The sequence below is a fragment of the Molothrus ater genome, chromosome 3 (assembly GCF_012460135.2).
Source record: "Molothrus ater isolate BHLD 08-10-18 breed brown headed cowbird chromosome 3, BPBGC_Mater_1.1, whole genome shotgun sequence".
Lineage (NCBI taxonomy): Eukaryota > Metazoa > Chordata > Aves > Passeriformes > Icteridae > Molothrus > Molothrus ater.
In genome coordinates, this window is record NC_050480.2 from 82,364,428 (window position 1) to 82,508,606 (window position 144,179).

The following is a 144,179-nucleotide window of genomic DNA, read 5'->3' on the forward strand; positions in this document are numbered from 1 at the left end:
AGGATGTCGGAAGACCTCTTGGCCAGCCTCCTGCTGAGGTAAGGGCTCTTGCCAGCAATGTCTCATAGCAGTCATGGCTTTGTCCAATCAAATCTTGAGAATGTCTCAGAAAGAGGATTCCCAGCATTACCATGTAACCCTTGCTTGTGCCACACTGCCATCCTAGAAAAAAGTATTTATACACAGCATCTAACCTAAATTTCTCAAACTGCAATTTATAACCATTACACCTATATCACTGCTATTATATCATCTACCACTGCAAAAAATTGTTTGTTATATCAATATTGGTACTTTCTCTTCCAAGTGTCACAGGCTGCTGTTGGATCACAACCTTAACCAAACTTCACCAGATGAAATAAGCCCAGATCCCTCAGTCTATGCTCACAGTCATGTACTCAAGGCCATTGGGCATCTTGGTGTTCCTTCTTCTAGCTTTTTGTCTTCCCCTTTGATCTGGTAAGGCAGAAGAGGATGTGTCCTTCCAGGTGGGACCTCACATGCACCATCTGTGGCAAAAAGCCTCCTCCTTTGATCTGCTGCCTCTGTTTCTCCTGATTATGCTCATTCATTTAAAATTGAGAACAGAAAACATCTACATTGCTCTGGAGAGTTGAACAGCATTTGTTCACCACTGCCTCCAGGATCCTTCCTAGGATTTCATATGCCCATGGCTGGGGCCTGTCCCTCCTGCCAACCCCCCTGGGCTGGGGTTGGGATCAGTCCCATGGGGGAACCAGCATCTGGCACAGCCCTGGGATGTGTGGGCAGGGCTGTGGGGATAGGGATGGGCTGGAAATGGCAGTTTTGTTTAAAAGCAGGTCTGCTTGCCCTCACAGGGGCTCTGGCCTTCCCCACAGCAGCTCCCTCTGCCCAGGGACCAGCTCTGCTCTTCCCAGATTGTCCCAGCATCCCAAGAGCCAGGCCCCTGGGCTCAAGGTGCCCAGGATCAGCCCAGTACCCACTGGGAAGTGGGCACAATCCCACAGCATTCGTCTGTCTTCAGTGAGGGCGTTTGGTTTTATTTATGATTGTAAACATGTGGCTGGTGGCTCTGATCCTCTGAGGCCTCCAGGCACAGCTGCAGAACAAATCATAGCCTGGAATCTCTTCTGGGTGAGGTATTTCCTCAGTGTAGTCAAGGGATTAAACTAATAACACCCAATTTCCCACTATGCTGATATTAAGGACAATTACTCTGTGGGAAACCAGGAGCTCATTGGTTCAAGTACATTTTCCTTTGGGAAAGTCTCTTCAGGGGAGTTTTCTTATTTTCATTTATCATCACAGGCAAACTCTTCCATTGTATGTTGGCTGGCCATGTTTCTCTGCATTTTAAGTGGCTTGCCAAAGCAGGGCTTAATATTATTTATTTTATTCAGTATTTTTCTTAGCATATAATTTAAAAAGCCAGAAGGATGAAAACAGGTTGTCCTCCTGTGCTATCTACTTTTCAGGCCTGGCTTCACTAGCCAGTGCAGGTTGGTAAGTGTTTTACCTCTACTGTGTTACCTGTGAGAGTTGTGTGGAATCAAACCAAAGGAATTAGGTCTAATAGATCCTTATTGCACAGCTGGTAAAAAACCAAGCTTATGTTTATTTTCCTAAATATCACATAAGGGGTAGACAAGGTCTATTTCCTGCATGTAACAAACTGAAAGGGAGGACACATTAAAATGAATTGTCTGGAAGAACAGAAATATGTAGCAAATGTAAGTTGTACTGTTTGATTTAAGATACAGTAAGCATCTTTCCTTGAACACATTCACTAGCACCAGGTAGTCTGGTTGAAGTGAAGATTCAAAGGTACTTGGAAGACAAGCTTTTCCTTTTGTTTTGTCAGTCAGAGGAATTTATTATTATAAAGAAACTAGCAACACTTGTTCAGGTGTCTGCCAGTCACCAGGCAAATAAAGTTACCCATCACATTCCACAGCTAGGCACACTCTTGTTCAAACTTGGACAGAACATCTTTTATGATGGAGCCAGTGAAGGAATAACTTCTTCCAGAAATTCATACTATATTCAGGAAAGGAGAATGGCAGCTTTTAAAGATATCAACATTACTATCCCAACTGAGAGGAAGAAGGATTTGTGAGTATTTGGAGACAATATCCTCAATGTTCTTTGCTGTGCCAGTAGATATCATATACCCTCAAATGCCCATGGTCAGAGACTTTACATTGCCTCTGACAGATCTGGCTGTGAAGATGCACGAGGAGTTTCAAGAATGATGTATCTTAGTATAGCCTAAGCTTTCCTGGATAGTTGAGAAATGCTTATGAATTTATGAATTTTAATAATTGCTGACATGCCATCCAGCTACTCCATGTCATTCACTTTGAATATAGAATAGAAATAAAAGGTAAGATTATGTGATTTCAAAACCAGTTTGAGTTTTGTTTCTGCCTTTAAAAAATCAACAATCATATGTGTTTAATCTTTAGATCCCTGTGCTGGTATATTATCATGAAAACACTTTAAATATAAGTTTCTATGGTGCTTTGTTCAAGATTTTGTCAATATGGTCCTCTTAATTCTTACTATTATTATTGACCAAAAGGTTCTAATTAATGATCTAGGTCATGATTCAGTGTCTGCTAGAGACAATGCAAAGCATCTTCACTGTCAGGTATCTGAAGATATCTTGAAATGTCTAGAATATCTGACTTTATATGCTAAGATAGAATGTTAACAGGGAGATATAAACTAAACTGAAGAGGATTTGAGTATATATTTCTTATACCTGAATTTTTAGAAAAACAAAATATAAAAGTATTAACTATTTGATCTTTTACAAAGTTTTTTTAGTACCTCACCAAAGCAAAATCTATGAAACTAAATTACTGATATGGAATAAAACCAGCAAGTGGCAGTATTTGACAAAATTTGTGAGATGGATAGGAAGCTTTTAAAAGCAAATGGAGATTTACACTATATCTAACTATAAGGTAATCACTTCTGCTAGCATTTAGAAAGAAACATATCTCATTTCCAGCATATTGTTTTTCCTTTCTTTTCTTTTTTGTTAGGTCAGCTCTTCAGCTAGAGAAATTGGAAACAGAAGACAAATTTCCCATGGATATTTATATGCAGGGTCAACAAAAATGACCCTGCACATTTTATAAAAATTCTTCTATAAAAACTGGCTAAGAATAGAAACACATATCAAAACTATTTGGAAGTTTTATTTATCAGAAATCTTCCCTGCCAGCAATTTAGAATAGCATGCAATGAATATTAAAATCATAAAAAGATAGAACTGTTTAGGAAAAGATCACCTTTAAGATCACTGAGTCCAACTATAAACATAATACCTCATTGTTCTGGATTCAACAGGGCATAAAAAAAAGTCTAACTTAAATGACTTATAAGGCATCAATAACATATTCACCAAGAGCCTGGAAGTTGCATGTAACAAATTGCAAGAATGCTATAGCATGTTACATCTAAATTGCCTAAGGACCATGAGAGTATCTATGCACTTTTATTCTCACTGTCAGAATTACAGGTGTAATAGCACAGATACTTCTGAGGCATAGCACAATAGTCCATCAAGATCCCAAATGCTAAAAACTTTTCAGAACAATTTTAATTTCCTATAGAAAACATAATTTTAACTATGTGCTTTTTTCTGAAAAATAATTCATCATAAAGCACCAAAATTACACAAAGTAAACTGTTATCATATTTTCCTAAATGCTACAAATATCCCAATTTGGTGCTATCTCTATATGATTGTGTTTAATTATCTAACCTCAGATGTTCTGCTGCTTTCAGTACAGGCACTGCAGGATGACAGATTTACAGCTGCCAAGGTGCTCTAATAGGAGTGGCGTTTCTGCAACAAAAACTTAATTGTGCCAACATTTGCACTTTGTGGGTCAAAAGTGTCAGAGGTTTTCCTGGACCAGGAAACAAACATAATTTTCAGATTAAGACATGCTTGTATCCCAACACTGATTACAAATGCAGAAGAGGTGATACACATAGCAGCTGCTTGCTGAATTGACATTGAAGTGATGAACTTTTCAACCTGATTATTCTGTAAATTCTCTTCTACTTCAGACTGGTATCTTCTGCTGTAAAACAGCTGATGGGGATGCATATGAGTTTCTGAGCAACTTAGTATGTTGAAGTAGAAGACTTAGGTCCAGCCCTGCAAGAGTTTTTAGAAATGCACCCAATTTAGAAGCGTACCTAACTGGTAAGATTCTTCTAGGAGTCTCTGATCACCCTAGAAAATCAGTAATCACACTGATGGCAAGCCAGTGAGCCTTCCTTACCTCCAGACACAGATTGAGCCCACAGGCTCTCAGTTAACCACTGGGGTGGTGAAGGGCTCTCTAAAGCAGCAGTTGTGCTGCTTTAGAGAAGGAAACATAGTGATTCATGGAAAACACAGTCAAAGATAATGAATCATCTCAGCGTATTTTAATTACGGGCCCATTTGTGACTTCCAGCATCACAGCAGACCTCCATGCTCTGATTTTCTTGATAAGGTATTTGACTTGTTGTTAGAAAAAAAAAAAAAAGTGTTCAAAATTAATTCCCAGACTCATGGGCTAAACACAGGTTTTCAATGAGATTCAGAATAACAGAATCACAGAGTGGATGAGGTTGGAAGGTACCACAATGAGTAATCTGGTCCAACCTACCAGCTCAGACAGGGTGTTCTAGAGCACATGGAACAGGATTGCATCCAGACAGTTATCTCCAGTGAGGGAGATTCTACAACCTCTCTGAGCAATCTCTTCCATGAATTACTATAGTTAAGTTTTAGGCAAGAATGGCCTCTACATTGTTTCTTGAAGAAAAAGAGATTCAGGCAATGCTGCAGAAGTGCCATGGCTTGTTTTTGAGGTGGAACTGGGGGTGCTGACATCCATAATTTCTAAGAGAATGTGTTCTTGTTAGACATAATAGGTTAGTTGTGATCACTGCTACTGTCATCATAGAAATGATGTGCCAGTGCTCACCTGGGATAGGCAATGGGTGGATGATACAGGTATGAGTCTGCTTAGGACTGACTGACATCACGTAAGAATGACAAAGTATTTAGGGCAATGTTAGAAATCTCAAAGCCAGTCTAGGGCTTTTTTTGTTTTGTTTTGTTTTCAGGCAAGATTTGTTTTGAGAAAGTGTTAAGATCATGTGAGCTGTGGCTGCAACCATTATTCTTCTATGTGACATTCTAGTGGGTCCTCTTATACTTCCTTGCCTGTGCAGCCACCTAGCCAAAACCACCACCAGAAAGTAATTCAGGGCAAATCCAACAGATTGTCCTGGCTCAGCAGTCAAAGTCACAGAGAACAGTCCAAGGCTTGTGTATGTGGGTTTTCAAACCAGGGCAGAAATGGAAATTGGCTTGCTGGACTTGGTTCTTCCCATAAGGGTTTCTCTTTCCCTGATCTGTTTGTCCTCCTCTCCCTCTCCCTCTCCCTCTCCCTCTCCTCTCCCCTCTCCCTCTCCTTACTCTTTCTTTCCCCTTCTCCAGTCCCCTCATTTTGCCTTCCTTCTCTCCTCTCCCGAGGCGCAAGCTGCCGTCCCGCTCAGAGGGTGCCTCCACGCTGACCCTTCCGCGCACGGCGGAGCAGCAGCCCGGGCGGCGGGCGGACCCCGGCCCCAGTGCGGCTCTGTCCCGGGGCTCTGTGCGGAGGGCGGCGCGGAGCCCCGCGGGGCGGCCGCCCATCCCTCGCTCCGCCGGCCGGGGCGGGCCCAGCGCCGTCCCCTCCTCCAGCCCGCGCGGGGGCCGGGATCGCCCCGCCGCCGACCCGAGCGGCAGCCGGGAGCGGAGCGGGCGCGACGCGGATCTGCAGGAGCTCCTCTCCTCCTTTTCCTCCTCTTCTTCCTCCTCGCCCTCCGCCCGGCGGCATGGCCCGGCGCGAAGCGGCGGCCGCCCCCGGGCTCTGCCTGCTGCTGCTGCTGCTCCGCAGTGAGGGGCTCTTCGCCCCCGCCGCCGCGCAGCCGCCGCCGCAGCGCGGGAGCGTGTGGTGCCCCAGCCGCTGCCTCTGCTTCCGCACCACGGTGCGCTGCATGCATCTGATGCTGGAGAGCGTCCCCGCCGTGTCCCCCCAGACCACCATCCTGTGAGTACCCGGCGGGGGCTGCCGCGGCGGCCCGGGGCAGGGAGGGGGGCGGAGGGCGGCAGGAAGGGAGGGAGGGCAGAGGCGAAGGCGGAGGAGGGGATGGATACCTGGGGCGAGAGGCGCTGGGCTGGGTGGCGGCGGAGCCTCAGCTCTTTGTCTGCGGTCGGGGGAGGGGGCCGGACCCGCGGCGCTGGCTCTGCCCGAGGGGCCCGGGCGTCGCTGCGCTGCTCCGGGGCTGCGCTCGCCGCCCCCGGCCCCGCCGTGCCCGGAGCGCTCCTGCCCGGCTCCGGCGGCGCGGGGTCGAGGGGGTCGGAGCGGTGCCCCCGGCTCTGCCGGGCTCTTAGAGGTGGATGTTCTGGTTAGCGTGCGGGTGTTGTGTCCCAGCATAGCGGTCCCTAGAAGGATTTCAGTACTTCCTTAGTATCCTGTTTGTAAGCATATTCAGGCGGCAGGGGGATCGACAGGGACATAGGTGTCACTTTCTGCTCAATTCTTAGACGTGTTGGGGATGTACGAGCAAACCGGGACCCAAGCCCTGGGCTTGCTGGTAACGAATCCGGCTCAGATTCCTGCAGGGATTTGCGAACATTAGTTAATAACCTGTTTTTTAGTTCAGGCACAAATGTCTCAGTTGAAGTGCCGTTCCTGTGGCCACTGTTTTGGGTGTAATTGCATTGGTATAAATTTCAGTATTGACAATGATTGACATTTAATTCACATTGATTTGACTGAAGCAGTTACCTTTCCAGGCATATTTCCCTGCAATAAAGGCAAAGTTCCAAATGAACATCACACACTATTTTGTTTCGTGGCTTACTAAGAGGAACAGATTTGTTCCACTGACCTGCTTATATGTTACTTGGGCTCGGAAAGCTCTTGGCACCAGCCCTGCCCTTTCCTTACACACACTCAGCCGTGGAAGCTGAGCAGAACTTGGCCCTGGGAATTTTCTGCGGGGCCTCCTGTCATAAATTAACTTGTGACTTTGTCAGATATTTTCAAAAGGGGTCTATAAAGCCTTGCTGTGTTTCAGCTTCCAACTATTATTTAATGTGAAGAGTACAGTCATTTAGCATCAACTGAGTCCCTCTTTGGCAAGAAGTGCAGGCTTTTGGCAGAATTGGATTAGTCCTGCATTACTTGTAAACCTTTTAGGGAACAGTACAGGAAGTGGGTGGTTAATGTTTCTTACATTTGAAACAAAGTACATTTACAGAACACCTTTTGCCTTGAGATTACAGGAAACCGTGTAAAGCTAGTTTTTTGTGAATCATCTTAAATGAAAAAAAAAGAAGTCTTAGAGTGGAGTCAAGACTTAATGGCTTGGTTTCGTCTTAAAGGTGGAAGGGTCTGCAACAGCAGAAAATATTAGATTAAACCTTGCCGGGTGGAGCTCCCCTTACGGTGGGTATTTATAATCTTGCAGTCAGTCAGAGGAGAATGCGTGAACAATGCAAGCATTATACTCATCTAACTCCACTAATATATCAAGTTGTCTAGTATCCCAAATGTGAATTATCATTCTGGTAGAATGCAAGCTACCATGCTGCAGAAGTAATGCAGAAGAAGTTTATGTTTTCAGCTTGACAAAGAATGGTTGTTTTCAAAATATGCCTGCAGATTACCAGCATTCTTCAAAACCTAGTGGTGACCTTACTTGTCATCTAGTAATGGGTATTATCCTTTCTGAACAACTGACTGGGGAACTATTATAGATGAAATAGGCAGTATTACATCTGTAAATACTCAGTTACTCCTTCTGCTACAGTTCTGCTGAATGGCTGTGAATGGAAAGGAGCTGGGTCAGAAGATATTCAGGCAATATGAGTCTTTGGGACAAAGAACAATGGTACAATTGATTAAATAATCAGTAGTTTGAAGGTACCAATCATACATAAATAGCTTACCTATTATATATGAATTGGTTTTAGCTGTAGGAGGTACTTTCAGAATAGCTGTTACATGTCTGAGGTACTCACTGAATTTCCACTCATTTTTTTACTTACCTGCAATGTTGAACTGTAGTTCTACACTGCACTTCACAGAGGTAGCCCATCACCCACAGAGGGCTTTCTACACTCAAGAACAGTTTCTTTTTTAAGCATGAAAGTAAGCAGTTATTTAATCTCTGGTTTGACTCTCAATGCTTGTCTTTCAAGTGGTGCCTGGATATTAAATGAATTTTCTTTAGTAGTGGTGTTGATAGATAATTAAAAATAATAAATTATTTTAAATTTATCACCTTCCCCTTTCAAACAAAAATTTAGGAAATCCTGCAAAGTGTATGCTGATGGGTTAAGTCCATTTTTACTGGCATTGATAAATTCCACATTCTCATCTGTTTTATTTCTTACTTACAACATAGATTGACTGTGCAGAGTAATTTTTTAAAAAAATATCGCCCTCAGTTTTTCCTGGTTTTATAAGTATTTTGCTGAGTCCTGCTTCTGAAAAATGCCCCATTTTGGAAGCTGCATTGACTTTGCTCTACTTCACATATCATTTGTTACATGGATTAAAACAGCATGGGGCCCAGACCAATGGTGCAGCCAAGTGTTTTTTCCCACATATCAAAAATGTCTACTCCTAATCTCAGGCTCTCTTTTGAAAACTGTTCATAACATTACTGGTTGCTGACCTTGCCAGTGCTACTTCTGGCTGTACATTTTCTCACTCTCTCCTGCTCCTCCCACTTTCTGGCACTTCCCCTTCCCTGCTGCAGGCTCAGAACCACGGTTTAGATTGCTTCTGCAGGGTGGATTCTGCCAGTTTTGAAAGAGCTCAGGGAGCCTTGCATAAGCATGTGGTTTCTTTTTTACCTGGGACAATTTTGGACTTTTTTGGACTAGGGCCAGCATCACAGTCCTGTGCCGACTTCCCTTAAAAATGGAGACCCATGTACAAAATGGTTTGAAAAGCTACTTAATGCCATAAATATAATCATGGAAATTTAATTTCATCTCTGACTAAATACAGAGTGCTTATTTTCACAGAAATTGGTGAAACATATTTATATTAAACCATTTAAACTGTTGAGGAATGTAAAATTCTGGGTGTCGCCTCTTGCTGTCTCCCCCTCCCATAATTGTGTCCTGTCTTACAGTTTTTAGAGAATGTCTGTGTTCTAGAGCAATTTCATGTATGTGGTGTTGATAATTCTGAGAGAAGACCTTTGAATATTGATGCAATATGTTACTATTTGTATCTAAACACAATCCAAATCCAAACCTGTCTACAGGACTAGCTACACATACTCAGACCAATACTGAAATTTGTTCGCAGTTTTTCTTGGCAGCACCTCATTGCTCTCTTGTTTCTTGCTAGCTGTACAAACAAAATTGTATTCACTGCACTTGAGTCTAGCAGACTGAGCAAGAAAAGAAACTAATATTCTGTTAATAGCAGAAAAGGTAAAGATTGACAAAAATAGTTGTCGCAAAAGAAAGTGGACTTCTTTTGCACTGAGAATGACATGGAAATTATTGAGGACAAGATTTAATTTTGAAATAAGTCATTCTGTCTTTGCTATGTGATTATTAGTTTAGGTGTAATTATTACACCTGCATGTCTGCTACGAATAAAACACCTTTTCAACATGAGAGTATAATTTTAAGTGATCAAACTTTACTAGGACTTCTTAAGTTGCAGCCATTCCAGCTGAATAGCTTTTGAAGGTAGGCTCTGAATGAAATTGAAGGCAAGTTTGTGTTGCATGTTACTGCTTTTGTTACATGATTCTTACACATACTCAATATTGGATAGTTTAGGGTGTGTACTTTTTTTATTTACTCATTTATCAATGTATTTTAATTTCTGGTTTGTACTGTAGATGTCAAAGGGGGAAGCTTTAGTAATTTAATTCTATGGTGATTTTCTGGACAGCTGAGTGAGAAGTACTTACAATTTTTTCATCTCTCCATAAGAGCTTTTGCTGGAATCTAATGTATGTTCATAATGCCAGTGAAAACCATTATTGAGGCTTCCCAAGAGTATCTGTCTTAATACAAATAAAACCCCCACAACACTAAATGACACAAATCACATCTATTTGGAGAATATGTGAATCACAAAAGAGGTAGGGGTAATGGAAATATAATGAAATTTCACATTTCATTGTTGATTTGTGCTAACATTATACCTCTTAGCAGAGATGTTTAGGAAAATGAAATGGGTGATATGTATGGAGACTGTGAGTGCAGAAGTCTCTGGGCTATCACAGCAAAAATCTGCATGCTGTTTGCAGATCTGCTATTTGAAATGATGCATTTTCAGCCTGCAAACAACCATCCCATTTTCATCTGAAAATACAAGATCCTTGTGTTCTGTTAGATCTTTAAAACCCTTTTAGAAAAATTGCAGTAGATTAAAATTAAGACAGAATACAATAAACACAACTCATCAGTGTGAAGGGTGAAGGATTGCAATCTCAAAATCTCAAATATGGACTGTGAGTAAACTTGATCACTTTATGGGTAAACATCAATTTGCATGTAGGAGTTAGTCATGAGATAACACACCAGAAGATTTTATTCAAGATGCAGGGATTTATACATACTTAATGTTAAAAAAAGAAGTACAGATTCTGAAGATTTATTTGAAGGGTTTGAAAATTACTTAATACTGACACAGCTATTGGCACTCCTGATTGGGCAGCAAACTGCAGTAGGTACCAGTGATGATTTTCCTTAATGACACAACAGGGGAGGGTAAAGCACAAGATTATTTCAATAGAAATTATCTTGCATCTTCCTTCATAGTACCTGGACCAGAACTCAGGCACTCGAAAGGGGACACCTTCATTAGAAATGATAATTTCTAACCTCAGACTATTGGGCCTGTGTCATAGCTGCTTGCTCTCAGCCTAGGACATCTAAATCAACAGTGGGCACCACTGGTCAGACAGCTGAATTAATTAGCTACTGTTTGGGCAGATTATTAATTTATTTGTGCCTTCTCCAGCCCAAGTGTGCTGACTAGTCTCTGTTGACAATAAAAGGAGATTAAATGCCTGTATGTAGATGTTGATATTGGTCTAAACCAAAGTTTAAAGTATTTTTCAGATGAGAATGTTTTCATGGAATTTTCAACAGAAAACTCCTTGCAAAAACTAGGCAAAGGAGTCATAAGCGATTTAAAAAAATTAGCTTTCAAAGTGCATAAATTGTTGCTAAAAATGGTTGTTTTCTCTTTATTAAGCCCCATCCCGAGTCCCAACAAATCAAGTGGATACTGCAAAAGATACCAATCCTCCCCAGCAAAGCAGCTGTGGAGGGTGTGTGGGAGGTAAAGCCTGCTGAAGCCATTCCCAGGCAGTCTGGTTGCACTGCTGATGGAACGAGCCAGGACCAAGGCATGAGTGTGTTAAGGAGACATTTGCAGAGCTTGCAGAAAGTGTTTGGTCATTAGCAGGGGGCAGAAGGGCACAGCACTGATAGTGTTTGACATTTACTGGGAGACAGAGGCAAAGCTGCTGAGGGCTGCAACAGAAGGCCCAAACGAGTCTTCGCTTCCAGTCACGGGATTCACTGGTGGGAAGATATTTTTGTCATCTCAAAACTGTGTTAGCCCCCATCAAATCCTTTGCTGAAGAATGGGAAAATATATGGAACAAAATCATATCCATCATTTACTGCAAGTAGCTTACTGTACCCTTAACACACTGTCATCAGAGGAATACATTATCATGTAGGACAGTGAATAAATACAATTTCTTGTTTTCATCTTGTTTTACTAAGATGTATTTTTAAGCAGTAAATACTTAATATTTGAATGTTAAAATGATAAATATGTGTTTATTTACTGAAAGATACCTTTAATAAGTAAACCCAAAGATCTGTTTGACCTGATGTCTGTTTTTTGAGGGTGATGGAAAGCACAGCTTATGAACAAGTAGACAGTACAGAGCAGCATATAATTGTTTATACCTATAATAATTTGCAGATGTGGATTTTTGGGGCTAGAGATACTTCGATAATTTCTGTAGATCTTGATGGATCTCTCCTCCACAATATTTTAATGTCTTTTTTTCATGTCTTTTTTTCAACTAATTTAGCTGTTAAGTTACAATATAACTTTCAGTGACAAGGAGTACTACACAAACTACATGGTGGAAATTGCTGTCTTCTGTTTGAGGCTTGAAAGTTGTTAGCTTCACTTAGTGTTCCCCATTTCTTCCATTGGAAGAGACAGTGAGTACTTGATCCCTCTCTATCATTCCAATGCAGCCGTGATTTTGTGATCTTTGATCCTAAGCTTCTCCATTCCTTTCTTTTTAAAGTTGGAGTCTTCTCAATGAAGGGTTGGTATTAATTTCTCATCGTCTGGGGTTGCTTCCCCCCTCTGCTGTGTTTGGAGGTGAGGGAATTGTAACTTTGCCCAGTATTTGTATGGCAAATCTGGTATGAGGTCTCATGGACTAATCAAGGGAAACTTAAGATCTTGTCTGTAAGTAGTAATGATCTCTTCTAGGCCTGCCATTTTATTTGTAAAGTTTGATTTTCTCCATATACATTATTTTATATTAATGCGTGCATTAGGTCTGCATTTTAATAGCCATTCGTGGACTGTTGGTAGTTTTTTTTTTGCTGTTCTTCCTAGGGGAACTTTGTTAAAATAGATGAATACCATAAGCAAAACTTTGTTCTTTCTGTGGTTCATCACTCTTGAATTAAGGAATGAACTGAACAATGCACAACTCAGCACAGCTCTCTGTGAAAGTCTACTGGTGACCTTTCCCACCTACAAAAATTCTCCATTTACTGCAAACATCTCTTCATATGCTCATCTGGACTGTGGAGTATTTGCTTTATAGCTGTTTCAAAAGATTGTCTTCTAATTCCCAAAGCTTTGGGAGTTTGGACTGTTGTCATCACAAGGATTTTTGTTTGTTCTACTGAAATGTTCTAGAAAGCTATAAGGATTATACAGATCAGTGGATTGCTTGGTGTTGTTGTCTACATCCCCTATTCAAAATTTTTTAAAAACATTTTTCTGTCTTTCTGATTCTGTTTAACAAAGAACATCAGTGTCTCTGCTGTTACTCAATTTTCCCAAACAACATAATTAAAAAATGATGAGTTAAATGAATTTTCAGCATTACTTTGGGGAATTCAGGGGCATGAGGGACAGTGAATAAGAAATTTTTGTGTTGCAGAGACAAACATGGGATTACGTATTGGAAAGAGTAGGAAATGGATGCTTGGGCATGAGTAAATATATTCTTTCTCTCTTAATTCCCAAAGGCAGCTGGTGGAAAAATAACAGGGAGATGCCTATCCTTACATCATCTGGAGGGTCTGGATCTGAAACAGGGAGAGAAGTGTCTCACCTAAAATGGTGGTAAACACATGCCTAAGAGAAAAACATGATTAATAAATATTCTAACCTCCTCCATTTTCTGAGTAGCCCCTACTCATTTTTCTCCCAAGTGAGGTCAGTGCTCATTAAGAGATGACATCATGGGGATGTCATTAGCCTGCAGAAAGCTTTGTCATTTAGGTGTTAAATAAATGTTAGGCCTGTCACAAGTGCTTATGGATTGCCTTGCAAGTAAGCTAAGTTTAAATTGAAAGGCTGCAAGTCTAGCAGAAAAGAAAATTAGGAAATGCAGCCAGTAAAGAATAGAACTTGGCATGAAGATAGAAGGAAACTGCGGAAAGAAACCAACATAATATAATAGAAGAAATTGATATTGCTATTATGACATGAAAAAATAGCAGACAGCTATTCAGGGAATAACAAAAGAAGAAGTAGTCCATTATGCTTAAAATTACATTTTATTTTCTTTTTTTTTAATGACAAAATAGCCTTTACAGGAATATTTTACTGTGTTTAATGGGTAAAATGAAAATGCTAGATTAATGTTTGAGACTCCAATTCTATTTTGAAAAACTGAAAAAACAACTAAATTTTAATCCATCTTGATTCATGTTTTAATATGGTATTTTTTTCTATTATTTATTTTTGGATTCAAATTTCTGAGACTTTCAAAGCTTATTGTAGTTTGTTTACAGTACTTTGTGATCACATATTTTGTACACTCTAGATCTCATCTTGCAGAACTCATGCATACCTTTGTATACGTGAGTAATCCCCAGGCTTCTGATTTTTCCCGGACATGGACACTTGCTGAGTCTCTTTCCAGCAAGCCAAAGTGTTTACATCCTTATAGGATAAGACTTCACTTACAGAAAAGATCCATTTATAAAGGTGACATTTAAAATCTGTATCACACAATCTAAACATTTATAGTTGCTCGTCTTTCTGGTGAAGTCTATGTATAAAAAGAAGTTAGTATTTTAAATACTTATGTATATGTGTGTTTCTGTATATTTGTATGTACACATGCTGTACATAATGTGTGTATATAGACAGATGGATAGATAGATATAGGGAAACAACTGAGCTAAATTGTCTACCATTTTTTTCCATTTGGATTCAATAAAAAAAAAATCCAAACCAAAACAAAAGTAACTTTAAAGGCTTTCTTATTGCAAATGTGGGCAGGGTTTCAAGACAATCCATAGAGATGGTGCAACAAGAGCTGACTGAGCTGGAACGGAATGACTCAAATGTTTCCTTTTCCTTCCTTTGCTTATCAGGCTGCCAAATTTGATTTCTTTTTGGTATGGCATTATTACTCAAGTCAAGTGATTCTTTTAAACAGAAAATTGAATGTTTACTACAAATAACAAAGAGTCTCAAAATCTTGAGAAAGACTCACAGAGGAGAGATTAATGTGGTCTCTCATCTTCATGTCTTTTTGTTTAATTGTATTTACAAAGATAAGCAAAGATTAGGACATTGAAGAGTTTGTGCAGTGGCTGGCAGGGTTTCTTGAAACTATGTGAAAGTTTGTAGAATAAAAAGTGTGAAGTTTTGTGCAATGTAGTGTTCTCTTTTAGTTTTCTTTTCTGAGTTGTTTTTAAGTTTCACTAAGGAAAACAATGAGCAAATGTATTTAACTCCAAATTAGTTTTACTGCCTGTGACATTGCTCTCTTTTTTGTTGTGATCCGTTGTAGTAACTTTCAGATTTTTTTATTCTCTTTCCAATTGCCACTCCCTGTATCTTTCGGAAACATTTTCTTTCAGCATTCTTTCCCCTTAAATCACTTATTACAACAGACTGCTCATTGCCTGGCTGGTCCGAAAAAGGAAAAATATTACTTGGTACATGGTGTTACCTTAACTAATGACTGTTTTTGGTAAGGAGGATGATGACTGCTAAATGTCAAGTTCTTTGCACTGTGTTAGCCAGACTGGATTTAATAGCCTTTTATTAGCCATTTTGCTGCTGGTTTCCTTTGTTGCAGAAAAAAAATAAAGAAATGAGTTCTTGCATGCTTGACTTATCTCTAGGCAGTGTGAGCATTGTGACTGGGACAGCATGAAATTCAGTGCAGACTTCTCACAACAGTGAAATTCAGAGGCTTATAGCCTCTGTCCAAGGTCCATCATGCTCTACAGAAGCAAATATTTCACTTTTACACAATCTTGGTTGTCCACTTTAATATAAAATTTCACTATTTGGTGTCTCACGGGTGGCTTCTATTTAATGATAGATTATAATCATAATCAGATTAAATCAGTCACCAATTTTCAAATCTTTAAATTAATGTCTTGTCATGTTTTAATGGTGAGAAGAGAGAATTTTTCTTCCCAATTTTTCCAAAATATTTTGAAAAATATGAGGGGCAATGTGTGTTCTGGTACATAGATAACCCTAGCGGGCCATTCTAAACTCAAACATAAATTAATATCACATTACATTTTCTGCTAAGATAAAGTAAAAAGCTAGAGCAGCAGTATGATGGTGTGACATATGTAGATTAAAAAGTAAGTGGCCTATCAAAGCAGGATACTTTTTAAGGGATATTTTGTCACTCTTTGGGATAATAGCTAATTTGGGTTCAGGAAAGTTTTGGTTTGATGACATTTTGGTAAACTCTCCAAGAAATTGGAGAAGTGAGAGTATTTTTTTTTTTTTTTACAGACATAAATTGAATGAGAAAATTCAGGTCTTTGCTTTGGTAAGGTTCTCTGGCTCCAGTAAAAAGGGCCTAGGTAATTGAATTAATGTGTCGGTAGAAGGAGAGACTTATATCAGCAGAGCTGTGACAGAGCTGTGAGAGCAGGGAGAGCAATTTGATTTTGTGAGTTGGTGGCTTGCTCTGGCCAGATTCAAGACATTAACTTCTTGATTTAATTTTATTGCCCTGCGAAAAGCTTAAGTAAATGCAAAAGCACCTATGTAGGGGGTAAAATCAATTAAAATGTTTCCTAGTTAGACGTTTATGTATAGCTTAAGGATGTTAACTTGTAGATTGGAGACTTAGTTGTCAGGTGTGTAAATAATGGCTACCAGACAATTATTAAAGGTCTGTAAATACCTTTCTTAGTATGGTTACATTTATAATTTATTTAAACAAATTTTTAAAACTCAGGATATTATTTTTCCTGAGTTCTCTATCAATAATCTAAATCACTTGAAATTTCTATAATGTTGATACATGTTGAAACATTTTTCTTGATTCAATAAACAACAGTTTTGAAAACTTAGCCAGAAAATCCTCTAATCCTCCATTGTGATATGAGTATTTTCTTGGCTGTTTTGTACTATGTCAGCTTTGTGTACTTTCTGGAGTAGATGTTTTCATTTTGATATCCTGTATTTTACTTAAAAGTTTTGGATACATCTTGCATGGGAATAATTGAATATACGATTTAGAAAGAGACAAAATATGTAAAAAGACCCAGTATTCATTATAGATTTCTAATGAACAGTAATTTCTAACTGAACAGCAATTAATTGGCTGAAAGCAAGGTTTATTAAAAAAAAAACCAACAAAACAATCCAGCCTTCTGTGTCAATCTTTATACTGGTCATGTCTGTATAAAAGATATATATCCATCAATAGGTGTAAGATAGATTTGTCTTTTGAAGAAACCTATGGGATTGTCAAACACCTCAGATAGTACAGGGCAAATTTTCTGGTTTTGATGAAGTTGCAATGTGAACAACACTTAAAACAGATATGACAGGTAGGCAAGTGTTTGTGGAAATCCCAGCCACAAACTGGTCTTTGTATGCCTTTGGATCAGAGGGTATATTTGTACTTCTGACCACTCTTAGAACAGTGATCGTTTAACTGTGGGTCCAGAGGATTCTTTTGCAATTAAACTTAAAATTTGGTGATTAATATTTCTGGGAAATAATTTTTTCACAGGCTTTTAAGCCAAATATACGACATAGCAGTGGCCTTAGTCAAGTGCAATATTACTAATTTATACATTTTTAAGTCATGTAGATGTGTTTTTCAGTAGTAGAAATATTGTAAGAATCTTTTATTCAGAGCTGGAAATTATTTGGTAGATATATCTGCTTATTGAAACTAAGATTTTTTAAAAAAATTTGGCTGCAGATAGACTTTTTTATTATTTACATTGCATATTAAAAGAAAGTAGTAAGTCTAATGTATTTAAGTAGTTGGTCTATTAAGTGTATTAATGCTAGTATATAGCTACTTGTTTTCTCCAACTTTCTCTTTTAATTTACAAAACAGAGATTGTTCCCTTTTGCAGTAAAAAAAAACCCAAACCAACAACTCAGAAACACCCTGTGAAGGGTCCTTGGCTTTCTTTTGGCCAGCAGTAGTTCCTCACTCCTGCCTGTGGTCGTCTTCAGTTCTCAGAATTAGCTGGAAAAGAAGCAAGGGAGGAACATTTGGTTTGTCTGAATCATTTCCCTGGTTCGGTGGCCTGGTGGTGATGTCTGAGAGAGGGGAGGAGCTGCCTCCTGAGCAAACCTGCTTATCTGTCCCTGGGGCCTCATCAAACCTGTCCTCAGAGAAAATCATAAAATAAGCTGAATCTGTGCTGCAGCTTGAAGGGGCAGGTTTGGGCAAACAGAGGGCTCTGAGTGCCCCTTCTTGAGAAAAAGCCCCCTTGCACTTTTCTTCCTTGCCAGGGATGTGAGTGCCACCAGCCCCTGCTCTGCTTCCCTGGGCTACTGCACCCACCTGCCAGAGCAAAGGTTCCACCTCAAAAGTGTCTGCAATTTGAACTGCCACAAATTAATTTTTAATTAATGTCCCCTCTATTGATTTGTTATGCTAGGTATTTATTATGTGGATATTTTAAACCATCTGATATTCCTTAAAGGCAGGTTTGTACTTAATTGAATATTTTAGAGATAATTCTGGTATTTTCATGCTACTTTGGCAAGAGTAATCAAATGTTTGCACTTTTTTTTTACATACACACTAGGTCAAAAGTGTTGTTCTTTATGTTTGAGCTGAGGAAAGACCCCTTGAGAATCCCCATTTGCTATTATGTGTTACTGGGCACCATGGCTGCTCTCCATGTGGCCCAAATGGTATTTATGTGGCCTGGGTATAGCTAGTTTGTATGGGGTAATTAAAGCAAGAATGTAAGTTGGTACATGTTCAAAATAGAAAAGTCAGATTGAATTATAACTTTAAAAATGGCATTACACTGTGAAGACTGAAGAAGGATAAACTTGTCTTTGATTTTATTCAGAAGTTAACCTTTTTTGTATTATGAACAACATGGAAGTGTGTAAAAATGTTATTCTGTCTGCAGATGTTTCATACTTTTTTCTGGTATCTTCAGTATTGTGTCAATAGAATGGAATAATTACAGAGAGACTCAGAAGAGTGCTTTCTAATTGATTGTTGGCTTAATGCTGCCAGTATTTGAACTGCTAGGAAGAGGGTACATGACAATGCAAAATAGATGTGGTCTCCTGAGGCTACTGGAATTAAAAATACTGACAAGACTAGTAAGATTTACTTGGAAATTTCAGATACATCCATCATTTTCAGCAATCTAGTTTTTCAAGCTGTTTTTGAAGTTGGCCAATCAATTCAATTTAGGTAGAGAAAGAAGAACAGAAATGTGCAGGGGAAGAAGTTGTAGGCTAGTATTGCTTAGCTCTACTTTTGCAATGTGAGGTAGGAGACAATGTGTATTGATTGAGTCAAGCTATGAAAATGTATAAAGCCTAATGTTTATTATTAATCTTCTATTATTCTCTTGATGCATTCTGTAAGGTAACTTGTTCCCTAATGAGCAGTAGCTCCAAAACTGCTTTTTGTTTATAATTTTGATATCTGTGTGAGGACAGGCATGATGTAAGAAGAAAAGAGAAACAATAATCTGTTCCAGACATTCCCTTCTCTGCATGTCATTAGGTTGGGTACTTTAAGGTTGAATGTCTTCTAGTAGCCACTTGCATTACTCTTCGTAGGGAGAAAACAACTTCTCCCAAGAGACAGGAACACCCAGCCTGCCTTGAGGCTGTCTGCACTCCTGAGGACTGGGGAGATAAATATCAGAGGAGTCCTAAGACCCCTGGTCCTCTGAGTTTTCTTTGCCAGGAGCAGGACGAGCTGGAAGCAGAGTCATAAAGTAGCTAACTTATCTGCTCTTGCAGCCTGTTGTTAACCTCAGGAAGCAGAAAATTCCATTCCAAGAGTTGCAGCTTTTTCATTGAGGTGACCTGGGATTTTCCATGAAGTGGAAGGAAGAGCCGTTCCTTTGTCTGAAACCAGGGATCCAGTCTGCAGCCAAGTGATAGAGTACCTGAATTTTTGTTGTTACTCTTTATGCAAGCCAACAGTGTTTCCATTTCAACAGTAAAATGTCCTCAGCATTTTACAAGAACAAGTATCCATGTAAATTCTAGCACCTCCAAGTGTATTGGAATCTAATATACCTATCACTATTGGAAACAAATGGGAAGTACAAAACAGTTGGAAATATATTCCAACAAAATCTGCCTAGTGTATGGGGAAGAGTGACACATAGATTTACAATGAATAAAAGCTTTTGAGTCAAATTTAGATGTTATTTTTAGATGCAGTAATTCCTTCAATTTTCCACATCCTTTGGCTTGATGTTGGTCCTGAATTGCAGAACTTCTTTTTGAATTGAAGGAAACAAAATGGGCATTCTTTAGTAAGGTCATTGGCATTTTAGATGCCGGATGTTATTTATTGGCGTAATAAACATAATACAAGCTCACATGCACTGCATCAATGAGGCTGCCTGCCCTGAGGAAAGTCCCTAAAACTGCAGTGATGGGGAAACCACACTTTTATACTAGCTTATTAGTTCACCTGTCCAGCTTGTTCATTCATTCAGAGCCCTCTCTCTCACCCCTGTTTTCAGCTGTAGGGTCTCTGTTGCTCAACCCTGCACTGATCCTCACCCAGCACAGGGGGTACTCAGCTGGGTGCTCCTGTGGGAGAGGTGCTGAGTGGCAGAGTTAGAAAGAAGCTTAAGGCACTCTGGTAAAAGACAGGTGATTATTCTGTGTTGGTTTTCAATTATGAATATGCACACTATTTGCATCCATTTTCCTGAGAGAACAAAATCAGAGTTGTATTTTCCCCTACCCATAACTATTTGAAGTTTTATGGTTTATTTCTTTTTAAATCTTTCAAGAGCTGCTGCAAAAAAAAAAAAAAAAAAAAGGCATGAACGTCAGTGTTTGGATTTTTTAAAGAAAAATGGTCAGTGCTATTCTTCACTTAAAGGTGTTTGTTTCTGCTGAGCAGAAACTGGAAACAAACATGCTTAAGCTGAAATTTGGAAGCAGGATGAGACTATCTCATTTTTAACAGTGAATATAGTTTACTACTAGAATGACTAGCAAGTCATTAGATTTTGCTTGATTAATGGTCTTGAATCACAATTTTATATATTTCTCAAAGGGATGGCTCAGCTCTGACAGCAATAATTGCCTTAAGACAGGAATTTCTCTGTTGTTGTGTGACTTATCTTGTGTGAGAGGTTCAGGAATGATAATGTTTCTTTCTGGCTTTCAGTTTTTTCCTCTGAGAATATCAGTATTTCATGGATATAGAGTTTAGAATTAAGCATCCCTGTGAGACAGAGAAGTGGAGAAAGAGTATTTATTTTACAGAATGGTACGTGGGAGGAAAATAAGACTAATTTATGACTGCATAACATCAGAATTTCTGTGGTCTTTCCACAGTAGTAATTCACAGGACTGCTAACTTTAAAAGCAAACAAAACTACTGCATTTGTTTCAGTGGTTCATGCTGAGCCATAAACTAGTCAGCTTCATATTTTGGTGTCTTCTTTAGCCTACTATAGAGGAGAAATGTAACTTTTTATTCAAAAGTCCAGTTGAAACTGCATATTCTTAAATATTAAAAAGGAAACCAAGAAAAGGTTGCATCTCCAACTGCCACTAGTCCTCTAAAATATTTCAGTGTATCATAGCTCTTCACACAGACTGTGCCAACCATTAGTTTGATCCAAGACCTTTGATATCTCAGATTTGTGTTAGTGCAGCATGCAGATACAACTGTTCTGCTCTGTTTTATTGGGCATAGCACAAACACAGGACAAAACATCAGCCCTTTCCCAAGGTCATTTCTGTGAAAAATAATCAGTAATGAAACATATGGCTGTGCTGTCAACAGCCTTTTCATTGTTTGGTTTCAGCAATAGATCCCCCTGAGAGAAATAAAGACAGATTTTGCCTTTTCTTGTAATTTCTCAGACTGCAGAAACAGCAATTGCATCTCTGAATTCTATCCATGCTGGTAAAAGGAGGGGGGGGGTTTAGTTGTGTTAGTTTGGTTTTGTTTTGGTGGTTTTTGTTGTTTGGTTGTTGTTTTGTTTTAAGATAGCATGAGAATTAGAAACCATTATAAAATAAAATTTCTAATTTGAAAATAATTTCTGCAGTAGATGAGTATTGAAGGACTCTGAAAGTGGATAAGACAAAGAGCCACAATCACACCATGGTAAAATTTCCCTGTATAATTTTTGGCAAGCCTACAGGCATAGAACTTTGGACCAGCAAATCCCACTTGAGTCCTTTTAATGGCTGGTTAGAAATATTGGCGACAAGGGCAGCAAAGGGATCTAAAGACTTAGTAAGACAATGCTGTAGTGCATTTCATTGAATTAACATTTAAATGTTTTCCTTTCAACTGTAATGGCAAAATAATTGTTAGTTAAAACAAATCCTTAGCTCTTGGAGAAGGATATGTAATAAGCTCTGTGTTCACCAAAGCTGTAGCTGATAAAATAGTTCTTAAGACATGTGAACCCAAAGTTCCTGTTAAAAAATCATACATATTTGTGCAAATCAGATTATTTTAAATAGATAATTTATGTATCATCTAGACTTCAATATTTATATTTTCTGAAGCATGGGTTTATGATCAAAGTGATACTGCCAAATGTTCTGCATTTTGTTCAACAGATTTCAATATTTTTGTGGTCCTACCATTTACTTTTGGTACTGAAATTACAGTATACTAAGTACTATTGACTATGATACCCCCTCACCATGTAAGAATAATGTTTTAATTTCCCATCTCAAAATGCAGTGACTTTTTTATATGCTGCATGCTGATGTACAGATAATTAAAATATCTCAATATAAATTGGAGAATATTACATATTGTATGTAATAATTAGACTGGGGAAGATTAACCCAGGAAATGAATCGCCAAGAAAAAGAAGAATGATTCTTTTTTGTTTGTAAAAGAAGCTCTAGGGCTAAATCTGAAAAGGAGGCAAAAAAAAAACCCACAAAAACTTGGTTTCTCTAGTATTCCAGCAAGTGTTACACTGCTAACAGAGATGATTACTGTAAGTAGCGCTGTAGCTACAAGTAGAGTTTGGTTTTATTTTTTTTTAAGTGGTGTCTGTGTCTTTGTTTGTTCAACAAAGTGACACATTTTTTTTACAGGGCAGTAGTTAAAGCAGCATTAAAGTGCCATTGACATCATCCAGTTACTCCACTGACTTGATTATATAACCTCTTTTGTGCAATTTTCATGCTCTGCTCTGTTTGAATGTTTTTACTATGCTGATGGCTGTTTTTCATTTCCTGCTGGGATGACCTTGAATAAAAAAAGAATAAGAATAAAGTAGACATAAGCAATGTAGTCTTGCTGGCATTTGCAAATCTTTTGTTCTGTATTGAGAAACATAGCAGTTTGGTGTTCAAGGTATAGGTTATTTCTGCTGAGTAGTAATTAATCTGCAATGGTTAGGAAAAAAATGTGTCTTATTTTGTTCTTTTGGATTTAGCAATGGTAAAATCATCTGGTTATGACAATTCCTACCTTATGAACATGTCATAAAAGTGCTAAATGCATGATGGCAGTTATGTGAACTTAAATTACTGATTTACCTTTTAAATCTAATAGATCTACAAATCTAATGTTTGTCTATTAAATTGCTCCCTTGTTTTTTTTTTAAAGGAAAATGAGATTAGCTAGTTTGCACCCATTTTTCCAGATTCAGTATATATTACAGAGCTGAAGGAATTTATTTTCTGTTTTGTCACTTCTTGTTGCCAATCAGCATTTCATAACTAGCCTTACAGATGAATGAGTGCACTGTGTTTCACATAAGCATCTTTCTCAGACTGTTTATATCACTCAATAGCAGAATGTTATGACAATGATATATCCATAATTTTAAAGCTTGCATTATTTCTGCCACTACCTCCTTTTAATTTATCAGATTAAAGTAATGAAGATTATATTACCATACACTTATAGAGGAAGTGATTTAACTTTAAATAGTTTTCACTGGACCTTTTAAAAGCGTCTACCTTTGCAGCAGAGGTTGGACATTTGGAAACGTGTCCATTTTAAATACTTAAGACAGTAGTGTTCTTTCAGATTTTTCAATTTTGCTGCTGTGGTGATTTTGCTTAGCTGCGGGAATAACTCTAAATTTTAAGTTCATTCATGTCTTGAATCGATGCTGGTTAACCCTTGAAACAAGGTAATGAGATACTTACCTTCATTGCTAATAAAAATCAGGATTTGGTTTCATTGGCAAATGCTTTAGTATTTTGCTTTCAAATGAGGACTGGTAATAAAAGTCATTAATGGGTCAGCATGGCATTTGAAACAGTCATGAAACAGTATTATATGACTAAGTTGGTTTCATCCAAATTGCCTTTGTCTTGTCCAAAGCTAACAGATATACAACTATTTTCAATTTAAAGTATGAAATCAGATGCTTTCAATATGACAGGCTAAAAAAATGCAGCTCTTCAAAACTTCAGTTTAAATACTTTGTTCTAGTGTGCCAGTGGTAAATTTGCTTTATTCTGTATTTACAGATACTGGTTTTGGAGACACTTCTAGGATTTAATGTTTTTAAAAAATTTGTTTTGTTTTACTTACTCTCCTTTTCATGTAGTATTCCTTAGCATGAATGTATGGATGAGATCTTTACTCTGTGATACCTGGGAGCAATATGCTGGTCCATAGTCCCTAGAACAAATATGACGAATGTAAGTGCAATTTGGTGTTTAGTTTGTTCTGCTGTTTGCATTTAGTGTTATTAAGCAAAGTAAGAGGATATTTTCATTTTTGGACTAGAAAAGTTACAACAGATCCTCAGAGTTTAAAAAATTATTAAAGGGATCTTCTGAAGCTGGGAAGTTCAGGTGATTTGAAGTAGGTCTAACCAAAAAGTACTAAGTAAGACATAGCTTCATGTTGCACGATTGGTTGGCATCAGTACAACTAATGAGTGCTTGATTTGACCAGCTGTGTGTCTTCCTCATCCTTAACAGTGAAAACAATAACAAATTTGTTCTTTATTGTGAGAAGGAAATGGGATCAAAAGTCTACTTTTGCATTTATCTTTTTCAGTATCTATTGTATTTGCGGGGACCCTCATGGCAGGAAGGAATGATGAATCTGATTCCATGTTCTCAGAAGGCTAATTAATTATTTTATGATACTATAATATATTAAAGAATACTATACTAAAGAATACAGAAAGGATACTTACACAGTGCTAAAAAGCTAATAATGAAAACTCGTGACTCTCTCCAGAGTCCCGACACAGCTTGGCACTGATTGGCCAATGAGTGAAAACAACTCACACCAGAAACCAATGAAACAACCACCTGTTGGATAAACAATCTCCAAACACATTCCACATGAGCAAAACAGAGGAGAAGCAAATGAGATAATTATTGTTTTCATGTTTCTCTGAGGCTTCTCAGCTTCCTAGGAGAAAAATCCTGGGCGAAGGGATTTTTCAGAAAATGTGAATGTCACAAGTATCGGGAGAGGTAGAAACAGAATATCACATTACATGTTGTGCTTAAAATCTTCCTTTTGCATATAGAATTCCCCTCTCAAGCATTTTTTAATAATAGGAATAAAAGTGTCCAAAGAAAACTAAATTATCTCCCTTTCATTAGTCTAAGGTTTTGAGGCTGTGTTGGTAATTCTAGCAGCTAAAGTTTAAACTCTTTCCTTATACTACATTTTGTAAATCTTATTGTCACATCCAAGCAAATAAGCCTAAATGAAATTATTTATATTTTTGCTTTCATTTATATCCTGTAGCTAGAAGTAACCAAGAATACGTGTAGTTGTGATACTAGATTTGAAATCTGTTTAATTGTCTCACTTCTGTGGAAAGCAGAGTGAGTTTTTTTTGTGAATGCCCTGATGTTATGCTTTGCATACATACAGTATTTCCCAAGATATTTTGTATATATCTTGGGATATATACAGTGTTTCTATACCCATGTTACAATTGGCTAATTATATGTGTATATATAGAGAAGGATGACTGTAGAAGAAGCAGTAGCATAACACGTTAAATTTTGGGTTTAATTTTTTTATTAAAGATCTTAGTATTGGGTCATGACAGTTTTTTTTTCTGACACAAATTAAAATTGAAAAAAATGAAAGCCATTTTTAGTATGCTCTCTAGCAATGAGGGGATCTTTGGGACATCCTCCAAGCTCTAATAAGTCACAAGATGCCCAGTCCTCAGGGAGAGATGAGAAGTACATGGCTGGGATGGATCAAGCAGAAGAGAAGCCCTGGTGTCTTTCCTACTACTGCTCCAGCAGTTCTTTATAAGGAATTTTCACATTTGTCCTGCTTAGGATGACCCTTTTTGTAATAACTGCTGACTAATGAGTGCTTATTGTTTTGAGATCAGTAGGTTACCTTTGGTGGAGTGATGACTGGGAGTGAGCAGTTTTAGTGTTGAGCATGCACAATCTGATCCAAAGGTGGCTGCCTTTTGAGGTGCATGATGAGAGCACATGATAGTTCTTCACAACCCTACTTTAAATCCATTTGACCTAGAACAGTTAATGATTTTTCTGAATTTGATGAAGCAACAGAATCTTTAAAATTCAAGCATATGCAAAAAGGGACCTGAAATAATATTATTGACATAAGTGAAGTCTAACCCTTTATAAAAGTAATGAAATTATAATCCTTACCCTTCCACCCTGTATGTTGCTTAGCAATAACTAGCAAAAAAAGAATAATGAAAAGTGCCTTTTAGACATTTTATATAAAAAGTTGCATTTTTACGTTCAGTGCGTGGTTTGATCTTAGTAAAAACAATCCCTTCTCTCATAGGGATTTCAAACAGAAACTTCTTTAATTAGTTCTTCTTGTAAGTTGCTTGATGTTTAAGGTCAATTTTGTACTGTTGGCTGTGTACCCTGTGTGACTGTCATATGTCCAAATATTTATTAAGGTCTTTAGTGTTTATAAAGCGTTATTTTGTAAACTTGCAATGAATTCATATGGCCCATCAGGATGTTTTAAGAGAGAAACCCTATCTTTCATTACTGCACACTGCCAGTCCAAGCTTTAAAGAATGTCCTGCAGTGCCAGGATGTGCCATGGAAGCATTGGATCTTATGGGACAGCAATGTTTTTTAATTTTTATATACTTAGAAATTTTCACTATGTTTAATGAAATAAAAATATTGTTAAAAGTTAATTTTCAATGCTAAATGAAAAATGGGCAGTGTAAAGAGGGGAGATAAATGGATACTGTTAGCTCAAATAAAGAATTTATTAAGAACAGGTTTCATTTTCATCCAGACAAAAAGTGCCGGCAGCACATTTCTCATTTGCTTTGTGACAGAAAAGGAAACATACACAAATATTGTATTTGCTTCCATGCCATCCATCTGGGCCTTAGAGATCTTCCCAGAGCCCTGTTCAGGTAATGGAATGCAGGGAGCTGGCAAAGCCAGTGTGTGTGTGCACACCCTGCCTGGCACATGTCCTGGCCACGGCTGCTTGCAGGGCTGTGGGACCATGGCCATTCCCAGGCGCTGGAATGTGAATCTCAGGGGCATCCGATTGCTAAATTGACCGCCTGCTCCCTGGCACGTTCTTGGCCCATGCAGCCTCGTGCTCTGCCGAACATTTCCTGGTCGTGCTCCATGGATTAGCGCAGAACAGAGCTCCTGAGTGCAGCCAGGAATAAAATAAGCCTTGAGAGTGTTCAGTTTGCTGGCTATCATGGACATGTTTTGTTTGTTATTCAAGCAAGACATGCTTCAAAATGATGGGCTTAGCTTCTGGGGAAGCCTGTGTGACTGAAGTGGATTTTTCAGCTTGTATTATGTTGTCTAGCTACAATTTTAAGAAGTAAATGTTTTCACTTTGAAACGCAAAATAAAAGAGACAATCTGAATCAGGTGTAATAAATTTTTCTTTTAAAAACAAAATGCATGACATTTAGTTTTGAATTGTTATGCAAAATTTGTTAAATACCCTAAAATTCAATGCCATCATCACAGGTGTTTGCATTTCTTTAATTGGTCATTTCATTTACTGTGTAGAGATTAGGAGAGGGAAAACTGACAGTGACAACCGAGTGGCTTCCCTGAGTCTGCTGTTTTAACCTCCTGGTGCGCTCTGGCTGGTCAGTGGGAGTCAGGCTTGCTCTGGTCCAAAGCACAGCATCCAGCCAGGATATGTCAATTTGTAAGAGTGAAATGGGCAGCAGTGAAAAAGGTGAAAGAGAATTGAATGGGCCAGGAACAGGCTTTTGTGAGTGAAAGTCATGTGGCACAGTTGGGCCGGAACTAGTCAGAAAAAAAGGGTCAGGAAACCTCATCATGCTGATTGACCACACATTATTTCAGCAACACAAAATGCCTTTGAAGATCTGCTCCATAATGGCCTATTTGTGCTACCCATACTAATTTTTCAGTTTTAACACAGTCCTCATTCCTGCCATTTACTCTTCAAGGGGACATTTCCTTGCTGTTGGGCTTTTGCTCTGAGCTCTTCTGTTCCCTGAAATCATTCTGTTATCGTAAGCTGGATATGGTGTCTGTGCTGTGGGGGCATGGCATTTCAAGTCTGAGAAATGGCATTTCTGTTTAGTATGGAATGGGTTTAGTTTTTTTTTGTCCTATGATGGTATGACAGTTATAACTCAAGTTTTTGCTTTTTTTTTTCTTCTACTGAATCTGATTTCTGCAATTCTGTTGGATGCAATCTTTCACTTCAGTAACCAGTCTTGCATATCTTTTCCCCTAGCAGTTGAACACTTGGTTTACAGAGATTTCCTCTATGTGAATGGCATATGTCACACCCCTTAAAGTAATAATGCATAGAATGTAAATTCTATTTCCTTTATCCACTTGTTTATTTTCTCGTTGTATAGGGAAATTATCACAGTTTGACAGATTTCTTCTTTAGAAATCTTCAGTGGTTATGACTTAAGTTTTATCTTCTTAATTTGTGAGCTGTTTAACTCTTTATTTTGGGAGATTTTGTGCTGAAAATTAATGAAAATACTTTGAGTGAACACTGATAAATGTTACTTCCTTTGAAGAAGGAAATATTCTTTGAAAGAATGGACCAAGATATAATCCTACATTTTAGTAAGGTTAACATTGCTTTTTCCCTCCAATTTAATGTAATTGTAGTACTGACTTTGAACAGAACATATATATTTACAGAACATATATATATATTTTATAATTTTACTTACAGATACAAAATATACTGTGCTCTAGAGAAAATTTGCATGCTGAGTTTTATTGCAGCTCCTTTTTCTCATATCTTTATGTAAAATGAAAATAAATGGGTAGAATTTCAAATTTTATGTGTTCTTTAGCTTTAACAACTTCATATGAGAAGGGCAATAGTGTTAGCAGTTGAGATAAATACCACTATATATGATGTTATATCCAGCCTGGTACTGCATGTAATAATGCATATAATTACTTTACTTGGTGTTCCTTATCCCCAGATATCCTCATGAGTTACTGCAGAGTAGATTGGATACATCAAAAGAGGGTTCATTTTGCTGCTGACCCAGTACCTGGCTCCTTGCTTGTGTTCATAAAAGTGAAATTTTTATTTATTGACTTTGCGCTGATGTAAGGAACAGGCCTGCTTGTCATATGGATGAATGTACATTATTTCATATCTAAAAAAAGAGGTTTTTAGGAGCTAAATATTGCTAATTGTGATGGTAGTTTGAGGCTTTTGAAAAATACTCAGTTTCCAATATTCCATTCAAGAATATTGACTTTTTGCACTTTTGAATATTTTAATCAAAACTAAAATGCTCCTTTGGAATCCATTAAACTTTCAGATAATCTAGAAAAATCAAGAAAAGTAAAGTGGTCGTGTCCAATGATTCTTACAGAGGGATCTGCTGTATCTTCTCTCAGTGCAGGATATGACATTCCATGGTTGTTTAGAATATCTTGGCACCTGAGGTTCAGAGGCAGCGTCTCCTTCTCATCAGGAAAATATGTCTATGACACATAAAACAGAAGAGTGATGAGCAAAACAATGCTGTTAAAGTAGAACTAAATAAGTGCTTCTGTGAAGAACAAGTTAGGGTTTTGAAAATTTGTGTTTCTAAATCTGGAAATCCTCAATTTGCTGAGTGTTGTGTAAAGGGGCTGTCCAGCACATCTACAGGCACTTTAACTACACATCTAAATAAGAGATAGAAGTTTGCATCCCCCATTTTTTCCAGTCACTGATCAAGTACTTTGGTGGAGTGTAATGCAAACAGAACCACATGTCTAATCCTTTCCTTGCAATGAACAGTAGGCCACATCCTAAACCACTAACATAGAAGAAGTCCTTCTGAGGCCATTATTCCAGAGTTGAACAAGTCCTGATGGGTGGATTCATGAGGAATGATGCTTAAGTATGTTCTTCATAAAACACTTCAGACAACTATTCCTGCCATTGGTGCAGCCTCAGCCAGTGGGGTTGTATGGGATTAGGATGCAGCTGGCTGAGTTTTGTCTGCTCTTCTGTATTTCCTTTAACCAAATTGCAGAGAGACTTTTGTTAACATATTACCTGTTAAAATGCAGAGCACATTGGTTTTAATTGAGACCAGGCATGGTACAAAGATTACAGTTGTGACACATTTATATCCTACTGTTTGAAAGCAATTGGTAAGTGTGTGTTCTAAGATATGTGATCACAGTCTTAGATTTTACTTACTTTCCATTTGTTTCCCTTCTGTTTGCTTGCCAGACACAATAAGGTCCTGATGTCCTTGGCCTGTTGCTAGGGAAGAGGAAAGACTTATCACCCTGCTTCCTCTCCCCTGGTCCTGTAGTCCTCTCACCTGAGTGCTCTCCCAAGAAGCCTGTCCATTTTGCTTATCAGGCAGAAAATGATTTCCTGGTTGTTTTGGGTTCTTTTGCATGGGTTTATTGCTGGTTCTGACCAGTTGGTTAAACCAATTTTGAGCTGCTGGAATAAAGTAGCCAGACATGGATTCAGGGGAGAACAGGAGGTGGCAGAGGTGGGAAGCTCTGTTGCCTGCTCTCAGCAGAAGAGAGGGGTGAGGCTGGCACAGCCAAGGTGTTTCCCCACATCCCTGCTCCACTTCCACCTTGCTCCCTGTCCCTGCTTTCTCTGCAGAACTTTGCTTGAGAAAGAGATTTCCTTCTTCTTGGAGAACTTCTCATTAAGCTATAGACCTAACAGGAAATGGAAGGTGGTAGAAACATATAAAAATAAGAGAAAGTAAAATTAAATAAGAAAATGTCTAGCTTCAGGCAGCTGGGTTTACATGTTTTAGAAGCAAGACAACATAGGGCACTTAAACCTCCTTACTCAGAACTAAAGAATTAAAGAGCTTAACTTGTCTCTTCTTTTTCTTGATTTTTTTTTCTGATGCAAATATTTCTATATCTGTTTATTTATAAATAAGCATTTTTGTCCTACAGTATTATTTACAAACAGCATTTCAAGTACAGAATTCAATTTAGTGAAATACTGAACAACCCATTACCAGTTGCTTCACTGTGGAAGAGAACATACTTCATGACCACAGGTTTAACTTAGATACTGACCACTGAGGCTAGATTTGGTGAATCCTCTCCTAAACTTGTCCAACAGCCTTTGGATTTCTTTTGCTTTGTTTGTGTTGTGTTTTATGGACAGAAGTTGGTCAGTCATCACAAAAGACTTGTGCTTAGTTCATTTTTTCATATTAAAAAGTACAAAGCTTTTTTAATAACATGATATTTTTTCTTTTTTTACTCTACAGAGACCTGAGGTTTAATAGGATTAAAGAAATCCAGCCTGGAGAGTTTCGAAGACTTAAAAACCTGAACACACTGTAAGTCCTTTTTCAACCCTAAGACCCTTTCCCTTTTGACTTAATATAATCAGTTTGATGATGTGTCATATTTGCTTACTTTTCACAGGTAAGTAGTCTCATAAATTTGAGCTGTAGCATTTACACAGATGGGAGAAGTGGCGGTTAAGACCAAAATATTTGAAGGCAAAAACTCGTGTATGTTTATCAAAATAAAAAGAAAATTATTTGCATACTGGTATTTTACTAATATACTTTAATTGAATTTCATGAAAAAATGCAGACCATTATTGTAATTTTTTTTTTTACTAAATTGGTGCTAAATTGTTTTGCTGGAATATCACATAATGAACCATGGGGTTGCAAGAAAGCTGTTCAATGGCTGAGATGTGCAAATGTGTTACAGTTACAAAATATTTGACAAATTCTAATATTCTGAATTTTCCTATTCTAATGTGCTTACCAGGACAGGCAGGAGTCAGATGGTTTTGTTCCTGCTGAGCTGCCATTTATGGAGGTCTTTGTTATCATTTATGATTGTGAAGAAAAGTCTTTCTAAAGACCTTTTACAACCAGTAATACAATTAGTATGAATATAATCAATTTAACTTTGTATCTGCTCTATCATTCCTTCAGGCATCACTTTTAAAACAAATGCATGCATGTTTCTCTTCCTTAATATATTAGCAGGCATGAGGAGGAATTAAGATAGACAGTTATTTTTACTTTAAAATGTACATAACTTATGGTTGCAAATGTGACTGTTTCCCAGAACACAAGTAGTGTATGCGCTGAAATACAGTAGTGATGTCAGTGAGCTTTGGATCGCTATTTATCTGCAGGCAATCATGGCAAATATACTGACACATCTTGTACTCTATATTCACACCAGAAGAAATGATAGGACTTTCCCCAAAATGTATATTGTCCAAATCTGTGCTGCCAAGATATTCTTATTAACTGTCCCTATTTCCAGTCTCCTTTGGTCATACTTCTGTTTGCAGCTGATCCCCAGTTTTGAATTACAATTTCTGCCAGATATCCAGCTCAAGTTTTAACTGTCCAAATCACTGATCTGATATTCACAAGTCCCAGATAAAGACAGGATACATTAAGTTTGAATTCCTTTCTCTTTATAAAACCAGTGTATGAGGGATGAGTGCAAATCTCTGCATATAGACAGTTGTGTTCCTGTATGATGTAAAGGCCCAGTACACAAGATATTGCTAAGAAACATCTGGGAAAAGTCACTTTAATGCACCTGCAAGTGACAAATCTTTGTTTTTATCAGTTTCAAACTGATGTGTATACTTGATGCAGAAGGTTTTTTCCTCCCCTTCATCTACATCACAGATAACTTTAAGAAACTGCATTATTCCATTTCCGGGTGGATCTTTTTGGTTTTTGTTTGGGTTTGGGGTTTTGTTTGTGTATCTTTGTTGCTGTTTTTATGGGTTTGGGTATTTTTTAATTTATTTTTTCACAATTCTGTCTAATTTTTTCAGGTTTTTACCTGCAAGATAGTGGTTGAGCAGCTGTAAGCACATAACTTTTTTTTTCTCTAACAGTTACTCTTAGGGAAAAAAGCATTTTCTATTTAATACTATATTGTCCCTGCTTTTACACTTTTCCCCCCCCCTAGTGTTTCTTTATGTTAAAATAAATGGTTGTTTATTTCTTTTTGTAGGCTTCTAAACAACAATCAAATCAAAAGAATTCCTAGTGGGGCATTTGAAGACCTTGAAAATCTGAAATATCTGTAAGTTAAATGAAATGTCACTTCACTGTGTAATAGCTTCTTCAGTGAGAAAGCGTTCTAATCTGAGATGGTGATTTCTGTCTGACTAACTATATCAGGAGATAAACTGCACTGAAAGTCTGTGAAATGAATTTATGGGGTGGAGCAACTGTATTTCTCCAAGTTGTTGCTAATAAAAGACTGCTGTCTGTAAGCAACCCATTTTAAAGGACTTACTAGTTGCTGTTTATTATATGCAACTTATAATTTAAAAAGGGATACATTGAAAGGTGAAGGAAACCACCTCTTCAGTTGTTCACTGAAACCTTTACACAGGTACTTTTTGTCTTTTGAAAAGTGGTTCTAAAGTAGCTAGTCCAAAGGTTGTGTCTGCAGAAGATTGTAACTTACCTAAGCTTATTAACTATCCCTAAAATTTTCACTGAATTGATAAGTGAAAAATTCAGTCAAACCCAAAATACCAGAGTATGTATATGATTTGCTGTTCTAGGTCTTCAGTCAGCCTGTATATTTTAAGCCTATCTTCTCTCTTTTTTAACAAACATACCAAGGTTATTAATTATATGAATAAACAAAAGGCATCAAAATGTTATTTTTGTCTGTGTACTAGACTAAAGCTGCATAGTTAGTTGTCATGGATTCTCAGCTCTAGTTTCTGGAGTGTCACTTAGAAAAGTTTCACTCCATTGTCTTGGAGTATTGATTGATGGTTACTTGAATGACATACAGAAGAAAAAGCTCACATTGAGATTTCATTGCTTTGGAAACAATTCAGAAGCTGAAATTTCCATGAACTTTCCAAGAATACAGCCAGAAGACCTCTAAGGAGGTGGGAGCAGGGAGAAAATCACATAAATTTGTGCAGACACATTTGCCTGTTTTTCCAAGTTGTGCTTGATTACGTTTCCTGCTCTCCTTTTTATGTATATTGTCTTTCAGTAATGAAATTGTTTAACCTCTACACAATAGGAGGGAAAAGACTATTGAACAGACTGTTGCCAATGAATGATTAAAGTCCATGATGACTGTATTTGTTACAAGAAATGTCTGCATGCAGTAGTGTAGTACATAAGGTTTTACTATGTGAGGTTTGCTAAACTTCTTTCCATAGTCAGCAACTGTACAAAGATTTTTCTTGACTCTTCTTACTTTTTTCTTTTCACATGCTTGCCTTTGCCTAGCTGTAGTAAACCTGAAATAAAGCTTAACAATGCAGTTGTGTTCAGTTCAATGAAAAAGCGAAAAAAGATAAAGGAACTCTGATTTCTTTTCATATACAGATAGTAATGGCTGTCAGTATCTGTATTATTAAGAGGAAGATCTTTTTATTTTCCTGTTGTTGCCTGGAAAATTTAAATATTAAGTTCAATGTAGTAATTTATTCAACTGCAGGGAGATCTTTAAAACTATCTTTTGTTTTGAAAAAATGAATGAAGGGGTTTTTTGCCTGTTTCAAAGGCTGTGACAAATGTTTAAATTGAACAGCCTTAAAGTTACAAAATTTCTGGTACTGGTCAGGTTATCAATACAGAAGACTTAGATGTAACAAATCAATACTGTTCAGCAGTTAAAATTTCAGCTGAGTTACTGAATGCTAACTGTATTCTATTAAATTAAGGGAATCAAAACATTTCTTTCCAACAGGATTCACTGAAGTAGAAATCGGGGGGAGAGATTGTGCAAAAGTTAGAAATACTGCTCAGATTGTACTATTATAAAGTCAAATCACCTGGAAAAGTTGAGGTTTAGTGTTATCTGGTCCTCTTGATATTTGCAAACCTAACTTGTACTGTCATGTTTCATAAAACTAGATCATTGATCCATGATGTTACTTCTGTTCTTATGACAACTTGTACTGGATTGCATGTGGTTCTGAAAATGTATAATTCCCTGACTAATTTTAAAAACCCTGTCATTTCTCAGTGTCCCTGATTTAGTAAAATGTGAGAATATATTAATATAAAATCGATAACAATTAGTAAATATGCATATTTAAAACTAAAACCAGTCACAATTATATATTTTTATATAAAAAAATAAAGTCTACCACAGCAAATTTTTTTTTTTTAAAATCCAGTCACTGAGAGATAGATGTTATGATCCATTCCTGTATGACTGCTGAAGATCAGCTTTTGCACTTTCAAACAAAATTTTTTTCAACAGGATCTAAATCAGGATTTTCAAATGCTTCTTTGTACTATTCCTTTCTGAAGTTGAGCTTAGAGTTTTATGAGGAGTGTATGTTACCAGAATTATCTGTATGAAGAACACATTTTGATGAAGAGTAATATTTTCTCAATTTTCTCTGCATTAAAAGTATTCATCACTGTAAAACTTGGTCTTTACATCATCAGAAGAAAACTGTGCACATAATTTTTTTACATTTTTTTAGGATTTTTTATTGTCTTGTTCTTTATGTAATTGAAATTCTGGCAATCATAAAAGCAGTTTTGTGTTATTTTGCTGTGCTGTTTGTGGTAATAATTTGGTTTTGTATTAATATACTAAAGGTTGGAAAGAAAGAAATGTAATTATTGTTTTGTTCTGAAACCAAGAGGATACTTTTTTTTTTTTTTCTTCTGATTCTCTTCTTTTCTGTCCATCTGTCTTTACTCCATATACCTCAGTGTTGGCAATAAAGCTCTTTAGTAAGCTTCCCAACCTTATAATATAGATGCAGGTAAATTTGTGGAAACATGATAGGATAATTCTTCCTAAGCCTAAAAGTCAACAGTTTATTCTCCAAGAGAGAAGATAGTTGGGAATTGAAGGTAGGCACATTATTACCATTGCAACATGTAGAATACTAGAAGATTTTGGAATAAGAAGTGGAAAAAAGGAATGTAAGTTAAAAATGGAAGAAGTCAGGAGGATATATGGAAAAATTTATAATATAGGTTAGCAATTAAAAACCTTTCCAGATAAGGAGAACATATATTAGACATTTACAGAGCAGTGAGCTAGAAGATAACATGAAGGAAGTGAAAGAAATAAAACTGGGGAATGAAATTTGTCAACAATGTTGTATGTTGGCCTGGTATGAAATGCATAGATTAGGAAAAAGACATGAAAGTATTACCATGAGCATATGGTAAATGGTAATTTTTAAGACTGTATGAAGTGTGTCAGTTCCAGAAATGCCAACAGGGAGCATGCAAGTTTTGTTTTGTGTCTGGTGAATGAAGCAATAGTGGTAGATGATGTGTTTGAGATTAGGTCTCATTTCCTTCCATACCTTCTGCCACTCTTGCTGTCTTGGCCATGTTACTTGGTCCTCTGGGCACCTGCAGTGGTTCCAGATCTCTTTTCTTTGCAATTCACGTTGCTGGTTCCACTGTCCTTCATGTTCCTATGTAAACCTGTCTTTGGGTGTTTATTTACTTGTGACATTTAATGCTGCAATGCTTGTTACTTTTTGCCTGTTCCCCCTCCAGTTCCAAACAAATATATCTGAATCTTACTTTCCTAGAATCACATGATTTTTAGTATGGCCCATTAAAAAAGAAAAAAAGAACCCCCCAATAATATCCTCATAATCTAGCAGGCTTGTTAATTAAAGCTACTTTTTCTCCCAAATTTTCTGGTAACTGATTACCCATTTGTTCATTTCTGAAGTATATGACCAGTAGCTCTGATCTCTAGCAGCCTTGCTTGCATTTCTGGGAAAAAAAATGCTCTTTTTTTTTTTAACATTTCTAAAAATGGATATTAATAATTGTCCAAAAATAATTTAATGTCTTAATAGAATATATCCCTTTTCCCTTTCAATCCACTGTTTATTCATCTCCTATAAAATTCTAAAAATAGATATTAATAATTGTCCAAAATTAATTTAATGTCTTAATAGAATATATCCCCTTTCCATTTCAATCCACTGTTTATTCATCTCCTGTAAAATTGTACTATTCAGTTCTGTAAGAGAGCCTTTAGGTAAATTAAATGATAAATCATTTTTTCCCTCATTGTACTACATTTGTTTTCTGATAATGTAAATGAGATGAATTTTGAGAATGTTTGTTAAAATTTAACAATGTTTACAAAGTTTTACTTCTATGACACTGTATGTGCATGCTGTCATTTTAGAAGGATGAATTTTTTTTGTGAATGATACTTATTTGTACTTTATATTCTGACATGTCTCTGTCCATCAGGCAAATAATTATATGTCTTTCTTTCTGCTGTCCTCAGTGAAATAGCTACACAATTAAATGGAAGTTTGGTTAACACATTTGTCATAGGATGTGTAGCCCTGAGGTTACTGGGGTTTCTCTGTGAAGGGAGGATATGGTTGACTGAGGTTGGTTGAGTTTCCTGGAGCTGAGGGTTTTCTGGTCAGAGTGGAAAAAGCTCTGATTTAAAGCTGAAAACACCAAATAAATGCTCACTGCAGTGGCTTGGTAAGAGCTCCTAGAGGCTGCTCCCTTCCCTGCAGTATGCTGGTAAAAGTCTGCAGTACTACAGTCATTATCCCAGTCTAATTCAACTCTGATTTTCACTCTCTGCCTCCTTCTGTCTGCAGAGAGTAAATAAAAGTTATATGAATGGTTGTGGTAAAACTTTTTAAAAAATCTGATGAATTCAGATTTTTTGAATACAATTGTTGAAATGCCAGAAAGAGATGATTAACTGAGGGCAGTTTTCAAAACTGTCTAAGCCCACTTTGGTTCTCTGGTCTGACCAGGAGTACTCAGAAGTAAGAGGGATTTCCACACTGCCAAGTGGAATTTGGAACTAAGTGTATTAAGAAAGATAAATAACTTCAGCTAATCAGTCCTCGAAATTTTCTAAGGAGTCAAAAGGTGTGTTGAAAATTCTCACAGGAAAATAAGATAGGAATTGAATATCAGAGAGGAAAATTAAGGAGAGAAAATCGTAATGACTGTGATCCTCAAATGAATTGGTAAATCTGAGCCAAAACAAATATTTTAATACTCATGAAATAATTTTTTTTCAAATGGAATAAAAACCAGTTCCACATATAAAATCACTGTTTTCAAATTATTTCAAAAGTTTTTACAGTAATTTCACAAGACAGTAATTTTTTTCTGGTTTTGAATATTTTAAAAACCTCAGAAATTTTTATTTCCATGTTACCTGTTCTTGGAAGAATTCTGCTTTTTTATTCAGATGCATATCTATGTTAAAAAAGCACACAGGAATCTCTGTATATTAATGTTTTGGATTGTCAGCAAGCAGTGCATTGGAAAAGTTAATTTAGATTCAAAGGAAGGATACTACTCCTTATTGTTCCCCAAAGTTGTCATTAGTTTAATATCAAATACCTACAACTTCTTTCCTTGTTAGGGCCTATTGTGAAATGTTGCCCATTGTCACATCAGTGTAAAAACTGCCACCACCTCCAGCAGAGCCAGTATTTTTTCTGTTGCACCAAAAGGAGTTTGCAATATTTCCAGTAAGTTACTGAAAACTGTAATAGAAAACCCAAAACCACTACTAATAAGATGCCTGCTAATAAAGTCATTTGTGGTACAAAGTCTCTTCATCCCCTTTCCATGGAAACCCATGCCTGATTAACTGAATTTCAAATAATTTGTCAAATAATTGTGAAAAAGTTCTTAACCACAAACCTGTGCCTATCCTAACACAAAAAGAGTGACTGACACTGAACCCCTAAAGTATTTTCATTTGCTGCCTCCATGCAGAAACTGTAGTCATCAGCTAAACTGTGTGATTTTTCTCCAATACCCCCTCACTAAACCATCCTTGCTGCTAAGAGCATGATGAACATGAGCGCATACACTGATCCTTCCTGATTTATTTTAATTCCATAAAAAAGGTGTAGACAACACATGTGATCATACTGATACTCTGCATGTGTATTCTCTTTATATTATAGAGTATCAATGGGGACCTAATGTCCATCTTCTGCACAGTGATAAAACAAATATACAGTGCTGCTTTATGGATGTGATACCAGTATTATAACTTGTATTTTCTGTGAATATTCCAAAGGTGACACAGGTGGAGTTACAGAAATTTCTCACTGTTTGTTTTCCAAGTCCCGTAAAAGATCCACTCTATCCTAATTTGAATATTTGCACCAGTATTCAGATGAGTATTTTAAAGAAATCAAGAGGCCATCCCTGGTGTGTTCTGGTAAAGGCACTTCTCATGCAATTCTGTCCCATTAAGTTGAACTTATTTTGACTTTTGGCAAACCAATCAAGAGAACAAGGGACAAAAATCCAGTAAGTTGTGCTATGAGCACTGGAAAGCCCAAGTCCATCCAGGTGTGAGCCTCAGGGTCTTCAAGGCCCCAGACTTATGTCATTTGGGATGAAATCTCAAGGATAGGTTATTTTTATGTTTTTAGTTTTTTATTTGTATATTTTTTTTCTAATATGTAGTTGAAAAACTGTCTTCACGTGTCAACTTAATTCTTCTTTTCCACCTTCATGTAGCTCTTGTTTGTGTACTAATATTACTGATTGTTTCTTGTTTCAGCTATTTGTACAAGAATGAAATCCAGTCAATTGACAGGCAAGCATTTAAAGGACTTGCCTCTCTAGAACAACTGTAAGTGCCTTTTCTCTTCTGTGCTGTCATCTCCATGGTTCCCCTGCAGAGGAAAAGTGCACGCCTTGATCCATACATCCTACCTGCATGCTCTGCACGTCTGCACCCCTGGGTTGGGCAGAGAGCCCCATAATCATTTGCATGTGAAAAAACCACAGTTGATGTCTGTGTCAAAATTCCTCATTTCTGTGTTTGTCTTTTATTTGTGATTTGCATTCCTGATGTCCCTTTACATTGTTACATAGCTTTGACAAAGGAGAATTATTGTGGAAAATGTTGGAAACTAATGTGTATTGCTTAGAGATAGATTCTGCTTTAATTTCTGCAGGTTTTTATTATATCTCACTTCCTTTCACTGCAGCAGTTACTTTGTTTTATGCAGCATAACTAAAGCTGAATTAGCCTCTGCAAGTTCAACCCTGTTTTGTTATATTTTGAAATAAGAATAGTTTTTTAAATAAAAACCTTGCTATAATTTATATGTGTTAATCATTGCCAGATACAGATATTTAAAAAGTAGGAAAGTACATCATTTGCAATGTAGATGTTTCAGTAATGTCCTCCAGAAAGATTGATTAAAATCATACTTCTTTTCCCATATAATGAAGAATAATTTCTACTGAAAAAGAATGAAGAATACAGTCCTAAGCATGACAAAACCCAGTTGTATTGATTCCATTAAGTTCAACTATGTTTTGTTGTATAATCACTATAGGAGAGGCATTGAATTGCTGGCGTGAGTCCAGAGAAGGGCAGTGAAGCGAGTGAAGGGGCTGGAGCACAAATCCTGTGAGGAGCAACTGAGGGAGCTGGGCTTGTTTAGTCTGGGCAAAAGGAGCCTCAGTGGAGACCTCATTTCTCTCTACCACTACTTGAACTGAGGTTATGGTGACCTGGGGAGTGGTCTCTGCTCCCAGGTAACCAGTGACAGGACAAGAGCAAATGGTCTCAAGTTGCACCAGGAGAGGTTTAGATTGGTATTAGAAAAAAATCTTTTCATGGAGAGGGTGGTAAAGCATGAAACAGGCTGCCTTGGGAAGCAGTGGAGTCACACTTCCTCCTGAGGAAGTGTTCAAGAAATGACTGGATATGGCACTTGAGGTCATGGTTTAGTGATGAACGTGATAGTGGTGCTAGGTTGATGATTAGACTTGAAATTCCTAAATGTCTTTTCTAGCCTTAACAATTCTATTACTCTATGATCAGAAAGCATTGCTCTACATTCATTGTGACAATGTTTAGAAAAAGGAAAAAACTGTAAATGTCTAGTTTTTTCACAGTTTGACTACCAAAAAACAGTAGCAAACCAATGAGTTTTGTAGTGTATAAATTGGGAGCTGAATATAAATTTTTAAACCGATGAAAGATATCAGTGTATTACAAGTGTTCTCCGTGTACCAGTTTCCTTGTTACTGTAAGCCTCTAATGGATATTAGTAGACACAGAGTGTATATGAAATAAAATGACACTTTATATGGGTACAAAATCATACATGCTCCTTTTAGAGTGCAATAGATGCCTTTTGAAGGAGGAACTTCTATGTAAAACAGAAGTGTTAATTATAAAGAGTATTTAAATATGTTTTTTTTTTCTTTAATGCCTTTCTCTTCCTTCTCCTTTTACTCTAGAAATTATTACTGCACCATATTGACAGCAACTGGTAGGGCTTACTTGCATGCTAATAGCAATACATAATTTCTTTGTAGAATTTGGAATACTGAGGCCCATTTATTGAATTACTAATATTTCCAAAAGAATGTTCTTCCCCATGCCACAAGCCCCATATGTACAAGTGGCAATATTTGTCCTTTTTTCTTGTGTTCTTTTTCCCTGTTGATCTATGTTATTACTGAAAAACATAAATCTGTTTGGAATATTATCACCTTCTGAATGCTCTTCTCGACTATGTGGCAGTTAAGCCTTTCTGCCTACAGTGATATCACACTGTATCAGCTTAAGCTCAAACTTTTGAGACATCCACATTATTCAGTATGAAACTGAAATTCAGACTCAGGGCTTGAGTCTCATCTCCAGCTGGGAAGATTGGATATGGAGCCTGGCAGAGTCACTGCTCATTGCCTGCCTGTGTGTCCTGTCAGCACCTGCAGCTGCTGGGGAATGGGGGGCAGGTGCTACCCCACTGCATGCATCAGAGCTCACTACCTTTTAGAGCTCTTCTGCTCCTCTCCTGAACACAGAACTTGCCAGGAGGGAAAATGGGAGTACATGAAGCCAGTAGCAGGCACAGAAATAAATTCAATGGAGAGTAAGCTTTGAGATTTTTAGTTTAGGAGAGATTTGGCATTTATGCATCTTTAGCATGAAAATATGTTCTGACTCTACAGGGTCTGTTTTATCACATTTAGCTTTGGAGAAAAACTGCTGACAAGACAAGAGTTACCCTTGGCAAACAAGTTTCTAAGTGTCCTAATTTCAGTTTTGAACTGCATTGACAGTACTAAATCAATGTTTCTGCATTTGAGGTCTCTGTGGCCACAAGTTATCGAACACATTTTGCTACTGGTTGTGTTAACTCAGCCAAATGCTGTTCTCAGTGCTCAGCAGAGTTCTCAGAAGTAGACACTGTGGACCACATTTCAGGGAATGACTTGTTTCACAGCTATTTCTTCTACTCCAGTGAAGAGAATTCAACTGATAGTTGCCTTTTAAGAAATATCTGATCAGCAAAGCAAATATTTTTTTGGTGATTGTTGTTGTTACCAGAAACTAAAGGTAGTTAAATGTAACTAAATTACACTAACTAAAACCTAAATGTACTGTTGCATGTATAAGGGACAAAACCCCCCAAAGTATTTACTGCAGCTGGCAGGTTCCTCCTTAAACCTCTGAAGCAGAATTCTTAGCTGCTGATGTAGTCAAAATAGCTTTTCCTTTGGAAATTTCTGCCAAGAAAATAAGATCTTTGAATCAGATCTTGAAACCTGTTTGTGCTAGGGTAAATTCTGAAGAAAAATTGCAGTTTTAGGTACTTGAACACACTGAGCCATACATACTTCGTCACCTAACTTTTCACCTGTGGCTGGGCATGAAGGGAGAGTGTTGATGAAAAGTAGCTGCTGAGTACCAGTTTAGACACTGTTAAATCTGCAAGACATATGTTTGGGTCTGGCACAGAGATCAGAAAACTGCAGGAAACTTGCATTTTTTCAGAGCAGCAGCCGGAAAGCAGACAGAGCACCCGAAAGGCAAGGAGGGCTGCCTCTGTGTGCCTGGGCTTAGACAGCTGCTCTGTGCCTCTGTGCCTGGGCTTGACCACTGAATCCCACCTGAAATGGCACAAATGCCTTGCTGGGGAGGTCATCCCAAGATCTAGCTCTAAATGGAGTCTGTTTCCAGATGTGTATACATTGCTTTCCTTCCAAATATCTGTCACATTTTTGAGATCTCAGCTTATGAGTTGTATGTATCAGGGACAAAAAGTGTACTCCACTATTTAACTAGCAGCATCCCCAAATATTAATGGACTTATTTAAATCTGTTTACCTAATCCTAGTTATGCATTTTCTTGTAACTTTCATATTAACATACTAATTTTGTTCTTTATAAGCTGTTATTAGTTATGCTGTAGTTTATGTACACGTATACATATTTTGGGGGAATTAATAGACAAAAACCTTAACTAACATATAGTGATACAGTTTGTTATATTAAGTCTATGTAATTCACTTCGTTTTCAGTATTTTTGAAGTGTTGCTATTTATTTTCTTGTTTTATACTACAAGTTCCTGATTTTTGCATGACTCTATGTCAGATATTAGTTAATTAGTTAATAAACAAGCAAAGGAACCCAAGAGGTATGACAGGGGTGTTGAGAAGTTAATCCTTATTATTCTACAATAAGATTAGCTAGGGACAAGAAACTGGAAACAGATACTTGTCTAGCCTTATTTTAAAAGTCTTCAGTGAGTATTCCATAATCTCCTTAAGTATCCTGTTCCAGTATTTTATATCATTATCACAACATACATTTAAATATTTTTCCTTGTGGTTTAAGGCTGCTACTTGTTGTCCCTGAGCAGGGAAAGCTCATTGATAAATATGGAACATATATGTTTGGTCATTCTTATTCAAATAACCAAAAGGGCAAACATGCTGTTTAAATATTCAGAACATGGATTATACTCAGCTAATGAGTATTTCCCCAAAGATGTGATGATGCTATTAGTAAAAGAACAACTGGCATATTTAATAAAAGTCCTCACCTACAAAAACTTCAAAGCTACATAAGATCTAATCCTAAATTTAATGCTGTGAAAAATGTCACTGGGACTGAATTTTACAGTAATTTTTTGTCCTACAAGATTAATAATAAGAAATCTATACCATGCTTGTTTGATAAAATCTTAATCTTCCTCTTGAGGTATTTCATTTGGACTTTTTTTCCTATAGGTATTTCCTTTCCTTCTATTTAATTCTTGATAGTGTTTTTAGAATTAAAAAGGAAAGATATGTTGGTATTTAAAAATCACTCTTGCATGCTTTTTCTTTCAATTTCATTATGAAAGTCTTTTTAATATCTAATTTATTACATGATACTACTATTTTTAATGCTTTGTACTCTGAACATAAAAGATGCCTATAAATATATGCTAGTGTGAGATTATTTCCTGAATATGCTTACCTTTAGAGTGAATTTTAAATCCAAGAAATTACCATATTAATTAAAATATTAAAATATACCTTTACAAAACTTTAAGGTGGTACATAGAATAAAATAGTAGAAGTGATAAACCTAAGTGATAAAACAAGAATTAAAGTGTAGGTCATAATGGCAAGGATTTTTTTATTCTCTTTACTGTAGACTTAAAATGCAGTCTGGTTTCTGCATCTATTTATTTTGAATTACAAATTATTTTGGCCAGATATTGATTAACTTGTTCTATTAATAAATTGCATGATAAGTTGCTCAGGGTCTTTTTTAGATCATAAATTAAAGACCTGAAAAGCCCAACTAATTTGTATAGCCCAACTACTATGAAGCAGTTAAGAGTATTTTCCAGCTGGATTTCATGATTTGATTTTTTTGAGCTACTTTAGACAGTGTGATATCTGATGAGGTAAAGTTAGCTATTAAAATGTTCTTCAGCACCTGAATTATTGTATCTGCAATGGTGTGAGCTTGTAAACAAGGCAAGGTTTATAACAGAAATATTTTTTTAAAATTTGTTTGGAAAAACAAGGTGACTTTTCAGGCACATATTGATTACATCTGTAATTCTAATAGTGAGTACTAAACAGCCATTATGGGCTGGGGCTTTGAGTTTTGCAATGTGTATACTAATTAAGCCATCTGAGAGAGGTATTCTTTCTTTTCCTCTCTTTCTAATTTCGCCCTGATTTGTGGCCCTGAAGAAGGGGTTGTGTGACTCGATGTATCTGCTTTTACCAATGTTATTTTTGTTCAAATAAGAGATGCCTACAAATCTTGCCTTGTCAATGCCAAAAAAGAACAGAAGATTAATCTGTTTGGAATATTAAGAGATGTGTTTGCGAGGTATTCACGTGGCATAAAAATGCAAGAAGAATTTAAAAGTTAAAAAGGAAAAAAAATCACTGCTGCCTGCAAAAGAAGTAGTGTTTATAATTTTTTTCCAAAACAAAAGCTGCTTCAGAGATAACAAACCCCATCTGTAGTTGTGCCTGGTTTTTCCCTTCATCCTTTTTCATTGCAGTGATCCCCACCTTGCCTTGCCCCCTCCCAAATGCTGCTGATCCTGGAAGGTAGATGAGCAGAGCCCTGGCTCGTGGCAAGCGGTGCCTGCCCACCTCATGGCTGGACCATGCCCAGTCCTTCCTCACTGAGGTCTCTCTTCTCTCTGCTGGCAAATCAAATGAGTCTTGCAGGAAATATCTGCCTTTGACATCTGTCTTTTTAATTTAGAAGAGATCGCCCTGTATTTTTAAAGGGGAGATGAAAACTGGCAATCCTAGCAAGGTGACGCAGTTCTTGGATCTTCATGCTAAACAAGACCATGCTCTGTGCTCAGGACACTCTGTGGCGTGGCACTGTCAGTAGGCAGGCGTGACACCCTGATGGGCTTGATCAGGCCCGTGCTGATTTATTGGCTTTTTCTGTGGTCCCCATTCACTGCTCCCTGGCATCGCTCGCTGGCTCGCGCTTGTCCTGGGAGGCTGCCAGGCACGAGCCTGGCTCCCCCCGCACGCGCCTTCCAGGGCTCCCTGCAAGGCTTGGCTGGAACCACTGCTGCTCCCACTTCTCTCTCTGCACAGCCACCATCCGGCTCAGCACGGGCAAATCCCCGTGTCCTTGGCCTTATCATGCTGAGGGATTGGTGTTTCAGGAGATACTGAGCTCAGAGTTGTTCCCACTGTTTTTAAATGACAGGCTTTTTGTTCTTCAGACCACAGTGATTTCTGTATAAACACATTCTCCAGAGGTTCCTGAGTTTGTCAGAGGTCAAATACAAAACTTGAGGGATTTTGAATACATTTGGATATAATCAAGATCCAAAGTCTATAAATCATTTTCACAGTTTCTTGTGCCAGTCTTATCCATACATCTTGTATTCTCATCTGCAAGGTTCAGGGGTAGCTCCACAAAATAGTAGATGCTGGAATGATCCTGCCTTTGCAGTCCATTTTCACAATAGTTACAGGTTAATAGTCTGGTTGATTGTCTTGTTGTTGTAACTTTGTCAATTTTACAGCATTAACAGCTGCGTAGATTTATTGTGTGTAATGTTCATAGCTTGGCATAAGCATCAAGAGAGCACCAAACAGCACCAGTTGGTATGAAGCCCTTTGTCTAAAGTCAAATTAGTCAAACTTGGGTTTATATTACAAATTTGGTTTTGAGAAGATTCACAGCTTTAAATGCCAGTGTTCATGGACTAGAGAAGATGATTTCTCAGTATCTTTTGAAATTTTCACTCATGGAAATGAAAACATTTGGCCACAAAAAATGTTATTGTGCTGGAAACTGTAAATGTTTTCTAAATAACCTCTAACATTTTTCCTATTAAAAATAATAATTTTCTTTTTTTGATAAATTGTTTCAAGCATGCATACAATAAACATCAGAGTTGGCAAAATAGCATTCAAAGTATTATCTCCAAAATTTCCACAGCAATGTTTGGACTTTTTTGCTTATATACACACACACACTCAATATAGTGATCTGCAAACACATCTTTGTTTGTCATGTCTTCTATTTCTCAGATTCAAGTATGAGATTCAGATGGTAACAGAAAAAAGCTGCTACGTCACTATGGCCATTTAGATCTGTAGACATTATGGAAACAATAAGTTCTTTAAAATATTTCACCAAGAAAATTGTTTCAGTATTTTTCTTTTTGTTTAACATATTTTCAGGTATCTGCACTTTAATCAAATAGAAACGTTGGAACCTGAATCCTTTACTCATCTTCCAAAACTTGAAAGGCTGTAAGTTTGTTTTTCTTGGGGTAAGAGTCAGAAGACAGCTTGCTTCCTTCTTTGAATTAAATCAAGCATTTTAAACGAAAATATAATATTTTTATCATTGCCATAGGTGGTTTTGAATAAATTTTTTTTAACTGTAACTACTACACAGTCTTTCCAAGAGCACTTTGGTGAGGCTGACCTTAGAGGCATGCAGAAGTGAGCGTTGCCTGTGGTTTATTTTTCTTTTGCAAAACTACTTCCCAAAGATCTGTTATCAATGTTTGGCCTAAAATAAATGTTATGAATGAAGAACTAGACCATTTATTTAGGAACTTTTTAATTTCTAATTTTAAAGCTTATGAGCTCCCTTCCTTGTAGTTGCTTATGGCTTCTTTTTCCCCACATGGACATACCCAAGTACACCTTGGAGGCCACCTAAAAAATACCAGACAATGAGTTGCTGAACAGGCTCATTTTCTTTATCCTAAATTTTCTTAGATTAATTTCTCTTGAAAACCTTCCAGAAGTATGTAAATTAAATGAATGCATCACAAAATCTGAATTATTACATGCATATTTCTGTGTTTTAACAGGTTTTTGCATAACAACAGAATAGCTCATTTAATTCCTGGAACATTTAGTCACTTAGAATCTATGAAGAGACTGTAAGTAAATTAAATTATTATTGAACTAATGAAATATTAAATAACCCAATTAGAATAATTAGACTGTATCTTCTCTTGCAATATTTATCTTCCTTGCAAATGCCTTTCATGGTGCAATTGCTTTAAATAATAATTTTTTTTCCTAACTGTGCTCCAGTTGTTTATGTGGATAGATTGAGAACATTGTTTTATATCTATTTTCTTTAGTTACTGACTGAAGTTTATTTCCTATATTGGGAATATTTGTAATCATTGTTTTATAGACTAAATAATATACATAGATTGTCCTTTGGGCAGTAAAAATAACACACATTCCTCTAATAAAAACTACCAGAATGCCTATAAGCAGGCAACCATCACCTGTATTGCCTGTTGACTGTTGTCTGTATTCCCAGATAAAGGCATTGCTCCATTTACAGAACCATGTTGATCCTAGAAAAAGATGGCTGAGGCTTGCTCACAGAGCTGTGGCTGCTCCTTGTTTTGTGCAGGCGCTTGGACTCCAACGCTCTCCACTGTGACTGTGAGATCCTGTGGCTGGCGGAGCTGCTCAAGACGTACGCGGAGTCGGGTAACGCTCAGGCAGCTGCTACCTGCGAGTATCCACGCAGGATCCAGGGAAGATCGGTGGCCACAATAACACCAGAAGAATTGAACTGTGGTGGGTTTGCCACTTCCTGATGGCTTATTTTTAATGCACTGCATGTACCTAAACTGTATTTTTTGGGGGAGTTAGAATTTGTTGTTCTGTTTAATAACACTGACCACCTCTGGATAGTATTGGTTATTTCTAGAAATCTCTCCACATTCCTTTTCTGGTTTTGTGTGCTCCTGACAGGATTGATTGCTTTTACCCTTCAGCCTATCTTTAATGAACAAATATAACTATGTTTGAAATTTCCCCTTGAAGAATGAAAGGTGATTATCCTGAAGAGTTTATTTTTCCCATTTATGTTTCAATTCTGATCATAACAGGATTGTCAGCTAGGGTCTATGGTGTTGCATTAATATTATTTGGTGTTGTTTATTCCCTTCTGTATGAGGGAAAGGAAAGAAGAAAGAAGCTTTACTGAATTGCCCCTGATGACACAGTTCTGGCCTTTAAAATTTTTGTTGATGTAGGAATTGGGGTTGGGCCACTAAATTTTTTTTTTGCTCAGGTATAATTAATAGGAGTACCCCACACAGGCACTGGAATCCTCTGCCACTGAGGATTAATAGAAAAGCACCTTTGTAATCCTTTTGTTTGTGTATATTCCTTCACCCTAGGGGTGCAAAAACTTGGCCCCATGGGCACCCTATGACTTTGCCTAGTACCTCTTGTGTTCTGAAATCAAAATGCAGATTTCTCATCAAGCTGTGGGCATTTGCCTGCCCACTCACATAATGAAGCCAAAGTATAAAATAAGTAAATTGTCCTTTTGGTTATGTGTTGGATATAATTCTGATCAAGAGAACTATGACCATAAGCATCTACAAGCTTCTTGACAAAGATAGTACAAAGGGAATTTGATGCAAGAATAATGCACATGGCATCCTACCAGCTCTTTGCACATCTAAGGAGCCTGAATATGGAAACTGCAGGAAGCAAGCTGTACAAATTATTCTGTGAGGCAGGTTAGGCACTGATACTTATCTAGAGAAGTTATTTTAAATGGCACTTGTGCTTGCTGCTTTAAAGTTTTTCCTTCATAGGCAATTTGAATCTCTGTTCAAATAAATAAAACAGCTGCTTTAGAACCTGATACAAATTTGCACAATCTATTTCCAGTCTGCTGAAAGGTCCTAAGGAACAATGAAGGAGGTCAGAAATCCCACAGTCATTTTTGCACAGGGAAAAGTGCATTTAATCCTGACTAAGCATATACATATTTAGTCATACATACAAAGTCAAAACATTTGTGAAAAATATTTTTTGCAAGATGTGTGGAAATATTTTTATTTACCAGTTTTTAGTAGTTTTAAAATAAGTAAGAGTTCCTTGTATGTTTTATTGTTGATATAGAGAGGCCAAGAATTACATCAGAGCCTCAGGATGTGGACGTTACCTCAGGGAATACAGTGTACTTCACTTGCAGGGCTGAAGGCAATCCTAAACCAGAAATTATCTGGCTTCGAAACAAGTAAGTTTGAAAGAGGAAGAGAGAAACTTGTTGTAATTACATTTGCCTGTGTGTGTGTACATTTCTGGGTGTATGTCCATGTGCTATATATGATAATATATGAAATAGTTACAGCAAAAACATGCTATAATTAAAATAAGCATATGAAGTAATGATGGCCCATAGCTTTTTATTAATATTTTTAAACATTTAAAAGCTGGTAACTAGAAAGTATTTTTACTCTAGTGCAATTTGTAAGATCTTCAGCTGTAGTATACCTGCAAAGCTGCTCACCCCTGTAATACTAAATCATTTATATCTAAGTGCCAGGACATGTGGACATATTGTATGTACAGTCTGTGGGTTACTTAGCATTTGCATATGTTTTGGAGTGGAGCAAAAGATACTTTAAGGACTCCAGCTGGATACAATTAAAGTTTCAGAGAACTCTTTCTGGAGCCCTAGCTCCTCAGAGGTATCTTCCCTCCAAGGTTGAGCTTTGTCCCAGGAGAGGAGAGAGACATCTGTTTCCAGCCTCCTCAAACCAGTACATGGAGGGCAGGCAAGTCTTTAGATCATAAGACTGTAGTGTAATTCAGGTTGGAGGAGGTCTCCAAGGTTAGAGGAGGTCTCCAGTGCAGCCTTCTGCTCAAAGCAGGATTATACCAGGTTGCTTTATCTAGATGGGTCTTAAAAGCCTCTAAGGATGGAGATAGCACAAGGTGTCTGGGCAACCTACTGTGTTCCTTTCCTTCACCACTTAGAAGATGGGAGAAGGTTCTATAGAGGATGACTATCTTTAAACAGCCCAAGGGCCAGCCTGCTGCAGAATGGCTGCTCGGGCTGTGCCCAGAGCCTGGCTCCCTCCAGCTGCACTGGGCACAGCACAGCTGAACCAGCCTTTTGCCAGCACATCACCCCCTTAAACTGGTGTGAACTTACAATGGACATGTGAACTGTGAGTTTACCATCAATAAATTTGACTTTGGTTTAATAATGCTCTTATACAAACCTGACCTGGAACATAAATTCCCTTACACTTTCTGTAAAGCATTTTAATTAGTCAGTTGCAGATGAAATAGCATGGTTTAGAGTCCTGGTTCTATATCTTTCTGCTGATGTCAGTGAGAACCCCTAGTGCAGCAAAGGCACAGCATTTATGGAGTATGTCAAGAACAGAGCCATGAACTTGAATGGTATAATTATTTCTTTAAAATTTTCTCTGGCTCAAGTATTTATAATGCACAAAGAAAACGTATTCAGAATACACATGTGAGTTTTAAGAAGAAATTTGAGCTTGGGGTGAGAGATTATTGACTCTGGCTTGTTTCCTGGCTGCATGAATGAGAACAGAGCTGTTTGCAAGGTAGTTGAATATGGCAAGATTTCAGTCAAAAGCCATCAGCCTGTTGAGCAGTATGTTGAATAGATCAGTAGGCTGGGCTTTGTACATAAAAGGCGTGATCTCATCCCTCCTCTGTGCTTTCTTCATCATGTAGTGAGGGGTAGACTGCGAAAAAGTTCTTTTAATAAACCCCCCTAAGACTTCTTAGGTTACATCACAGAAACTTTTCATCCATGACCTAACCTGAAGACCTGACCTTAACTTATATTTTAAACCAGTACAAAGTATAATCAAGTTCATTAGTGCTTCTTGAACAATCCAGGCAGAGCTTGGCACAAAGATAGTTTTATAGCAACTGACCTCTCTCCTAGCAGAAAGTATCTTGAATATTGAACTTGCATGACATACTTCCAGTAGAAACAGTTTTAGTTGTTTTGCTAACTAGAACAGCCTTTTAAAGACCAGGTATGTGTATTGTTCACTGGTTGCTTTTTTCCCTGTAAGCTATTCCTCATAAATTTATTTTAACTTTTCATTTTGAAGATGCATTACTTGCATAAGCAAAACAGTTTCATGATTTGTTTTTCCTCTTCTTCTCTTTTAGGAGAAAATGTAAAGTTCCATTATTTTTAACAAAGTAAAAGGTTTTTTTCCCCACAAGTTATTTTGGGTAATTTATCTCCTGGGTTTTATTATTTGGCAGTTTTCTGCACTTGTGATTTAAAGGTTTAACTCTAGCAGATCCTTTTCTTCTCAGTAATGAGCTCAGTATGAAAGAAGATTCCCGTCTAAACTTGCTAGATGATGGCACGTTGATGATTCAGAATACTCAAGAAACAGACCAAGGCATTTACCAGTGCATGGCAAAAAATGTGGCTGGAGAAGTGAAAACTCAGGAAGTTACTCTTAGATACTTTGAGTCTCCAGGTAAAGAACATTAAGTTTGAATTTTACATTCAGATAGAGAGTTGTTTTGATAATAAGATTGCTAAAAAATAAAATGCTTTGGCGCTTGACATGTAGATTTGTTGGGCTTGGGCATCTTTAGACTTAGATCATAAAGATATAATATCCTTAGAACAAAAATACAACTCAGCTGGTTAATTAATATGTTTATTGTAGTATGCAATTTTTATAATAGTCTTGTAGGCTGTAGAAGGGTTAGGAGAAGAGGCTTTGCATTGCAACATTTCTCAATGCAGTAACGTTCTCTCTGGACACCAAAAACCACAAGCTGCTGATCAAGCCATTCATGGAAGCTTCAGCACACCCTGTGCAGCCATCCTTGCTCAAGAACCTTTTAGCTCTGTCTAGCCAAGGCCTCATATTTGCAAGGACTAAATTCCTGTCCAGGACTGTAATGTTTTTAAAACATGGTCTTTGCTGTGAGAACATTTTGTTTTGACGCACAGCACCAGGTAAACTTAAAATGTCACTGGAAATTACTCATGTACTTGAGAAAGGTTACTTAAAACGTAGCTTAATCAGTTTTGGCTTTTGTGCACTTACAGCAATTTTTAGCCTGTTTGTGTTTTGAGTCTCAATGTCTATGATTCTGAAGAGACCTTTATAAACATCAGCATACGAGAGCAAACTGTTTGAAAATTGTTTTAATGGGAGTTGAGAAAAAAAACTTCAGAGCACTTACGAGCTTTTGCTTTTATCTATTGGTATTTGCAGTTAGATTAGACTTAAAGCAAGGCGCAGAGTTTGCACCAAGATTAAAGGTATCCTAGAGTCTGTTAAAGCTCTAGGATAACTGGGTGTCCCCAGTTATAGACTATACTTGTCTAAATTAGAGCTGTGCAAGCTAGAAGCTGTATTTAGGCATCGCTGTTTTCTCACAGCCAGGCCAAGTTTTGTGATTCACCCACAAAACACCGAAGTGCTGGTTGGAGAGAGCGTTACCTTGGAATGCAGTGCAACTGGGCACCCTCAGCCACGAATTACCTGGACCAAAGGTGACAGAACCCCTCTACCAAATGACCCTCGTGTCACCATAACTCCCTCAGGAGGACTTTACATACAGAATGTGAAACAGGAAGACAGTGGCGAGTACACCTGTTTTGCAACTAACACCGTTGATAACATCCACGCCACTGCGTACATCATAGTCCAAGGTAAATAATGTTAAACTGGGAGAGACATACTGCTTGAAATTGTGTGGATTTGTCTTTTCTTCTGAGTTGACTGAGCCAAACTAAAAACATAAGAGTTTTTACTTCTAATTGCACTATTGTAGTTCATGGGGAAGTTGCTATACATTTCACACAGAGTAAGATATTACTTACTATTTCCCTGAAAATTATGTTTCAGTGATTATTATCAGAAGATTAATGTTTTCAAATGTTAATTTCTTATGTTTTGTTTGCATGAAGGAGCAAACAAGAATTGTCAAATTTTTGAATGATTAAATATTTTCCATAACAGGCAGAAATGCTAGAGATTAGAATTTGTGCCTGGAGAACTAGAAATGGAGTTTTGAATACAGATCTGTGCCACTTTTCTGTTGTAGACACTTCAGGGAATGTGGAAATATTTTCTGCTGAGTTTGATAGAAGCTATCATTCTGCCAGCAGAGGCATTAGCACAGCTTTTCTGCAAAGCGAAAGTCAAAGTACTCTAACTCGTGATTGCAATAATTTTGATATTGTATGTCAATAGTGTGATTATAAAGTATTTGAGATCAACTATCAGAAGTCTCCTGTGTATATAGATAATATTTTTTGCAAACACTTTCATGCTGGAACTTTTATTTACAAAATACTTTAAGTAACCTTTAAATTTATTTGCTTCCGTTCTCATGTTAAAATCTTTAGTTGGCAAACAGTTAAGATTGAAAATACCTTTTAAATGAGTTCTAAAGCTATACAAAACAACTTCTCTGTGTGGTTTGTTAATTTATTACCAGTGGATCATTGCATTTTGAGAGCTGAACAAATACTTTTCACACAGTGAGTAGTTAGTGCACAGCTTTACTGCCGAATCTGCCCCATGCTCCACTCACTGCTTTCATGGAAGAAAAGAATCAGCTCAAGAAGGTTTTGATTACATTACTTTTTCTTCACAATTTAACTGGGAAGTTTTGAGAGAAAGAGAAGATAACATTTTTAATCCAGGGAAGACTCTATGTTTGATTCAACAAGTTTTACTGCGCCTCTTATTTTGGATCTGTCACAGTAGATCCCACGTGCCTGCGCTGACATCAAGGCCAGGTTGTGAGAGAGATGTTCCTTTTGCACAAGTGGCTGCCCTAACTGTCTTCTCTCTGGCGGTCACAATGTAAAGAATTCCATTAGCATCTCTCTTCCCACCAATATGAGCTATTTCAACTTACACAGGAAATAGTATGCAATTTAGTCATGCATTTTTCAATTGTCTTTTTGAAATGGCTTTATTTCCTCTTCTGTAGCTCTACCTCAGTTTACTGTCACCCCACAAGACAAAACAGTGATCGAAGGACAAACTGTTGACTTCCCTTGTGAAGCACAAGGTTATCCCCAGCCTGTTATTGCCTGGACTAAAGGAGGTAAGTGCGTTCCATTCTTACTTTTAAACTACCAGGATAGTCTAGCAGTCATATTGGAATCACCTCTTTACTGAAAGGAACTGCATGTATTTATTTAGATGCTTCAGTCTCTGAAGGAAACAGAGTTAATCTCTTTCTCCTTTAGCTGGGTAAGGCAAGGTATCCCACAGGAGATAGCTGCTCAAGCATTTTTCATTATTAGATAAAAAAGAATCACTAAAGTATGTGTCCATACATACTTCCTAATAATAAATGTTTCCGAAATTATTAGATTCCTAATAATAAATGTTTAAAAAATATGAGGCAAATTACATGTAGCAGTATGTATCACCGCTGTTGTACTGCAGAAGGAATGGAGATGGCTGTCATTAACTGGAGGTCTGAAATTAAGTGGGATGTGCTCTCTTCAGAAACCAGAACAGTCCAGCCTGTACTGTACCAGCATCTCTGTCACTTTATGCACATTGACAGAAACAACGGGGTGCACTCTGCTGACTATTTTATCAAGTTACGGCTCTAAAGGCATTAAGCCAAATCTAGCAGGAAGAAATATTGTAGTGGATGTTTTATCAGTAAGTAAAATAAGTAAAAATTCCGTTTGATTCGAGTGAAAAAACTCTAGCAAGCTAAATAACTCTTAGGAAATTCTAAATTATCGTACATAAAGCAGATTCTTAACAAATTGATCATCATTTTGATGCTGATAATGTCCCTGTTTCTCTCTCTGCTTAGACTGCTCCAATCCAATGAAATGTTCAGAAAGAAAGGATAGGGTATAGAAAGTTATGTAAATCCATTTTTCTTATATTACACTTTTTTCAGGACCATGTCTATATTTCTGTAGATTATCTAGGCCTAGGCCAATGAGATAAATTGTGTCTTGCACACATGGCAATAATATGATATGAGCAGTAACACATGTTGGTGTTTTTATACCTTCTCATTGGATGCTTTAGCATGCTCCTTAAGGAAAAATATTTATTTCTACCATAAACAGAGAAGAAATGAGAATTATGATTGTGTGCATATGCATAATGTGTTTGCTTTTCATGTTTATCTTCTTAGAAGTAAAGGTTTTAGACTTCTTTTCTTGTTGTTTGTTTTTGATTTTTTTATTTTAAGAAACTTTAATATTTTCCGGTGTTTTATCAAATTTAAAACCCGGGTTTCGCTTTTTTGGACACAAAGGAAAAATTCTTTGTTGCTATAAAGAGCAAATGGTGTTATTGTGTGTTTCAGGAGGCCAGTTGTCTGTTGACAGAAGACATTTAGTTCTCTCCACTGGAACGCTGAGGATTTCCAGGGTTGCTCTGCATGACCAGGGACAGTATGAATGCCAAGCTGTCAACATCATTGGATCCCAGCGGATCGTTGTGTACCTGACTGTACAGCCCAGAGGTACAGCCCATGTACAGCTGCTGGGAAGAAAAAAAAGAAAAAGGAGAAATATTTAAGCTTACACGAAAATACACAGTACCCTGTGGGATTTTTTCTGAGTATATCTCCTTGTAGATCCCAGCTGGTTTCCAACAAGTAACATGTCTGGACATTTACCAGTATTTGTGCTGGGTATCATTCCTTTAGAACAGTCTGTCTTCTGGGAAAGAGGTTTATCTAATTTACTTTTTTATTTGGTAAGAAGTGGAGGTTTGCTTTGAGGATGACAGTATTCCTACGCATTGGAAAATATTTTATTTTGTGAAAAGTCTTGTTTCTAATAAGGTTCTATGATGTTCATTAAGTGGTGTTATTAACATAATGTTTCATGTCCAGAAACAGAACACTTTCTTTTACAGAAGCAGAATGAACTTCACAAAGAAAAGTCATTCTTTGTACTGAAAATAAACTGACACAAGAAAAAGTCCTAAAATACCAACCCCAAACTCCATTTTTTATGGTTTTCTTTCCAATTAAATTCTAAGTAAGTTACTTCTAGGATAAATTATAATCATATTACCACTCGTAATTTAAGTACTTTGATGTTTAACTGAATTCAAGGAGATAAAACATGTAATTCAAAGCATTTCTTTTTACTGACCTAACTGAAAACCGTATATTAGTAAAAGGGGCTCAAATGAGCTTAGGAGTTTGTCAGAAAAAAAAGATTCTATTGATTTTTCTTAGTAAAGAGTAGTATTAGGAGATGGATTCGCCAAAATTGAGATTTTTTTTTTAACCTGTATAAAATGTTGGTAAAAATTATATAAAACAAGTATCAGTTTAAAAAAGTTTTATAGCTTTCCAGCTGTGTCAAATTTCACTGGACTTGAGTAAAGTTTAATAAAACAGTTTTTGTGCCACTTGGGTTGCAAAATGCAGTCAGATAGTAAATACAAGATTAAAGATAGTAAATGCAAGATTAAAGGCTGAATATGTAGCATGAAATTGAAGCTCTCCACAGATTATTTGCAATGCTGTTTTCAATTGTGCGAGAAGAGAAATTTTCTTCTTTTGGGCATCTAACAAAAGGGCTGTTCATCTGAGGAATGTTTAGTCATTGGTCACTGTGGTTAAGTCAGTGTTAATAAACACAAATTAATGGTCCAGGTCTGTTTGCTGGCATGACTCAGCTCACATCCACAGAGCCAGATTCTCTTACCTCCCAGTGCTGGACACCTGTCTCTGGATGCCTTATTTGAACTGGTTTCTGGTCCTTTAGAGGCATTTATCTACAGTTTAACAGTAGGGCCAGATTTGGTTGGTTATATAAATGACTGCAATGGAGCCACATACTTCTCTGTAAAAGCACAGCCTCCAACTTCTCCCACTCCCCCCTAAATATCAGTATCATGACATCAGTAACATAGCAGTGTATGTTACAGGAAAAATAGAATTCTTAATGTCTTCATAATCTTGTATGTGCTTCTTATGATGATATCTGAGTGCCAGGCACCAGTTTGGATTTGAAGAAAATTCTAGTTTAAAATCACATTAACTTTATTCACAGTGGATTTAGGTAACAGTGTACTCTGTCCTTAGAATTGAAGGTGATTTTTTGATGTTTTAAGGGCTGAGGCTTATAGGTGTCATGGAGGTAGGAGCTATGTCAAGACTCAGTGCCTCAGCAAGTCAAACTGAGAGACTCATTTGAATGAGTTATAGAAGGTTTTGCTTTTATCATCTGAGAAAGTGCAGTTGTCACTACATAAAAAATTAAAACAACAAAAAAATAAAGATGACAAGTTAATGCAGTATTCATTCTGATGATTTTGTACAGGTTTAGCTATTAACAGAAATTATTTTCAGAGCTCTAAATTAATGGAACTTAAGTGGTTTTGACAACTACTAGCCTATTATGTTAGAAGTTAAGAGTACTTTAAAATCATCCTGAAGCAGACATCACAAATAAGGACATAGAATCATTAAGGCTGGAAAAGACCTTTCATCAAGTCCAACTGTCAATGTAGCACTACCACCATGTTCACCATTAAACCATGTCCTTAAGTGCCATATCCACACTTTTTTTGAACACTTCCAGGGATGGTGGCTCTACAGTTTCCCTGGACAATCTGTTCCAGTGCTTGACAACTCTTTCTATGCAAAAATTTTTCCCTATATCTAATCTAAACCTCCTCTGGTGCAACTTAGAGGCATTTAATCTTGTCCTGTCACTTGCTACCTGACCTTCTCTGGACATACTCCAGCGCTGCAATGTCTTTTATGTAGTGAGGGGCTCAAAGCTGGACACAGGACTCGAGGTGTGGCCTCACCAGTGCCGAGTACAGGGGGACAGTCACTGCCCTGCTCCTGCTGGCCACACTATTGCTGATACAGGCCAGGATGCTGTTGGCCTTCTTGGCCACCTGAGCACATGCTCATATGTGGCTCATGTTCAGCTGCTGTCAACCAGCCACCCTCAGGTTCTTTTCCATGGGGCAGCTTTCCAGACACTCTGCCCTCAGCCTGTAGCACTGCAGAGTGATCCAAGGGCAGGACCTGGCTCTTGGCCTTGTTGTGCCTCACACAATTGGCCTCAGCCCATTTATTGAGCCTGTCCAGCTCCCTCTGTAGAGTCTTTCTACTCTCCAGCAGATCAACACCCCCACCCAACTTGGTGTTGTCTATGACCTTGCTTAGGGTGCGCTTCATCCCCTCAGCCAGATTATTGATGAAAATATTAAACAGGGCAGGCCCCAGTACTGAGCACTGGGGAACGCCTCTTGTTACTGGCCACCAGCTGGGGGTAAGTAACTCCATTCACTACTATCTCTGGCCCTGACCATCCAGCCAGTTTTTTATCCAGCAAAGAATATACATCCACACCATGGGAAGGTAGTTTCTTCAAGAGAATTTAATCCCTAAAACGAAGTTATAAGCAACTAAAAGCCTGCAGATAGAATCATGCAATAGATTAAGAAATGTTCAGTAACTGATAAAACCAGAGTGCTGACCTATTTTTTGATTGTCTTTAGCACAAGTTCTATTTCATAATTTATCAGTGTATCGTTTGGCTTTTTTAGTGACTCCTGTATTTGCCAGTGTTCCCAGTGACATGACAGTGGAGGTTGGCACAAACGTGCAGATCCCATGCAGTGCTCAAGGAGAGCCAGAGCCAGTCATTACATGGAATAAGGTACTACATATTACATAATATGCATGTACTACATATTACATAAGACATAGTTATTGCAAAAAGGCAGCGGCCTTTCCATCTCTTCATAATTAATTATTGAAAGTGCATATTGCCAAATTATTGCTTCCTGTGGTATCTGAAAACATTACCTGAAGTCCAATCAGTAAGTATTTAATACAGAGCATGCATATAGATAGTAAACTTGAATTTTATATAGATAAATTTACATATGTAGTTATGCAAATTACTGTGCAGACCAGCTAAAATTCATTATGTTACCTTATAAGGTCTGTATTTAGTGACAGTTCTTTGTGAATAGCCTACTAATTTTCACACTTTCAATGATATTATTGATATAAAGCAATAAGAAATGGCATATTGGAGCCATTTGATACTGCTATGTTGAGACCAACCAGGACAGGCTTTGGTAACTTTCTGGTAACCTCTTTGTGGCTTTGATTTCCATTCATGTAATAATTTCTATATCAAACTATAGAGTATTAGCAGAGTTACCAGTGAATTAATGAGTTGCTGATATTGATATTCATTTTTTCTGATTATATTCTTCAATTAGTGAATATTAGAAATTTACTCTAATGAACCTTGAATAGCTTCTAAATATGTAGCACATGAAGATCTGATATACGTAAGGTTCTTGAGATCTATTTCAGTTGGTTAATTTTGAGAAAAATAAAATATGTGTGTTCTCAAGTGGTGTTATCTATTTTTGGGTCATAGATCCTATGTGGTGAATGCCTATTAAAAGACTTTGATTTGTAATAATGAGTAATTTTAGAAGTAAAGAAATATAATCTACATTTTAGAGGTACATGTGATTTTTCTATATAAGCTTATTTAAAACTATCTGACTGTGAATTTGGCATACAGAACAGAAATATAAAATAAAAAATTAAAGCAGAAGAGAAAAAGATGACAAAAAAATCATGTATGAAAATGAGTGTGTTTTGATTAAGTCAACTTTGGGCTTTCCTGCAGGATGGAGTGCAGGTAACTGAGAGTGGGAAGTTCCATGTTAGTCCGGAGGGGTTTCTCACCATTCGCGATGTTGGCACAGCGGATGAGGGGCGCTACGAGTGCGTGGCCCGCAACACCATAGGATACTCCTCTGTTAGTATGGTGCTTAGTGTAAATGGTAAGATAATGACTCAGTATGACTTAGATTATTAGTTTTGCCCTAATTGTCTAACATGTAAGGTGAAACAAAGTTGTCAAAATACTAAATTAGTTATTTGATTCATGTGTCAATTTTCCTCCCATGATTCTTTCTTTTTTTTCCCATATTTTACTAAGATGGTAATGTCATAATAGGAATATCTCTAGGTGTTAAGCTCCAAAACCAGCTATGCTTTGGGCTCAAGTTAATCTTTCAACTTTCTTCCTGAAATATTGTTTAGAGCTTTTAGAATTTGCTAGTCAAATACCCAGTCTCATTTTTAGAAATAACTCGACTAATGTCTTCTGGCATCTTCAAAGGGACACTTACAGCATGTCATGGAAAATTAGGCTGCAACTATTGCAAAACAGTTCAGGAACATCATACAGACCTCAAGAAGCTAAAAGAGAAAACAGAAAGAAAAGGAGAATATTTGATCTTATTCTAATTATTTGAAAGTAATAATGGCAAATAATAGTTATCAATTATTACTATGTAATATATGGCAATAAAGCAGCAAAAGAAGCTAGGGAAATATATTTGCTACAAAGATTGATCCTAGTGCTTTTCTGACTCATTGACTAAACTGATTTTTCAGTTTAATTTTGATGGAAAATTAAAGAAATGGTACGATTTCTGCCTCTCAGTTGGGAATATGAGATAATATTTTTGTATCTTCAAAAGATTAGTATAGAACAGTGATTTTTTTGGTATTTTGAAAATTACTGTGAAGATATCTTCAATATACTGGATATTGTTTCCCAGTGTTATTTGGGATGTTGTGTATTTTGTTTACTAAATTGATAAAAATGTGTCTCTGATTTTTCTAATGTATTGTTTGCCATGGTAGCAATAAAACTATGATGTTACCTGTCTTAGGTGGCTTTTAATAGACTTTTATGTTTTCTTCTATGAAAAATATTTTTTTATTCTGTGGAGATTATTTAGGAGAGAAAAATTGTCGGGCTAGGAATCATTCAGTAATAAGTTTCTATCTACACGTATGAAGTAGAAAAGGAAAGAAAGTCTATGAAAATCAGTTCATCTGGCTACTCTGGAGATGCATAGCAAAAACCCATTTTTGTTTAGGAAAGATTAGCTAGTTCTCAAGTCACTAAGAGTGCTGAAAAATGTAGCCATGAGATGAAATAAAACCCCAGTGGAAATGAGTTTTATTCACTTAGTACAGGTGTAAATTGATCATTCTCATCTGCTGAAATCAGCAAACTACAAAACTACTTATTAGCTGATTTGCAGTAAATAATTGTAATATGGATAATTTCTTTTAAACTATAGCATAAATCAACCTAAATTTAGTGAAACTACACTTAATTAATCTGCATTCCATCTGAAGCCATAAATGAAATTTCTCCTTCAAACTAGTGATATATGAGATGCTGTTTCGCTGTGGCTGCTTTAAAAGCTGATGCTGTGAGAGGATCAAGGAGGACAAGTGGACAGATTATAAGTATTGGTTAATTGCTGTGTAGATTGTATTTATAATGGCACAGCCAGAAATGCCTAAAAACTTGCATGCCATCGTTTCTTTTAAACAGGGCAATGTTTTATGAATGTTTCTAAATCAAAAGACTTTCCTAAGATTGAGACCAAATAAATGCAAGTGTATAGAAACTGTGAACAGGTTTTGCTGACTGTGTTGGATAATATTTTAAAGATGCTTTCCTTGAGCCAATTTCTTCTGTCCTTTTCTATTGTTTTGTAAGAGTCATTCCCCCTCCCTGCCCAAATTAAAAAAAAAGTATTGTGGGAGACTTTTACAAGGAGCTTTAACTTCTAACATTTATCAGTCTAAAAAAAGAACTGCTAGCAATAAATAACCTAAACAAAAATCAAGTACAGAAAAGTTAACATCTGACCAAGGTTTATAATTCAGCCCATGTGTACCATTAATCAGAAAGATAGCCCTGCAAGTAAACACCAAGTTTACATCTAATGTAGACAGCACTAAGGAGGCTAACCAGCCACTGGATTTCTAAAGACTGCAATTTTGCATTGTTTACATCATTCAAAGCACACAAACATGCTGAAACAACTAAAATTTAAGATTTAAACCGGTAAATGACATTTTTTCCTATAATCAAAAAAAAAAGTAGCTTATCTGATAGTGTTTCTGTATGGTTGCTATTGAAAATGAAGCTGTCAAGAAAGTACAGTTGGTAATTAGGACGGATCAGGGACTACTGCACTCAGGCAGTGTGGAAAGGGTCAGCTGATTTTGGATGTTGGTAATATATTGCCAAAAGCCTGAGACTGGCCTCAGGGCACAGAAAGGGGCTTCATCTGCAGCTATAGAGTTCCAGGGACTGTTTTATTTGATGGTATAAATGTTTAAGTTGGATTAAGTGGGTCTAGATATGAAACTGATGTAGAGACAATTTAAGCTGCCACTTAGGAAGGAATAATGAAAAGTTGCCTAGGGAAAAAAAAAAGCAACAAAAAGAAGTAATGAAAAGCTTATAAACAACAGTTTTTATGTCAGATGATTTTGTACATCTGCTGATTTTATACCAATATATTTGCTTTGGACTTTTTCCCTACTTTACCCTTCTTCCTGTGTGACTTCTCCAATCTAAACACACTCTGGAAATTGTTAGCTGTTGCCCCTGGATCTGAAAGGAAGTTTATTAGTCCTACATAGTTTGTACAAACACCCAGCTGCAACAAAGCGCTGTTTAAAGGCCTATGCATTATTGAGTTTCCAGTATTGTATATGGTTGTTAAATGGCATTTAAGCATGTGAGGTTTAATCTAGTGTTAAAAAGATAATTGTAAAGTAGGGAACAAAAAATTGTAAATAGATAACTGTAAAGTAGGAAAAAAAGTCGTGATCTAAATTAAAAAAAAATTTACTGCCCTCTAAAATGAATCTGTGTTGCTTATTATACTGAGACCAGGAGAAGAATAATGTTAATTTATGTTCATTCAATGATGTAAATTATGCTCATTATGTACCACTTGCAGCACATTCCTGTAAGCCCTTTAAGTTCTTAAATTGAATTCAATACAAATTCAGAACTAGCTGAAATCAAAGCGGAACTCTGCATTGATTTCAGTGGTTATAGATCAGGCTTTTGATACCAACACCTGAAACCTATAATACACCAGAAAAAAACCCTTAATAATTAATTTTTGATTTGGTCATCTGCATTTGAAATTGTAGGTCTAATTAAAGGACAAGTAAACACTGTATGCATTTATCTTTATCTTGGTTTTGAGTTATAAGCTAGATGACTTTTAAGCTTAGGTTAACTTCTGTTTTAAATTAAATTTTTTCTACTTTAATATGCCTTGATAGCATTCCAAAATGGTTAAGAATTTAATATTTGGATGAACTAAGACTTAAAGAACATGGTTTACTTTGTAGAACTGAAATGATGTCGTGTCTAGACTGTTTTATGGAAGTATCTTTTTGTGTGTGGCCATTTTTGCAATAACATGTGAATTCCTTTTTCTCTAGTTCCTAATGTCAGCCGAAATGGAGATCCTTTTGTACAAACGTCAATTGTGGAAGCAATTGCAACTGTTGACAGAGCAATAAATTCAACACGTACACATCTGTTTGACAGGTATCTCCGTTTTTTTTTATAAATTGAGAAGTCAGAATTAATTTTGTATATACTAGAAATAATGGGAGATTTATTAAACAAGAAACTGTTTTGTTACTTAAAAGGCATTGTTAGTGTCTGGTTGTTTCTGAGAATACTAACAGTTGAACATGTAAGGATTCCTATTGTTCATACACTCCTGCTGAGATCTCTGTTCACTGCAGCAGTTCTTCTGCTGAGATAATGTATATTAAAATGCTACTAAATATTTAATTACTACTAAATATTGAATTTTTTATTATTTTATTGAATTTTTTTCTTCTTGGTTTGCCTTCCATTTTGAGATGAGTAACCAAGGTATGTACTAATCATGTTGCTGAACATTTATATGATTTATGTAGTGTTGTTTTGTAACTCCTGTGTACACTTACTATTTCTTTCCAAATTATCTATCAGTCGTCCTCGTTCTCCAAATGATTTGCTAGCCTTATTTCGATACCCAAGGGACCCATACACTGTTGAGCAAGCAAGAGCTGGGGAAATATTTGAAAGGACCCTACAGCTTATTCAAGATCATGTACAAGATGGTTTAATGGTTGACCTGAATGGAACAAGTCAGTATTCTTTCCTTTTTTTCCTGTTTTGACGTATATTTGCCTTTTTAAGTCATTATACTTCAGGAGACATTCATTTTCCGAGGTTTGGTCCCAACTGCAGAACCATTACATTGAAATCAGTGAAGTATTTGACTTTGCAAAGCTTTACCAAATTCCATCCTTGGTTTGCACATTGTTCACTATATAACTCTGAGCTCTCCAAGTGGAGTGCTTTTTCTCACATTGACATATTAGGAAAAAGTTCAGATTCTGATTCTTCTGCTGTTCGAACTTAGTATAATGGAAGTGCATAATATATCCTGTTTGTTAATTCTCTGTGTGTTTGTTTATTAGGATCATTGTCTCATAGTAGAACAGACTTTTCTGTTGTGTGGTAAAAATAAGCAGTGTTTTGTTCCTGTTTCTTTAAGAAAAAACATTTAATATCAGCGTGCCTTGGCAAGGAGAAAATATGACATAACAAGAAGGATTTGTATACCTTACAAACCAAGGTTTCTGCATGTACCACAATAGTATTCAAAGAATTATTTGCTACTTTGTAAATGAGTGTCAAATTAGCTAATTGCTTTGTTTAACACTGACATGATGTGATGAGAAACACAGTTTTTGTTGCTTTTTATAACTAGAAAAAAAAAAAGTGAGGTTTAATTTCTGCCTTTTAGGTATTGGATTCCAGTCAAACTCATGAAGTCCAGCTGGAGTACATACAGCTAATGTGTGTAGATATATGTGTGGATAGGCTTGAAACATAGGACTGAAGCATTTGGAAATAATGATAGAGTTTTAGGAGAGCTTTTGAGACTTGAGACATAGCCAAAAACTACACTGACAATCTAGAGGAAATACTTTTACTCATTATATTCTTTTTGATGTTTATAATTGAGTATTTATTGTAACTTCTGAAAACTTTAACACTGGCCATGAACTATCAAGTATTTATAAGACCAAAGACAACAAGCTTTGTGGTGTACTGTCACATTTGCTAGTGAAAGCAGCTTGTTAGTCATTATTAGAGCTGAGTAGATAATTCTTGATGAATTGTTTACCACAAAACCTTACTCAAAATTCTTTGAAGGCTGATGTATTATAAGAGCCACCCTGTTTGGTTTGGTTCTCTGATTAGATGCATATGCAAGAATATTGAATATATATGCTATAAATATACAGTACTAGCAATATATAAAATGTGATGTGTGAGAACTGGTTGACTAGGATTCATAATAGTGAAACACCTAAGGTTTACCAAAAACTGTTATTAAAGCCTATGGATATTAGTTAATAAAACGAAAATTAGGCAACTTTCTGTGATACTGGAAATTCTCTTTGCAATCTGATCTTACTTTTCAGACCTACAACATCCAAAGAAACCTGGCTTTTAGGGAAACTTGAATAATAAAATAAATCTGTTTTCATTTAAATTGGCCAATGCTCCAATTTTTAATAGCAATTTTTATCCTTATTTCATTTTATTTTGAAATACAGAGCCAAATGAAAGGTGTTATTTAGCACTTTAGCACTGAGAACAGTTGAGAAACGTGACAGTTTCCCAGTCAGAGATTTTGGGGTTTTTTTTGCAAAACCTTTGAATATCCCAAGGAAAGACTATGCAGCCAAATTCTCCTTCACAGTGCCAGACTATATAACAAGGGGAATGGCCATTAATGGAGGTTCAGGTTAGATGTTAGGAAACAGTTTCTCTCCAGAAGACCAGTGCAGCAGTGAAACATCTAATCCAGAAAGGTGGAGAAGTCTCAGACTTCTCAGTTTTTCTAGCTTGCTGGACCAGTTATACAGATATCTAGTGCTGGAAACAGCTCTACTTCTAGCAGGAACTTGGTCTGGATAAGAGGTCCCTTATAATCAATATTTCTATGACTGTATGAAACATCTTTCTTGCTTCAAAAAAACCAAAAAAAGTTAATTTGTGAATTGAGCTAGCCAGCTTCTAAGCACTGGAAATGCCCTGCACCCAGCCATTTAGAGAGCAGAGGCAAAGTTAGTGCCTACAATGTGAGAGGTAATTAAAGATTAGCAGCTGGCATCAGAAAGCCAAAATCTAATCCATCATAACGCATTACATCCCACTTGAACTTCTAAAGAGAGAACCTGAGCCTTTTATTTTAAATTCGTACTGAAGGTCATTCCACCCGAAAGGTTCACGGTTGAGTTTTGCTCACAACTTGATTTCAGAAGAGGGGGTGGCAATCAGGATAACCACAAATGTTTATTTGAATGAATAATTATCATAAGCAAAGAACTCCATAATGAATGATGATAATTTAAACAGCAGTGTTATTATAAAGAAGATAAGTTTTCTGGGCATAGTTCTAGAATTAAACTGCCCTGGTAGCCAGGATATTTTAATAAGCTATCTATCAATTCTATCCTCAAAGTGTGTATTTTGCTGCATTACCCAGTGGCACTTAAAAGTTTTGCCCTGTGGTTTGTTTTTCTTTTTTCCTAGTATGGAATATTTAATAAAATAGTTTCTGTATGTCTACAGGAGCATGTTAGCTTTGCCTAATGCAAGCACTACATCTCTGATATCTTTGCTTTGACTTGCAAGCCATGTGGAGTACTCATAGCCTCAGGCTGAGAAAACAGCTTCCCTGGCTGAGCACAGGTCCTGTCCCGGCTGAGAAACCTTGAGTTGAGCAACCCAGTCCCTTTCAAGGCAAAGACAAGGCTGGGCTTTAGGTAGTTTGTTTGCAATTGCCCTGCATTGTGGAATTTGGCAGAGAGCCAGTTGTCCCTAGCACGTGTTTATGTGTTGAATTTAGATTAAGACCATTGTCTTTGCAGGCACACTGGGACTGAGCTCAGGACTAAAAGTAACATTTCCCAACTGTGTGCAATTAAATGATACCAACCCCTTGCAAAACTGCATTCAGTTCATATTTTTGAGCGCTTGCCATCATGCTGGGAACTCCTGAAGCCTGTGGGAGCACAGTACCCCTCTACACTCACTCATTTCCTTCTTTCTTTTTGCCTTTATACTGTTTGTTTGGTTTTATTCCTGACTGCAAGCTTTCCAAATCAAGATCCTTGGTGGTGTATGATGGTTTCTAGTTAGCGAAATGTACATCTACGCTGCCAAATACTCCACCTCCTGGACTTTTTCCTGGATCCTGGAACCTTGTTCATCCACGCTCTATATCCATTAGTCACTCATGGTGTGCCTTTTGCTTTGGACTAGCGCCTCTTTTTGAAGTTGTCCCCCCTTACTTCCCTTGGTATGATTTGTGATAGGGTCTTGAACAATGTGAATTCTTTTCAACTTAAATGAAAAATCAGGTCCAGGCCCACATTCAGTCTTGGGGTACAAAGTAAAGATTTTCTGAAGAAAGCCTACTGGATACAGTAGGTAAGTCTTACTCAGCAGCAAAAATTTTACTTTACTGAGACATTTCTATTGATCCACACAAGTTGATAATGTAGATGTAGCCAGAATTTTCCCCCCTGAAATTAAATTCAAATGTTACTAAGTAAAAATCACTTTTACAATGATTCCTAATAGGCAGCAAGGACAAGGCACAGGCTAACTTTTGTACTATTTGCAGTCAGCCAACACTGTACTGGGAGGCCTTATGGTCTTCAGTCCTTCCACATGCCATCATACCACAACAGAGATCATGCAGTACGTAACCTTAGTTAGAGGTTCTAAAAACATAACTCCAATGAATTACAGTATATATTTTGTAGGTATTATTTTTCTATGAACTGAGAAAAAAATTCAGGAAAATGATAAGTATGTTTTAGTCGCAGAGGTGAATGGTGTGGATTGCAGAGGGAATCTGTGCTAAATGCTACACAAACACTACTTTTGTATAGAGACTCGTCCAGGGTAATGTGAATATGAGTTACTCCACAACATTTGTCCTAGAGATCATTCCACATTTAGCTCTATTGCTGGTGGTATTTTACTTTTTCATTTTTTTTTCTTAAAATCTGCAACTTTCACTGTAATAAAGCAAAACAAACTAGTATTGCTCAGTGAATAAGCAAGCCTCAAAAGCTAAAGTCTTGAAGAGTGCATTTAAGTGTTACTGACATTTTTAAAATGCTTTTAGTAACATGAGAAAAATGTTCTATTTGTCTCAATATGAAGCTTTTCTTTCTGAAAATATCTCTGCTTTCCTAAGTGACCAAATAAGTAGTGAACTCCTCTTGTGATCATTTTGTAAAAGTTGCACTTGAATTGGCATTTTAGAAAGTTTCCTCCTGACATAGTGGTTGTGAAGTTGTTCAAATGGCCTAACGCTCAAATATACATACATGATTATTGCTATCCTTATCTAAAAATACGGATATTTAATCTGGTGGGAAATGTAAAATAAAATAAAAAAACAAAATAGTGTTTCAAATACATTCATGATCTTTGGGGGGACCATGAGTCTATGAATTCTCTGATAGTTTTCTTTCTCTGTTTTCTCTTTCAGGTTATCACTATAATGACCTTGTATCCCCACAGTACTTGAATCTGATAGCCAATCTCTCAGGCTGCACAGCCCATCGACGAGTGAACAACTGCTCTGATATGTGCTTCCACCAGAAGTACAGGACACATGATGGAACATGCAACAACCTTCAGCATCCCATGTGGGGCGCTTCTCTGACAGCTTTTGAACGTCTGTTAAAGTCAGTCTATGATAATGGATTTAATTTGCCTCGGGGAATTGAACCCAGACGACTCTCCAATGGCTATGCGCTCCCAATGCCTCGCTTGGTTTCAACTACTCTGATCGGCACGGAAACCATAACTCCTGACGACCAGTACACTCACATGCTCATGCAGTGGGGTCAGTTTCTTGACCATGACCTTGACCTCACTGTGGCTGCGCTAAGTGAGGCCAGGTTTTCAGATGGTCAGCATTGCAGTTCTGTTTGTACAAATGATCCTCCATGCTTTTCAATCATGATACCACCAAACGATCCCAGAGTTAGAAATGGTGCGCGCTGCATGTTTTTCGTACGCTCCAGCCCAGTTTGTGGAAGCGGCATGACATCTCTCCTAATGAATTCTGTGTATCCACGAGAACAGATCAACCAGCTGACCTCGTACATTGATGCGTCCAATGTGTACGGCAGTTCGGACCATGAAGCACTAGAAATCAGAGACCTGGCAAGTCAAAGGGGTCTTCTGAGGCAGGGCATTGTACAGAGATCTGGCAAGCCCCTTCTTCCATTTGCCACTGGCCCACCAACAGAATGTATGAGAGATGAGAATGAGAGCCCAATACCCTGCTTTTTAGCTGGTGATCAGCGCTCTAACGAACAGTTGGGTCTTACCAGCATCCACACATTGTGGTTTAGAGAGCACAACAGAATTGCCACAGAGCTACTGAAACTCAATCCTCACTGGGACGGTGACACAATATATCATGAAACACGCAAAATTGTTGGTGCAGAAATGCAGCACATAACATTTAGCCACTGGCTCCCTAAGATCTTTGGAGAGGTAGGCATGAAGATGCTTGGCGAATATAAGGGTTATGATCCCAGTGTTAATTCTGGCATAACTAATGAGTTTGCAACTGCCGCTTTTAGGTTTGGTCACACACTCATTAATCCTTTTCTGTATCGACTGGATGAAAACTTTGAACCTATTCCACAAGGCCATCTACCTCTTCACAAGGCATTCTTCTCTCCATTTCGGATTGTAAATGAAGGAGGCATTGATCCACTTCTAAGGGGATTTTTTGGTGTTGCTGGTAAGATGCGTGTCCCCTCACAATTACTCAATACAGAATTAACAGAAAGACTCTTCTCCATGGCACGTACTGTGGCTTTAGATCTGGCAGCTATGAATATTCAGAGAGGCAGAGATCATGGAATTCCTCCCTACCATGATTTTAGAGTTTACTGTAATCTTTCTTCAGCTCAGACTTTTGAAGATCTGAAAAATGAAATTAAGAATCCTGAAATCAGGGAGAAACTTAGCAGGTGAGCCTGAGGTGAAGAAAAAGTCAATTATCTAAATGTGCATGCAAAAGCCTTATCTGAATGTCTTATTTAGAAAAAGATACTTGCTAAGACTTAATGGGATTTTTAAGAAGCTTCCATCCGTACCAGAAAATAGATGTTAACAATTTCCACATTCAGATAATTTCTCTACTTCTGCATCTCTATGAACAGTAGGAATATATACAGTATAGATACAGTAATATATACTGCATGTATTAATGAAATTATTAATTTGAAATGCCTAGTTTTGTAAATGCTGTTAAATATGGATGCTATTTCAGTGTCAGGTCATATTAAATGCCAACTTCATGCAAGTATTTAGATGTTCAATTCCATTAATTCTGTACAGTGAAACAAATGTCAGTATTGTCCACTGTACTATCATGTGGACATCCTTCACTACCAGTAATCAGTTCTTCTTTTAGAGATTCAGTGTTTGAAAGTCTACATCTACCTGCCACCCCTAGCTTATTTGCTCAAAATTAAAGACAGAGAATTTGTCTCAGCTTTAGTAATATAAAAAGAGTGTACAGAAAGAGTGCACAGAGGCACAGGAAAGATAAACTATAAAAAAGAAACATTTCTAAGAAATCAGAAGAAAGCTGCTAGGAGAAAAAAAATTGCAGGCTAGACATGAAGACCCACCTGGTGTATACAACCTGCATTGCAGGATTTCTTGTGTATACACTCACAGCTTGTTCACAAAAGATGTAGTGCTAGCAATACATTTTTTCCTGTGAGTTATTTGTATCTCTTAGCTTCACCATGTACTGATTATTTTGTAAATATAAAATATTTGTTATTCAGTATTTGTATTTTTCAATTTGTAGGTTGTATGGCTCCCCACTGAACATAGACCTATTTCCTGCTCTGATGGTGGAAGACTTAGTTCCAGGGAGTCGACTGGGGCCAACTTTGATGTGTCTGTTAAGCACACAGTTCAGGCGTATTCGGGATGGAGACAGGTACATTAAAATACCGTGGAAACCAAAATGAATTTTAACTTACGGATGCTTAATAACAGTTGCAATGTCATGTTTCCAAAACAAACTGTATTTTATCTTCATTTATGATTTTAAAATATATGTGAAAAGATGAAGAATACATGTTTAAAACATGGCTAGAAGCCATGATTCCTTATTAATTCTGTTACTTTTTGTGGTGAATGTCATACTGACCCCCAAAAACACAACAGCCAGCACATGTTGAGTTTCCTTTTGCCAGTATTCAAGTCACTTGCCTTTTTGAAAAAGTGCATGATGCTTCTCTTATGGTTATTTAGTTATTTTATTGGCAAAGAAATTGCGGTTGTTACTTAAGCGTAGGTTGGAACAGTATCACTCTCTATATATAACCCCTATGCATACTACAATGCAAGCAGTCTGAGCAGTAAGCAGTTAGAATCAGTAACTTAAGAAATTTTCTTTTCCATTTAAAGCTTTCTTTTTATGGTAATGTATTATTTGTATTTGCTATTGATAACAGGCTTTTAGCCCTTTATGTATGAAAAACTATTTGAAACCATAGTGTTTACTTCTTGAATATAATTAATTAACTGAGCTCATACATGCTCAACTGAGCATGTATGAGAAAGTCCCTGAATCAATATAGTCATGAAAATAGTTTAACAGAAAAAAAAATCACTAGTGAATTAAATCATCTCACTTATCTTCATAGTAAACTAGAAATAGATTAACTGTTCTTCTAATCTCAGCAATTCCATCAAAAGGTTTTCATGACCATAAGAAGGTTGCCTAAAAAAAGAAATTATGGTCATTTAAGTTTCTTACTTAAAAGAACCCTTAACTTCGTATTCTGGTGCCATTTTAGATATCCAGAAATACTCAAGACATCAAAATGAGAATAGATGAGAAAGCAAATAATTCCTTGAAGATTTCATCCCTTTCAGAGTGTCAGCATGACACCAGCTAGTGCTGAAGTTACACCAGGAACTAAGATTTTTGCATTTGGATCAGTCCCTTGATAGAATGTTGAGAATAGGATTTATGAGATAATAATTTTCATTCTGAATACAGTATTGAAATATCTTTGAAAAACTGCCACTTGTTTCTTTTCACTAGCAGATTTGTCTTTTCTGTGAGATTACAGGTTATGGTATGAAAACCCAGGTGTGTTCACGCCTGCTCAGCTCACTCAGATCAAGCAGACATCTCTTGCCAGAGTTTTGTGTGACAATGGTGACAACATAACCAGGGTACAACATGATGTCTTTAAGGTGGCTGAATTCCCACATGGATATAGTAGCTGTGAAGATATTCCTAAACTGGACCTCAGAATGTGGCAAGATTGCTGTGAAGGTCTGTATAGAGGTGGATTTGCGGGCAGTGAGGTGTATGCAGTTTGTTAAGTGTCTACTTTATTTTAAGAAGATATTTTACTATTTTGGGGATTTTGTTAAGATATTACAAATTCTAATCTGAAGCATAGGACCTGTTAAGTGGGAAATCATTCCATATCCTATATTAAATTAACACTTCATAAAAATGACTTTGATTTGAGCTTTGCAAAGTGTCGATAATTGTTTACTTGGTTTTTTCTTTTGCGGATAAATATTCTTTGCCATCTCCTTCAAAAGTTAGGAGCGTGGGGTAATTTTTTTTTCCTGAAAAATAAGCTTTTTTTCTTCTAAAATAGGATTTGTTTAGCTGCATGGAGCACAGGACACTGCTTGGTGGCCTGTATGTTGGCTTCTGTCTCACAGATTTTCTGCGTGGCCTCTCTTCAGCCATCGTCACATCAGAATTCTCTGCAACTGTTACATAGTTAGAATCCATTCCCAAGAGAATCTTCTGGATCATGCACAATGATTTTCAGTAGCATCAACAACAAAATGCTTCAGAGGACAATGACCTCTCTTTCTTGAGATCTCCTTGACAATGTTTTTATCATTTTCTTTGGACAAAATTCAAATGGCATGCCCAGGCTGTAAAAGTATATTCAGGAATTTTGAGAGCTCTTACTATTGAGAAATTGCTGTCAAACAAATTCCCAGTATGAAAAGCCTTGCTCTTATTTCAGGGGATAAGGGTAGTATTGGTTGATATTATTAGAATCTGATCATTTCCCTAATATATTTCAATACTAATACCTTGTAGATTTGGTTATGAAAGGTATCCAGATCTGTGTTCTTCATCTTTTCTACTGCTGATTCTCTTGAGTTTACTACTGCTGAGTAGGATATTCAATATTCTGTTGAAAGAAATGCATGTATAAAGAACTGGTGGATTTCATTTTTTAAAGAAGTCATAATCTTCCACTAGTGTCTTATCTATTTAACTCTTTTGGTAAAATATAATTGTCCACAATGACAAAGTTTTTTTGTGATACAGCTCGGAATTTAATGCAGAAAGTTAAAGTTAAACTGATAGAGGATGTCTCTTCAGTCTGCTACAGATACAGTAAATACTGAGGAAGGATTTATAGTCATGTGACTGTACGATGAGAACTCAGATATTACTAATAATTCAAAAGGTAGATAGAGATTTATTATTCAAATTTACTGCATAACTTAGCTTTTAAACTGATTAAACTCAGATATCACTAATAATTATCACTATTAATTAAACTCAGATATCACTAATAATTTAAAAGATAGATAGAGATTTATTATTCAAATTTACTGCATAACTTAGCCTTTAAACTGATTAAACTCAGATATCACTAATAATTATCACTATTAATTAAACTCAGATATCACTAATAATTAAAAAGGTAGATAGAGATTTATTATTCAAATTTACTGCATAACTTAGCTTTTAAACTGATTACTGTATTGTCTTATCCAGTAAACAAGTCTTTAAAAAAAATCACTCTCTAAGAAAATTCTTCCTTGAAGACTGTTCAAAATGTCAGTTATCAGTGTGAAACTAACAGAAATAAATATTTTCAATTTCAATAAGATCTCTACAGTATTCCCCATATACAATATCATTCAGCCCTTACTCTAATTTTTACAGCTTTTTTTTTTTGGTAAGTTACTTGGGTTTTTTTAAACAATGTTTAAAAAACAGGTTTGCCATTCCCAAATTAATGATAATAGTTTCTAAAAAGCTAGACATTATTGACACATTGTAATTTTAATACAAAGTCTTCCAGAATCTCTTCAAAATTTCCCTGGCATATGCCAGAAATATTGGGAGAAAGATCAATTATCACTCTTTAAATGCTTTACCATAAATAAAGCACATTCTTCAAATTCAGGATAAGTTCACTTTGCCATGGTTCATGAAGCTTGACAGACAGTTTCACAAATACATATTTTATATTGATTTGTGAAAAAGATAAAGCTGTTCTGAGAAATTATGTGTTGATTCTCTAAATGTTTTGTTATCACTGAACCCTTTAGAACAGATGTTATCTTTGGAAAGTCTTTAGAGTATTCTTGTGTTCAACAACGCAGTTTGCACTTTCATTCAAGAAAGTTGCTACCAGAGAATACCACTGGATGCAGCACAGTTAGGCAACTGTCAAGAAAAAGAAAGGGTAAATAAGTACTGTTTTTTGAAAAATTTCCTATTTGTATCCCCTTTTTCTGAACTCCTGAAGCCTTGCAGGGGTTAAAGAAGAGAAAGTGAAGTATGCGTGACTTGAACTGCTTTCTTGCACGGATGAATGATGGTGTCATTTTCTGTGGAATCCAGTTTAAGTAACTGATATAAAAAATTTCTTTCCTTCTGTAGCCACTGTTCCTGTGAGGTGGGGCATACACTCAGGAACATTTACTTTGAGTTGAATATATTAAAGGGATTTATTTATTTAAATTTATTATTGTTCATTATTTAAAAGAAAAAAATTAAACCCTTCTCCAGATTTAAAATGCTTCTATTGATTTTAAAATTAAAATTATCCTAAGTTTAAATCTCAAGTACAGAAGATTGCTCATTGCCCTTTATGTATGTTTCATAAGTGACCCATGCGTTCAGCTGTTTCAGCCTGGTTAAAAACACATCTGGTTTTGTTGTCCTTCCTGTTTTGTTAAAAGTCAAAATACTTTTCCATATGAAGAATAGAAAAAATTCTTAGTTATAAAAATATGCCTTGTAGATTTTTAAATAATGATAGCATTTCCTTCTTACAAAGCAAAGAACTATTCCTCTTTATAATAATAAAAAGAACAGATTACCTTTAGATTTCAGTTGGCAAATCATACAACAGAATTACTAGTTTATTATGGCAAAAAGTAGGAGTCCCACTGAAGTGCACAAGTTTTCTTCTGTCTTCCTTCACTTTCTACCTTTCTTTGTCTTGTCAGAGATGATGAGTAATTGCTGGATTTGCTGCTGCTCTTTATTTGTGCAAAGAGCACTCAAGTTTCAAATATTTCAAACAAGAAACTTTTTGTGCTTTATTTCAGGCTCTCTAGTGCAAGAAGTGTATTTTGAATTTGTTTTCTTTTTTTAAAGTAATCAGTGTAGGCTTTCATGATTACGCAAATGTAAATCTTTAAAAGTTTCACACTTTTTGGTTTTGTTTTGTGGGGTTTTTTTTTGTAAGCTGAAGTAAAAAATTTCTTTAACCGTTTGTTTTATGTCAAAACTCTTGAGGTTTCACATGGACCCAGGAGGACAATGGACAATGACCCTGGAGGAAGTGATTCAGATAAGATACAAGTCATCCTTATAAGTGTAAACTGATTTGGAAAGATTTTTCTTAACTATTTCTCAGTTAGTGAACAGCCTATCTCCTCTGTCAGATATTGTTCTTTATCTTTGTTTGTTTGTTTAATTCAGGAATACAGCCTTATACAAATTATGATCAAACATATAAATCCCACTGAATTTCATTAGAAGAGTTAAAATACATTCTTAATCTGAATGCTTTCAGTATATTAGACCTATATTTATGAACTCTAGTATTTTAAGACCAGAGAACCAATTATGCTGTCTATTGCTTCTCTACTGACAACATTAATCTGACAACATTAATTACTATGCACTTCTCATTATGTCCTTTAATCTTCAATGAGAATACTAAACAGCACTGGGCAAAGCACTAAATTCTGTAGAAATAACACTTTAAAATATTAACAGAAATCTCTGTGTGAAAATGGAAGTTCTTTTTTGACAAAGGATGTTGTTCACCAAGAACTCTCAAAATACCAAAATGATGTGATTTATGTCTGAAAAGGTTTTGTCTTTACCCAGAACTTGTATGCTTTGGTCAGGTCATATACCTTTGCTTTCTACGTTCAAATTATCTTTTTACATTTAAAGACAGTGTCTGTTAGCTTAGTAACTATTCAGTCTATGCCAGGCTACTAAAATTAAGTTTCAGGGTCCATAATTATAAAGACGTCATCCTTTTTATCTTTGAGTGGAAGTATTTAATATAGCCCAGTGTTTTTGTATGATTACAAATTTTACTTAGAGAATCAGTATTTTTATTTGTATTTCATCCAAACCAAAAATATTCTATCTTTCTCAGGTATCTGTGATCCATTAAATACAATTCTACATTCATAAACATGAAATAAGGAGACTTAAGTTATGACATTGCTTTGTCTTTGCTACCAGGAGTTTCATGCCAGTAGTTGCCATCCCTTCCAAAGAGCAACAGGCTTCAATCATTGTGTTTAAATTCAAACTCCTGACTGAGTTGCCAGATCTGTCCAAGTTCCACTGCTGGCAATAAAGAGATGTTTCTGGAGGACAGTCAGGCTGCAATCTCGCCTTATGTCAGTGTTCATTGACTCTAAGATCAACATGGGTAGGAAAGCATCCTAATTGAATTGTCTCAGTGATTTCTACAAATCTAGGCAGCTGGAGGATTTCCTTCTTTTCTGTGGACTGTTGCTGCCTTTCTAAGACACTCTCGACTTCACATCTGGTGAGCAGGACAGTTCTTAGGGTCTTTATTTTAAAAATTTCCATGGATTTTCAGTCTTTCTGAAATTACTTTTTCTTACTGATTTGTATTCCAAAAGCTGCATATTTTTTGATCTTCAAAATCCCCTAACTAGTCCTATTTAATTTTTCTACTGGAGAGGTTGGATTTGCTTTGGTTTGGTGGCAAGAACCTAATGTTTCACCTTTATCTACCTGAAGACCATCCAAGACCTATTTAGATCATGAAAGCGTGATATGTTTTTAAATATCTTTAGTCTTATCATTAGCTATATATTATCAAACTGGACATTTGCTTTCCCAACAGCATCTGAACCTTCTAGTTCTGACAGTAGACTGATCTTGAAGCTCAGTCTGTGAGCTTTGAGATAAACTACAGGAAACATCTTTTACCTTCTATACATTTTCCTTTCAGATGTTTAACTAATCTTTTTACAAAATACATCTGTTCTGATCCGAGCAGATTAGTGTGGGATTTCAGACCACCACATTACATTTTTGGTGGTGTTCAATTTATCCTTCATTAGAAAGTCTTATTCAACAGAATAAATGAAGATATACTGTCCAATGTGAAGGGCTGTGGCCCATTATGGCAATAACAAAACCAACTGTTTTGAGTTAGGGATTCATTTTGTGTGAAAAGTCGCTTTCCTATGTTGTGCAATTTTTAAGTAGCTGCTTTGTGAAAACATCTACTCAAAAAAATCATTTTTACATCAGATATTTTTAGTTTCTCCACCCTTTTACTGGTCCCACTGGCATGTCTACAAGTTCTTAATACAAATGCTTACAGTAAAAGCAACCTAATTCATTACAATAAATCTTGGAGAATCAAACTAGTATCAAATAGATATATGTGCTTTGCTTCACATTTCCTCAGTCTTTCAAGTTGTTTTGTTTTAATCTACTGTTAGATTAATTCTCCATGGCCTAGATTTGGAGGAGTGATTCACAGAGAATTAAGATTGCACTATAATTCTCCATCAGGTTTTTTATTATCCAATTTATGTAATAGTTGCATTTTTAAAACCTTGTGGGAAACAGGATTTTCTAAAGATGTGGACATGGCTTCCATATACAAATAGAAATGCCAATTTCTTTATGGAAAGGGTTGTTATACATTGGAACAGGCTGCCCAGGGAGGTGGTGGAGGGTCATCATCCCTGGAAATGTTCAAGAAATGACTGGATATGGTATTTAGTGCCATGGTCTAGTTGACAAGGTGGTGTTTGGTCAAAGGTTGGATCTGAAGATATCAGGGGTCTTTTCCAACATAAATTATTCTGTGATTATGTGTGATTCTGTAAATGGATCAGCTTGACACTTGCATTGTAACAGTAGGTAACTTCTGGAAGAAAAAACTGTCCACAGAGAAAAAGAATTCTTAGGTCACTTTTAAACATTCACTTTTTCTGCAGAAAATTAAATGGTATATAGCTAATTAAATGGGTATAGCTAATCTGGGGACATATTAGTTAAGCCGGGGGGGGGGGGAAGAATTTCAGGCTTTTTTTTTATTATTTACTGCTACTGCTAAGATATTCTTTATCAATAATAAAAGTTTAAAAAAAGGAGAGAGAAGAAATTTCTTCATTTAGGCTGTCTGAAAGCTGATGCATTTTGTCCTGCACCTCTCAGCAGTGACATTCCTCCCTGTTGCACCTGAAAGAGAAACCAACAACATGAGCTGGTAATTTGGCACATTGACATATTTGAGTTTTAAAAAACTCAGAAAGTCAGATCTGTGTACTTAAAGCTGCCACTGAACATATGGTTCTCATATTTACCAGTCTAAGGTGATAAAACCTTCCCAAGATTTCAGACCTTTGTTTCTAAGAAACAACCTAAGAATGAAAAAAACAATGGGCCATTGTGTTATTGTACAAAAAAAACCCAAAAAATCTGTATTATGTAAGGACTATAGCAGTTACTAAACAAAGGAGGATAGCAGAAACTTTTCACATATTGCTTTCAAGAGAAACCAGAGACTTTGTGATACTCAGGGAAACTTTAAGCAGCACATTGCTTCGAGGAAAAAATTCCTCTGGCCAGAATTAATTCTTTCTTCAGGAACCTTTCAGTATGATCCTTTTTCTCACCATACTAAATATAGAAGTGTCTAAGGGTGTTCAAAAATGCCTTCATGCCGAACCTCTTACAGACACATGGGTCTGTTCCCATCTGAACGAGTTTACTTTCTGAGTGGACAGCAAGGAGGTTATATGGGAAACAGCAGAACACACAAGAAGAATGAACAATATGTTGGCAGCAAATAGCATGTAGTTCTTTGGTGGGTGCTGTTGTTGCAGGAGGAAAGTAATGCATTTATTAAAGAATAGGACAAACAGCAAGGAAAGCACAGGGAAGGGGAACTGTGGATAACATGTGTTCAAGAATGATCTGTAGATATTGGTTTTGATCTGATTTTTTTTTTGTCAGTAATCCTCTTCTTTTTTTATGTCTTAAATGATATTAAGCCATTAAGACAAACATAATTTCCTAACAGAGAAATTATATTATTTTAATATACATAAAAGTTCAACACAATTAAAAGTAGTCCAAAATACCTATTTTTTTGTAATAAGAACAACCTTCCATTTGTTTCTCTAGTTGCTCATTTCAGCAGTGTTTATAGACTTGAAACTTTTGCAGTAATTTGTGTTAATACTTCACATATTCAATCTAAATTCCAGAAAAATACTTTATAAATATTACTGAGATTCAGATTTAATTTGTTTTGGTGCAAATTAAGAGAAACATTATGGAAAATTACTCCTTCCCATGTTCAGTTGCTTTCATGGCTAATTCTGCTAGTACTAGACTTAGCTGAGAAATGCCTATGGCATCCTTTATTTAGACTTTCCCTTTGGTTTTAGCAGACTCTGCTTCTAGCAGTTGAGCATGTAGTTTGTTCCTGCCTCAGCTTGGCCCATTATAACTTTTAGCTTTAAAGCTTCTGTGAACAGAAATGAGAAAACTTCTATTTTCTCATTGTCTCCTCTATCAAGCGCTGTTGCAGTTTTATTTTGTTTTCCTTTTCTGTCTTAAATGGGACTCTTTCCAAATACTCACTGTGGTTGAAAGGCTAAATAAAGTGAACTGGAAGAAAGACATTCTTTATCCTGCCAAGATCTCCTTTTCATATCTTAGAAGATTTCTGTCATAGCTCATTTTCAGGCTTGAGATTTTTGCTCTGTGGTGGAAGGAGTTTTAGGGTCTGGTGATACATTCAGATTCCCCAGATTTGGAAATAAGACTCACCAACCTATAAAGCATGTCTGCAAATTTGGAATTAAATTCAAAATTCTCTTTCAGATGGCTGAATGGCTGCGATAGATGTCTGAGATAGATGAGGTACCCACAAAGCGTTTTTTCTGTCTTTGTTTTTCTTCCTGTGTAGCTGCCCTGTTTGCCCAGAAAATAATTAAAAGCCAAGAGAGTGAAAATTTCAGAAGTGAAAAGAATAAAGTAGCACTATATGGGTTTTTTAAAATTGTATTTATTCCTTTGTTTCACACTAAAAAGCTGTTCTGTGGGTAATCACATTCTCTGCATCTAACTAGCTTAAATATTCTATCAACTGAGATTTATTCATCTGCCATCAACCAGTTCCAGAGGGATCAGACTGAATGTATGACTTGCCTTTACCAATTCAGAAAACAGTGCCAAACCATATTAATATTGTAACTGCTGAAATATGCTGTTAAAAGAAATTTATTTGTAATTTCTTATTTATTTTCAGACTGTAGAACCAGAGGACAGTTTAATGCATTTTCATATCACTTTCGGGGAAGACGTTCGCTTGACTACAGCTTTCAGGAGGACAAGCCCCTGAAGAAAATGAAAATGTCCAAATCAGTAAGGTGAGACTTTTTTTTCAAAAGAATTATAAAAAAACCTTTGTTTTCAAAATGGAATGAAACTGAATGATTTCTTTGGGAGCATATGCCACTTTTTTTCCAGTTCCTGCTATCTCAAGTTTATGATTGATGTGTTTTATTCTGACACTTCTGCATATCTACTAACAATTAACCACTTGTTTTTCAAGCTCAAATTTGTGTAATACTCTTTGTGAGTAGTATAAGTATAGTACTTTTGTTCTTCCTGCAGTTTTCATGAAAAAAAAATCACTAATGAAGTGTAATTTGGGGATTTGAAATGCCACATTCCTAGAGTGCCTGCAGTAACTAAATTAATCTAAATTATTTTGTTTCCTACTTGGACCTTCTAGATTCTCCTGTAGAAATAGGAGGATACGAAGTGTTGATTTCAGTTGCATAAAAATTTGTGATAATGATAAGGATTGCTTCTGGTGCTAAAATACTTCAAGCAGCAATGGAGAACAGCAGTGCTAATAATATTGTTTATAACTCCCGAATCCTCAAAATATATCAAGGAAGTAAATCACAGTTTCAGTCACAAATTATCAGCTGTACAGGTCCCTGCCCTTTCATGGGAATGAAAACTTAGCTATGAATTAGTGACTTGAAATGAGTTCTGCTCAGACCATTTCTTGTGAGGATCCTTCATGATGAACAAATTTGAGACACCTGAATTACAGCTCTTTCTATTCAGCATGCATTCTTTTAACAAATAAAACTTTCTATTTGAGTGATGATGATGATGCTCTAGCAGAGTCTACCCACTCTGGCAAGGAAAGCATCTAGACAGATACATAGAGAGGTAAATGAATTTCAGCAATTTCAAATACTCTGGAGGTGTTATGGTACTTGAAGGAATACCATAATTATGTTCCACTCAATTGAGAGGAATCTGTCCCGAAATAAAAGGTCCTTTAGGTGTTTAGGATTTTAGACAAGAGAAGACAGCAGCTATGGAAAAGCTGGTCTATAGATAATATGAAAAGGTAGGTTCCTTTGAAGTAATCCTTGAAGAAGGATGTTTTGTCCATCTTTGCAAATGAACTGCTAGAAAAATTTACAAAATAGCAATTCAGTTTTTAAGGGTGCCTAGTCCCATAATTCTAAAGTTGTAATACGAGTTAAATTAAGTCAAAATGAAAGCAAGAAAAAAATAAACCTTACATCTAAGTACCAGCTCGTTTGACTGTGTTTCAGTCCAATTAGTAATTAGGACTAGAAAATAGTAGATTTACAATACTTCATTTGTAGCATAAATAAAGCTAAAGTAACCTCAGTCACTGAACATTCCCATGAATTCTCATGCTCAGTGTTGTATTTAAATTGCGTTTGTGGTGAGAAAGGTTTTTTCCTCCTTTTTTTTAGCTTCTCATTTTCAATAACTTGGACAGGTGGGGAAGATTAAATATTTTGTTATACAATAGCAGCTGGTTTACTTGAACTTTGGCATGTTATGTTGTTTAGAGTTCTTTTTCTCTAATTTAGATTAAAAACTATGGGAAACTAAGTAGCTTGAACCCCTGCCAGGAAGTGCTGCTTTAATTTATGCAGAAAGATTATAAATCCTGAGCCCTGATATATGAGAATTTCTTTGCCAGTTCATTCCTTGGGTATCCCTTAGCACTGGAGATTACATCCTAACCAAATAGTAATGCCTGTAATTGTTAATGGATTCAAGAATCTTTAAAAAAGTAAATGGATTCAAAACACTACAGACAAAAGACTTTAGATTTTGTGTACTATAAGCAGTATTGATGTCAAATGTTAGTCAAAAATATGTTCATACCTAGAATTACTTCTCATTTATTTATGAAACCAAACATTCTCCTTTTTAAATTCATATTTCTTAAAATACATGTTTTGCTACAAGCCTGTAGAGGAAGAATCTATGGTTCAGAATGTGAAATGTGAATTTCATATTGGAGGGAACACTTTTTAAGACTCCTTTACTTTAGCCTGCTTTCCTTGGAGATCAGGGGTGAATTTAAGGTGATGCAGTTTGGTGTCACTGGTGACAACTTTTTGTGTACCCCTGCATGAAATACATAATTTTTCTAAGTATAAGAAAATCCCTGTTGGTAGTGATGTTGACTGTAATCTGGAGCTCACCTGTCCTGAGTCTGTCTTCAGCACCAACTGTTGCGGTTCATATTCCTACATTTGTTGGTTGCTCTTCTTCTGCATTTTTGTTAAGTGTCCTAAAATATCTAGCCAAATAAAAAGGATTTAGATGAATATCCTGACTTTGCATTTATTTGTTGCAGTTCTGTGAAACAGAGTAAATATTTTCGTAATGCAACATCCACATCTGATGAAAATAGAAATGTACCCGCAGTGAATGACTTCAAAGAATTTGTTTTGGAAATGCAAAAAACTATTTCAAGCCTCAGAAATCAGGTAAGATGCTATAATGAACTTATTGTAGTCTATCATGTCTGATTGTAGATTTAATTAATAATGTTTTCCTAACATCTGTCTTACGTTTTTTAATATTTAGACATCCCCTGCAGAAAATACCCACCATGTAGTATCTCAAACAAAAACCAACACAGAAGATGGTGTGGTATTCTTTATTTCTGTGTTCTTTTGAAATCATACTGAAATATTCTACAGCTGGACCCTCTTGACTTTTGAACCTGAAGCCTTGTGTAACCACTGTATACTAAAAACAGAATTAATCTTCTAAAAATTTATTGTTAGTGTTAATAAAACTGTTTTTACCATTTGAAATGTGTACAATTTTTGTAAAGCAATGATTAAAATGCAGACTACAGAAGTAATGTGCCAGACTACAGCTATAAACAGACTTAAGCTCTAGATCACTTAGGGAAGACTTCACAATGTTTGCAGGTAAACTCTATTCAGCCATGGTGGAATCTCATTTTTAAAATGTACACCAAACAGAAGTTATTTAAAAATTCAAGTAAACATTTTTAATTAAGGTGCTTTTTTAAAAGAAATTTAAAATTCACTTCCTTTCCAAAACATTTTTGACAGTTTAAGTTTTTCTTTTTGTAGATGAAACATTAAGTTTTTTTCTCTTTGTATGCTCTAGCTGGATATTTCAATGGTAGGAAAGATATATTTTCTGTTAGCTTTCTTTTGAAAGATTATCTTCACATGTTTTGCCTGTTTCTAGTCTTTTAGTATTATAAAAACTAAGTAGTGAGAAGAAAAAGCCAGAAAAGTATAACAAAGATTATATAGCATGTATCATAAGAGACAAAGCAGAACACTTTACACAAATAAAAACTTTTTTTATTATTCAGTTGCTAATTTTTTTAACGTTTTCAGATAAAAAAACTTGAATCACGCCTCAGTAATTCTGATTGCACTGATGAAGAGGGTAAATCATATTCCAGCAATGAAACCTGGAAAAGGGACCCTTGTACTGTGTGTGAATGCAAAGTAAGTATATAGAAATTAATTTAGTGATAGGAATTATAATTTTGCTTCTAGAACAGCAGTTCCAGTTTCGTACCTGATAATTTCTGGGTAATACTTGCAAATTTTTTTTATGGTTCTCAGGTGTTTTTTTGCAGAAAATTATATTATTTAGACATCCCTGCCCTGGACATTATTTTTCAATCCAGCTGTTATCTATTATCTTTCTATTTTCATGGATGTATAATTATATGGGTAAATTTAATTGCAAAGTGAAACACTTTGGAAAAAATCCAACCAAATGCATAAAAATCAATAAAAGCTCATCTAACTTATTGCTAGATTGTAGTTTTCTTCTATCAGAGAGAAATTTTTACAAAGGTAGTAGAAAAATATGTTAGTGCTTAGTACCCCAGTCACACCTGAACGTTGGACAAAAGCATATAGGCTGCTTTATCAAAAAATGAGCTAATCCAGAGAGTGCCTTAACCTTCTCAATGTAAGTTTATACTGAAACAGCTGAAACAGACTCTGTGGAGTTACCGTATTAGTCAGGTTCTTACAGAGAAAGAATGAGAATATTTTCTGCAATAACATGAAAAATGTATTTTTTGTTTGGAACACGTAGCTAAGTTTGTTTTTGTTCTGTCATTTTTCCCCTGGCACAGGGTGGTCAGATTACCTGTTTTGTAGAATCGTGCCCGCCCACTGACTGCGAAGCACCTGTGAAGGGTAAAGGAGATTGCTGTCCAGTCTGCTTACAACAAAATACTAATAAAAAGAAGCCATAACTCTGCTTTTTAAGAATTTAGGGTGCATACTCCTCAAATCATATCAGTGCCTGCTGATGGCAAAAACAGGTAACTGCAGTCCTAACAACAGCAAGAAATAGAGATTTACAATATTCTAATGGTGCTGTAACAGTATAACATAATGTATCATTTTATTTTCTGCCCATGAAGGTGAATCACAATGCAAAAATTAACAAAAGGGAAAATAGCAAACAGGTCAAAGTTAATTGTGTGTTATACTTCTCAGGTTAGACAAACTCGAACTGGTGCTACTTTAAAAGAACACTGTCGGGTAGTTTTAGGTACCCAAAATGACTGGGTTTAGGATTTACTCTAAAATGAACACTTTGTTTCCTATCTTTACATAGCAACATTAAGTAAATGTCCCTTTCTAGTACCAGTCTGTCTTGATACTTAACTTTTTTGCTGTTATTTAGTAAAATGCTGGGAAAAGGAAAGCACGAGGTCACTGTGCCTGAGCAATGCCATATCCAGGCCAGTTTCTGCAAACATCAATGCATGGAAATTCTGTTAATTTACACTATCACTGCTGGGCCTGGACCAGCAAGGAAATAAAGAAAGCCACTTGACACCTTTCAACATCCTTTCCTTAATTTAAGGAGCAAAATTAACCAAATTTTGAAAGCAATAAAAGCTAGAATTAGTAAGGAAATATAAATAACTGTAATTGGGAGAAAGCAAAAGCAACTGAATGTGTATTATAGATATAATTGACAGTGTTCCTCATTCTAGGAAAACATGCATGACAGAGTAGCATTTGATCTTAAAAATTAGCAGAATCCTTTTGTCAAAACATTTATAACTGCTTAATGAAATTTTTTGTTTGTTTGTTTCATTTATTTTAAATTTTTTAACATAACCATCCAGGTCAGTTTGAAAGCATGCTTCTCTTTATCTCAGATCAGCTCATGTAATTGTATGGCCCTGTTTTGAAAATGTGAAAAGATGTCACATGCCATTTTGTATACAAAGAATCCTACTGATTCATTGTGCACGTTGCCAATAGACATATGTTCCTGATTATATTGTGGCACTGTTGAAAAAAGGAAAAATCAAAATCAAGCAACATGATTAATTGTGGATTGACTACTTTTTCTGACAAGGTGTTTGATTTTTTTTCCCAGTTTCATCTAATGAATACATATATTTACCTCAATATTTTTATCATTTGTGTTAAAAATGGTCGATCAATGGACTTCATCTCCCATTTCAATGTTTAACATTATAGACTATATGTCTACAATAGCATTTCAAAGTTGTGTACTTCATAGGATGCAAACTGTGTGTTTTTGACCAGGAATTAGATTGAGTGAAGGACAACTATCATACCTCATTTTACAGTTTTTATTCTGTTTATTCAGAATTTATTCTTTCCCTGAATACTTAATTTGTTAGATATTATTGCCCTGGCCTTTAGTCCAAAGCCAGGACTCACAAGAACCAGAACTGGTTACATGGTTCACTGACTTCTGAGTTTAAGTGTTGAAATTCAAGGGACAGTGATTGGGGTATCAAAGAAATCTGCACAAAATTAAACCTTCATATGTTAAATATTTCAGATTATGCAAACAGATTGAGTACTTAATTATTGCATGGTAGAACAAATACCTGTCTAATAACTAACCTAGCACAGCAACATGAAATCCACTATCATATTTTGGCACATAATTTCTCTGATTACTAACATTAATAATTTGTAACTTGATAAACTATTACCATGACACACATTCAAACTTCGGTGTAACTTTAAAGCTTACTACAGAAACTTTGTTTCATACTATGGCAGAATCAATATGTACATGTGAGTGCTGTGTTAAAGGTGTGTGGTACACATGGAATTGCAATTTATATTTTTAAGAATATTTTAATTGATTTTATATGCAATGTTTTGATTTATGTAATGTTCTTTTTTAATACTTCTAGAAATTGTATGGTGAGCATGTTTGAGTATCACATGGTTCCTAAAGATTGTCATTCCTGTATTCCTTTGATACTCTGTGTTTTGTTGACTTTTCTTGAGAGTCCAAACCACATGTCTCGTCCTGTAATTCCAACTCAGATGGAGCTCCCATTGACCTATAGCAGAAATTCCTCAAAGAGGAAGGGTTGCACAGCTAAACCAAATGTAATTTAACTGTCAAAACAGTTAAATAAGGCAGTAATGCATCCAGCTGGTTACTACTTGCATTCTTTCTTTTCAATTTTATATTAAGTAAATTTTCTCAAGATTTCTGCTTATAGGAGAAGAGAGTTTCCATTTTATACATTATAAAATAGTACCTTATAGCTGATTGTTCCTTTTCTCCAGCCTCCAGAGTGGGAGGTTTTCTTCGTTGTTCACTGTTTATTCATTTGGTATATAAAATCGGCTTAGGAGTCTGGATATGCTTAAACAAATGTAACAAGTCTAATACTGAGTTATTTTCCACCATCCATCTGTTTATAAACCAGGAAAAAAAGGTCTTTATCCACAGTGTAAAATGTAATCAGTCATGGATTGTACTAGTTTTATTGCAGTGTCTTTAGAATCAGCCTTGACTTTAACATTTCTGAAACAGTGGCCAATGGCTAGCTGACCATTTGCTCAGTATCCACTGTGAGAATATTGCTGTAATATGATGCAAATTTTACATATTTATTTTCTTTTTTTAATGTTACCTAAAACAAAGTTGTCGTTGTTGTTATTTTAATCAGTAAATTTACCAAAGAACTGTTTGCACTGTATAATGAATGCTTTACAGTTAAAATAAAATGGGCCACATTTCCAAGTAAATTTCAAGGTTTCTTCTTGTACATGTATTCTTTAGATTATTTGCTGAAGTTCCAATGTTAGCCTTTGATAAGATTCGTATTACTTATCTTAAGCAGGATTGTCATAATCAAGAGTGTTTCTGAGAAGTAAGCAATGGGCTAATGAGTCATGTAGATCAGTAGTTTATGTAATATTACAACACATAGAATTAAAATGTCTCTTCACTGTTTTCTTCTAGATGATTGGAAAGAGATACCACAGGCTTAGGAAGAATATTTAAAAATACACTCATTTCTTAGCAAAATGCATTTTTTAGACCTTAGTGCTGAACTTTTTTTTTTTATGGGAATGCCATAACAGTTAAACACAAACACATGCAAATTTAAGCCTGTTCTTACCGTTCCTCATGTCTCCAAATAGGTCCAGTCATGGCTTGCCTTCCCAAGCACTTGATTCTGCATTCATTCTTTTTTCACATCATTTCACCAATGGATATTCAGGTTCATGCAATCTCAGCTCAAAATGAATCTTCTGTGCAAGAGATCTTCTTTACCTCATTTATTCTTTTTATCTCGGGACATGGATTACTGCTGGACACATGATGAGTTACTCTCATCCTCTGGTGAAGTGTTAGGATCTCTAGGACACTAGGTCAGTTCCTTTGTCAGATTTACTTGAAATTGTTTTGAAGAATTTTTTGATACAGTATCACTGAAATTAATATAATTGTAAGTTACCTTACTTTGATATGAGAGAAGTTAAAGAAGGATTCCAAGAGACAAGGTTAAGAATGGTGTTCAGTTGCAGTTAATTGCACTTCACTATAGTTTATATAGTTTATAGTTTTTCATAAGGCAAGTCTAGAAAAGCAAAACTACAATAGGTCATTTGTGTGTTTTCCAGCAGGCTGCTGAAATATACTGCTGCTCACCCACACTCAGTGTTAATTGCCTAGAAGTTTGCTAACAACTACAAAGTGTAGACATTTAGAATAAAACCCTTGCACTGATACTGGTATATTTTGAGGAAGACTCAGTTACATTTGAAATAAATAATTTTTTTTTTGGTTATTTCTTTTAGTTGATTACAGCTAAGAATCATTTGGTTGCAGTATGATTAAAGTCGTCTTTATAGGGAATGACCTCCCATAGTCATTAACTTTGTTTTGTAAAATAATATTTTGCTGCCATAGCCTATATGATTATATGATCTAAAGTATTTCTCCTCATATTTTCTTTCAAATCCTCAACTAGCTTCATGCTTTTTGCCTGTAGTATGTACCAAATCAGTAATCTTTGTAGAGAGATCATTAGACATGTTGGACTGTTCCATTGTTTTAATTTGAAAACTAGATTAAGGTATCAAAAGCTGGTATATTTGACTAATTTTCTCAAAACATCTGTTTTATTCTGTTGTTGTATTGTTAAAATAGTTTAAGTTATGCACACACAGTGTCTCAGTCTCTCTGCGAGCCTCTCAGGAACCCTGGGCCAGTCCCGAGTCGGCAGACACCGGGGAGGGCAGCCCCGACACGGCCGACAGCAGGGAGACACTCTCTGTGTGCGCCCCGAGGGTGCTGAGGGCACCTGGGCTGGCAGGGGGACACTCTCTGTGTGTGCCCCGAGGGTGCTGAGGGCACCTGGGCTGGGGGGAGACACTCTCTGTGCCCCGAGGGTATTGAGGGCACTTAGGCTGGTTGCCTTCGCTGCAGCAGAGACAGCAGAGACATCGGTAGAAGAGAAAGGGCCGACTCTCAGCAGGGGTTAGTCCAAGGTTTTATTCTAGGAGTCCCGGAGGAACTCCTGCACCCCAGGGGGCCTCCTGCCGAGAGCCCAGGGGGATGTCCGGAGTTCACATTTAAAGAGGGGAGGAAACCAAAAGCAGATAACATTTACTGACCAATAGGTATCTCTGGGGGACAGATACTGGGGGACAGGCATATCGGACAGCATATGGGACTAGGCCTGGGGGGCTGACCCCTGGCCTCTGGCAAATCACTCGACAACTTGGACCGAAACTTCTGGATGGGGGGCTGGGATGCTGAGTGATTGACAGAGAGCCAGGGTGGGGGTTTTGGGGATGATCTCATCCCAGGAGAGGGATAACACAGGTAAAGGGAGGGGAGTACAGTCTGGGATAAACCATTTGGGAAAAATATTGGAATACAAAACAAAACTACTTCAAAGTATTACAAAATATAAAAACACACTACAACAACACAGTATAATAAAATTATAAAATTACCAGGAGAAGAAAAGACTGTATAATGTCCTCTAATGGTCTCTCATCTACAACATGGGGTTCAGTGAAATATATTTCAGAATTCACTGGACTAATTTTTGGTTTGTATAAGAAAAAATATATGATTAAGCTGTCCATCTAATATATGATTAAACTATGTCAACAAAAAATACTAATATGAGCACATGCACATATCTCATTCATGCTGGAAGTTTGTCAGGCTCCCAGCAGAATGAAGCATTTTATCCTTAAAACTAATGTGAACCAATAAATTGCTAAATGCTTAATAAATTGTTCAATACTAATACAGTCCTGACCTGCTTTGGATTATGATGTCAGGAGATTGTTCTGAGTCATGAAAAAGCAGCGTTGTTGCTTAACAAAATATTTTAAAGCCGACATACTAAGAGTACCAGACTCTTGTTTTGCTACTGTTCTGGCTGCCTAGTTCATAGAACCACAGAATCAGCTGAGTTGGAAGGCACCCACAAGGATCACCGAGTCCAGCTCCTGGCCCTGCATTTCCAAGATTCCCACCATGTGCCCAAGAGCACTGTTCAATGCTTCTTGAGCTCTGGTGCAGTGACCACTTCCCTGGGGAGTCTGTTCCAGTGCCCAAACACCCTGTGAGTGAAGAACCTTTTCCTGATACCCAACCTAAACCTTGCTGAGACAGTTTCATGCCACTTCCTCTAGTCCTGTCTTTCATGACATGGTTTGTTACTTTCCTTTTTTTCTCACTTAGCCTGCTATGACATGGTAAGGAAACCTCTGCACCTCCAGTATAACTTATCCTTTTCTTTTGGGCCCAATGAATTTGCTGTCCAGCTGGCAGTGTTATGAAAGGTCCTTTCACGGGCTTAATCTTTACAGCCTGCTAACAGATGGAGCAGAGTACAGATCAGATATGTGTAAGTTACAAGAAGATCTGGCTAGCTGTGTTTGGCTGAAAAGCTGTGAATTGAATATCTGTTTAGATTCAGAAATGGAACAAACAGAACAGCAATTCCTGCAATAAGGGAACAAACTTAATTGTTGCATTTGGTAAAGATGTTCATGGTTTTCTGATGCCTCCCTCAGTGATACAACTTTACATTCCCAGAGGTCATGTGCTGTTACTGAGTTGCCAAAACAAATCTCATTATTTACTTATATCTTTATGAGATGCTGTAAGTGGTTAATCTCATGTGCAGCATTTCCAAGGACTGAAATGGCAAAGTGCATCATGTCTCTTTTCATAGAGAGAAGCATGAAAAAGGTGTCCAGAGGGGAGAAAAAGTAGTTAGGAATTGTCCAGAGAAAAGGAAATAAGATACTGTTTTGTTTTAGCAGGGAGAAAAAAGGAAAGATTTCATCACGGCCTCTGAAACTTTTCAGGCAAATGCAAAAATGCATTAGGAATATAGGAGCAGGTTAATTTTACCAAAGTGACACATACTAGGCTGCGATAGACAGTCCAGAGGCACTGGGAAGCAATTTCACCATTTATTGAACCAGCTACTAGTCATAGTAAGGGAGGATTTTAGTTCCCTACCTCCACTCTGTGCATTGTCTTTCTTGCAGTGAAGATTTATTTTTTTTCTATCCTACCTGCTTTCACAGCTAGAGGACTTAAATGTGAGCTCAGGACTGAAGGTCAAGGTGTTTATTAGGGCATGTCATCAGCCTGATGCAGAATGGCGGGTCCTGGCTGCTGAACCAAGGACAAGAGAGGCCTGAATGAGATGCTTCAGAGAAAGATTCAGAGTCATTCAGTTAAAAACATTTCCCAGAGGGACATGCAGTGGTTCCTGTTCTTTTCCTGTGCTTGGGTGACAGATTTGGCACTGTTAGTTGTGGATTTCAATAACACAGATTTCACACTTCCATGGAACTCTGCTAGGAGACACAAAGCTGACGGCTTGCTCTTTCCTAAGTCACTCTTTTTGTAGAAAGCCATCTTCTTGCTACACCTGAGAGGTAAGTGTAAGGTAAGTCAGATCTATCAGTAATTGTTTTAATTTTCTTTATAAAATGTTATTTACTTACATAACTTGAAATTTATGTAATCTGGTAGAGATGTTCTGATGCAATTACAGTGAATCCATCTTGTAGATTCTTAGTAGCAATAAGTAGCCAAGTATGACAGACCACACTGGAGAGAATAAGAAAGCAAAGGAAAAACAAATGAAGGCTGAGCTGCTGCTTCCCTTCTGTGGTGAGATGTTCACAAATGAAAAAAAGCTGGTGATGGTCTCTGGCTTTGCCCCCCACTATCTGCTGCTGTTTGCTTCACTCTTGATGCACTATTTAAAGGTACAAGAGCTTAGAGAGAGGCTTTGACAGAAAGTCGGGATTTACACTGTGTAGAAGCACACAGTGTAGGTTGTGTTTTCCTAGTGATAATCTTGTCTCTCCCTTTCAGCTTTCCTGTACTGTAGCTCTTAGTTCTGTCTCTAATTTAAGTTAGATTAAAACAAGAATAGCCCACACTTATGAAAGAGTAGAAAAATATGGCTGGGGAAATTGTTTATATTAGAAGTTTAAAGAGTTTGGGCTACATGAAGCTATAGCTGTGGTCAGGAATTTTGCATATTTTAGTGCTGGATTTGCACCACTGGAAAATAAAATGACTTGGCTTGCAAGGTTGGCAGATGTAAGAACATCATAGCACCTCTGAACACCACCACAGCTCTGGAAAATTACTCAGACACAGAATGAACCTGAGTTCATTCAAGCCTTGGTGTCTCTTTTGAGACTAACACTGCAATTACCAGCCCAGTGGGCTTTGTGGCATCACTTGTTCACAGGTGGTTAGAAAGGAGAAGCGTGTTTCTGTTCTGCACTGAATTACTGGTTACGATTTTGCTTCTCCGCTAGAAACTCTGCAAACCATCTTACCTGTCTTGTAGAAGTATTTGCATTAGCAGTATTTAACTATGGACACCTTAAAATCCATAATATTTTTATTTGGACTATTAGAATATTTATGCATACATGATATTTTAAAAATTAATTACTACTTTAAATAGTAAAATATAAAAGGGATAAAATAGTAAATATAAAAGAATAAAAGAAAATGGAAATGCCACAACAATTACTGCTTTATTTTGTAAAGCAAATATTGAGTAGTTGACTGCTTATTACTAGGTATAAACTAGAATGTTAATCCCAGACTTTCACAGAAAATGTTATAGCTTTACTTTCACAGATTCTTGCAAAGCAACCAAGATACTAGTACTAAGTCTGGTCTGAAGAAAGCTGATGTGCAGCTCATTTCAGCTGTTTTAAAATCATAATCTTCCTATAGGATTATAGAAAATGTAAGTACTTAAAATTTAGGCTCTTAATAAGGTGTGATCTTGGAAAAGTGTTATAGAAACTGCTTACCTAAGTAGACCATTATTTTTCTGTTTTGTCTATCTTCAACCAAACAGGTGATCTTTTTTTCATTCTGAAAGCCCATAAAAATCTTTAAATTAACATTAAAACATTAACATTAAAATCTCATAAAAATTACCAAGAGATAAGACAGGGCTGGAATCTTCTTTCTGCTATATCAATGTGGTGATGTCATTGACACTTAATGGTCAGTCCTGAGAAAGACTCTTGTTGGAGCAGGATTTCCACCCAGATAATCAAATAATACTCCTGTAGTTCTCGATTCTGTGTGTTAAGGAGAAGGAATTTGGTGTCTTAGATACAAGATCAGGAGATCAGTTTCAGTAATGTCATCTCACTACAGTTCAATATGACAGCACTGAACAGTATATTTTCATTAGGAAGAAACCCTATTCTCTCTAATGTTCCAGGCCTCTGTCCTAATTTTTGTTTGTTTACACAAGTGCCCAGTGCAAGTAAAGTGAATAAACAGAGAAGTTAGTTGCAGCTCCTGAAAACAGAAGTATCCCAAGGAACACTCATGACCAATTTACTTAGAAATCTTCCCTAATAAGATTGCCAGGGATAATATGTGACTACAATTTAAGGACAGGATTTCACTAAATGTATTCTTTTTCTATGACACCAATAAAAACCTTGGTGATGTTGTCCTAGAAAAGATTTATTTTTTTTTCCTAGGTAGATTTTATTACGCACTCCTTGTGAGTGCTAGCTACAAATGAAATTGGAATCCACATAAAAACTAGCTTTTGTGGTTTGGGCAAGATATCAGGAAATCCCTCACCCTTTAGAGAATATCTTTGACTCTTCCAGCAGATTCAGAGAATTCTTCTAGACAGCTTGCCAGACTATCAGGATGATGGCTGCTATCTCAGATCTCAGTTAGCACATTAGGGTCTTCAGTGAAGATTCCCAAGGCTTGTTACATCAGTCTTGGCACAGCACACCAAGGAAGCATGCACAGGATCATGACTTACATGAACACATTTCTCTCTTGGGCCCTGAATAAAACCTCTGGCAATCAGGCAGAAAATCCATACTTCCCTTTTGACTTGTAAACTTGAGAGCAAATTAGTCAAATATCTCTATAGAATACATGAATTTCCAGCTGGAGCCAGGAAGGAAACCTCCACTGAAAATGGTATTCCTTTATTACATGTATTTTCTTTTAATTATGAAATATTTTATATTTATATGAGTTAAAGTCTTTGTGACTGTAGTGATTACATGTATTTATTTCTAAGATGCATATATTTCTTATGCCTATCTAGTGACCTCTGTAGTCCACATGACTCTCTATTGCATGATGCTGGTGACCCTGTACCTAAACAAGTGATCCAAAGTCCCCACCAAAGTGTTCTGTCAAGGGGAATGGATGTAAGAGAAAACCAGCATTTATGGTCCCATGGGGACTGGTTTCCTAAGGGAGTTAACAGATCTTTTGCCAAGCAACCATCATGAAGTGTCTGAATATGGCAACAATTCACAATTATTTTGAAGGAAATGTTTGGAAAAATGGAAGGAAGGGGTTTTTTGAGGTGGTTTAAATAGAATGCAATTTTGGGAGGAGAAAAATGGCCATTGAGCATTGAGCTACCCTATTCAATTCCTCAAAGTGTGGAATAATCCCTGAAGTAAACTGAGGGAATTAATTTGTTCAGTCCATGGTGAAATCTGCACAGAAGTGAGTGCAGGATGTACAAAAATAAATGTATATTAAATTCCTAATTTTCAAGATTTGCAGCATATCTAAATACATTTACCTATATGCTGATTTACTCATTATCACCTAGAAAGTTCTATTCCTTGTGAAAGAAATACCACCATGTAAGAACTATTTGCAGTGTTTAAAATGTGGTTTTTTAAGTGGTAAGTTGCTATTACTGTGTTAAAAGATTGTGTACTCCTTTGATAATGATTTTAAGATGACAGGATGTCATGGTTTCACCCCATCCAGCAAATGACCCCAAGCAGCCTCTTACCTCTTATGGGTTTGTGGAGAGGGTCAGAAGGGTAAAAGCTAGGGAAAAAAGCTAGAAAACTTACAGGTTAAGATAAAAACAGTTTAACAGAGAAAGGAAAGGAAAACAAGGAATTAATTCAGTGCTTCCCAAGCTCAGTCATCTCCAGGAGACCAAGGCCCCATCACACACAATGATCACTTGGGAAAACAAACATTCCCTCTTCTTCCTTTCTCCCCCCACTTCATATACTGAGCATGATGTTGTGTTGTCTGGAATATCCCTCTGGCCAATCTGGATCACCTCTCCTGACTGTGTCTCCTCTCAACCTCCCATGGACCTCCAGCCTCCTCACCAGCATGGCAGCATTGAAAGCAGAAAAGACCTTGGCTCTGTGCAAGCCCTGCTCAGAAACAAAAAAAAAATCTCTGTGTTATCAAGCCTGTGTTCAGCACAAATCCTGAACACAGCCCCATAACAGCCACTGGGAAGAAAATTAATTCTACTCCAGCCAAAACCAGTGGTTAGGAGTCTTGCACCTTGTATCTGAGATTAATATTTTTTGTGTATTTATCTGTAAATTAGTTATCCATATATTAGTTGTTTTTCAGTAACTGGGGTTTCCATTCTCTGTTACAATTCTGTTTCTCTGACCTGAAGGAAACGCAGAGACCTGTGTACTGAGAAGTGGAAATGAACTATTAGAGAGTACTCTACAGTCTGCACAATATATCCTTTTTTTAAAATGTGTTTTATATACATGATTGAACAAAAATAAAATGCTTTTTTAAAACTAAAAGTCAGAGGTAGAATTAGTTGCCTAAACTAGAAAAAAAAGCAAGAAAATGGTTTTTAACTCTAGCAGTCAAGCTGTGAGTTAGCTTAAGTATTTAAATAGAATTTAGGAGGAAGTTTTGCTCTTAAACACATTGGAGAGGACACTTGGCTAATGGAGATGCTCACCTTCCTGTCTCCAGACTTATTGGATTCTACATTGATACTATTTGACATCTTGATCATAAAATATATTCTGGATCAAGGCAGACAGAGGGAAAAAACATCTCTTAACTTTGTCTGACTAGATTTGGAGCAATTAATTGAAGGCAGGATGGCCTTGAAGATAAGAAGCAGGAAGGTTTAGTTCTTGGGTTAGCTTTTGGCATGCTCAGGCAATTAATTTAAGCTCTCAATATTTAAGTCTCCCGTCTGTAAGAAAGACATAATCATGCAGGCCTCTTAAAGTATTTTAAAATCTATGAAGCTCACTGGTGGCCTGTTGTATCTCAGAGAAAGCTTACTGTTGATCCTTCTTATGTGTTATTTCCTTTCCTTGTTTATTTTTCATTCATTTTGGTGATCTTTGCCTTTATTTTGAATAGAAGTTTGGCCAATCAAAGGAAGAAAAATCTACCATGTACAACACCTCCATGAACTTTTAACCAGAGGGGGAAGCTGAGTCTTAGATGGTCTGATTGTGACAGAAGTTTTCCAGGTCTGGGAGTGGCTGATAATGGCCTTGCAGTGCCTGTCACTTCCTACCAGCTGCCCTGTAGTGGAGATGCAGAGTTCCCTGTCCTTTCTTCCTTCCTCTCATGCAGATGGAGTTAGGCACGTGAAGAATTAGTGAGACCATACTTGTGCAAATCTAATTCCTGTCAGATAGCCACAGATAACCTGTGCCCTTAAAAATAAATCCTCAAATCACTTGAACATCAGATTGCTCACCTGAAACTAAACTGAAGTAAAAATGCCAGTTAATATCATTTGAAAACAATCATAGAACATCCCAGAATTTCACTGAACCCCAGTGAACTTGAAATTATCATCAGACAATGCACAGGCAAAAATATTGTCTCTGCTAGCAGATAGAATTAAGTTTTTATCAGTTTAAATTTCTGAGATGTTTGATGAGTCCTAAATTCCATCCTTCATCAGAATATCTGATGTTTTCAGACAATCTCCATCCTAAATTAATCTGGAAAATATTGTCTTCACATTCTGTTGGCATATTTACCTTCTTTAAATTTTCCCAGGTAAGCATGGAATCAGACAAGACATGCTTCTACTTTCTCAAAACACTAGAGTTTCTGCAGCCATGCAACGTTCAATCATCCTAATAAGAAGTTTGTTTCTTTCAAGTTGTTCATCAAGAATTCTTGATAAAGATGTAAAGATGTCCCTTTCATAAATGTACCTGCTGAAGGATGAGAGATGGGCTTATTTCACAGCTGAATTCAAAATCTTCTGACTGAAGACAGGTATTTCCTTATAGCATGAATTATATTTTTATTCCCTTCCTCCAAAAGGAATTAGCAGCTTTAAATTTATTATAAGAAGTTCAATTAGAGATTTCCCTGTAAAAAGTTGAGCATAGGTAGAATTAAGCAAAGTATTTCTTAGATACACCCTTACTCTCTGTTAGTCTTTGAATTCCTTGTCTAGTTTGCATGAATGTTTTTACTAGAAGATTTATATGCTATTCAGTAATCTTGTTACGCTGTGGCAAATTTTCTGAATGACCATTAACTGCTTGATGTAACATAAACAGTAAATTTGTATTTGTATATACTCCTAGTAGGAAAAAGAACCTTTTGTACTCATCTAGATGCTATTGACAGAAATCACTGTGTACAATGGTAGGCAATCAATATGGTATTTCTCCAGTGAGTAGAAATATCTCTGAAGATAGCTACTTTATGAGAAATACCACTAAAATTATGGTCAGATAAAAATGTGATACTGGATATTAAACTTAATATAATGCACAATGGCAGTTAAGAAAATAAAAATGGGCTATATGATAAAAGAATATGCTTAACAGTGAGCAACCTACTGTTGCTCACTCACCTTTTCCTTTATGTAACTGGGAAAAGGCATGCTAGTGCTAATTTTCAGCTACTTGATAATACTTAATGTAAAAGTTTACTGAGACTTTTATTTTTTTAGTGCTTTGACAGTAATTTAATGGCTTATAAAGCATCAGAGGAGCAATGCAGCAATGCAGTTTTGCTGATGTAGCTCATTATGCTTGAGAGGCTGAGAGCTAGGTGGTGCCTAATATTAAATGTTGATGGAATGAAGACAGAGAAAATTCACAGACTTGAGAACCACTTTATCTGAAAGCTAGGCTGTTCTGCATGCAAGAACAGCTGATTGCAGGCCAGGGCAGTGATGCAGACATGCAGCTGACTCCAAGGCTGATGGAGCTCTGTATGACAGTAAATGGAACAAGGCCAGGCTTCATACCTGTGAATGAGTTAGAAAGAACCTGCACATTTCTATCTCTTTCCAACTAACCTGCACATTTCCATCTTATTCCAACTAACATTTTCCAAAAAGTTAGCATAAACAGGCCAATGAGTTTTGAAGAGGGGCAATTTTTAGATATCTAAAAACCAATGGACTAAATAATGCCTGGGATAACTGGCAATTATGTGAGCTGCTTGAAGGCTACAGGTCCATGTAACTTCTATATTAGCTGACAAGCCCTGTTTGGGTCCAGACCTGCTGTCACTTCTCTGATGTACCTTTCAGTTTGACTTCTCTTCTGCATCGTCACCTTGGTTGCTTGCTCTTTTTCCTCCCCTTGTATCCTTAACTACTCATCTTAACCCTTCTACTCCCATTAGATTTTCATCCAGGTTTGCTTGTCTCACTCCCACTTTGCCTCCAGATTGGGCTTATTTGGAAAAATCAAGCATGTCATCAAACCCCAGCAGAGCAATTTTGAGTCTAACACAAGAAGACATTGCCTGTAAACCTGGTATCTGGATTATATCCATGATGTAAGGATAACAAATGGTTTACTAAATAACAGACTTCATAAATGCATTATCATTTCAATTAAATGTTCCATAGCATTTCTGAAAAGTCAATAAGAAGTGAACTATAGTGCAATTCTCTGCTGAGCTTCACAGACAGGCCTAATACTAGGTCTGTGTAAGATGCTGAAAAAACTCTTTGGCACATGATATCATCACCAGACACTAGAGTCATCACCAGAGATATAATTTGATGTATTTCTTGTGGTTAGTGGGCCACATTATTCCCCTTTGTATAAAAGCAATGATACATCTGTTAGGAATTGCACTAGGCCTTTGGGATTTTCAAATGCAGCTATGCAGTTTTGCAGATGTAGCTCATTGTAAATGGTTAGATAATGAAGATTTAGATTTGGGGGGGTGAAAGGAGAGGAATGTATTCAATTTTTCATTTTCTTAGTATTATAACTAAATGTCTTTAGATTCTAGCTCACTTAGCAGAGGAGAGGCTTGAAAAATAAACATTTTATTTGGTTTATTTTTTTAAAGAAGTGCCAGCTTCTCTCACACTGATCCCTTTACACAGCACTTTGCCATGTAAATGTCATAATTTATATTTCAAAGATGAGATGAACTGACTGTAGTAATATGAAAGACTGTGTCTTACACAATGGCTAGCACACAAGAACAATGCAGGAATTTTGTTAGTGATGCATAAATATTTGCGACAAAATCATATTTTAATCATTGCCATTCGATCTCTGAAATGCAGAGACAAAAGATAACTTCAGTTAAACTTGATGTTCTCTTGGCAATAGATGCAGATTGTTTCCTTTGAAATTTTAGAGTTCCAATGAAATGAAAAAAATAATTTCAATGAAATATATAGATCTGAAACCTAGTTTGGACATTCCAGTGTACATGTCTTGCAGCTGAGTTGTAACATGTAAAGGAGAAGTACATTGAGGCTCGTAAAGCCTGCAAACACAGCTGGCCAGAGTTGTTTCTTTAGAATACGATCTACCCAAACATTATTTTTAGGCCAGCAGCTTAAGATGTCTGGTGAAACAACTGGTCTTTACAGGTACTGCTGAAATGTGTATATCTGGGACAAAACCTCTTGTCTCTGACAAGTGCTTTTGCTGTATATACTATGTCCTTCCTATTCACAGCATTAGTTAAGAAACACCTCATTTACCTAACATTGATGACATTTCAGGAAAATTTGTGAAAATAATTCAGGCAAAACCTTGTATATCTGAATGGGGGAAAACTTTGGTCAGCCTGTGAAGACATTTTAAAACACTTTTTTAAAAGTAAATCCACCTGAGAAATCCTGGATATTAAAGCACCCCTGTAGAGTTGCTCTAAAGGCTTATCTCTCCTGTCAATATCCAGATTCTGTGGATTGGTCTGTAATAGTCCATGGCCTCTGCATACAGGAAGATTTGTTATGCACCGCCTTTAAGAACCAATCGCTGCATGAGAGAAGCTCCATCTTGAGCCAACTTGGGAATTTCTTGTTATGGATGCCACCAGCTCTGAGGCCATGAGACCATATATGAGCAGAGCAGCAGATGGAGCCTTGCAGGTTAGCAGGGTCTCCTCACATATTCCTGATCCCTGCCTGAGGCTTTGCTCCATCTACAACATCACTCCTGGCAGACAATGTGCTGGGCCTGCCCCTAGGCCCAGGGCTGTGCACACAAACTTCCTCTTTTCAGCCTAAAGACAGACAGGCCTCTATCTCTCAAAGAAGGGAATGGGGATTACAAAAGATTTGGTCCCATTTCATTATATTGAAGGGAAGCAATGAAGGACTGCAGCAAATGTTGTGGCTGGTGATATTTGTATATGTGAAAGAGTTTGTCAGTAATTTCAAGGGCATCTGCAGCATTGCTCAGTCTGGAGAAGTCCATTCTTTGGGCTGCCATTTGACCTTGGCCACTTTTTCTTTTTTCAAAGAAAAGATCTTTTGCTCTCAAAAGTGTAAACTTCAAGTGTGTCTTTTCCCAGTAAAATAATTTATGAACTTGAAACAACCTTATGAATTTCTTCTAACTCCTCCTAAAACTGCCTGGTTTACACTAAATCGCACACAGGTTTGAGACCTTCTCTCTTCAGTTTCAGGTTTACAGGACAGGTCTGAAAAGTACATTCACAAATCCTTAATGTACCCCCAAATCAGGACACGAGGCAAGCTACTGTGTGTTGATTTTAAGCCTTGCAAACCTCCTGACATTTTAATGTCCTTGACAGAAAGCAGCAATGCTATTTGTTTTGCAGCTGAAAAAAATCAGAAATGTTTTCTCTTTTATTAACCAGACCAGCTTGTGGACACCAGGGAGTCTTATAAACCAACTTTTTTCAATATTTTACTTTCCTCCAGGTGGCTGAGGAAAATAATGCATCTGTTCCAAATCTCAGCAGACCCACACATTACAGACATTACCGGAGCCCTAAAACAAACATGTTGTGTAAGGCTGGAAATGTTTCAAGAGTTCTCACAATTATAAATTCATCTGACATTCACTTGAGAAACATAACAGCTTGGAACAAATTACCTTTCTCAACTAGCTAGCTACACCTACCTTGTCCTCTGTGCAGAAGAGGTAAGAAGGCAGTGGGGTAGGCAGATGGGTTGAACAGTGTCCTGTACTGAGCCAAGAAGGGGCAGAGGACATTCCCAGAAGCCCAAAGTCTATGAGAATGAAATAAGAAGTTACCAGTCCCAGGTTTTACTATTCTCTGGTGGTTTGAGCTGTAGTATCCATTGATTTAAGTTGAGAGTGACACATGAGGAGTTAGCAACTTCTCAATAACTCAAGGTGGATCTCTTCTGCCAGAATTGACTCCTTTGCTTACTTTATTTAAGCTATTTATACATGATTTCGTCAGGAAAATCCTCCTTGTGAAACACTTCACAGTTTCATGGAGTTTCTGGGAAATCTTTATGACCCCATGGATATTGTAGCTTGTTTCTACCTGGGACAAAGCATATACCATTTATGTTTTCTGTGACAGGGCATTTTAAAAAGTTTTATTTTTATATATTTTTCAGTAATATTTTATCCCCATTTAACAAAAAATGTTCAGCATAACTTTTCCGGGCTATTTTATGGTAACCTTATTTTCATACATTAGTTTTTCCTAATTGTTCATCTTTATAGATGCAAAGTTAAAGCATTTTTATCTCTCCAGAAGTGATTATACTTTTAACTGCCTTGCTGTTATTTTGAGACATAATACAGTAAAAACAATTGTGCAAAATTTTGTGTTGCATTAACTTAGTATTATTTAAAAATTGTCACCCCTTGTCAAGGACCCAGAAAAATACCATTGTTTATCAGTATAATTTTAAAAAAACCCTGGGCTCAAGTACTCTAAATAATGCATTTCTGAGAAGGAGGAAAATTTATCTGTGAGGACTAGGACCTGAGGGAAATGCAAGATGGATGAAAAAACAGAGTAAACAGGGGAAAGAAGAACAGAGATTTTACTCTGTAGAAGGGCTTGAGCTGTTGATACAACCAGTGCATTGTTACAACTTCTTTTTAAAGGTGACTGCCTTAAATTATTTTAAGTCCCATAGCTTGAACTAATGCCAGCCTGTCTCTATTTAGACTGTTGCTTGTTTTTTGACTTATGACTGTTTCTAATTTCTGCTTTACTGTAACCTCTTTTAGTCTTTTTGTATTTATTTTTCCTTATTTATAGTGTTCGTTAGTTTCCCTCCAGTTTTTGGCCATGAAGTATGTGGCAGGGAACAGCAATGATCTTCAGTCTGCCTTTGTACAGCTCCTTCAAGGCTCTCCCTCAGCACATGCAGGAGTAAAAAACAGCTCTGCACTCAGATATCTGAACTGGATGCCCAGCCCAGGATGTTATCAACATTTGCAGTCCTCACAATGACTGACAGTGAGCTTTGATAATCCAAAGATCTTGTTCTTTTCTTTAGTCATGCTCTACCAACAGTTTGTTGGAAGTGATAAAATCCAATGTTACTGGAGAAAAAGGACAACTTTGTAAACCCAGCACTTTTTTACTACTTGATTAATGATGCATTCATGTGGTTGAAATGCCACTATTCTTTTCCCCAGGACTCTGTAGACCTAGGCACTTTCACTGATGTTTTAAGGTACACTGACAGACCTTATACTGTTAGGTGTGTTTGAAGCAAGAGATGGTCTTGAGAAAGCGGAAAGGAGGTAAGAGGGTGAATGCATATGTTCTTGCTTTGAAGTTTTGTCCAACCTGGATCTTGCATCCATCTTCTTCCTGCTGCTTCTAACATCCTTCTTCCATGGCCATTACTTTTCTGAGACTTGTGCTCTCCAGTGAGAGAGAAGGGGTGTTGGAAAGTAAATAAATGCAGCAAAAAAAGCATGAGGGCTTTAGGTTCCCTGCATCAAGAGAAGATAGACAACAATAATGGTAAAAATTTTTGCTTATGAGATATAAGAGTGAAAAATATAATTTTTCATAAAATATAATTTGGAAAGTAAATTGGTAAACATGCTATTAATATAAAGTAAATTTATTTACCAGATGGACATGTATGAATTTGAGGATTACAGGGACATGTGAGGATGATTTGTCTTTTATTATCCATTAATGGTAATTACTACAGTGGCAGGCAGTAATGCATAATGTATATTGAGACTGCTGTATAAGCTGCATTCTGCTCATGGTTCACTGATGGATCATGCTTTGGAAGGGCCAGACCTAGTGCAAGTGTACACTTCAGCTCTGAGAGGTCAGTCTGTGCACCACATCCAGTGGGCCCCCTGTGTCCTGGAACCCTGTCAGATCATCATACCACATCATATGGTAGAATTCCAAATTAACTGTGTGGAATTCCAAAACCTAGCACATGTACATGTATTTCTGCCTAGGAGGCGCCACTCAAAAACTGCCAAGAAAACAGTGTACCTTACCTAGGGCAGAAGGAAGAGATCTTGAATCTGGTCTCAGAAGCTCTGGTAGCTCTGTTATATCTGCTGCTGGAATTCTGGAAGTGACATGCAGGAATGAGAAATACATTTTTCTCTACTGTTTACACTTAATGTGTTGACATTTTTCTGCTGTCTTTTCAAATAATGGGAGAGATTTCAAAAGACAATGCCTGCTGAGAATGATGAGGTGAAGGATTCCTAAATCTGCATTTAGAGCCAGTGTTTCTGAGATCAGAGACACAACAGAAAGGGTCTCTTTCAGTGGCACTCATTTTTCTGGTGTGAAGCCCAAAAGAACTTTTCAAGCTTTAGAGTAAGATGCAAGAAAATGCTTTTAAGCAATCATTTGATAGAAAACACTATTTTGCTAGTTTAAGCATTGTGGGATGATCAGTTAGTGATTTAGACAATGACTAAATCAGTTACGGCTATGAACTGTTCACTGTTACAGTTATTAATATAGTTGTATTCTAGTGACATTTTTATATGTTTTGGTGCATAGATAAATGTTTTTAGAAAGTGTATTAAACATACAGAGTTTTAAATGTTTGGTACAGGTTTGATGTTCACATGTAAAATCATGTTATGAACTTCAATTACTGTGCCAGGTGTTCATCTTCCCCAGCTACTTCCTCCAATTCTCTGCTGCAAATTCATGCTCCAGATCCTCTTCCTTTCCCTTGTGCTCCTCAGGAACATTTCCTTCCTGCTCTCTGAGATCTCTACAACAAAAACAAGATCACATAGCTTCAGTATACCCAGCTGATCTCTCATACATGATGATTATGAAAAATTAATCTTTTTGTTTATGAAAATTCACGTAAGATTATGCTGTGACAAGAAACTCAGCTTAGTGAGTTTCATGGGAAGGCTGCAGATATCTTACGCTGGTGTTAATAGGTATTTCTGCCCTGGAGTAAGGCAATCCTACTTATACCTGGCAGTGGCTTTGATGCACCTCTAAAAGATGACTGATGCTGAGCAAAATGAGCTGTGGGGCTTTGTTCAGAGGATACCCAATTAGAAACCCTGAAAGAATAGAGATTAGTCTATGGAAGCCTTGGCAGTAGCAGGGAAATAATAATTACAGGCTGAAAATTACCTCTGTACCTCAAGCTCAATCATAAAACCACAGAGCCTCGTGCCAGCTCTGTATTTTCCATCCCCTTTGTGATACTTGGATCTTTGTTTGAATACTGCAAGTTATAATGACAGTGTACATTATTTCTAGGAGGCTACAGAGATCATGCCTTTTCTTTGCTCTAGTCAGAAAGAGTCTGTTTTTCTCATAGCATTTCTTTTCCACTTGTCCTCAGAGCAACTGATTGTTCCTTTGGTTACCATGGGGACTAGAAAGACATTCAGCATATTCATACACAGTATTTTTAGAGGCTGCCTTAAGCCTGCACAGCCCTAGTAGCTTGACACCATGCTATCTATATTTATGTAAAACTTTATCTCCTCTCTGGAAATGTGCATTATGAACTCTGGACAAGCTCCCAAGAAGCAACAAGTAGCACTAGTAGCCATATCATTAGCTCATTTTTTTCCATTTCTTCATTCTGTTTTTTAAAAGAAACTTAAAATAAAAATGGTGGAGGGGGGAAGTCAATTCAACCCTTTTTAAACCTCTGTGTCCAAAAGCAGAGATTGCCCTTAAGCCAACAGAATTATAATTACTTTTGTCTTACTCTCTTAGACATAAATGACATACAGATGTAATCAAGACCAGAGAAAGTTAACACAAAGGCCATTTCATTTGTGTTCTGGGAGTAATAGAACAAGAATCATTCCATGTTATTATTTATTAGATCAAAGCTGCATTAGGCAGGAATGTTGTATTTATGTTCTAAACTTGGATTTCCCTCAGCAAAGGGCTTTAGGCCCAAGCTTTGGTGATTAAATTAAATAGTGAAAGTCTGATTAAACACTTCAATGAAAAAAAAATAAAAAATACTTGACCCATGGTCCACATTTATTTCTTCCTCATTTTACTGAAAAAAGTAATTTTTTTTAAGAAGTGCTCTGGTGGAATACAGTCCTGTTAATTTTTTAAGTGCATCTAATCATTTACATGTCAAGTGATTTTGGATGTTTTGGTGCTAGAGCAGAGATGCAAGGCACTTGAAACTGTCCTCTGCTTGTCCTGCAAAATTTCAGGGATCTAAAACCACTCAGCAGTTTAGAGATCCTTGCCCTATCTTTAAAACAATGCCCTCTTTTAGTGGAAGCTCATTGTAAAATTGTTCTGTGGCTGAACCAGTAAATCCTCTGTCCCTAACACTGGGATATTTTCTTAAGTGTTTTTGCTTATATTTGCTGGGCTTTGGCATTGTAAGAAATGGTATCCTTACTCTTTTTGGAAATAAAGGGAAATTGAAAAAGCTCTGGAAAATTCCAGCTCAAATTTGCCCCTTTCTCTTATGTGAATTACTATGTCTCAAGCATTCTCAAAAGCTGACCTTCCCTGGGTTTTCTTTGTAAAGCTGACCCTGTTTTACTTCTACTGTGAAGGCCCTTAAAGGCTGCTTATCAGATGATCTGGCCAAGACAGAAGAAAGAAGGCTTCATTTCTGGGCATGGGTCAGAAAACTACAGTAGACCCACCAGAAATCTCCTATTTAGAGAAAATTTTCCCTAAGAAAGAAATGTTTTCTTAGAGCCACTTACAAAAGACATATGGCTGTCTAAAATGCACTGAACATCAGCTTTCCCCATGCCATCTCCAGGTTAATGAATTTTAGCTCTGTCCTGCAGAGTTACGCTATACCACAGCCACCACAGCCTTTCCTGCTTCTCTTCTCCATTTTAATCTTATAGTATCATTTGCCCCTGGATTGGAATATGCAGCAAGTGTTTGTGTGAAAAACACTCAGCAGGAACCAAGTTGTATGTTTGATCTGATAAAGCCTCACATCCCTGACTCCCTGAGCTGCTCATGCTATGAGGTTACGTGAGAATTCATGCATACTTGAATGTGATGGGCTTCTAAAAATAACAGACTCCAATGTACATGCACACTGACAGCAGAAATGCCAGACATTCCTCACTGCTCCAGGCTTTTCTACTGAATGTGTGTGCATATGAAAAAGAAACCAGTCTGAGGAATGAAACCACCTCCCATTAAGGCAGAACTCTAAGAATTGATTTAGCAGTTTCTTTGCTAATTGTCCATAGATTCTTTGTTTGAAATAATTGGCAGCTGTAGCCCAAAGTACTGTAGGTCTCCTCCTGCCCTTGGCTATTCTGTCAATTTGACTAACTGTGAAAAAAATCAAAGGGAGGGCTGCAGTTAAAGGAAATTTGTTATTGAAACAAAAGTGGATCTGCTTCCCGGCCAGACTTTCCATGGACAAAAGGGTATTTGTTTTCCCCTTGGTACCCACTGTGGCATGGCTTTCATTAGAAAGTTAGTGGGCCAAGGTTACAGCTGTACAGGATTGCCAGCCAACTTTTGCAGCCAAATGGTCTAAAGCAATCCATGAGAGCACAGCTGTCTCACAGTACAATGAGGTGAGGAGCACATGATGAATAGCTAAGTCTGTGTCTGTGGGGGAAGTGGGGAAGGGGAACAGATCACCAAGGATATTGCAGAATGCAAGTAGTACAAATTATTCAGAGCATTTGCTGTCAGTGAAATGAGCTATGTATCTGATAGTGCCTGAAAGAACAGATGGATTGAAACTAGTATGTCACATCCAGCTCATCTAATCTCTGGCCAAGAAGGGCGGGGAAACATTTGAATTCCCAGCTTCAACATCATTTCTTTGCTTATGGTTTCCAGTAAAATCCCAAAGCTGGAAGAGCCTGTTTCCCATTTCAGATGCGGCCAAGATTTTCAAAAAACAACAATTCTCAGGAGATTTAATGAGTTTTTTTCCAAAACCACATGACTATTTGAGAAGATTTTGGCATGGTTGGTTCTGCCATCAACCCAAGATGTAATTTTGGTAAACTCCAAGCATAAGCCAAGACCAAAAATCTCTCTTTCAGCTTTCTTTACTAGAAAATATATAATATGTTTTGCTGTTGGTAGAAATGTCTACATTTGAATTCAATAGTAATGAACAAATTGTATTTATTGAATTTTATACATCTTCCTTTGTAGTTTAAAATGCTGTGTAGCATCAATTGTTTCTAAGAACAGCTATGCTTAAAATCAGTCTGATGTGTGTTAAATCAAGAATAAGTAATTTTTTGTTTCTTTGAAACTTTCCAGAGCCATGAGAGAACTGATACACTTTACTAATCCTGCTGCCCCTTCCACACCCCACCCTGTAGGCCAGGACACCATTTAAGCTTGGCCACAGCCTCTCTGTCCCTATCCAAACTGTTTCATGTCTGTTTGCAGCTATTTCCATCTTTTTTTGCCCCTGTTCAGATCCTTGGCATCAGCTGTGGACCTGGATCTGGGGCTGTTGATGGACCCTGGTACCATCCCATGGTCCTGCCCAATTTGTTCAGCCCTGTAGGACTGCACCTACTTGGTGAGGGCATGACTTGCCCTGGATCACCTTCCCTGTCATTGCCCTTAGGCAACAGCTGGCTCTTGCTACTCCCTGGCAACAAATTTTTACCAATGGATTTCTTTTTTCTTCTTTGTTTTTTTCTTTTAAACAGAAGTACATTTTTCATGCACAACTCCACAGCACGACTTAACTGAGCTGATAGTTACACTTGGATTCTGTCTTTAAAGAAATGGAAATATGGTCAAATTTTGTCATGAAATTACTTGTGTAGCTTGCCCTTGTTTCTGACTCAGCTCTTTATGTAGTGTAAACACTCTTTGTACAAATACAAGCTGATGCATAGTATGGGGAAAAAAAAAAGATTACAAGACTGGACAGTCCTCAGTGTTTGGCAGTAGCTTCATATTTTCTGAGAGCCTTCTGTTGCCAAAATCCTAGCTCATGAGGGTGACCTAAGCAGTAGTGATGGATGAACTGGCTGCATGGACCCTGTTCCTGATACACTCACATGGGAGAAATAAATCAGAGTGGCCAAACATCTTTAGTACCAATCAGCACCAGAAATGGCCTTGAGTCATTATGTCCCCCTTGTTCTTTTTGTCACTTTTAAAGTCAGAAAAGATTAAGTCATGCCATGTTTTCTTTCCTCAGCCTTATCTGGATTTCGCAGTCCTAATTCCTTCAACATTTATGGGCCATGTTTTCTGTCATTTCTGTTGCTTGTCTCTGGACTGACCCACATTCTTCTTGATCTGCACTGCCCAAAAATGGACGTGGTGCTCCCCCTGAGGCCATGCTACTGACAAGTTACTTCATGTGTTTTGCAAACAAAACTATTGTTTACTTATCACAATATGTTCTGGTTTTTTTGTAGCAGCCTAACACTGAATAACTTTCAACTCATGGCTCATCCTACTTTGGAGACCCTTTTCTATAGCAGCAGAGATCATAATTATTCAGCCTGTCATTATACAGCTGATCTTTAGATTTAGAATGTAAGAACTTTACATTCATTCCTGATGAATTGCATTGTATTCTTCCCCAGAAAATATCTCTAATATTGCTCAGTGATTTTGTTGAAAGCCTATTTTTAGAACCAATTTTGTTAGCAGAAAGTGGCTAAAGCCACTTCTGATCACTGATGCCAGATTATCACAGGTAATGTTTGCAGTGCCAGTTCTGTCCCTCTTCTAGAGTAGCTCAGACACTGACAGCACAAAAGACACCTCCATTAGATGCTTGGGGTTAAGCCTCTATAGGCATTTTCAGCACTTGAACTTCCACTGCAGGCAATGAAAATAAGGTTCAGTGTAAATTATGAATATTGGAGGATTATTTACTTAATCAGCCATCAGTGCAATGATTCCTGAGTGTCATTTGAGACGCCTGAGCCTGGCAGCAGAATGACAGAAGTCATTGAACTTGGAGACATCTGGGCCCTACTGGATGGCAGCAGGGTGTCAAAAAGGAGATCCTTTCAAAAGGTACTGGATGCCTCTGATAGATGGAACCAACCCCAACACAGTTAATATACAGTTAATCTCCATAGGTTACTTCCAACTCTAAGTATTCTGTGAATTTGTGATAGTCAGTGAAAGGAGGCAACAGCCACAAGTTGTAGCAATTCCAGCTTGATGTGGGGGAAAATATTTCATTGTGACATTGGTTAAGCACTGGAGAAGTAAGGCTATGGGATCTTCATCCTTGAAACAGTAGAAACTCAACTTGACAAGGCCCTGAACAGCCTGACCTGGCTTGGTAGCTGGCTCTGAGACAGGGGTTGGACTAGACAGCCTCCAGAGATACCTACCAACCAAACCTTTTTCATTCTAAACAGCATGCGATGTTACTGTAATTTCTCTAGTATTGCATTCACATCACATTTAATTAGGCAATAAAGAGACAGAAGAAAAAAGAGAAGTGTAGGAAGTAATTGAAACTATTTGATTTCTTTAATTGAGAAAAAACCAAAAGTCCATGGCAACAACTGCCATTTAGTTAATTCAGCACCCTTAATTAAAATAAATAGCATTTCTTTATCAAGCCTCTTTATCAAGTTTATGGTGTATTTATTCCTTACATGACACTTCATTACTGTCAGCCATGACTTGAGAAACTTGACAGATGGAGAAAGAACACCAGTTCACTGGCAGGACTGGAAACAGAATGTGCTCTTCCAGTGCTCAAAGCTTTAGACAATTTTGCCTGTTTCCTGTTGGGAGAGCTCTTTTTTATACTGCTGTTTTAATGGATAGTCAAAACTAAATGAATGCTGTGCTTGTTCACACTTGGACAAAATATAGCCAGCTTGCTAGGTCATGTTAGAGAGCACTTCACCAGCAAGGATCTCTGCTGATGTAATTTCTAATTTATTTGTTTTAAACGACATTAATGTAATCTGAGTCCCCACGTTCCAGTGAATTCCTGGACAGAGTAAAGGGAAGTCATACATGGACTCTGTTTTCTCTCCCAAGATCCCAGCACAAAATAGAAATGGGAAGAAATAGCCACCATAGTAAAAAGCTCTTCTGTTCCAGCTGTTCTATTATGACAGCTTGAGCCCCTGGACGTTTTGTCTCCTGTTGAGCTACTCCTTTTCCTGTCTTGTTTTCTCCAGCCTGACAGCTAATTTACTGGCTCCCTATTCAATTCTGCCTTCCTTCAGACTTTTTTTTCACTGCCTGTTTTATAACATTGCTATCCTTTCTGCATTCATTTTTGGGTCATGGTGGTGTGGACTCCTGGCGGGTCATTGTAATTTATCATGTGCATGAGTCCTATCTGCTTTGCCTCTCTGAGGAAAACATACAGCGGGATTCCAGTTTTCCTGGAAAGTTTTACTGTTTGAGCTTTGTTGTATTCTCCATAAGTTTTGACAGGACAGGATATCTTACTATTTGACTCTGCCTTTTCCTTTGGCAGTCAGACAAAGAAACCCAGAAATCAGGCACTATTGCTTTACTTACAAAGTTTGTACAATTTATCTAGATTTATTTTTTTCCCTGTTGGCTGAATAGATTTCTTGCAGTTGATTTTCTGACTTGGATGCATAAATCAATTTGTTTCCCACCTTTTTCTATGTGCATTTATTTGTATGGTCCTACCTGACAAAAGGTGGTAGTAAACAATGGGCATGACACTGGCAAATTCATTATATTAGGACTGTAAATAATTGTCAGAAATATTTGCAAAGAATGCTACTAATGGTGAAAGCAACAAAAGATGTTAATTATTTTCAGAGAACTATGTGTGCATTTCTATCCAGCAGTGGTTGAAAGCAGATGTTTCAGCTTGGTGTTACAGGCTGCTGTGGCAGATACCACCTATGGGGAAGTTCTTTCTCCTTGAGCAGTTGGAATCTGGTTCACACCAAAAACCTGAGGACTTACGTATCAAAGAAAAGTTCTGTGAGTATTTTCTATCCTCTGGATAATTTTACTATTCGTACAAAGGTCCAATACACTGGAAAACAGCTAAGCTTTTTGGCTTCAGTAATGTCACGTTTGAATCTTGTAAAATGTGTTCACTCTTCACAACTCTTAAATCATATGGGAATATCTCTTAAAAAAATTCTGCAGAAATAAAACAGAAAAAAACACAGTGTTTAGAGCAGATAGAAGTTCCGGTAAAATTATGAGATTATGGAAAGGAAGGAAGATCTGGATTTTTCAGTTTAGCAGACAGTAAATATATAGGATTGTCAGCAAATATAATATTGTTAAACCAAAGTAGTGACATCGGTCTCCAAAGGAAATAGCTTGTTTTAATCCCCATATCCAACTCCCTCTGACATCAATAATAGCTCCAAATGACAATCCACAGTAATAGAAGTCTGTAGGGGAGTTAAGATGACTGTTTCTTGGAAAACTGGAAAAAATATGCATTGTGGACAATGCAAATCTTAGTTGTTCTAACAGCATTGATCATAGAACCAGTTAATGAATGCAGATGCCACCAATCACACATAGAAAAATCTAGGCATTTTTGGAGGAAAACAGAAAAGCAAAACAGCTGATAAAATACAATACTCTCTGAAGACTGTTTCAGATATGGGACTGTGATAATTTTGGATGAGATCCATTTCACCTATAACCTCTATAGCAATAAATTAAATAGTGCTACAAAAGATCCAGTTTACAGTTTGGATGAAGCCATCCTGCTTTAGTGGGACAAAACCATTAGTTATTAATGACGCAAACTGTTTCTTGCCTGTTGCCTCAGTGCCAGAAGTGGTTCCTGGGCATTTTTAACTTTGTACTATAGCTGTAGACCTAAGGTCCTTTTCTTCCCAAGTAAAAATTTGAATGCCTAAAATTCTTCTGCATTTCAGACAGGAATCTTAACAGTTGTAACTTCAAAAGATGCCCTGAGATTACGGGCATCAATACTAACTAGGCACATTCTAACATAGCTTGAAAGTTTCCAATACCCTTTAACAGATATTTTTCATTCCATTCATCTGCAGAGGGGTTGTTCTTACTTCTGGCTTACTTTTGTGCTCAGCATTTTGCCTTCAAAAGAGAATGAAGGCAAGGAGCTTCCATCTAGCTACTCTGTGTGCCTAAATATTTCTCTTTTGAACAAAATTGAACCAAGAATTAAATTTTCTTCTTTGCTGCTGGAATTCTCTTATCATTATTCTGTTAGGCCAAAGGAAAATAAACCCACTGTACATCTGGTCTCATCAAGGAAAAGCCAGGGATATGCTATATCCTTGTTCTGCGTACTTTTAAAGACAAATGTAGACTTCCAAATAACCTAGAGCCTAAAGTGGGAGGTGGATTTTATTTATGACACTGTAGCTGCAGAAGGTGCTTCTGCTGGGCAGAATGGCTGTCCCTTTTCTGGTTTATGGTGGTGTCTCCATCCTCTAAACAGACAAATCAGGCACTGATTTTAGGCAGTCATAGTTCATGTTCACAAAGACTATACTTTAAATGTTACTCAAGTAATCTGCCTTAAGTTCACTAAATGCTTATTTCATACCTATGAAACGCGAGACTTCATCTGGCAAAAGTGCTGCCTAGACCATTCTAAACTTGAAAGACAACATAGAAAATTACAGGTTTCAAGTTTTTTTCATGCTGTCCTTTAGAAAACTGCTAGATTTGTTTTGCAGTACTGGGAACTTACAAAACCAGATGAAAAAAAAGCAGCAGACATTAAAAAGAATGAAAAAGATTCAAGACCTACTCTGAACTAAACCTATTTATTTTTACAAGGGGCATGTTATACCTAATAAAACTGTCTACAGGAAATTTATATTATCAGGATCACAATAAGAAAATTGGACAGAAAACTGGGGTTTATACTACAAGGGTAATTAAGCCCAAAATGCAGCTTGAAAATAGTCATAAAAAGTGACTTTGCTCTAGGAGTAGTTAAAACTTATGGCCAAAAATATGAAAGGACATTCATTGGCTCAGAATCTGAGACATTAATTTTGAATCTGTCTTTATTTGGTCTGTCACAAAAGGCCACATATTTACAAGGCAACTGTACACCTGGGGCTACTCTGTGGCACTGAGGCCAAGGGGCAGAGGACAGAATCCATTATCATCTTAGACACCAAAGCAGGTTGCACATCCTTTGAGATCAGCTCTGCATTAACATTCAAGCCATACCTGGAAATTATGTGATAGAGTACTTGCTGGCCCAGGAAAAATGGTGCCAGGGAATTTAAGAGTTTAACATATTCAAGTTCCAGTGCCCAGGAATGTTCCCTGGCAGTACTTGATTTGTTAACACAGAAGTAGCCAAAAACCTTTTGTTTTAGACACTTAAGACACCACTAGCAAAAGATGATCTCTACAGAAAATTAAAGCGCTCATTGCAGGAAAAAATGCAAAGGAATTGTGAAGGTGATGGATGCAGGGATATGAAAGGCGCAATTAAAAATATAATTTTTTATTGGATAAATCACTGAAAAAATCAATATCTATTAATCTTACTTGATTTTAAAATTCCAAAACAAACAATGGCACTACATTTTAAAATGATCAGTCTGATGGCATTATGTCTTTTCATTCTGAAGCATTACTGTGATTCCTTCCACATTCAGTCAATATTGGCCATCTTTTCTAGCATCACGTCTATCATTTTATGGATGTACCATTTCTATAGAATAATAGACCTATGCAACGTTAATCCTTATGTATTATTCTTTCTCATGGTCCTTATTCTTGTTGTGTTTTAATGTTTTATATTATTTTCCTTCCAATTTCCCAACTTCTAATTTATATATTTTTAGTGTTCGTTTTCTGAATTTTCAAGATATCACACTAGTTATAGCTGCCTTCTTATTTTGTTTACTGGGGTTTTTTTGTTTGTTTGTTTATAGGCTTATTACCTTTTGAACATGAAGCAAAATGTCCATAATTGATTTCTAATTGACATATGATTTTTCTGCCTAAATTCTTTCTGTTAGCTGACTTGGCTCATAATTCTTTTCAGTTCTGGGAAATGTCTCCTTTCAAAGCACTAATTATGTATATTACTGCTTTGGACTTTATTGTGTTTAATGTAGCAAGACTGATCAAACTGAGGTTTTGTACTTATACTGTCATTAAGTTTTGCTTACACAACAAATTCAACTTTACCTCTCACAATGGGATTTCATTTTCTTGCATATACATTTAGATAGAATAAAAGAACTACTGTGTAATGCATGCTGAAATTTCATGAATAAGTATTGTCAGTATCACATTCTTGTATTTCATTCATATTGCTTCCACTGTATAAGAGATTTATTTTCCTTAATCACTGGGCTCACATTTACACTGATGTTCATTCTGTTCTATAGAATGAATCAAAGATTTTCAAAAACACAACAAGCAATATTTCAATCTTGTAGTTCTATTTTCTACAGCTTTGATTCTTAAATTTTAAGATTTTTTTTGTTTAAAAAATAATTTCCCATACAATTAGTTCTGTATCAATTATATAATATTGAGCTTAAGATTCTAATAATTAATTAGATTAATTTTATTGAATGAATTACATAACTTCATATCAAAGATATTTATTCCAACTCCAGGTAGGGAAGAAAACAGGATCTAGATCACAGTTGATGTTCTACTTGCCATAAGAATGAATTTGGAAAGAAGTTTTTTTATTTTGAGGTTATATATTTAGAGAAGTTGAGTAAGTCCATTGAATTATTTGGGCTTCCTTATTATATGGTGTAGAGTTCAACTATGCTTCTACAACTTTGCATTTGCCTTTTTAATTTTCTTATTTCCCAATCTTTTATTTATAAGAACTGTTGTTAAGTGCTATTGATGTCAAAATATCCACATACATTTTTCTGTTCTGTCATTTATATTCTAAAAGATGTGTGAAAACAGAGATGAAGGGAGTTATTTTTTTACCTATACGTTATAGCTGACAACACAGATGAATCTAAATGAAAGCTCATGCACAATCTCATATTTACAGTTTTTTTTGGCATCATGTTGCAGTAAGCAATAAGAAGATGAGTGTTACCTCATGCATTGTCCATCATCACAGTAATTATTACCAAAGTTCAGATAAAATGGATGTTCTCTAATCCAGGGTAGCAATCAGAGGCTACACGACATTTGAAACTACTTCTAAGAGAGAAATTAAAACTTCATCTGGAGAATTTTTCTGCCAGATGAGGGCAAGTAGAATAAATTTTCAGCAAGCTCTATCACTCAAGCTGAAAGAGAAAAAAATTGCATGTTATTCCTTGGATAAGGAAACAAGGGTTGTGTAGAAAAAAAGAAATGGGTACTATTGTTTTTGTAAGCTCATTGGAGCAATCCTCAAGAATCTTTCTATTTTAATTGCATTTTTATCTTGATTAAAAATGCTACTATCCACAGTTTTGGTTCCATTTTGTAATTCTTTTCCTAGGGGACCAGCAGAATTGCTGCTTGTACAGTGTAAATATCAGATCCTGTTCTCTCAATACCAAAATGCTGAAAGAACTTAAAAATCACAGGTGTTTCTGATGAAATATAGCTTTCAGGAAGAGAATATCATAAGCAATCCAATTTGGAAGTGTTCCATATAGAGGAACAGGAGTAGTGTGTGTTAGAAAACACTGCGTGACGAATTTTATTTAGATATTTAGAAAAATCAGGGAAACTACCCAAATGAAACTATAAACTAATTGTGATCTGTATTCATAGCCAAACCAGGAGAAATTAAGTTAATTTATTCGTTCTTGTAGTATATAAAGCTGGCTGTGTCCTGGAAAGCCTCAGATTGTGGTCTATAATTCTCTCCCTAATGGCTGCTGAATTGCTAGCTCCCATTCACATATTAATTCTTTGCAAATGTTTTTTGGTGCAAAGACTCAAGATGTTCAGTCTTGAAAAATGCTCAGGCTTCAAAGCACAGTTTGTCTTTCCCTCTCTCACATATTCCAACCAGATTTTTTTTTTTACTAAACAATGGGAAATACCTTTCTCACTGTGAGATTTACTTCTCCTTACAAGTATCTGACAGTTAACCTTGGCAGTGATTTTATTGTAAGAGGATGCAAGAAAAATTTCTGAAAGTTCTGGGGCTCGGTTCATCTGGCAGCTAAAGGATTCCAGCACAGCTTTGCTTGGCCTCAGTCTGAGAGTATGGAAGCTTTAATTGTCCATGTGAATACCTTAAAGCAAAGGGAGCCTGAAGGCTGAGGGGCATTTCCCAGTATATCTGCCTGAGAGGATATACATTGGAGAGTTTTTCTGTGCTTATGACTATTAAAAATATTTTAGTTATCAAAAATCTACTGTACTCATTTGCATTCATTGAATAATTACATTGTATGGCTATTAATGCATATCAGCAGTTTTCCCTATTCATTATCTTTCTCCAAATTCTAAATCACATAATGGAACAGTATGATTTCCTATTGATTCCTGGTATCATTTCAAATGATTTACAAACTGATGCACTTTGATGTTATTGAGAGTATTTCCATTCCATAACTGGCTGTAAATAAGACACATTCTGGTAAGTGTAACATATTCAGGTAATATTTTTGAAAATTTTTAAGACCATACAAATCAATCTCAAAGCTGGGAGAATTATAATGAGGCAATGAGCTTTGTAAATCATCAATATGCAAAAAAGTATCACCCAATGATAATCCCACAGAAATCAATGTGAAATGACTTTTAAAATTCCTTCTTATCAGGAATTTTAATGTCCTAACTTTTTTCTTTTTCATTTAGTAAGTCACTTCTTTTTCCATCATCTGCTCAGGAATTTTATATAGGAAAGTTTACTGTCATGATGTTGCTATCATGATGTTGTCAGCCATAAATGCTCTTATATTCCCAAACATTTGTGACCATGGAAACAGTTCTCCAGGAACAGTCCATCCCAAGTCCAGTAGAGGCATCTGAACCTTGCATAGGTAAAATACCATAACCTAAGTAGGAATAACACTTGGAGAATGCCCAGGTAAAACTCCATAACAGCTTTAAAGTTTCCCTAATTCTTAATTTGACTTTGTCTAATTTGAACCTCAGAATAACCCTCATTAGATGCCATGTGGTTTTGCTTGTGCAAACAGCTGGATTCACAAATGTTACACTTGTGTGAAGTGGGGGCTTTCCCATCCCTGTGATGTTACAGATCCACTGACTGGAGAATAAGCTGAAAAATTCACCTTTACATTCTTGGACATGAGGACTGGAGAACTAAAGAACATTGTAACCAAGTTCTAACATCAATATTTGCAGTGAGGTGAAGTTTGTACCAGATGGAGATTCAAAGCATATATTTTAAATACTGGGTTTCTGCTACTTTTTGGGACTTTAAGTTTTAAAATGCATTCTTTATATGAAGGCCTAGGAGAGCTAAGATTAAGGAACTATGAAGGACAAAGGGCTATATTACTTGTAAGAATTGCTTCCCAAGACAGACTCTTAATCTTGGCAGAGAATCACAGGCTTGGTTCAGGGGAAAAGCAGAAATCAGCCTAAAAATTCTAACAGGACAATTTTGACTATTCCTACCCTTGAAATTTTTTCACAGTTGCCTTTCTGTTACATTAGCTGTAAATCAACATGTGAAAACAGTAAATAGTTAATTAGAAAAAAACCTTGTAATCTGTGAAAACAGTAGTTTATTTCCCCTCATACTGAAGAAATAGAATTTAAAAACAGTTGCCACAAAATCATAAAAAACTGTGAAACAAAGATATCTGCATATTTTCAGACTCTTGACCATGCGCTATTTTTCTTCTTACCTGCTTGATTTCAAAAATGTTTAGTTGAATCACTGCAATTGGGACTTAAAAATTCTAGAGAAGAAGGGGACACACTATTTACATTAAAAAAATTACAGTCTTGTTATTTGCAATAACAAGATGTTCTTTCTTAAATGGGAAGTTGCCAAATGTCTTCGAAATATCAGAAGAGAAACTGTGTGAAACATGTATTTCCTCTGGCATTATATAATATTTTTATAATGGATGAAAGCCTAAAATATTTTGGAATAAGCTTTAGATGAATAAAATTCAAATCAGACAGAATCTCACTGAAATGAGAATACATAGATGTAATTAGTAGCAATCCCTTGAATTTATGGTTATGCTAGTCTGAAAAGTCTTTTTATGTCTAATTGCTAATTGCTAGAGTTTACACCTAATGAAATAGGCTTGCATTTCTTCTGGTCTACAGTCATAATTTCATGGACGTTTTTTTTTTCAATAAAAGATTTCCATAGAGACTACTTTTCAAATCTAGTCTGAGTTTTTGCTGCCAGAATGGCTTAGTTCCAAAAGTTTTGTGAATGTATGTTTTTAAGTGTTGCCAGAATTAATTCTGAAGTCTTCTGTCTGTGCAGAGAAAACCATCAAAAGTTTTAACACATTGCCTCTTGTATACCTGACTTTATTAAAGGATGATATATGATTAGATCCTCAGTCAGCATAAATCAGTCTAGTACAACCATGAAGATTTTTGCCAGCTCTGATCTAGTGTCTAGTCAATCCTTGGCCTGTTCACTAAAACATCAGATAAGTTTGCCAAGTTGGACATAGTAACTTAATTTGAATTCTGCTTTGATATAAGTTGGCCTATAGTATCAATCAAAAATGTTTTGTTTGATGTCACAGGTAAAATTAAATTCATTTAAATTCATTTCATTGCCCCTTCTCTTATACTTGGTGAGGGTTTTTTTCCAGCAAGTTTCTACAGATTCAGATAGCAGTCTGTCATTGTTTGTTCTGGATCTTGACCCAGCTTCTACAGAAGTCAAGGGCAAACTCCCACCGGCTGCTGAGACAGATTAGTCATCAAAGGCAAAAAAATCCCTGGAGTACTAGTTCTTCACAGAGATATGCAGAAGGAGATGATCACACAGCAACAGTAGCATAGTAGACTAGAGAACATAGTAGAAGGGAATTTTTTTTCTGGGTATAAAGCATTCAGGATGTTTATTAGAGCTTTTGTCAAGTTATGTTCTGGAATTAGCATGCTTTTCCATTGCAGAAAATTAGCTGGGTTTTTGCCAGGTAGGATTTTTATTACCATTTCCACTACCTTTTGGATTTCTCTGGAAACATTTGTTACTCCAGACTGTGCATGAATATTTATCTGTTTTTCCAATATATGTTAAAAATTTGTTTGTATTTACTAAAATGTAAAAAAATCCAAGTAACAGAAATTAAATAGAAAGCATTATGAAATTTGGATATGATCTTTCAAAGCTTTTCCCCACAGCTTTGAAGGTATTCCTCAGGAGAATTACGTATACTGAAATATTCATCATTGCTGGCCTCATCAGTTTAAAGGAAATTTGGGTAAGGCGCAGAATTTAGATGCCACAAAATACGTGTCACAAAAGCCATATGTCTTAAAGTACAAAAGTATTTTTTTATTTTCGGAAGAAGTCACCTGTTGAGTAGAAACTTGGTCAAGAAACTAAGGGAATTCCCAGAAGATTGCCCTAGACACCTTTTCAAAGACTGAAGATTAAAAGAGGAAAAGTTTAAGAGGAAAAGAAGATAGGTTTCCACACTTCCTATTTAAGTAGAAGATTCTTACTTCCCTTTTCTAACTTGTCTTTCATGATCTCATATTTACACCTCACTTTCCTCATCTTTTATTTCTTCTCTGAGACTGCTGTGGACAGCATCATAGTTCCTGACAGTGTGCTGGCACAAGATAATATTTGTATTAGCAGTGTTGCTAAAGGATTTGGAAAGATTTGTCCTGTAATACCAGTACTGGATACTCAGGCATCCAGACAGTGCAAACTGGTGGTGAGTCCCACCAGTGTAAAGATTTAATGTATTATAACTGGTGAGAGAGTGTTGGCTGCCTTTGCTAAGGTCAGAAGCTGTGCCACATAAGATGCTCTATTTTTATTCTATGGTACATAAAACACTAAAATATGACTGACACATGATAAAACGAAAAGATACTAGATATCTTATGGTTAAGGATATACCCAAGATGGGGACTTCTGCTTGTTTATTACCCTAGCAACAACATTTTGTTTTCTGTTTTCCTCTTTCTTAGTCATAGGAGTTATTCAGCTTAGAGGAATGCATGGTTATTGTCCACATATTCTTACAGCCATGCATTTCTAGTCCCTGTTGGGACTTCACATATTTATCACACAATGATTATTCCCTATTCTTTGTGGACAGATGCTTGTTTCTAGAATGTTGCCACTTTTTCAAGTATTTTCTTTTCTCCTTTTGCTCTGGGTGTCAAATAAAGGTAGTTGTTGCATCTTGTGCTGTGGAACTACTCCCTGTTAGAGAGCTCTTTATTAAAAGATGATTTTTTTCTCATTCTTGTGCAATCCTTCTCATAATAATTGATATGACTCTTTTTACTTCAACAGATTCCACTGGCTAAAATGTGTTGCAGCAGGATCTTTCTTCAAACTAGATCTAGCCTTTTCACAGCCAGTCAGAAACTGGTGACAGATATAGCATAAATCCTCATTTGGACTTTGCTGGTTTAGGATTACACTGTAATTAATAGTATTATTGAGTCTTTTTTTTTTTCTGTTTTAATTTGTGCATTTATCCTTACAGTAATTTTGTTTCAGTGAAAACAGCTTCATTTTTTTCAGCATTTATCCTTGAAACATGATACAACATTGCATCCTGAAGGAAAAAATTTATTTCTGTCTGAGACATAAAAGATTTGCTTATAATCACTTTGCAATAATTCTGGACCAGAAACCCAAAAAGGTAGCCAATCTTTTGTTTCTATTAGGAATAATGAAGACAAAATAAGATGTGAAGATTTATTATTCAGATACTGCTTTTCTGAAACCAGTCGTTCTCATGAACGTGGGAGACTAGCTGGGGCTTGATTCACGTGTATTTTTTCAGAAACAGTCCCATGTTTGAAGGATAATCTCATTTCACACGGTTCGGGAGGAGGGCAATTTTTAAGTGCAGTCAGTAAAATGACATTAACTACAGTGAATACACATATGCAAACAAACACAAAGTCCTGTGTGAACTGATCCTCAGCTTCCTGTGGGAATGACATCTTCAATGGATTATATTTGAGCTCACTGAGAATCAGCTGGGATGACAGCTGAGCTGGAAGCTGTGCCAGAATACTCGCTGCCATCTGGTTTTGTATATGTTTGTGATACCTATACATAGCCTGGGCTGTCTGGGGTGGAGACAATAAAATTGGTATGATGGACAATTATAAAAGGAGCCTGATGTGTGATTATTCTGAGCAATTTTAACATTATTTGAATAGAATAGAATCATTAAGGTTGGGAAAGACCTCCAAGATCGTCGAGTCCAACCTCACTTTAATCACTACCCACTACAGAGTGAGTGCCACATCCAGTCATTTCTTGAACTCTTCCAAGGACAGTGACTCCACAGCTTCTCTGAGCAGCCCTTTCCAATGCTTACCCACCATTTCAGTGAAGAAACTCTTCCTGATGTCCAGTCTGAACCTCCCCTGACAAAGCACCTGTCCAAGCCGTGGCCTGCCAACTTGTCCCAGACAATACTGTAAGGAAAAGTCACAAAAGATTTACTGAAGTCCAGGCAGAAAACATTCACAGCCTTTCCCTCATCCACTAGGTGGGTCACCCTGTCCTAAAGGGAGATCAGATGGATCATGCTAGTCCTGCCTTTCCCAAATCCATCCTGGATGAGCCTGATCCCTTGGTTGTCCTGTATATGCCATGTGATTGCACTCAGATAAGATACATTGTTCCTTAACCGTGTGTCAAGATGCTTCCTGAGATGTGTTCTCTATTTATGAACTGTTTTATGGCTCAAGGATTTTTTTATTTCAGTTGGTAGTACTGGTTAATTTCTTGCCTTATGCTTCATTTATTTCTTGATAGCAAGGCAATTTCTGAAAAGTAAAAACTCATTAAGTGTAGAAATTAGATGCACAGAATGGAATTAACAAGTTATGTAAATGGGCAACATAATGCAAAGCACTGTACAGAGATCTGGCTCTACCTTCATGGCCTTTCTGTTTTTGAATGTGTACTTACTTTCTTCATCATAAATGTAGGGGCAGTACGTGAACAGATTAAAATACTAATGTCCTTTGACAAAAACCATGAAAGTGATGTGATCTCTTAGTTTCTTCTAAAGTACTGCCAATAAGTAATGCTATTAGGGTCTCATAGAAGTGATTTATTGAAGTGAAAATTATAGCAGGGATATAATCTACATTTTAAGAAGAAAAAAATATCAGATAGGAATAAGAAGGCTTTTAGGCTTCTCCTCCTCATGGCCCTTGGCTGCATTTGCTCCAATATGCCAACGTCTCTCTGGTTCTGAGTGGCACAGAGTTGTACTCAACAGTCCAGATGGGTCCCACTGGTGCTGAAAAGAGGGGAGGTATCACCTTCCTGATCTTGCTGGCAATGCTGCCTAGTACAGGAGGCTATTTGCCTTTGCTGTGATGTCCCTTTGGTACATCACAGCAAAGCTCATGGTCAGCTTCATATCACCAGGACTCCCAGGACCTTCTCTGCATTCTGATGGTTGTCCCCACCTTGTTCTATTCCAGTGAGAATGCACAGGATGGAGTCTTGGTCTCAGTCCCCCTCAGAGGAACTGGTTTCACACACAGTTCAAGGCATAATGGCTTTTCAACTCAGTCAGCCTCACTTCTTTTGTAAAGCTGACTGTTGTGAATATCCTTCCCTTCAGCCTGTAGAATATTTTTAACTATTCTGTCATAGCCTTATAAAATGAACAGGGATTTATGAGTAGCAGCCTCTGTCAGAATAGAAGTTAACCTGTAAAGGAATCCAAAGAGCAGAGATGTGATAGAAGCACTAAAGTGGAGCAGCTTCACAGGAGCTGTGATGTACATCCTTACTCCCTTCCACTGAAGTTACACAGTTGTGAAATTATCATTATTGCTTTTTACTTGCCAAAGCAATACTCAATATGTAATTAAAAATAAATAACTTAAATGCTTGTTTTTAAACATAATATCTAGGAACTATCTTCTTTCAATTTATTTCTAGCTGAGGCTTAATGGTTGAAAAAGTCTTTGCAGACTTAGAGTATTTTCTATCCTTGTTTGAATGTGCCAGTCCACCAATGCTAAACAACTCCTTCAGGCCTGAACAGGAAGGAGTATTTTTCTTGACATTCTGAAACTGCCCTAATTCCATGGTTTCTCTATGATCCTAAGTTTGCTTGACTCCAGCATGTGATTTTTAGATATAGTGAAGAATATGTTCACTGTATCCTGACTTTATAAAAAATCATCAGAAGTCACTGCTAATGGATAGCTTGCCAAATGGGGAATGATTTCATATAATTCAATCTCAAATGAAGTTCATTAGAGTGGACTGAACAGTATGAATGCTAACAGCTATCAATTTTAAAACAATAATTTATGCTAAAATCTCCTGGGTATTAAAGAAAACAGAGTGACAGTATAAAATGTTGTGTGTGAAGAACGTGTTCTCTCTAAATTATTTTTGGCTTTTTATGCTTTGTGCATTGAATCAGTGACACTTCATTTATATGCATTCTCTTTGAATAACCTGAGAAAGTGAGGGCCAAATAGGAAATTTTTTAAAGGTCTTGTTGATTTGGTTTAGGAGTAAGTTTCATGGTAGATTTCATATGCTACTCAAAATCAAGTTGTTTGTCATAATTTAGCAACATTTTACAATGTGCATTTCATTCAAGGCCCTTTTAATCTTGATTGTGTATGCATTTTATATATAGTACATATACAGTATACAAACTCTGGACACATTACACAATCTCAAGGAATCATATATGTTTCAAAAATTATCTAAGCTCTTCTTTTAATTAAAAAAATTAATTGGGTTTTTTCAGGTTTGAAGACATGGACTGTATCTACTGTCACAGTACAAAAAACATTAAAAAACTGTTTTATAAACAGGGCTCGGCTAAATGCAGCAACACAATCTGTCTTTAGTTGGAACAATAACTTGGATTGGACTCAAGAGTAGCCCCTTTTCTTACCGTGAAAGGAAGAAGCTTTGAGATGAGCAGCTCTGTAAAACTTCTGTGTGACACATTTGAAAAAAATGATTAAGATGTTATGTAAACTCTGTGTCTTAGTGCTTTGCAGGGGGAGGAGCTCTCTGCTCCCATCTTTTGGTGACCACAGGAAATCTGCTGGTTTTATCTACACATTATATGTAGATATACAGAGCTACATCTGGGTGGGGAATCTGGGTCTTCTGACTGGATAGATCTTGCACATGAAAAGATCCAAGTTACCATGAGCTCTTTTCACTGATGGAATAAGATCTGAATGCTGACTCCAAAATCTTTGCAGTATGTACTTTAAAAGTCACTGGTAAGTTGCACTGCAGAAATATAAGGAGAAATAAGGGCTCCTTCTTCAGGTACAGATTCTTCTCAAGGAGAAGAAGCTTCCATGTATACAGGTTATTTGTGCCAACTTTCATAAACAAAAATTTTATTAGTTTTACTTGCATGTGTGTAGATTTTAATTCATTATTAGCAGTGTAGACCAAGCATTGATAACCATAGATCTATATATGCTTCAAACACTAATCCATTCTCTTTCTGAGAGATAATTTAGAACACTATTCCACTATTCACTCAAAGTAGAAAGAAAATGTCTTAAATATGCTCTAGTACACCACAGATACAATGCTTTGGGGGGGGGGGGGTGTTGTATTGAAGTTACTGTAATTCACTTCATTTCTACCTACAATACAAATAATATCTGGAACAAAATTCTTGCAAATCAGTAAGCACTCTTTTTTACATGGTATTTCATCTGCAGCCAGTGCACTGGAAAAAAAGTTCTGTATAGAGAGGCTTTGGTCTTCAGACATGGAATTGGATAAAATCTTTCTCCATAGTTTATCCACTTAACATGTGTGAATAAATCGTCTTCATTCTCCTTTTGCTCTCAGAGCATCTTTCCCAAACTCTATGTCACTCTGACAAGTTCTGCCTTCATGTCCCTATGTATATCACCATTACCTGAAGTAAAGAAATAAAACAAAATCTAACTCCATTAGACTGCAGCGAAAGTGGATCAAGGGAAAGAGAAATTAGGCCCTGATTTTTTAAAGTGCAGCTGTGATGGAAATGAGGCAGGAAGGAGAAGTGTGGGAGCATGAGTAACAAACCCAGAGAAATGTATGGAAACTTCTGAATTTTCTCAGGCGTGTTCTCTGCCCCATAACACAACAACTTTGTAAATCTCCAACATAGTTATGCAAAATCTTTCTCTGTCTCACCCACTGTACCCAGTATGGATCTCACCTATTTACCACTGACCTCCTTGTAAGAATCTTAGTGTATCATTAGAGCTAGTAAATGTAGATATCTGAAATGTCTGACAAAACAACTTTAACCCGTATCTAAGATGTCTGGCAGGAGATTCAGTTGTTCTAGTTAGTTAAGCCTGGGGCAAACCACTATGTTTTCTGGGTTAAACTTTCTTTCTGGAAAGGAAACTTTGCAATTGGCCTAATCCTTTGAGCTCTGAAGCAGGGAACTTTGTTCTCACAGGATGTTTCTCAGCAAACAAATGTATTTATAGTCAATAGAGTTAGATACAATATTAGATTTAATTTGCCTCATTGATAAGTGGGATAAAATACATAAACACTAAAAGAAATGCCTTCAAAAGCTTCCCAACTCTAGTAATACTCATTTTTTAAAGCAAAGTACCTCCACTTTCTGAAAAGCAAACTAAATTTTTTAAGTCAAGTTGAAAATACTAAGAGGAAAAAAAAGAATCTCAATATTTAGATATGAAATATGGATGAAGAATTTGAAAGATTCTAGGTATAAGATCCAACAAAGTCACAAACAAAACTCTTCAATTTTATCTATATTCAATTTGCTTACTTATTTGTAGTCGCACTTCAAAGGAATGTCAATGAAAATTGTAGCTTAGTACATGGTGACTGGTACATAAAAAAAGACAGTGTAAGAGAAGTAAACAAACACAAATGTTTCCCTGGACATGAATTAGTTTTGTGAAGAAATCCATTTCAGTTTATATTTAGTCACAAAACTTTTTCACACGCTAACAGTTTGAGAGCAAGTGTAGGCAGTGGCTCTAGAAACTTTGGGGAATATTGTGTCCAATGTGCTTTCTGCATATGAATGAAGTCCAGAAACTGATATTCTGAATCCCACTTTAGACCCCATTTAAGAGATTATGACCCCATTTAAGATGAGACATAAATTCTCAAAGCCTGATGCTCAAACTTCAGTTCTTCAAATGAAGATTTGCTGAGGGCTGATAGTTGTGGATCCAACCTTCCCTGTGCCAGTGTAAAATCATGTGTAGAAGCACCACGTGAACCCAAACGAGCAGCATGGTGACAGTAACACAATACAGAAATGTGAGCAGGAGTGTTACTGCATGGTGACCAAAGTTCTGCCTGCGAGGGTGAGGACAAAGCCTGCAGGGACATGCCACAGACACCATCAGGTTGCAGTGGGAGTCTGGGGCCTGTGTGTGGTGGCCACATGCCACTGCTAAGACCTTCCTTTATATCTTGGCATAATTGGTCATGAAATCTCACAGTCCACTGGTAATCAAAATCTACACAGGCATGTGCACGTTTTGCAAACAGATGTGACCTGTGTTTGAAGACACTGCAATTAACACAGCTAGTTCTTAACTTTCCTCCTTAGCTAGTTGAAAGCCCTTTAACACTATTGAAACAGGAATTAAAAAATAAACCATGTTTATAAAAATTAACATTGTTCTTAGACTTTCAAAATGACAAAATGGGCATGTCAGCAGAAATGTGTTCTCCAGGGAGACTCAATGCCAGCAAATATTATATTCTGCTTTCTAATGGAAAATTATATGCCTTCTAAGGAAAGGGCTGGCTTATTTGCTTATCTGTGCTGTCTTTCCTTTAAGATCCCTGCTTGAATTCAGCAAATCCTTAGAAAGACGGCAATAATCATAACATGAGTAGAGTGATGTCAGCAAAGGCAATTATTTATCAAATACAGGAACCAATGCTGTTCTCCCACTTTTTCTCCTTACATTCTTCTGGAGAAAGAGGGAAATAACTAATCAACCTGCCTGGAAGTTACTGCATTACAGTCCATTAGCCATGTGCATTTCTTGAGGAGCGAGCTCTGAACGATTGGAAGGTGCTCCTGTGCAGGCTGTAATAAGATGATGGTCAACGCATATGTCTCTGTGTGACTTGAATTTTTCATCACAGAAAATCACTAAGAAATGAAGAACAACAACTGGTGAATTATTGGCCTGTTGAATGGCACATTTCTCTTGCACAGCATAAATATAAATCTGGCTGGTTATAACTGATGTAGCATCCTTGCCAACATGGCACTGACACAGTCTTTATTAAGATAATTAAGTAAAGTATATCTGAATTTACTAAGTCATTGTATCTTGTTTTGTGACAGAAATATTTGATTTAGATTGTGTGATTATGCCAGCACAGGAATACATGTCAAACTTTAATCTATTTGAATATTTAACTTCATTCACTAAATGTGATATAAACAGAAAACATGAAGCAGTCTTGATACTGTTACATACAAGTTGTGTTTTGGAAAGCTGCCATACCTAAAGAGATTTCATAAACATGAAAAAAAAGAGGGTTCAAGATTTCAATTATAGCAGAAAGTAAGGTCCACAAAGAGAAGGCCCTGCACTGAGTACAGCTGCATGATGAAATAATGTAGATTACTTTAGGCTGAATGCTGGCTCATCAGTGCTCAGAAAGGCACCTAGAAATTTTGCCTTTATGAATAGGAATAGACTCTAAGGAACAGAATAATAATTGGCAGTTAGCAAACTAGACATTGATAGAACACTAGCAAGATACCTCTTGGGCCAATTTGTTTCAGGAAGAAGGTTTGTTCCTCAGAGCAGTGAGCACTCACATCACTGCCTGTGAGAAGCAGAGGAACTTTGCTCCAGAGCATTGCCTTGGAGAAGTTTAACTGAGTCCTGATATATTTCCCTGGAAAATGCAAAGTGTTAGAATTAAATGAAAAAGGATATCTGGAAAAGGAAGAGAAATTATATTATCAGTCTTTGATAAGGGGAATAAGAAAATTGAAGAAAAATGTATTTTAAGGAGGAAAAAAAAAGATAAATTGAAAAAGATCATTACATTAACATGCATTTTAGCATGTGAAATCTTTACTGTACCTAACTAAAAATAAACATTGACATTTCACTATTTCTGATATATATAGAAACTACTGTTGGAAAAGGAAATGGTGAATTTTTTTCATTAGTGCGAATTTTGAAAAATCAGTGAGTGAGACTAGCTTGTAAAACAGATACATCTGTCCCAGACATATAGCCACAGGAAATTTTACATCCCTAAAGAGTAACTGAGCAAAAATAGGGACACAAATTCCTTTACATTTTGTGAGATACAGCTTTGTACCTGTCACACACTCACTGCCAGCAGCCAAGAGGCAGACAGGAGGGAGTGTTCTGCTGTGATCTGGGAACTCTGAGGATTATAGACACCAGGCAGGGAAGTGTGGCAAAAGTGCTAGAATGCCATTTGTCAGCCAGAAATGCAATGCATAACATCTCCATATTACAGTTTGCAATGTCTCCTTCTTTCACTGCTCCTTTTCCTTCCTGCTGTCCATTAAAGATATTTCATCTTTTTGCATTTTTTCCGAGAGTTTGCTGAGTTTCTGAAAATCTCCAATGTAATCTGAATTTAAAACACTAGAATAATAGCAAAACAAAATGACAGGTGACAGACATTTCAGATTCTCAAAGAGCACCAAAACCTTGCTGGATTCCTTCTACTTCAGTTTAGAAAACTATAAAGTGAACATCTGTGCTCAGATTTGTCAGGCTCTTTTCATCACAAAAACTCAACACTTTTACAGTTTGGTAGGATTCGCCCTGTGAATGCCTATGCTGTGGTGGATCCTGTCATAGACATGACTCATTCCCTGTGTTGATGGCAGAAGCAACCAAGGGTGAGGAGCTTGGATGTAAACATGTACCTTGCAGGTATCCAAAGTCACATGAAGTAACTCCTGCCCAAGTTGTCCAAAACTAATACATGTTTTGAACCACTTTGTTTTGCAATGTCCCAGTGAAGGGTTGGCAGCTAAGGGGTCTTTAATAATGTCTGCTTCAAAATGTTTTTCATAGTAGCAATGGAGGATATGTGATAGGAGCCATAGCACCTACAGTGAGTGCCAAGTCTTTCTTTCCCATGAATGGTTATTTAAGTCAGCACAGCATTTCTTCAAACTAACAAGAAGCTTATGAATATCCCTAGAAATCACACAAGCTCAGCTTTTTGCAGGACATTGTTAATTGAGTGCAGATGGTTTAGGTTGCTGATCAACTAAATAATCAGATAAGTAAGAGTGGCTTGATGCAGAGGAAATTACATCAGTATAGAGAAAATTGTTGTTGTTCCTATGTAAATTAATCTACTGTAATTCATTCTGCTGGGTATGTGTATTCAGTCACAGCTGGCTAAAGGACATAGTCATTCCAGACCATTCAGCTCAGGTACTATTTCTAACTGCTGCTCATCTGTCATGTAGATGAGACCTGTAAAAACCTCTTTTTCTCTTTTCTTTTCTTTTCTTTTCTTTTCTTTTCTTTTCTTTTCTTTTCTTTTCTTTTCTTTTCTTTTCTTTTCTTTTCTTTTCTTTTCTTTTCTTTTCTTTTCTTTTCTTTTTCCTTTCCTTTCCTTTTCTTCTTTTCTTTTCTTCTTTTCTCTTTTCTTTTTTCTTCCCTTCCCTTCTCTTTCCTTTTCTCTTTTTCCTTTTCTCTTTTTCCTTTTCTCTTTTTCCTTTCCTTTCCTTTCCTTTCCTTTCCTTTCCTTTCCTTTCCTTTCCTTTCCTTTCCTTTCCTTTCCTTTCCTTTCCTTTCCTTTCCTTTCCTTTCCTTTCCTTTCCTTTCCTTTCCTTTCCTTTCCTTTCCTTTCCTTTCCTTTCCTTTCCTTTCCTTTCCTTTCCTTTCCTTTCCTTTCCTCCTTTCCTTTCCTCTTCCCTTCCCTTCCCTTCCCTTCCCTTCCCTTCCCTTCCCTTCCCTTCCCTTCCCTTCCCTTCCCTTCCCTTCCCTTCCCTTCCCTTCCCTTCCCTTCCCTTCCCTTCCCTTCCCTTCCCTTCCCTTCCCTTCCCTTCCCTTTCTATGGAGTATCATCTGCAACCTACATTATCTACCATTTCAATAATTTATTGAATTTACCTCAAATGTGCTGCTTGAATATTCACAGCTAATAATAAATACTTAAAAATAAACAGATATTAATATGGTTGCTCAGTTTCAAGACAAGGAAATTCAGAGGAAAGATGTAATAGTTCACTGGCAGGTCCCATAAGAATAATTAAAATAGTTCACTTGTGCCCAGGTCCTTGAGACCAACAGCTACACTGAATTATTTTATTACAGATCAAATATAAAAGGCTCAAGAGTTAAACCCAAACATGACTTGAATGATAATAGCTTTATTTTCACTGTTGCTGCTGTCCGAGTGAACTGAAGTGTCCTGGAATTATCCGACAGATTACAAGACAAAAACCAAACTTAGAGGCAGGCTTGCTGGTCTTCCTGGGTTCCTCTGAGCTCATATGCCATCCAGCAGGCTCCTCGACCAAAAAGGGTTTCATTTTCTCCAATATAGGGTGATGTTTCTGGCCTTTTTTTAGCATCTCCCATCTACCTTTCTACATGAGTATTGCAAAAACTGAGTAGAAATGATTTCTCATCTCATTTCACCTTTTAGTCCTCTTTAGACTTTTCCTCACTGTGCCACATCAAGCAAAAAGATTGATTAGGCTTATTAATTGACAGCTTGCATTGACAGCCTGAAAGGGCAAATGCCTGCTTCAAGGGCCTGGCTGTAGATGCTGGGCTGTCTGGCTTTCTGAAGATGGACCTCAGCTGATCAATGAACCCCAGAATCCCTTCCCTCAGTTCCACTTTTCCTCTGAGAAAATGTAACTCCATGGGTTGGATTCTCTGTCCATAAGGAGATAAATGTTACAAGATAAATGTTCATACCAGTCATCAAGGTGCCTTTCATCTTGAGTGTAATTCAGCTCATCCTAGGATAGATATCCCTAAGTCAGGAATGTGCCTTTACATGCTTCTCTCTCTCCTCTGACAACCTCTTCAGCCCTTAGGGAGAGACTTGGGTGAAATCTGTCTATATTTAACAACTAATGACATTAGTGTAGTTTTTTTAATACTCTTCATATCTTCCCTGACCAGAATCAAGAAGAATGTCTGTCCAAGGCTCCTCTCTGTGCCCAGCAGAAAGATCTGGAGATCTATTGTACCATGAAGGTTTTTAACTTAACATTTCTACTGCTAGCTTCTGGTGGTTCCCAAAAACACCTGCAGTGTTTTAAACGTTCCTCTCATGTAGCAATAGACAACAATATAGAAATTACTTGTCACGAATGACAGACATAAGGTAAAAAAGAATTTCATAATTTCATATAAAAATGAAAGTTGAGCACTGCCTAATAACATGAATACATGAGTTGTTATTTATTTTCCTCCTTCATACAACACATTATTTCCACTTATAGGAAATGTTATGTTCCAAGATTTTTATCTAAATTTTATCTTGAAGGCAGTTGAAATAGCTTCTCCAGATGTTATTAAATAACCAAAGCATGCTGTAATCAAATGGTCTAATTCCCTGGAAAGAAAAATAATTTCCTGTACCTTATTTACATCTCTAATTTCTTATAAAGCTTACAAAAGAGACTTATGACAATGGTAGTTTATGCTTTTTTCCCACTTAACAACAAATGGTTCAAATTCTCTGCTGGTATTAACCCCATTCACTCCCATCAGCTCTCCTCCAGGGGATCCTGTAGCAGCAAATTTGAGTACACGTGGGTTTGTCACTTTGTAGTGTAAGGATTTAGTTATTCCACAGAAGAGTATAGGATGCTGGACATAACCCTTGCTTCTTTGAGTCTGAGAGCACAGGGACAAATAAATGCATCTCTTCTAAGACAATTAGTTTTGTGTCTATACAAAACACTAGACAAACTAATTGTGTGTTTACTTTCTTAAAAGCTAGCAGGATGCACAGGCCTTTAATTGGATAATGTAAGTCTTGCATATCCCATTATAAGGGCAGCTTCCTTTATATATTCTGAAGCTGTAATCTGTATCAATAAAAAGCAATTTAACATTTGAAACTAGTGGTCTCAGAACATTTACAGATGCAGTTCAAATCATGTAGTCAAGATTGAATTCATTTTCAAACAGGGAAAATTTAAAAGAGCTATTTAATTTCTCTAGTCCTCCTCCACTGTAGGTACAGTTTTTGTCCCTATCACAGAACTAAGAAGAATATAAACCAGACCACAAAATAAAAGCACATGTAAATCACTGGCTAGCTGACAAAGCAACTCAGCCTGAAACATGTCATTTGTAGCTGGATACTAGCTGGCAAAATGTAGTTTAGAGTGCAGTAGGCACAGTGATATTAAAAGATTTTTATGCTTTATAGCTGTAAATGTACACAGTCTGCTTAAAGATTTCTTTCACTGTTCTGTGTGTGAACATGTAATCTCAAGTCTTGACCTCCAAAATAAAACAGAAGAGAGGAGAAGAAAACAAAGGGAAAAAAGTAATTCTGAAAAAGACCTTGTTTATTTCTCAAGGGGACACAGGCCTGTTTTAGTAGACTAATACTGGAATATGAAATGTGAGAAGTACTCGCCTCTTTTTCCCTATGCATGATTAAAGCCAAATCCAGTTAGCCTTTTCTCAACATTTATTCCCTTCAGCTCCTTAGAAATTAGTTCTCTGATATCCTATTTCAAGAATTTCCCATTTGTTCAAATGATGCCTCATTAATATTAGATGAAGTCCTTCAATAAGTTCATAACTCAGTAGACATGTCCCAAGACTTAATTTACCCTGTTTTGTTGCTGCAAAATAACATGCAGATGGTTTATCATGAGCAATCACTCCCAGTTCACTTCCCTGACCTATGTCCTGTGACAGTAACATTAGATGTTATAAACTTCAAGTGCATTAACATTTGAGGGCTTTCATCTCAGCAGTCCTATAGTCTCAGGGAAAGACATTCAAGAAAACCAGCTCATGTGTGTTTACTCACAATGAATAAACTTTTCATTAATGCTCTTTAATGATCAGAAAGATGATGAAGGAAAAATTCTGTAGTAATAATTAATAGCAACAGTTTAAATTTACAAAGTACTTTTATTGTCACAGTATTCCAAAGTATGTTAAAAACATGCTGATTAAAAGTGTTTCTATGTGGTATTGCAGAAAAACATAAATATTACTGAAAGAGAATTTTGAATAATTGCCAGACTATGCACTGTATTAACCTTTCAACTAATTATTTTAAAATTTTCACTAAAATATTACTATGACTGATTGTCCTAAACATGACCAAAAATGCCCAAGCATCAAATCAGGCCTCAGTTAATAGAATGTTACTGAAAATGGAGAATCAGAAATGTCATTAAATGATTTTTTGACACAGACATGGTGCAAATTATTATAAAGCCATTTTCCTTTTCCTTTTCTTGCAAGTGTTTCTAGGATTCTTCACTGAAAATGCTCCATTTTGCCCTGAAGAATAAAGAAGTCCTCTCATTCACCTCTTAACCTTGACAGCTAATAAGCAAGGTTTTTAATGAAAATCTGCCTTACACAATTTGCCATGTTCTTATGGTAAAACTGGATCTTTATAAAGACAATTTTCCACAAGACAGATTATACAGTTTTCATTCCTCTGCAAAGGCCAGTAACATAAATGCCACACCAGAGAAAACGACAACCTTTGACAGGAACATCCAGCATCATGGTAAAGAGTCAGATAATGTGAAAACAGCCCAAGAACTAATGACCACACAAACTAATCACCACAGACAGGTCTAACCAGAAAATCAATTATCCTGAGAATCCATTTCTTCTCAGGAAAAGATTTACTCTTTAGTCCTACTCTACAACTGAAAATTGCCACTCACTTCAGCAGACACTGAAAAGGGTGTATTTCATATTTAGGACTATATGTTTATGCAAGTGACAAAACTAAATTCCTGATGTATGTTGCTCCTTTTAGCACTGCAGAGCCAACAAAGCTTGAGAGGGAATTAGATACGAGGCAGGCTTGTGCTTCATCAGCAGATCTGTCTCCTCCCTTCTGATTGCAGTTTCCTTATGGCTGATGATGATTATGAGCCAGGAAAAAAATCACAGCTGTTGTTCCAAAAAGCCCTTTTAGAACTGGGTAAATCCAGTACCTTGTCACTGGCAAGTCAATTAACATGAAATGATCTGATGCTGATTTTTCAGGCTTATTTTTTAGTGGCTATAAAATATTCAAGAATAAGGATCTACACTATAATATCTACCTATAGATAGAATCCCCTTTACATCCTCTGCTTCAGAAACAGGAAGAAAATATTTCAGCTTCCTTTGTTTTAATTTGTTCAGTTTTTAGAAATGTTGATAAGGATACAAAATACTCCCTGACTGAGAGCATAGAAAGGGAGGGGTTGATTTTCATATGCATAATCTCCATTCACAAGACCCTACATCTGCAAATTTTCTTTTTTATTTAATTTTACACAAAATTATTTATATTTAATATATTATATTGCTTTCCAATATAATATTATATTTTAGGGATATAGAAATGGCAGAAGGAGTTTTGTGAGCTTGAGCAGAAAAGCAGGACTGCCTAGGAAGGCAACAACAAAGACAAGGAAGCAAAGGCTACTGCAATGCTGCCACTTACTGCCTGAAGAGGAAAGAGCTGCCCTGAGCAATTATCATGCACTTTCTGCCTTCCAGTGTCTTACAATTGTTCAGAGCAGAAGCATCAAGTTGTATTTCTGGGAGCTGGGTGATCTCTAATGTTAGAAAAACAGTATTTTTTTTGTCTCTTGTACCTGTTGAGAGTCTAAGGTCTTTGGAGCAGGGATTGGCTGCTGCTGTGAGGCTTCATATAACATGACTGAGATTTCTGAATACCATCTTAATCCTAATAATAGAAAAGTCAAAATTAATGAAGAATCAGAAAATCACAGTTACAGGGTTACACCTGGCTGTGCAGTCTTAAGCCATTTGTGGTAGTTTGTGGTTGCATAATGGAGGTAGAATTAAACAGTAAAAAAGGATTTGTGTGTAGAGGATGTAAATGTCAGTTTTGAAGGTCACATGTCCTCTGGAATGATAGTGAGCTGCAAATATCAATGTTTTCTGCTTCTTTGGGATCTTGAGATAATCACAGAACTGATTTGCAAATGAAATTATGACAATTTGGAAAAACAGAAGAGTATAAACTACTGAATACCCATGTCTACCTGTTCTTCAGACTTCTGACTTTTTTTGCCCTGTGAAAATTTATTGTTGAAAATTACTGCTGTTGATGTTTGGAAATATCCTCTACACAAAGGAGAAACTGAAAAACAAGGAGACCAAATCCTACACTGACAAAACACCCAGTTTTCATTGAAATTGATTTAACTGAATTCTGTGTCTAGGTACATTTGAAAATATGTAATGTAAAGACATCTGACCAGATCTCAGGGGAAGTGTGTTACAGGAGAATGATCTGAAATTCAGCTTGTGGACTTCAAGGTTGTTATCAAATTTGTTTGAAGGTTGAATCCAGAATATTTCTTTAAATGTTGGTAGTCACTTTGTATTTCCCAATAATAGAACTCAGATATTTATTCTTGAACATGGACCATTAAATTTTAATATCTGGGGGCTTTTAAGATAGTTTAGCTTAATTAAATAAATACATCTATCACATAAGCCATGAAGACCAGATTTTATGAGCAGTTAAAGTCTTAGATAAATAAGTAGACCGAATGATATGATAGACCTTAGGGTCTGTGTTTGCTATCAGCAAGTATTTGATATCTCAATTGGCATTTACTGTGGTTCTAAAGGCACAGAAAAGCAGGAAAAAAAACACTTTAATTGTAACTGTGTCAGTAACAAAATATTTAAAACTCTTTCACAATGAGTATTTAATTATTAGAAACAAAACTTTTCATACAAGCAACTTGTTAAATAGGATAAAACAACAATAATTACCTAAATTCTGGCAGATATATTGAAAATCTACATTTGCACTTAATTTATTCTGGGGCTAAAGACCTAAATGCATGTGTTTTCAGTTTTCATTTGTTTTATGGCTAGTTCTTTCTATTTATTGCTTTCCAATCATAATCAGGTGAGGAATATCTTGTCTGACACAGCAGTTTCCTGCATTATGTATTTAATTTAAATGTTGCATTTTTTCTGAACTTGTGGATTTAATGATGTTTTTGAAAGACTCCTCTTTCCAGGGTCTCCATGGTGTGGCTCCAAATAAATAGGGAGAAGTGAGAAAATCAGAAAGATAGAGCATCTTCAGATACATATCTTCTACAATTTCTCACTCACTACTCTGAAAAAAGCAGTGCTTTTGACTGGATCCAGCCACGGGGTTTCATGCCTTCTAAGCTCCACTAGCCTTCCGATGATGACTGATTGCTATTCCGAGCTTCAGGAACGCCCAACTGTTAATCCCATGTCCAACAGCTGGCAGTGGGGCTCCCACAGTCAGTGCAACAACCTACCCGGGCTTCTGATGTGTCACTTGGGCACATCCCCAGTCGTGTATGAGTGGGTCTGGAGACTGGGTTTCTAATTGTAGTCCAAGGACTGAATGACAGAGCATATCTGTATTTTGAGAGAAAACAGAGATCTTGTCTTCTGGACTCAAAATGCATGACTTCAGCATAAGAAATAGAAGCTGTGCTTATGCCTATTTTAGCAATGTGATATGTTATGTGACATGTTAGGAACAGCTTGAAGGGAGTGAGTTGCTGCTAATCACTTAATGTCCATGCTTCACATATTTTTGGCAGATTTTAGACTACCAGCAGCCATTAAGCAACAGATCCTGTGGAGGCAGGGTATCATTTCCACTGTGCCGGTCTCCTTCCCGTGCAGAGAGTCATCACTGTGCAACCAAAACCCACAGATTTTCAGCCATATCTTTAAAGAGACCAAGGGCATAAAAATTCTTATTTTTCCTGCATATGGGTGCCCTCACCCAGATGGACAGGTGTCGCCCTGTTTTTTTTAAGTTTTTCTAAGCCTTCTGATGTTTACATTCTTGTAATGAACTTTCTCATGGACTTTATGTAAATAACTCATTGTTTTGCATTCTTTTATGGAGGAGGAGAAATTTGATGGACTGTTGGTTTGTCCAGTGTCATTGGAGAGGTGGCACTGTCACCCTACAATCGACTGTCACTTTTAAAAATCTATAAATGTTGGAGTCAGAAATTAAAAATACTCTTTTTTACCTTGGAGAGTTGCGTGTCTGTGTCATTTTATTTCATGTCCTATAGCAACAGACAGGAGCTGTGACTGACCACAACCACTCACACCACTGGAGCCACAGCTGGTAATATCTCTCTGTCTTGTTTCTTGTTTCCTTATTTTTCTACCCCCTTTTCTATTTTTTACCTTCTATCTCTCCTCTCTTATGGTGATCTTAGCTCTCAGAATGTCTATAGAGTACTTTTTCCACTTATGGTTTTTCCAGTTACGGTTTTTCTAGTTACTATTCCAGAGCTGTTAAAAATAAAAGCTATAGTTCTTGTGATAAGTAGTTATTGAACTTTTTTTTTGCTGTTATCTCCTCCAAGGGATCCTTTAGTAAAGAACCCAGTTGTCCTGAGTCAGAGGTAAGTCATGACAGGGGTCAGCTGTCCAGTCTGCCCCCTCCCAACTTCTTGTGCACCCCAGCCTCCTCATTGGTGGGGTGAGGAGCAGAAAAAATGCTGACACTTCACAAGCACTGCTCACCCATAGATAAAAAAATCCCTCAATACTGTTTACAGCACAAATCCAAACCATAGCACCATGCAAACTACAAGGAAGAAAATTAACTCTATCCTAGCCAAAACCAGTACAGATCTTTTAATCTACTTCTTTTCTCATTTCAACATATCCCCAAACTTTCTATCATGTGTGTTTTCAGACTATCACGCTGCTTCTGTGCATGTAATTTAAACCTCCAGAATCACTATTTGAATATAAATCAAATATATTTACCTGCACTCCAGGCAGAACAGTTTTCCTTCCTGAGCTGTACTTCATGCTCCCCCTCTCACACCCTGCTGCCAGTGTGCTGGCTGCCAGAGCCAGAAGAAGGAAGCAGCACCAGGAGCTACCCCAGGGTGAGGATGCTGAGCTAAAGGGCAGTGAAGTTTTCCTTAATACTGACAATGTACAGTCCTCTACTTTCCTTTTTCCACTTGACTTTTTCCAGTAACCTCACTACCCTCCCTCTTTTCCTTACCTCTGAACATCTGGCCAGGCACCACTCTCATTACTGCTTCTAAAGGCTCAAGTGATAGATTTGTGACTCTCTCCGCATCCTTTTCCTTGGCCAGTGTATAAAGACCCAGGTGATTATTCCTTTACTTGTCAAAAACCTAATACGGGGAACTATTTTTATAAACAAGAGAAGGCATGATGGAGGCCATGAGCAGCATGGAAGAAGTTGCTGTAGTTTGCAGTTTGGTATTACTTCAAAGAGAGAGCTAATGAGCAGTAGCTCGGATGGTGATTGCCTCCTGAGGCTCACACTTTGCCATTTGCTGTCACCCCAGAAATTGTCTCATATGGAAAAAAAAAGAAGGGCTGAGACCTTCAGGTGAAAGTGATGCCTTAAGTTTTAGCTTTCGTATTTTTCAATATTTTTCAGATTCTGTACTGCATTAGTATATTTCTGAACTTCATATAAAGTTATTCTCCTCACAGTTTCGTTAGACAAAACAATCATTTTCCAGCCCAAGAACCAAGGACACTGTTGCAGCTTCAGGCCCAAAAAGTGTAAAAACCAGCGAATTGAGGACAGCAAACTGGGAGGATGGAACTTCATAACCTGAAGTAGTAATTGGACAATTAACCCAATATGTAAATGGAACAAAACTTAATAAAAATGTGAAAACTCGTGACCCATGGCTACACCCTTGAGTGTAGCCCTGACCAGGCTCTTATACCGCCCAAGGTATATCCTCTGAAGGCCTTTTTAATAAATTTACTACTTTATTCCTTTAACACTGTCTAGTCCCTGTTCTATGTAGCCTCTCAAGGCATCAAAAGAATGTGTGAGTATAAACATTTATTTAAGTATGTTAAGAGATTGTTTTCAGAGGCAACTAAGGCGAGGAACAGGATGAAGACCACTAGGAAGAAACTTTACTCATTAGATTCATAAGAGTGAACTTTGAAGGCTTGGAGGAAGTGGCGCTGCACCAGAATCTGTAACTTTGAAGTATGAAGCAAATGATTTATAAAACATGTATCTTAGCAGGCAATATTTGATTGCATTTGTGCATAGGAGTGTAATTATGCATATCATGCAGGTATGGAAGATGACATATAATGAAGGGAATGGGGGATTGAATAGAAAAATACCCACTGAAACACATGGAAAATGTAATTGAGAAAATGCATAATGCTTTTTTTTTTGTGGTTCTTTGGCAGGAAAAATACTATAGAAACTCCAGAGTGCAAGTATGAGGGGTGTGTTATAGACCTGCATTGAAATCTCATCCTGTTTTCAGATCAGAGATCACAGAGTTCACAGAATTCACAGAATGACTAGGTTGGAAGAGACCTTAAAGATCATCAAGTCCAACCCATGCCCTAACACCTCAACTAAACCCTGGTACTGAGTGCCACATCCAGTCTTTTTTAAACACATCCAGGGATGGGGACTCCACCACCTCCTTGGGCAGGCCATTCCAGAACTTTATGACTCTTTCCATGAAAAACTTTTTCCTAATATCCAACCTATATTTCCCTTGACGCAGCCTGAGACTGCGTCCTCTTGTTCTGTCAGTTGCTGCCTGGTGAAAGAGACCAACCCCCACCTTTCAGGAAGCTGTGATAAGGTCACCCCTGAGTCTCCTCTTCTCCAGTCTAAACACCCCCAGCTCCCTCAGTCATTCCTCACAGGGCTTGTGTTCCCAGCCCCTCACAGCCTCGTTGCCTCCTCTGGATGCACTCAAGCATCTCAACGTCCTTCCCAAACTGAGGGCCCAGAACCGGACACAGCGCTCAGGGTGTGGCCTCACCAGTGCCGAGTACAGGGGCAGAATGACCTCCCTGCTCCTGCTGGCCACACTATTCCTGATCCAGGCCAGGATGCCGTTGGCCTTCTTGGCCACCAGGGCACACTGCTGGCTCATGCTCAGTCAGCTCTCACCAGCATCCCCAGGTCCCTTTCTGCCTGGGCACTGTCCAGCCACACCATCCCCAGCCTACAATGCTGCAGGGGTTATTGTGGCCAAAATGCAGGACTTGGCACTTGGATTTACTAAACATCATCCTGTTAGACTCTGCTGGCTTCAAATCATCTGGCTTCAAACTATGAACATCAGATTACAGTAGAATATGTCTGTACTTTTGTTCCATTAAAAACAGCAAAGAAACATCTTTCAGATCTTATGCAAATATGGAGCAATAGGAAATGCACTATGATTTCACTGAGTAATTTTCAGAAGATATTGGTATGATTGGGATGAACTAGAGGCAGCATCTTCTCTTCCTGATAAAATAGAACATTAATTTATTGAGCTAAAAATATCAGATTCTATACTTTATTAGTATAGTTGTTATAGTTAAGTACAACCAAAAAGAGAAAACCTGTAAAAGGCTTAGTGCAATAGAGTTGGCACAGTAAATCACAATGAGCACCTGAATTGAGCAAAACTGTATGGCCTTTTCTAAAGGAAATTGGAAAAGCATAACTAGGGATACCAGAAGATCCAGTGTCTGAACTTTGTATCTCAGGTAATTTAAAAAAATCAGTGGCTAAAGACAAGTTTTATTTTTGCAAGACATAAATCCATGAGATTAAAATTCTCTTTCCTTAAATGTTAACATCTTGAAATACATTTTTATCATGTTTTAGTGGAAAGGACACTGATTTATGCTTATGCTCGCTAAAACTTTTTCTCAGACGTTACTACAATAGCTCTTTTCAATTTTTGTCTGAAAAAAGCTTTCAGAAAATAAATATCCCTAGAGGAAAATGAAAGATAATAAAAGAAAAATTCACTCCTTTCAGATACACCATGTGACAAACATACTTCTCTTTTTTTGTCATTATTTGCATACATGCAACCTTACATGTTTAATAAGTCTGTTTATGTGATACACTATAAACGAACAGTTGTTCTTAACCAAAAATAGTGTTTGTGATTGACATTTGTTATTTGGATTAGATAGGCTAAGAGATTATATGCAGTAAAATACCAATAAATACTAAAGAGGTAACTTGAAAGCACAATCAGTAAAGCAAATGTATTGTTTATGATATACATGTCAAAGTTATGTTTTAAAATACAGATCAATGTAATAAGTTGTTTTGTATTAGAGATGTTAATTATAATTTATTCCCACTTGTCTAAGTTTGACAAGATTGAATTCCCACTTATAATACAACAAAATTCCTGCTCAGCTATTACCATCATGGGAAATGTATTTATAGGCACTTTTTCAGGCTCTGTAGTTAGAAGAGTCAGCAAAGCTTACTCATTCATGTTCCTCATGAGCCTTCCCCTCTCTCCCCTCCGCTCCCCCCAACTGTCTCTAACAAAGAGCTGGGGCTGTGTTTGCAGTGTACTGTCAACTGTTTCATTGCTGGCAATTAAAAACAAAGGAAATCAAACCTTTGTGGGAATTTTTGAAGTGGTAATGAATTCAATCCATGCCATCCATTTTCTTTTCAAACATCTTCATATAACCACTGTTTTTTTGTTCTAGGATAAAGAACATGGAGTCTGCTAAATACAATTGCTTAAAAGAGGGAAAATCACTATGTCATGCACTGTTCCCCCTCTTCTCCCAGTCTCCCCCAAATACCAACTTGATAATATGAGACTGGGAGGTGGGATAGTAGTTCACCAGAACAACCTAAATGCTATAAAAGCTGAAGACTATAGATGACAAAAGGTCTATGTGTTATTGTCAAACAGAAAAACAAGAGAGGCCAAATAAAAAGTAACCAAGGCAGAGTGCAATTGCACAGAAAGGTACAGAAGAATTGGGAATTTAGGCTGTTATAAATACAGAGTCATAGTGCTTACACTATTCTACCTTGAAGTGAAATAGAATCACTGCAAGTGACTCCAATGTTTGGCCTAAAGTCTGACTTAATCAGAACAGAAGGCAAAGGAGCAAAGTTTGCTGTTGGCTCTGCTAGTCAATATCTTGGAGAACACGAAGAACTCCATTCATGCTTCAGGACTCGCCTTTGGCATTGCAGGGAGAGCCACAACTGACTGTCTTACCAACTGAGGACTTCCTACTCACAGAGATGTACAGTCTGCATGTTTGGAGGACTTGGTCAGGAGGAGAAGGAGGGAATGCACCCACCCTGTGCTGTTCTCTCACAGCTATCAGATGGCAGTTCCCAGGGGATGTTCTGCCAGCTCCCACCGGCCAGGCTGGGGGATCTGAGGGCTCTGGAGACTAAAAAAGGAAGAAGTAA

At 36.9% G+C, this 144,179-nt stretch overlaps 1 protein-coding gene across 1 annotated transcript; it reads left to right on the forward strand.

Annotated features, from left to right (window-relative positions):
- The first annotated feature begins 5,874 nt into the window (after positions 1-5,874).
- On the forward strand, positions 5,875-88,449 carry PXDN (peroxidasin). The gene is made up of 23 exons (XM_036380787.1): positions 5,875-6,089; positions 31,451-31,522; positions 33,189-33,260; positions 39,726-39,797; positions 47,151-47,222; positions 47,795-47,866; positions 48,358-48,527; positions 49,872-49,989; positions 52,071-52,240; positions 53,161-53,433; positions 54,726-54,842; positions 56,082-56,240; positions 59,303-59,415; positions 60,412-60,568; positions 64,068-64,176; positions 64,612-64,769; positions 69,212-70,715; positions 71,567-71,701; positions 72,846-73,054; positions 81,342-81,462; positions 83,745-83,877; positions 84,775-84,888; positions 85,533-88,449. Exons 1-23 carry the CDS (start codon positions 5,875-5,877, stop codon positions 85,653-85,655), a joined length of 4,458 nt encoding a protein of 1,485 aa, XP_036236680.1. The 3' UTR covers positions 85,656-88,449.
- The last annotated feature ends 55,730 nt before the right edge of the window (positions 88,450-144,179 follow it).

Coding starts and splice junctions, on each gene's coding strand:
- PXDN (XM_036380787.1), top strand. CDS start 5,875: ATGGCCCGGCGCGAAGCGGCGGCCGCCCCCGGGCTCTGCCTGCTGCTG. Junction 39,798..47,150: donor CTTGCCTCTCTAGAACAACT/GTAAGTGCCTTT, acceptor ACATATTTTCAG/GTATCTGCACTTTAATCAAA. Junction 84,889..85,532: donor GTACTGTGTGTGAATGCAAA/GTAAGTATATAG, acceptor CCCCTGGCACAG/GGTGGTCAGATTACCTGTTT.